We start from the raw sequence: 112,125 nt of genomic DNA, 5'->3' as shown, positions 1-112,125 counted from the left end.
GTAGATGCTTAGAATTTGCTAAACTAATAAATAGGGGGAAATGTATAATATATATAGATTATATTGATTTTATCTCCAAAATCACATAATTTTGTATTCAGAACAGGAAACCTGAAAGCATTAATAACGTTAATTCAGGGGGACAAGAAATTGAAATGCAGATAACCTCCTCAGTACTGTAAACTGCATTGTTTGGTATCACCTTGTGGTTAACTCCTGTATTCCCCCAGTCTCTCTTAAGTTGAATCCTTATCATAGGTTTGTAAGTATTTTATTGGTTATAGACAGTATAAATTGAATGATTTTTCTTTTACAGTGAAGACATACTGAAAAAGAAATTTTGCTAATCTTGGAATAACATGACCCTACACATTAGATGGTTGATTTTTTTTTTCATAATGTGAAGGCAGGGGGTTACTGTTACACTTTGGAAAATTAGGAACAGTTACTAACGGAACAGTTAGTGCCGTTTTCATAGTTAATGTTGAATGGATCATTTTTTCCTTATTCTCCATATTTCCATCCAGGCTTTGATGTGATTTCCTTCTCCTGGTTGTAGAATTATATTTATCAGAACTACTTCTGTGGAAGCTATCTGTTAATTGGAAGGGTATCCTATTTTTATCAAGCGTTCTAACTTATATTGGTGTTCTCAGAGAGCTCCGTAGTGGCATTCCCTGCAGGCCAGGGATGACAGAGGGAAATGTTCACATTAAATTGGGCTCCCTGATCTCAGTATGGAAGATGGGGTCCTGAAGTGTCAAAAGGCCAAATGGAGGTACTTCATTGACAGAAACAAGTGACTTATACTGAGCAGCAAAGCCAAAGAAGTTATTGGAATGGCTTGATGCATAGAGAGTTTTGGCATTAGTTAATTGATTATGGTGTCCTGGGGCTTAAGAAGATGGGAAGCTTACTAAAATCCTACCTGATTTGAGTTAGTGGAAAAGCTCCAGTACTGCTGAACATCAGTCCTGACTTGAATCAACCCAGTTCTATGATTTATCATTTTCCATTTCCAGTCTACCTTGAATGAAAAGGAGGTCAATCCCCAGAATGAAATGCCACAAATTGTCCTAGCCTTCCCCCAAATAACCATATTTTATGGTGGCTGTGCATTGGGGAAATAGAAATTACTAGAATATGGAGTGATTATTGAACACTAAAACTGAATGACTAATGGCTTTTTTTTTTTTTTTTTTTTGCTAAGGCCCATTTATAGTGGTCTGAATGAATTCCTGAAATCATTCTATGGTTATTTGCAAGGTTCCAGAAAATCGAAATACTTACTGACAGAATCCCCACAACAGTTCCCTGACCCATGGAATGAGAGTTATTTCGTCAAGAAAAGACATGAAAATAACTATTACTGTCCTCTTTGTACCAGAATAGTAAACTAAAGGCTAACAATCCTGGAGCGGTTGCAGATATTAGTGCCACTAGCAGTGTCTTGAAGATTGTAGAGTTGTGAATTCTCTCGCATCCCTATTTACCTAATTTGACCTGTGCAGGAGGCAGATGAATGGAGAATGCCAGGAAATTATTGTAAATTTAATTTGCAGCAGACTCCTGTTATAGCTTAGATGAATAGTAAATCGGTTCTTCTGTTGATACCTGATATGCAGCCTTTGAGTTGATAAATACTTTTTTCTTTTTACCTATTATTAAAGACCATCCAAAGCAGTTTAGTTTCATCTGGTAGAGCCAGTAATGCATACTTTTTATAAGCCTGGCTCAAGGCTATATAACTTTCCAGACTTTATCATGATTTAGTCTAGGAATTGGCAAACTTCAGCCACTAGGCCAAACCTGGGTGCCTTCTGTTTTTGTAATTGAAGTTTTAATAAAGCACAGCCATAACCATTCTTTTTTTAAATTTATTTTTTGTAACCATTCTTTAAATGTTATCTATTGCTGGTTTCATGGTGTCCAAATTGAGTAGTTGTAATAGAGATCGGATTCTGGTCTGCAAACCACAAATTATTTACTATCTAACACTTTGCAGAAATGATTTTCTAACCCCTGATCTAATCTGTAGGTATCTTAATTGCTTCTCTGTTCTACAGTACTGACCCGGTATATTGTTGATGCAATGTTGATTGTAGTTTCTAAGCAGGAAAAACTAATTACATGACACATTGGTTATATATATGCATGAATGAGAGTACACAGAAAATTCAGCGGCCATCTACCGTTAAATTTCTAGAGGGCCAGTAGTCTGGAACATACCAAGACATCTATTCCAGGTGAAGAACAGGGTTACATTTGGCCCTTCCAAACCACTAGAAAGAGATGCAATACCTAATAGGCCTCTGAGATTTGAAAACAACATGTTAATTTCAGTGTGCTACTCTAAAACATTGACCAAGTAACCTAAAGGTTGCCAGTTTTGGGTGGGACTCAGAGCAAGAAGTTTTGCAGCATGCAAAGTGCTCTGTGCAAGATGCTCTGCCTCTTGGGCCACGTGGCCCAGCATACCTGATGATATATGAAACATTGTGACGGGGAAGCTATATGGAACCTTTGGAAGGCCCCAGTAGGTGCCTTACAACAGATCTTTAGGATTTTGGAGCAAAGTCACGCTATTCTCTGCAGACTGCATGACTTTTAAGAAACAGTTTGTAATTTTACTGGGCTCTAGTTAAAACTTAATACTTGGCCATGGGCCAGAAAGTTACCATGCAATCCAGTCATTGCTTTGGGCATACCGGCAGTTTTTCATCAAGTGAAAGTGATACATTCGAGACTGGGATCAAACACAATTCACAAGTAAGTTACATGGACCAGTGGCTCAGATTTCAGAATTTCAATTCTTGCTACAATGACTCCTGTCTCAACCCATGCCTATGACCTCCTAGGGAGTTCACTGTGATCGTTTGACCAAGGAGGAAAATTTTGGATCTGTTTTGCAGATAGTTCTGTATGATATGCTGACACCACCCAAAATGGACACCTAGAGCACTACAACCTCATGCTGTGGTGGCTCTGAAGGACATGTGGTGAGAGGAAATCTTCCCATTTGTTTGAATTCTGAACAATGCACTTCAGGAACACGCCAGAGGTATTAGTAGTGTGGCTACTAATGGTCAGGGTCTTCAAACGATCATGACCTGGTAGTTGGCAACAATGTAGTTTGGCATTAAGGTATGTGAATTGACCACTCTGAGTGGGCAGAGTATGAAGGTATTTGTGACTCATGTGAATAGTCCATAATGTGCAACCTCATCAGAGGAGGAACTAATCAAGATCATCCATTCTGTGAATGGCCTTCAGGCTCTTGCCAGCCACTCTGTTCTTTTCCAGTAGACTAATGAACAAAGTTATGGTGGAAGAGATGCAGCTTATGTATCTGTTCAGCATCATAGAATTGCACCCACCAAGACCTATCTAGGTACAGCTATCTGCATGACCAACCCAAAAGCTGAGGCCAACACTGAACCTGGTATGGGTATCATTCCCCAGAGAAGACTAGCCATAATGATCGGCTTCATAATGATGCCCTGATGAAAAAAGTTCTAAAAGTTAAAGTAGGTCAGTTTACCAAATTTTTTAGTGATTTTTTTTTTTTACTTAAGGAATTATTTCTTATTCCAATGCAGCAAACGTTCTCATGTTTATTCCCTAAAGATTTCACTATTGTACTTTTCAAAATTACATCTGCAGTTCTCCTGAAAATGTTGTGTGTCTTCTGTGAAGTAGAGGTAAATATGTTTCTTCCCATCTGAATATCTAATTATGGAGAAGTACATATTGAAAAGACTCATTTTCTCTTACATTGTTGCCTTTGCATGAATCAAATAACAGTGCCTACTGTAATCTGGATTCTATTCTCTTCCCTATTTATTTGTCTGTCCTTAAAGAGAAACCACACTGTCTTAGATACTGTAGCTTTGTTGTAAGATTTTAATATCCAATAATGTAAATCCTCCAGTTTTTTTTTTTCACATTATCTTGACTATTCTTAGCCCTTGCTTTCTACAGAAATTTTGTAAGGATTGTATAAATTTCAAGAAAAAAATGCTAGTATTTTTATTAGGTCAACATTGATATTATAGATCACTTTAAGAAAAAATGTCTACATGTTTACAGTATTGAATTTTTAATCTATTAATACTACTATTTATTTTTAAATATTTATTTTATGTGTGGAGAAAAATAAACATGATCCCTTACCTATTATATGTATTTAAGAGACTCCAAAAGGCTTAAAGGACCTAAATGGGAAATATAAACTTAGAAAGATAGAATATTCTTGAGACTTAGGAGTTAAAAAACACAGATAGATTTTAAGACAAAATTTTATTAAATGTATTTCCTCAATTAAAGGGGTTTATTCAGTGTAGGACACAATGAATGTATGTAGAAATCAAGTGCTGGCACCAAGACAATTCAATGGGAAAGAATAGTCTCTTCAACAACTACTACTGGGTCAACTGCAAAACTATATGCAAAAGAATGAAGTTGGACTGCCCTACCTTATGCTATATACAAGAATTAATTCAAAATGGATCAAAGATCTAAATATAAACCAGAACTATAAAACAACAACAGCAGAGGGAACACCTTCAGGATCTTGCATGAGGCGATGTTTTCTTAGACTTTACACCAAAAGCATAAGCAGTCAGTGGGATGTCATCAAAATAAAAAAACTTCTGTACATCAAAGAGCTTAATCAAGAAAATAAAAACAGAACCAACAGAATGGAAGAAAATATCTGAAAAACATATCTGAAAAGGGTTTAATATGCAGAATATATAAAGAAATCCTACAGCTCAATATCAAAAAAGACAACACAATTTTTAGAAATGGGCCAAAGGCTTGAATATACATTTCTCCAAAGACCATATAAAAGTTGCCAATAAGCACATGAAAAGATGCTCAACATCATTGGTCATCAGGGAATTGCATATCAAAGCTACGAGATATAATCTGACATCACTAGATAGAATGTCTACTATTACAAAAATGGAAGGGATGTGGAGAAATAGGAACACTTGTTCATTGTTCTTGGAAATATTAAATGGTGCAGCCACTATCAAAGATGGTTTGGTGGTTCCTCAGAAAGTTACAAATAGAACTATTTATGACCCCCTAATCCCATTTTGAGGTTTATACCACAAAGAATTGAAAGCGAGGTGTGATAGTTTGGAGCCATGTATCCCACAATTTTCTTAAATTTAATCCATTCCTTTGGGTGTGACCTCTTGCAGATACGACCCTTTAATGAGGGTACTTCAATTAAGAGGTGGCTGAATCAGGATAGGTCTTAATCCTGTTACTGAAGGTCTTCTAGGGAAGATCACAGAGAGAGAAAGAAAGCCAAAGAGCGCATACAGAAGCTGAACATTACTGAAACCCAGGAGAGAAAGGAGAAGCCAGCAGAGGACACCATGTTTATTGCTATGTGACAGAAAAGCCAAGGACCAAGAGTCACCAGCAATCAGCCCGAGAATGCTAGCCTTCTGGAAGAAAGCATTGCCTTGATGATACCTTGATTGATCACTCTTCTTAGCTTCAAAATGATGAGCCAATAAATTCATGTTTTTTAAGGCAACTGATTGCATGGTATTTCTTTTAGCAATGAGGACATGAAATAGAGGGACTTGGGGGACATTTTTATACTGATATTCATACCAGCATTATTCACAGTTGCCAAATATGGAAGCAACCAATGTGTCCATCAAGAGAAGAATGGATAAGCAAAATGTACTCTTTATATATGTGGTGGTTTGAAGCTATAAGAAAAACATGTTTTTAAATTTAATTCCTGTGCCTATACAGCCATTGTAAGTAGGGCCCTTCAGTTAGATTGTGACCTACTTCAATCAGGATGACTTTCAATCCTCTTACTAGGATCCTTTATAACCGGGATGGGGGAAGAGAGAGAGGCAAGAAGGGAGGGAAAAAGGGGGCATGGAGGGCCACAGAAGCAAGAAGCTGAAAATCAACAAAACCTGGAAGAGAAGGGAGAGACCAGAAGATGCTGTCATGTGCCTTGCCATGTAGCAGAGGAGCCAAGGATCACTGTTTTCTGGTCTTCAGGAAGAAAGCATTGCCTTGATGATGCCTTGATTTGGATATCTTCTCGGCCTCAAAACTGAATGTGAACAAATTCCCATTGCTTAAGTTGAGTTATTGCTTGGTATTGCTTCAAGCAGCCTAGGAAACTAAAACAACATACAATGGAATATTATTTGACCATAAAAATGAATGAAGTTTTGACACATGCTAAAAGATGGATGAATCTTGAAGGCATGTCGAGTGCAATAAGCTAGACACAAAAGTATAATTATTGTTATCATCTCACTTATATGAAATGATTAGAATATGCAATTTCATAGAGTCAGATACTAGTATACAGGTTACAAGGGTCTGGGTAGGGGTGGGTATTGGGAAATTAATGCTTAAATGATACAGAGATTCTATTTGGGGTGGTGGAAAAGTTTTGGTAATGGATGGTAGCAAAGGAAGAAGCACAACATTTTGAATGCAGTTTACCCCCACTGAATTGTATATTTGAAGGTGGAGAAAATGGGAAATTTTAGGTTGTATATATGCTACTTGAATAAAAATTTTAAAACTTACTTAATTGTAAAACCCAAAGAGTGAAATTTAATATAAACTCAGAACTATAGTTAGTAGTATAATTATTATAATAGTGTCTTTTTCAGTTGCAACAAAGTACTATGCTAAGGCAAAATGTTAATAATAGGGAAAAGTGCTTGTGTAAATGGTGTGAAAGGGAGCTCTGTGCTTTCTGCATGACTTTTCTATAAACCTGCAATTGCTCTAATAAAAATTTAAAAAACGGAAAAGAAGATACAAAGGCACTCCACAAAATGAGAGAAGAGGTTCTGGGCCAAGATGACAGCTTACTGAGTTGTGGGATTTAGTATGTTCTCCAGAGCAGCTAGTAAATAGCCAGGAAGAGTACAGAACTACTGTTGGAGCCATGTCAGTGACCAGACACACAGCGTACCCCAGTCTGGACAAGCTGGACCTGGTGTGAGCCCACCCAGAACCGTGAGTCCCCCAAGCCATGGCGGTCAGTGCACCTCCCCCACAGGCTGCTTCCCAGAGGGGAAAGGAAAGAGACTTTACTAGCAGCAGGGGCTGAGCACAACCATGCTCCAATTGTGGAATTAATTAACAAATTCTGACTTCTAAAAGTAGGCCCCCAGCTCAGCTGAACCTCCAGGAAAGGCTGAGGTTGTTGGTTTTTGCCCTGGTGCAGAGGGACAGCATTAATAGAAAAATAAAACAAAAAAAGAAAAACTTTTTTTTTTTATCAGATAGCACATAATACTTGAAAGGGTCTGGGTCCTGAAGGAATGGAGAGGGCCTATAGGACCTGGAGTTACACAAAGCAGCATACCTACTTAAGCTCTTGATTGGCAAACCTGGGGAATGGGGCTCCTTTTCTGAAAAGAATTTTCCTTTTCTTTTTTGTGGCTCTGTGTTCTGTGGCTTGGCTACTCTTTGGATACATCTGCAGGGTTTCTCAGGCTCCAACTGCCCCCAGGCATGGGCAGAATTAAGCTTCCTTGAGAGTTTTTCTGGAGTCTGCCTTCCCCAGGAGAGGGGTGGAGACCAGCTCAATTGGAATCCCTCCCTCAAGGAATTCAGACCCAGGGTCTGGAGAAGTGACGTGATTAAAGCCAGCTTACAACCTCTCCTCTGTCTCAACCACACCACCAGCAGGGAGAGTCTGCTGAAGTTAAAGGTACCACATCACCTTATGCTGAGGGGACCCTCCAGCAGCCAATCGCAACATATGGGGCAGGATAGGAACTCAGAGTCTAGAGGCTTCATAGGAAAGTCAATCTGCTGGGTCTCACCCACAGGGAAAACTGATGCAAGTGACTCTTTTTTCCTGACAGGAAACCACTTTGGTCTGGAAAATCTGGCTGGGGTCTATAATACCTAAGTAGACACTCCTGGGGTGGGGGGGGGAAAGGAACCCTACAGGCAGGGCAGAAAGCAAGAAAACAAGTACTGAAAAATTCTGATCTGTTAAACAAAACATAAGTTAGGGGTCTAGAATAAGCTGAACTGAATGTCAAAGAACAGATAGACAGCAAAGTCATCCAGCAAGAAAATACTAGGTAAAAAAAGTGAAAATAATCTCTAGAATAAACTAATTAAACAAATTAAATGCCTAGGCACCAGCAAAAAATAATTAATAATACTAGGGAAATTGAAGATACAGCCCAGTCAAAGGAACAAATCAGGACCTTCCAGGCCAATACGGCAGCTTAGTGAGGTGTGGGATTTAGTTTGTCCTCCAGAACACCTAATAAATAGCCAGGAACAGTACAGAACAAGTGCTGTGACCACGTGAGTGACCAGACACACAGTGGACACCAGTCTGGCCCAGCTGGACTAACTGCGAGCCCACCCAGAATGGTGAGTCTCCCAAGCTGCTGTGGCCAGCGCCACTCCCCCACAGCCTGCTGACCAGAGGGGAAAGGAAAGATAGCTTCTCAGCAGCAGGGGCTAAATGCAACAAAATTGCAATTGTGGAATTCACAAAGGAACAAGCCAACAATTCAAGATACAGGAGTTGAAACATTAATTCAGAATATTTCAGCAGACATGGAAAACCTCATCAAAAATCAAATCAATGAATTGAGGGAGGATATAAAGAAGGCAAGGAATGAACAAAAAGAAGAAATTGAAAGTCTGGAAAAACAAATCACAGACCTTATGGGAATGAAAGGCACAGTAGAAGAGATGAAAAAGACAATGGAAACCTACAATGTTAGATTTCAAGAGGCAGAAGATAGGATTAGTGAACTGGAGGATGGAACATCTGAAATCTGACAAGGAAAAGAATGGAAAAATATGAGCAGAGACACAGGGAATTGAATGACAACATGAAGCGCATGAATATACATGTTGTGGATGTCCCAGAAGGAGAAAAGAAGGGAAAAGGAGGAGAAAAACTAATGGAGGAAATTATTGCTGAAAATGTCACAACTCTTATGAAAGACTTAAAATTATACATCCAAGAAGTGCAGCATACCCCAAACAAAATAGATCTAAATAGATGTACTCCAAGACATTTATGAATCAGAATGTCAGGTGTCAAAGAGAAAGAGAGAATCTTGAAAGCAGCAAGACAAAAGCAATCCATCACATACAAGGGAAGCCCAATAAGACTATGCATTTATTTCTCAGCAGAAACCATGGAGGTGAGAAAAGAGTGGGATGATATATTTAAGTTACTAAAAGAGAAGAACTGCCAATCAAGAATTCTATATCCAGCAAAATTGTCCTTCAAAAATGAAGGGGAAATTAAAACATTTCCAGACAAAAAATCACTGTGAGAATTTATGGCCAAAAGATCGGCTCTGCAAGAAATACTAAAGGGAGCACTAGAGACAGATAGGAAAAGACAGGAGAGAGAGGTGTGGAGAAGAGTGTAGAAATGAAGACTATCAGTAAAGGTAAAAAGAAGAAAAAATAGATGTGACATACAAAATCCAAAAGGCAAAATGTTAGAAGGAAGTACTGCCCTTAGAGCAATAACACTAAATGTTACTGGATTAAACTCCCCAATCAAAAGACATAGACTGGCAGAATAGATTAAAAACAGGACCCATCTCTATGCTGTCTACAGGAGACACATGTTAGACCCAAGGATAAACATAGGTTGAAGGTGAACGGTTGGGGAAAGTTATTTCATGCAAACAACAATCAGAAAGGAGCAGGAGTAGCTATACTAATATCCAACAAATTAGACTTCAAATATAAAACAATTAAAAGAGACAAAGAAGGACACTATGTATTACTAAAAGGAACAATTCAACAAGAAGACATAACAATAATAAATATTTATGTACCAAGCCAGAGTGCTCCAAAATACATGAGGCAAACACTGAAAAGAGAAATAGACACATGTACCATAATACTTGGAGACTTCAATTCCCCACTCTTATCAATGGATAGAACATCTAGACAAAGGATTAATAAAGAAACAGAGAATTTGATAATACAATAAATGAGCTAGACTTAACAGATATTTATAGGACATTACCCCTCACAACAGCAGGAGACACCTTTTTCTCAAATGCTCATGGATCACTCGCAAGGATAGACCATATGCAGCATCACAAAGCAAGTCCCAATAAATTTTAAAAGATTGAAATCAGACAAAACACTTTCTGAGATCATATAGGAATAAAGTTGGAAATCAGTAATAGGCAGAGTGCCAGAAAATTCACAACTATGTGGAGGCTCAGTAACACACTCTTAAATAACCAGTGGGTCAAGGAAGAAATTAGAAGAGAAATCAGTAAACATCTTGAGGCAAATGAAAACAAAAACACTACATATCAAAATTTACGGGATGCAGCAAAGGCAGTGCTCAGAGAGAAATTTATTGCCCTAAAGGCCTATATCAAAAAAGAAGAAAGAGCAAAAATCGAGGAATTACTGTCCACTTGGAAAACTAGAGAAAGAACAGCAAACTAACCCCAAAACAAACAAAAGGAAAGAAATAATGAAGATTAGAGCATAAATAAATGCAATTGAGGACATGAAAACAATTGAGAAAATCAACAAAACCAGAAATTTGTTCTATGAGAAAATCAATAAGATTATGAACCCTTAGTGAGATTGACAAAAAGAAGAACAGAGAGAATGCAAATAAATAAAATCAGAAATGGAAGAGGAGACATAATCACAGACCCCGCAAAAATAAAGGAGGTAATTAGAGGATACTATGAGCAACTTTATGCTAATAAACTAATAATGTAGATGAAATGGACAACTTCCTAGAAAGCCACGAACAACCCACGTTGACTCGAGAAGAAATAGATGACCTCAACAAATCAATCACAGGTAAAGAAATTGAATCAGTCATTAAGAAGTTCCCCAAAAAGGAAAGTCCAGTTTAGGAGATAAGATTAAAATAAGACCTGTGGAACTAGTTGGGAGCAGATGGCATTAGGGTGGTGTCAGCAGTAAACTGTGGAGATTGTAATCTGCTTTATGTTATCTGATTTATGTAAGACAGTCTAGGAGGAAGAGACTGGTTGTTTACCCCAAATTGTTATCTTAAGTATGAAGGAAGAGCACTGAAAGATAACTACTCTGTTCCCTTAGGAAATTCATGTATGCCTTTTGCCATCCTGCAGTGTATAAGCAGGATCTGGTTAAGAATAAAGTTTTCTGTTGTCTGTTATTGCTGATTTTCAGACCCCCTGATCCCATCTGTCTTTCTCGTCATTCCTTTAGTGTCCTTCAAGTGCCAGGAACAGTCCAGGACCAGATGGCTTCACATGTGAATTCTACCAAATATTCAAGAAAAAAAATAGTACAAATCCTGCTCAAACTCTTCAAAAAAATTGAAGAGGTGGGAAGGCTAATTAACTCATTCTATGAAGCCAACATCACCCACATACCAAAGCCAGACAAAGATATTACAAAAAAAGAAAACTACAGACCAATCTCTCTAATGAATATAGATGCAAAAATCCGCAACAAAATTCAAGCAAATCAAATCCAGCAATGCATTAAAAGAATTATGCATGATGACCAAGTAGGATTCATCCCAGGTATGCAAGGATGGTTCAACATAAGAAAATCAATTCATGTAATATACCATATCAACAAATCAAAGCAGAAAAACCACATGATCATCTCGATTGATGCAGAAAAAGCATTTGACAAAGTTGAACATACTCTCTTGTTGAAAACACTTCAAAGGGTAGGAATAGAAGGGAATTTCTGCAAAATGATAAAGGGAATATATGAAAAACTCATGGCTATTATTATCCTCCATGGGGAAAAACTGAAAACTTTCCCCTAAGATCAGGAACAAGACAAAGATGTCCACTATCACCATTGTTATTCAACATTGTGTTGGAAGTTCTAGCCAGAGCAGTTAGACAAGAAAAAGAAATACAAGGCATCAGAACTGGAAAGGAAGAAGTAAAACTCTCACTGTTTGCAGATGATATGATGCTACATGTGAAAACCCTGAAAAATCCACAGCAAAACTACTAGAGCTAATAAATAAGTACAGAAAAGTGTCAGGTTACAACATCACCTCTCAAAAATCTAGTATTTCTATAAGCTAGTAATGAACAATCTGAGGGGGAAATCAAGAAAAAAAATCAATTTACAATTGTAACCAAAAGAATAAAATATTTAGGAATAAATGTAACTAAGGTAAAAAAGACTTATACAAAGAAAACTACAAGAAATCACAGAAGACCTAAATAAATGGAAGGGCATACCATGTTCATGGATTGAAAGACTAAATATAGTTATGATGTCAATTCTTCCGAAATTGATTTACAAATTCAATGCAATACCAATTAAAATCCCAACAACTTACTTTTCAGAAATAGAAAAGCCAATAACCAAATTTATCTGAAAGGTCAGGTGGCCCAAATAGCTAAAAATATCCTGAGAAAGAAAAATGAAGTCGGAGGTCTCATGCTACCTGGCTTTAAGGCACTTTACGAAGCTACAGTGGTCAAAACAGCATGGTACTGGCATAAAGATAGATATACTGACCAATGCGATAGAATAGAGTGTTCAGATATAGACCCTCTCATCTATGGAGAATTGATCTTTGATCAGGCAGTCAAGCCAACTCACCTGGGAGAGAACAGTCTCTTCAATAAATGGTGTCTAGAGAACTGAATATCCACATGCAAAAGAATGAAAGAGAGTCCATACCTCACACCCTCTACACAAATTTACTCAAAATAGATCAAGGACCTAAACTTTAGATCTAAGACCACAAAAGTTTTAGAAGAAAATGTAGGGAAATATCTTATAAATCTTGTAATAGGAGGAAGTTTCCTAGATCTTATGCCCAAAGCATGAGGATTGAAGAAATAAATAAATAAATGGGAACTCCTCAAAATTAAACAGTTTTGTGCAGCAAAGAACTTAGTCAAGAAAGTAAAACGACAGTCTATACAATGGGTGACAATAGTTGCAAATGATATATCAGATAAAGGTCTAGTATCCAGAATGTATAAAGAGAATGTTCAGCTCAACAATAAAAAGACAGACAACCCAATCACAAAATGGGCAAAAGACATGAATAGACATTTCTCAGAAGAGGAAGTACAAATGGATAAAAAGCATATGAAAAGATGCTCAATTTCCCTGGCCATTAGGGAAATGCAAATCAATACCACAATGAGATATCATCTCATGCTCACGAGAATGGCCATTATCAATAAAACAGAAAACAAGTGCTGGAGATGATATGGAGAAAGAGGCACACTTATCAGCTGTTGGTGGGAATGTCAAATGGTACAACCGCTGTGGAAAGCAGTTTGGCAGTTCCTCAGGAAACTACCTATAGAATTGCCATATGACCCAGCAATATCATGACATGAGGGCAAGGACACATACGGACATTTGCACACCAATGTTTATAGCAGCCTTATTTACAATTGCCAAGTGATGGAAACAGCCAAAATGTCCTTGTTTAACAAGTGGTTAAACAAGCTGTGGTATATATATGGTGAAATATTATGCAGCTTTAAAACAGACTAAAGTTATGAAGTATGTAACAACATGGAATTAAGGACATTATGCTGAGTGTGATTAGCCAGAAACAAAAGGACAAATACTGTATGGTGTCACTGATATGAACTTATATTAGTGAATGAACTTTTAGTTAAGAATAGAGACCATCAAGAGATAGAAATAGGGTAGATATTGGGTAATTGGAGCTGAAGGGATACAGATTGTGCAATAGGACTGATAGTAAAAATTCAGAAATGGATAGCACAATACTACCTAACTGTAATACAATAATGTTAGTACACTGAAGGAAGCCGAATGTGAGAATGTTAGAGGGAACTGTGGACTGAAGGCACAAATGAAATCAGAAGGAAAGAGATGATAAAGACTGAGATGCTATAATCTAGGGATGCCTGCAGTGTATAATGATAGTGACTAAATGTACAAATTAAAAATGTTTTTGCATGAGGAAGAACAAAGGAATGTCAATACTGCAGGGCATTGAAAATATGTAGTAATTCAAATTTTAAAACTTTAACTCATGAGGAAAAGATGGTACAAAATTTCTATTTTGACTAGTGCATTTCCTAATATAACTTATATGGAAAGTTTTATCGAGCACCATAAGTACATGGAACCTTGAGTAGAGCTTGAGATTTTGTAAGTTTTTCCATAGTGATGCCCCAGTAAATCCCAGAGTGATTTGAACAGTGAATTAAAAGTATTTGCAAAGCCCCCTTGGGGAAATGCTGAGAAAAGGGGAAAATTCAACTTTCCCATGAAAATTCCTGGTATTCTCACAAGTGGGGACAATGAAAACAATAGGCTGAGCTGTCAGTCTTAGGGCTTCTTCATATGAAACTTATCCCCACAAAGGATAGGCTAAGCCTACCTAAAATTAGGCCTAAGAGTCACCTCCAGAGAACCTCTTTTGTTGCTCAGATGTGGCCTCTCTCTCTCAGCCAACACAACAAGCAAACTCACTGCCCTTCTCCTCTGTACGTGGGACATGACTCCCAGGGGTGTAAACCTTCCTGGCAACGTGGGACAAAAATCCTAGGATAAGCATCAAGGGATTGAGTAAACCTTCTTGACCAAAAGGGGGAGAGAGAAATGAGACAAAATAAAGTGTCAATGGCTGAGAGATTTCAAAGAGTCGAGAGGTTATCTTGGAGGATATTCTTATGTGTTATATAGATATCTCCTTTTTAGTTACGATATATTGGAGAGGCTGGAGAGAAGTGCTTGCAAATGTAGAGCTGTGTTTCAGTAGCCATGTTTCTTGAACATGATTGTATAATGATATAGCTTTCACAATGTGACTGTGTGATTGTGAAAACCTTGTGTCTGATGCTCCTTTTATCTACAGTATGGGCAGATGAGTAAAACATATGGATTAAAAATAAATAAATAATAGGAGGAACAAATGTTAAAGCACATTTAGTAGATTGAAATGCTAGTGATCAATGAAAGGGAGGGGTATGGGGTATGGTATGTATGAATTTTTTCTTTTCTTTTTCTGAATTGATACAAATGTTCTGAGAAATGATCATGATGATGAATATACAGCTATGTGATGATATTATGAGTTATTGATTATATACCAAGAATGGAATGATCATATGGTAAGAATGTTCGTGTTTGTATGCTGTTATGTTTTAAAAATTTTTTAAATGAGAGAATATTTGTAATCAGGTATCTAAGGGACTGGTGTTCATGTTATGTAAAGAACTTTTAGAACTCAATAGTAAAAAGGCACATAGCCCAATTAAACAATGGGCCTAATGATTGGAATTGACATTTCTGTGAATAAGATATGCAAATAGGGACTTCCGGGTCAAGAAGGCGGCTTAACAATGTGCGCATTTTAGTTCGTCCTTCAGAACAACTACTAAATAACCAGAAACAGTACAAAACAGCTCCCGGAGCCACGATACTGACAGAACACACAGCATACCCCAGTCTGGACCAGCTGGACCAGTTGCAAGCACCCACCAGAACCGTGATTTCCCAAAGCTGTGGTGGTCAGTACCCCTCCCACACAGGCCACTTCCCAGAGGGGAAAGGAAAGGACTTTACCAGCAGCAGAGACTGGGCACAATCAAACACCAATTGTGGCACTAATTAACAAATTCTGACTACTAAAAATAGGCCCCCAGTTCAAGTGAAACTGATCAAAGTGGAGGTTGCTCATTTTGCCCCAGCGCCAAGGAAGCAAGACTGACAGAAAAAGGGGGGGGGGGGGAGAGAAGGAAACAGAGGTTTTTGTGGCTGTGTATCTACAAAGGCTTGACTGCCTCTGGAAACAGCGGCAGGACTTTTCAGGCTGCAACTTCCCCAGGCATAGGCAGAAGTGAGCTCTTTTGGAGGCTTATCTGGAGCCTGTGCCTTCCCCAGGGGAGGGGTGAAGCCCCACCCAGGTGGAATCCCTCCATCAAGGAATTCAGACACCACGGCTTGGTAATTTGAAGCCATTAAAACCAGCCTATAACCTCTTCTCTGTCTCCACCACACCCCCAGCAGGGAGAGTCTGCCAAAGTTAAAGGTACTGCATCATCTTATGCTGGTGGGACCTGCAGTCAGACAAGCATCACATACTGGGCAGGATAAGAAAAGCAGAGACTCTTCCAGAGACTTCACAGGAAAGTCCTTCAAACTACTGGGTCTCACCCTCAGGGAAAACCGATGCAGGTGACTCTTTCCTCCTGATAGGAGGCCAGTTTGGTCTGGGAAAATCTGGCTGGGTTTATAATATCGAAGTAGACCCTCCTAAGTGTGGCTGGGGTGGCGGTGGGGGGGTGAAGGCACCATACAAGCAGGGCAAGAAACAAGAAATAAGAAAAGAACTGAAAAATTCTCCTGTTAAACAAAACCTAAGCTGAAGGTCCAGAAAAAGCTGAACTGAATGTCAAAGAACAGATGGACAACAAATTATCCAGCAAGAAAACCCTAGGTAAAAGAAGTGAAAGCAATCTCCAGAATAAACTAATTAAGGTAATTAAATGCCTATACGCCAGCAAAAAATAACAAATCACACTAGGAAAATTGAAGATATGGCCCAGTCAAAGGAACAAACCAACAATTCAAATGACATACAGGAGCTGAAACAATTAATTCAGAATATACAAACAGGCATGGAAAACCTCATCAAAAACCAAATCAATGAATTGAGGGAAGATATAAAGAAGGCAAGGAAGGAACAAAAAGAGAAACTGAAAATCTGAAAAAACAAATCACAGAACTTATGGGAATGAAAGACACAGTAGAAGAGATGAAAAAAACAATGGAAACCTATAATGGTAGATTTCGAGAGACAGAACATAGGATTTCTGAACTGGAGGATGGAACATCTGAAATCTGACAAGAAACAGAGACTATAGGGGAAAAAATGGGAAAATATGAGCAGGGGCTCAGGGAATTGAAAGACAATATGAAGCTCATGAATATACGTGTTGTGGGTGTCCCAGAAGGAGAAGAGAAGGGAAAAGGAGGAGAAAAACTAATGGAGGAAATTATCACTGAAAATTTCCCAACTCTTATGAAAGACTTAAAATTACAGATCCAGGAAATGCAGCATACCCCAAAGAGAATAGATCCAAATAGACATACTCCAAGACATTAAATAATCAGAATGTCAGAGGTCAAAGAGAAGAGAGGATCTTGAAAGCAGCAAGAGAAAAGCAATCCGTCACATACAAGGGAAGCCCAATCAGACTACGAGCAGATCTCTCAGCAGAAACCATGGAGGTGAGAAGACAGTGGGATAATATATTTAAATTATTAAAAGAGAAAAACTGCCAACCAAGAATTCTATATCCAGCAAAATTGTCCTTCAAAAATGAGGGAGAAATTAAAACATTTTCAGACAAAAAATCACTGAGAGAATTTGTGACCAAGAGACCATCTCTGCAAGAAATACTAAAGGGAACACTAGAGACAAATACGAAGACAGAAGAGAGAGGTGTGGAGAAGAGTGTAGAAAGGAAGACTATGAGTAAAGGTAAAAAGAAGGAAAATTAGATATGACATATAAAATCCAGAAGGCAAAATAGTAGAAGAAAGTACTATGGTACTTAATATTTTAAAATTTCAACTAAGGTGTGAGACTAAAGCAAAAAATGTTTATTTGGTACAAATCTACACTTTGACTAGTGCACCTCCTAATATAACTTATGTAGATATTGATTGAACACCTTAAGTACATGGAACTTTGTATAGGACATGAGATTTTGTTGGTTTGTCCAGGTGATGCCCTGATGAATCCCAGAGTGATTTGATCAATGAGTGGAAAAGTATTTGCAAAGTCCCCTTCGGGGAATGGTGAGAACGGGGGAAAACTCAACTCCCCCAAGTTGAATTCTTGATATTCTCACAAGCAGTGTGGACAACCAAAGCTATAGGCTGAGTCCCCAGTCTTGGGGTTTGTTCATATGAAACAACCCCACAGGGGATAGGTCAAGCCTACTTAAAATTAAACCTAAGAGTCACCCCCAAGAGAACCTCTTTTGTTGCTCAGATGTGGCCTCTCTCTCCAGCCAACACAGCAAGCAGACTCACCACCCTCCCCCTGTCTACGTGGGACATGACTACCAGGGGTGTGGATCTTCCTGATAGTGTGGGACAGAAATCCCAGAATGAGCTGAGATTCAGCATCAAGGGATTGAGAAAACCTTCTCGACCAAAAGGGGGAAGAGTGAAATGAGGCAAAGTGTCAATGGCTGAGAGATTCCAAACAGAGTCGAGAGGTTATCCTGGAGGTTATTCTTATGCATTAAGTAGATATCACCTTGTTATCCAAGATGTAATGGAGAGGCCGGAGGGAACTGCCTGAAAATGTAGAGCTGTGTTCCAGTAGCCATGTTTCTTGCTGATGATTGTATAATGATATAGCTTTCACAATGTGACTGTGTGATTCTGAAAACCTTGTGTCTGATGCTCCTGTTATCTACCTTGTCAACAGATGAGAGGAACACATGGAATAAAAATAAATAATAGGTGGAAAATGTTAAAATGAATTTAGTTTGAAATGCTAGTGATCAATGAAAGGGATCAGTAAGGGGTATGGCATGTAAATTTTTTTTTCTGTTTGTTGTATTTTTCTGTTGTCTTTTTATTTCTTTTTCTGAATTGATGCTAATGTTCTGAGAAATGATCATGATGATGAATATGCAACTACGTGATGATATTATGAATTGCTGAGTGTATGTGTTGGGAATGTTTGTGTTTCTTGTAATTTTTATAAATTAATAAAAATTTTTTAAAAATTACTATATGGCCCAGCAATCCTGCCACTAGGTATATACCCGAAGAACTGAAAGCAAGGACTTGAACAGATATTTACATACCGAATTTCATAGCAGCATTATTCATAATTGCCAAAAGATGGAAACAACCCAAGTGTCCATCAGGTGATGAATGGATAAATAAAATGTATGTACATACAATGCAATATTATTCAGCTATAAAAAGAATGAAGTCCTGATGCATGTGACAACATGGATGAACCCTTGAGGGCATTATGCTGAGTGAAATAAGCCAGACACAATGGACAAATATTGTATGATATTACTCTTATGAACTAATTATAATAAGCAAATTCATAGAACTAGAATCTAGGATATGGTTACCAGGGGGCTGATTGGTAGTAGAGAATTGGGAGAAAATGCTTAATTTGTACAGAATTTGTATTCAGATTGATTGTAAAGGTTTGGAAATGGATGGTGGTGATAGTAACATATAATTGCGAGCATAATTAACAGCACTGAATTATTTAGATGAATGTAGTTAAAACGGGAAACTTAGGTTGAATATGTCACTAGAATAAAAACAAAGATAAAACATAGGACTGTATAACATGGTGAACCTACTATAGATGATGGGTTATGTAGTTAATAGTACACATATAAGAATGTTCTTTCATAAATTATAACAAATGTACAACACCAAGACAAGGTGTTAACAATAAAGTGGTTTATAGGAAAAATACACATAATGTAAACTGTGGACAATATTTAATAGTACTGTTTAATAAATCTTTCATGAATTGTAAAAAAAAACTCTATAGCAGGTTTTAAAAAAATAAATAATAGGAGGAACAAATGTTAAAATAAATTGAGTAGATTGAAATACTAGTGATCAATGAAAGGGAGTGGTAAGAGGTATAGAAAAAAATAGGGGAAACAAAGATTAAAATATATGGGTAGGGCCACGGTGGCTCAGCAGGCAGAGTTCAGTAGTTCTGTCATGCTGGAGACCTGGGTTCACTTCCTGGTGCCTGCCCATGCAAAAAAAAAAAATATATATATATATATATATATATATATATATATATATATATATATATATATATATGTTGGGTAGATGGAAATACTAGTGGTCAATGAGAAGGAGGGGTAAGGGGTATGGTATGTATGAGTTTTTTCTTTTTTCTTTTTATTTCTTTTTCTGGAGTGATGCAAATGTTCTAAGAAATTATTATGGTGATGAATATACAAGTATGTGATCATATCCTGAGCCATTGATTGTATACTTTTGATGGGCTGTATGTTTGTGAAGATATCTCAATAAAAATATTTTTTGAAATAAAAAAAAGATATACAAATAGCCAATAATCACTGTAAGAGAGGCTCAAGGGCAGGCCATGGTGGCTCAGCAGGCAGGAATGCTTGCCTGCGATGCCAGAGGACCCGGGTTCGATTCCTGGTGCCTGCCCGTGTAAAAAAAAAAAAAGAGAGGATCATTGCTCATCAGGGAAATGCAAATCAAACCCAAATTATTGTACCATTCATTGGATATAATTTTAAATATATAATCACAGCCACCAAATTGGATATAATTTAAAAGACATATTAACAAGCATTGGCAATGTAGTGGAGAAATTGGAACCCATATATACTATTGGTGGGAATGGAAAATGGTGAAGATGCTTTATAAAATAGTCTGGCAGTTCCCAAAAGGTTAAATATAGAGTTACCACATGACCTTGCTTTTCATTCCTAGATATCTAATGAAGAGAAATTAAATCATACGCCCACACTAAGAATTGCAGGTAAATGCTCATAGCAGTGTTATACATAATGGCCCCCAAATGGAAACACTGGAAATGTCCAATTACTGATGAATGGATAAATAAAATCGGGTATATCCATATGAAAGAATGCTCTTCAGAAATCTACAGAAAGTAGATTAGTAGTAGCCTAGAACAGAGGAGTTTGGAGGAAAATTGAGAGTGAGTGTCAACGGGAATGTATTTCTTTTGCAGTGATGAAAATGTTTTAGACTTCATTGTAGTGAAGGTTGCAAAACTCTGAATATGCTAACGTTAACTTAATTGTACCCTTTAAATGGATAAATTGTATGGTATGTGAATTTTATCTTAATAAAGCTATTATAAATTACATGCCAAATAGAAGATATTTGAAACAAACTTACAAGATATAAATAATTAGAATACCTAATGCAAATATACAAGAAAAAGATAGTATCCACAATAAGAAAATGGAGAAAGGTAGAAAGATGGAGAAACATTGCTAGTTTACTAAAGAGACTACCAAATATTTGAGGAAATGCTCAAATTTATTAAAATTTAGAAAGATTTAGTTCAACAGTGAGATGCCACTATACACTTAATCATATGGTAAAATTTAGGATGATTGATCATGCCAAATGATAGTGTGGAAATGGTTATATAAAAAACTTCATGCAGTGCTTATGGTAATGTGGGAGGGCAATCTGGCTATTATTTGTAAGTGTAAGTATATGAATATGTGATTTATGAACCAACAGCTGCACTCCAGGACATGTGTACTAATAAAATTCTCATAAGGTACATGGAGATGTATAAAGATGTTCCTTGCTATGTTATTGGTAATCTGGGTATCTGTCATGAGAGAGAAGATAGACAAATTTTGTGGATGAAGAAAATGCATTCTATAAAAATAGAATTTAATAATAGACTAGAAACATGGATCTTAAAAACATTCTTCTGAATGAGGAAACTAGAAACAATTTCATTTTACGACAAAATTTATAAAAAGAATATGTGCAAAGAAAACCACACCACACACAGTTTGCACAAGAACACACACAAAAAGAAACACATCCAACTAATTAAAATGATTTGCCTATGAGGTAGCGGTGGGAGTGGGACTATTCCATAGGGCAAATAAATAAATAATATATTCATTTTTTCATATTTTATTACATTTAATCCAGAATTTCATTTCAATTGTAGTGGAATAAAAGTGACGATGGGCTAAAAGTAAAAACAAATCTTGGCCAATCACAAAGGAAAGAAGAATAAATAAAAGATGCAAAGATTGAAAAAGAAGAAATAAAACTCATTATTTACAGATGACATGACTGTGTATTTAGAAAATCTAAAAGAGTTTACAGATACGTTAGTAGAATGGATACATGATCCCCTAACATTACTAAATGTTTTTATCCAGTTGATGGATAAGAACAAGTTCCAGAACAATTTAGTTAGAATTGCTGATTGTTCTAGTTTGCTAGCTGCTGGCATGCAACACACAAGAGACAGATTGGCTTTTAATAAAAGGGGATTTATTTATTAGTTCTTCAGAGGAAAGGCAGCTAACTTTCAACTGAGGTTCTTTCTTATGTGGGAAGACACAGGGTGATCTTTGCTGGCCTTCTCTCCAGGCCTCTGGATTCCAACAACTTTCTCCGGGGTGATTTCTTTCTGCCTCTCCAAAGGCCTGGGTTGAGCTGCAAGTACTGAGATGAGGTATGCTGAGCTGTTTGGGCTGTGCTACGTTGTGTTCTCTCATTTAAGCACCAGCCGATTAAGTCAAACATCATTTATTTTAGGAGGCACACCTCCTAGCTGACTGCAGATCTGATCAGCAATAGATGAGGTTCACATACCATTGGCTCATGTCCACCAGCAATAGAACTAGGTGCCTTCACCTGGCAAAGTTGACAACTGAATCTAACTACCACAGTGATATTCAGCATTCTCTCCATTCTCAGATGTAAAATTTTCAATATTCCATCACTAAATATTATGTGTAAGTTCACTGTAGTTTTAAGTTGAATTTTTTCTATGAATTTATATCCATTTCCCCCTATATTTTCAATTTTTAAATAATGCTCATCATAATGTTCTCTTAAAGTTTTAATGATGTTCCTTTTTTCCTGAAATTGGTAATACATCATTTTGGTCTTTTTTCTTGATCATGCTCACATGATTTTATCAATTTTATTATTTTAGTCTAATTGTTTTAGAATAATCTTTTGGATTTGATTTAATCCACTCTATTTTGTTTGTTTTCTATTTCATTAATTTTCTCATCTTGATCATATTCTTCAACTTACCCACTGTTCTAGTTTGCTAGCTGCTGGAATGCAATATACCAGAGATGATGGAATGGCTTTTTTAAAGGGGAATTTAATAAGTTGCTAGTTTACAGTTCTAAGGCTGAGAAAATGTCCCAATTAAAATAAGTGTATAGAAATGTCCAATCAAAGGCATCCAGAGAAAGATACCTTGGTTCAAGAAGGCCGATGACATTCAGGATTTCTCTCTCAAGTGAGAAGGCACATGGCAAACATAGCCAGGGTTTCTCTCTCAGCTGGAAGGGCACATGGTGGACATGGTGTCATCTGCTAGCTTTCTCTCCTGGCTTCCTGTTTCATGAAGCTCCCCAGGAGGTGTTTTCCTTCTGCATCTCCAAAGTTCTCTGGCTGGTAGATTCCGCTTCTCGTGGGTATGTCGTTCTCTGCTCTCTCAGAGATCTCCCATTCTCCAAAATGTTTCCTCTTTTATAGGATTCCAGTAAACCAATCAAGACCCACTCAAATGGGTAGAGAAACATCTCCCCTAATCCAGCTTATCACTCTTGATTAGGTTACATCTCCAGGAAATGATCTAATTACAGATTCAAACATACAGTATTAATAGGGATTATTCTGCCTTTGAAACATGGCTTTTCTAGGGTCCATAAATCCTTTCAAACCAGCACACCTACTTTGGTTTTATTAACTTCTTGAGATGTATGTTTTCATTTTTATTTTCACCTTCTCTTCTTAATGCATTTTCTTCTCTTTAAGAGAAGAAAATGCATTAAGAAGAGAAGGTGAAAATAATATGCATTTATTGCCATACATTTCCTTAAGTATGCATTAAAATCTCTCTTCTGGTTATGAATTTGTGTTTCCCTTTTTGTGGTTTTGTTTGTTTATTAAAATTTGCTTTATATTATATGGGGCTGTTATTAATTATTGAAGAGCTGAAACTTTTATTATTTAGTGTCTCTTTGTAAACCTTATCATTCTTTTTGCCTCAAAGAATTTGCCTAGGTATAATTCTTTTTACCTAGTCCAAATTAATATATTTAAAACTTATACAATTTGAGATACCTCTGATAATGATATCTTTATCTGGGGAGGCTATTCAGTTGTTTCTACCAGATGCCTGTATGATACTATTTTCATTTGCTAGCTGCCAGAATGCAGTATATCAGAAATGGAAGAGATTTTAAAAGGAGGAATTTAATAAGTTGCAAATTCACACTTCTAAAGCAGTAAAAGTGTCCAAATTAAAGCAAGGCTATAGAAATGTCCAATCTAAGGCATCCAAAGAAAGATACCAGAAGGCTGATGATTCTCAGGGTCTTTCTCTCAACTGGAAAGGCACATGGTAAACATGGCAGCCTCTGCTAGCTTCCTCTCCAGGCTTTGGGCATTTTCCTTCTTCATCTCCAAAGGTCTTTGGCTACATGGGCTCTCTCAGTTCTTGTGGCTCTCACCTCTTGTTGGTCTGTCGCAGCGCTCTCTAAAATGTTTCCTCTTTTAAAGGATTCCAGTAAACTAATCAAGACCTACCTGGACTGGGTGGAGTTACATCTCCCTCTAGTGAAAGGACTCACCACAATTGGGTGAGTCACATCTCCTTGGAAATACCCTAATCAAGTTTCCAACCTATAGAACTGAATAGGGATTAAAAGGTTGCTCCCACAAGAATGAATCAGGATTAAAACATGGCTTTTCTAGGTATATAATCCTTTCAAACCAGCACAGATACTAAAAAAAGTTCACCTGAATCCAACTTCAGAGAATAGGGTGATTTGAAGTTTGGCTCCACTCACTACCAAGGAGGATCCATTTCCTGTTTACCTTTACTCCTACAGTGCAACACATTGGAGTTTTACCGAGGACTCCTCTCTCCCCAAGCCCTGTAGACCCTGGTCTCAATGTCCTGGAGCCCCCTGAACATGTCTAAAGTGCTGTTTAGCTTTCAGTAAACAGAATTATGTGTCCGAGACATGCAAGCCCACACTAAAATGACAATAGTTTATCCGAGAGTGGCGCTGGTGTTCTACTTATTAATACCCAGGAGCCAGTGATGTTAGGAAGTATTTCCGCTTCAGCAGGCAGGGCTGTGGGCATCCTTCCTCTCCTGCATTCTGGGAAGTGTAGTCTTGGGCTCCGCAGGGTCAGAGGGTGGTCTAGGGAATTCTGGGAAATGGTTCAGGGACTTCCTGTGGGGTAGGAGAAAAACAGGAACTTATGCTCTCAGCGGGGAGGTAGCATTCTGTCTTACTCTCAAGATGTTGAGTCGTCTTCGGTGCTTGGGACCCTCCTATCCTTTTTAGCCTGGTGGGGAGCCAGCGGGGCCTCCGTTTTCGTATAAGAGAAGCCACGGGTAGCAGCGGAGAATGGAGTTGTGAGCTATTAGCGTCCCCTTCGGCGGAGCTTCCCTTTGGGGGCAGTTCGTGTCCCCCGGGTGGGGGAGGCACGGACAGACTATCGCTTGGTTGAAGAGTTTTCTGGCGCTCCCCAACCGGCGTTCCCACCTACTAGGCGGTTTTGCTACTTCCTAGCGGTATAAAGTGCAAATTACTTAATCTCTGTGCCTCATTTTTCTTGTCTCTGAAGTAGGGTTATTAATCGTGGTACCTTATGCTTCTTTGCGAATTAATTCATTAAATGATCGCATCAGCTTTACTGGATAGGTAGCGCTATTATCCCCCCCGCCCTTTTTTTTTACACGTAAGGATATTGAGAGTTAGTGTTGGGGAAATAAAAATCCTACCAAGACGACAGGCCACCTAAGGAAAACAGTTTAATTACTGAATAAGTATATCCTGAGTGAAATATTGTAAAAAGGACCGAAAGAAATTCTACCTCATTTACACAGTCAGGCACTCCGAAACTTTTCATTTCAGTCTCTTTTTAACCACAACATAGATGAATTTCCAAGATTGACCATATTTTGTTTTCCTATAGGAAGGCCAAACATCCTTTGATGCAAATTCTTTCATAAATTCATTCTGAGTTTACTTGAGAATCAAGGTAGCCATTGATTAATTTAGTTTTTCCAAAAGAATAATAAAACTTCTGTCTTCCCCTGATAGCAGATTTATAGCTCAGAGAAAGGCATCTTGGTTAAACTCCCAGTGCGGCCAGTCCTAATGTCTAAGTAATTCCCAGGGCCCAGCAAAGGGACCAAGCTTCCAGAGTCCTGAAAACAAGGGGAAATACCCCCAAATACGGACTCATTTTCCATTCCACTTTTATTGGCAGAGCAGCTGCCAAGAACAAAGGCATGTTTGACACATATCTGACACGCACAGAAATTGCTTCGTGGATTGGTTGCTTTTCTGAAGTGTCCATGAGTGTATTGGGGGAGAAGCTTGAGCAGTTCCAGGAGCAGCTGCCTTTCTATGAGACAGGAGAGATTCCACGCAAGAATGTAGATGCCATGTAGGCAATGGTTCAGGCAGAAGAAGCTGCTGTGGAGATTGCTAGGAATCAAGAAACAGAAGAAATGCTTGAAGAAGGCAAAGAAGAAACTGGCTGCACTGCTCTCACATCTTCAGAAAACAGTAGTACTCCAGAAGAGTGTGAGGAAGCAAGTAAGAGAACCAAAAAAAAAAAAAAAGAAAAGAAAAAGCTCCAGGAGGCACTTTAGGAAAATGGAATGGAAGACCCGTCTGTCACTTACTTCAAACCCAAGAAGAAAAAATCCAAGAAGGAGCCAATTATTAGTGATCTTGAAGAGACAGCATAAGTTGGCAGCGCAAGTTTCCTCAAGAGGGAGAAGTCTTTCCCCAAAGAGGAACCAGTTAGTGATGTTGAAGAAGCAACCAACGGCAGGAGTGCTTCCAAGAAAAAGAAGAAAATCTTCAAGGAGGAGGCTTTTAGCAGTGGACCTGAAGAGACTGTCAGCACTAAGAGTAGCTCCAGGAAAAAGAAAAAGTTGCAAAACCTATTCCAGGAAGATTAAAATGGACATTCCCTGTGTATATGCCCCAACTAATTTCCCATAACCCAATAAAACAAATTCAAAAAACAAAAACAAAAATTCCCACAGTAACTGAGGTATTATCTTTTCAGTTATTACATTCAAAAAAGATGAATTTAAAATAATAATAAGCTAAAAATAAAGAGATGAATCTAAGACTTTTGAAAAACACTTCTGAATTGTTAACTTGAGGAGAGGCTTATGTAGCCTCTAACAAGATTTAAATAATATGAACAAAGTAAATAAACATCTGTGTGGTTTAAGGAGCCTTTTTCTGTCGGGTTTGGAAGGTTTGAGGCTTTGTAGTTCATATTCTCAATATAGAAATAATGCATGACCATAATAGAGAGATTAGAAAATACACAAAGATAAATCACCCATAATCTCAGCATTTAGAGAAGACAGCGTGTGAGCATTTTAATACCATTTATGCACAGGTGTGAACTGGATATTTCCCTCCAATTTCTATTATGAAAATGGCCAAGCATACGTGAATTTATAGAAAATAGCACAATGAACCCCCTCTCCCAAACCATCAGTAATTTTCAACCCTGCTCAACATTTCACCTATTTCATGGCAGCTATTTCCTTTCTCCCACGCCCATTACTTATTGGGGATAGAGAAGAGATTCGATGTTTTAAACCAAAGCCAAACTCCAGTCATTGAATCAGTAGAATTTCAAAGTCGTTTACATTAATTGATTATACATGAAGAGCAAGGGAGAGTGAATGTTAACTTCAAATAAGAAAAATTTAAGTTTGAAGAAGAATAATTACGAATTTGCTTTCTTTATTTGGAATTTGACTTTTCACTGTCTCTAGATTTTGGTTTCTGATCTGTTTCCCCCATAGACTGTATATTTCTTTGTTGCAAGGGGTGTTTCCCATTCTTTAACATGTGCTTAGCACCCAGTGCAAGACCAGGAGAGAGGCTATTTAGTGTTAGTTGTTGCCCTGTAGTTCAGTTAAATTCTACTCAGAATTCCTGAAATGGATTCAGAAACTAGTAATCCTTTATCTCAATTTTGGTAGGATTCAGAATCTACTAGTATCTTTTCACAGAGTTCACAAGCGTTAAAAAGTTATATACAGTTATTGATACTATCTTAATACTCTAAAAGCACATTTATTTAGAAACAAACTAGCCCTAAGTTATGTGTCTTGTGTTTATCACCTGCGTATAATTTCAAACTTTTTTGGTATGGTTATTGTGTTAGTTAGATTCAGTTGTCCACTTGGCCAGGTGAGCATACCTAATCTTGTTGCTGCGGACATAAGCCAATGGTACGTGAACCTCATCTGTTGCTAATTACATCTGCAGTCAGCTAGGAGGCGTGTCTGCTGCAATGAGTGACATTTGACTTAATTGGCTGGTGCTTAAATGAGAGAGCGCAAAGTTGCACAGCCAAGCAGCTTGGCATTTCTTATCTCAGCACTAGCAGCTTAGCCCAGGCCTTTGGAGATGCAGAAAGTCACCCCAGGGAAAGTTGTTCGAACCCAGGGGCCTGGAGAGAAGACCAGCAGAGACCATCTTGTGCCTTCCACGTAAGAAAGAACCTCAGTGGAAAGTTAGCTGCCTTTCCTCTGAAGAACCAACAAAATAAATCCCCTTTTATTAAAAGCCAATCCGTCTCTGGTGTGTTGCATTCCGGCAGCTAGCAGACTAGAACAGTTGATTCAGGATGAGTTTCCAGTGCTTTGCATGTATTCACTCACTTGTTTCTCATATTAAGCCTATTCTTGTGTCCATTTTATAAATGAAGAAGAAAAGGATAGAGGTTACAGAATAAGTGGCAAAGCTAAAATTTTAACCTAGGTAGCCTGAACCAGTGTGTAATCTTGACTACTATACATTGCTTTTAACAGTCTACCAATCAAAACCCACAAGAAGGTTTACTGGAGTTTTTAACAGTTTACCAATTAAAAACTCACAAGCAGTTTTACTTGCAAGCCTTGCTTGAAGACTCACTTAGGAGTGAACAGAACGTTTTGCTCTGACAGAAATAAAAGATTTTGGCACACAATTTCATAAGAGATAGCTGTGCATATCAGAATAAGGAATATATAGTCAACAAATGAGAAATGCAAACTTTTATTGTAGGGGACATCCGGATATTTTAATGTATTCTACCTGTTCTCATTTCTTCCACACACCAATTCTTTCATACATTTCTGCAAATGATCACAATAGTCTTGGTAATGACCGCTGCTTAAACATCTAATTAACAATAATTTGTTTATCCTGCAATTTCTGAAACTCCATGAGGAGTGATTACGATGTTCCCCTATTGCTGTTTGAAGTTGATCATAGAAGTGTATGCTGAAGCCTTTTCACTGAGTATGTCTAGTTGTCTTCAGCAGGCAAGTTATTGCGAATTATGTATGCTGTTAACAGAAGTAGAAATCTACAATTTTGCCTCCGTTGTATCTATATTCTCCCTCTATTCCATTTTTTGTTCTTTCATTCTTTCTGCTTGTAAAAGTATCTTTCCTTTTAGATTGATCCTGCTACGTGTAAACTGCTGCAAGTTGGACATCTTTTTTCCTCCTTTTTTCTGAAATGGTAAGGTATCTTTTCCTTACAAACATTCTTTTCTTTTAAGACTCACTTCACATATTTGCTGTTATTTTTTTGTGAGTGTCACTGCGAAAAAGTTAAGAACGGCGGTACATTGGCAAAATGGTGGGCGCCTTGAAGAGACTTCTGGGAGTTGTAGTCCGGGAGTTCCTAGAGTTTGCTGGTTTCTCACCACCCTCCTCTTTAAGAGGGCGGGGCAAGGGTCTTCCTCCTTTTTGGGATTCTGGGAAATGTATGCCAGAACTCTCTTTCCGGAAGCAATTGAGCCGGGGTGGGTGGGTGTGAGTGGGCGGGGCAAAGATGCTTGTTCCCCGCCGGTAGTCAGCGAAGTGTAGTTTAGGAGTTCTGTATTGTCACAAGCACTTCCGCTCGGAGAAAGCAAAGCTGCCACCATCTTTTCTGTCGGGGGTGAGTCAATCTCGCGCCCCGCGACTTCCCCAAGCCTTTTCAGCCTGAGCGTGGGCCTAGCCACGACGTGCGTTTTAGGAAGAAGAAGCCATCGGTACCTGTAGAAGTTGAGAGGCGGAGGGATCGCGGAAGTTTTGAAATCCACATCACTTCTCCACTTACCTGCCTGCTCTGCTATTTCTATCTATGTAATGTATAGCGAGTTATTATCTCAGCGCTCTAGTTTCATCACCTGTGAAGTGGAGATAAACGTGTTAACTACCAGATAGTGTTGTAATTAGAATTAACTGAGACACTGCGTGTAAAACTCTTAGAACAATGGTGGTCTGTTCTAAGGTGGTCCAGGGAATGCATTGGGTTTTGCTATTGATAGAATTATTCCTTCATAAATGAACCCCCTTTTGACTGAAGGCTCTTTTGAAGACAGAGATCAGGGCTCCAAGAGCAATGCCGTGGTCCTTCTGATTCCTCAAGAGAACGAGCTTTTCCTGAACTTTTGTTGATCTCTTCTTTTAAAGAAGTATTGAGTTACCTGAGCTGTACCTAGGGGTGTCCACTGCAGTTTATCCGGAGGAGAGACAATGCAGTTAACTCATCACTCACCGCCACCTTTTCTTCACTATCCCTGAATTCGGAAAGAGGAGAAAGGAGAGACTTACTGGTTTCCCACAGCACAGTGTCAGGTACATACACTACTGAATGTATTTGTGTGTGTGTGTGTGTGTGTGTGTGTGTGTGAGAGAGAGAGAGAGAAAGAGATTTCTGTTTTCAGTTAATGAAGTTTCCTTCACTCATTAGTACATTCTGCCAGGAAATGTTCAAATAGTTGTATAGTTCATGTGAGAATGTGTTAGAGGGATACTCCAAAAGCAGTAGTAGTAATTATTCCTATTTTAAAGATTAAGAAAATGAGGCAGAAAGCTCTTATGTTACTTTTCCAAAGTCATTCAAGTCTTAACATGTAGAGTTGGAATTGAACCCAAGCAGTGTCTTTTCAGAGCTTGTTTAGTAACACTTATGATATACTCTCTACTCAGTTCTATGAAATAGTAATCTATATGGCTAAAGGGGACTCATTTGAAATCAGCTCAAGGAAGATAGGTTGGGACTTTACTGTGGAAGATCTGGGAAACTACACTGAGTTCCTTAATGTAATTCCTTGAGCATCTCGTTTATTTAATTTGATTTCATTGCATATAAGATACATTATACATTATTCAGATTGTAGAAATAATGAACAGGAAGACTTGAAATGTGACTTGTTGAAATTGAGATGCATTATAAGTGTAAAATACATGCTGGATTTTAAAGACTTTACAAAAAAATATGTAAAATGTCTCATCGATATTTTTTGCATTGATTACATGTTGAAATGATAATTTGGATGAAGTGGGATAAAATAAAATATATTATGAAAATTAACTCCCCACTTTTTTTTTTTTACTTTTTTAAAAATTTAATGTTAAAAAACTTTAAATTACATATGTGGCTCTCAGTATATTTCTATTGAATAATGCTGTTGCAGATAATTCAGAAATTATAAAAATGTATAAAGAAAAATTACTTTTAAAACTGCTAAAATTTATCTTTAGTATTTACTCTGTATATGGATGTTTCTTAAAATTGGCTTGGTACTCTACTGTTTTTTTTCCTTAACATATTATGGAAATTTCCAAGCATCTACAAATGAAATAGAGTGGTATAGTTAATCCCCTTGTAACCAGCACTTAGTTTGAATATTTGCTGCAAATGATCTCCTCCCTGTTTTTTATGGCTAGAATTTTATAGCATAACCCAAACATTGAATCAATTTTCTTAAATTCTCCCAGGACCTCCAAAACTGCAGTTGGCTATTTGACATTTGCTTGGTGTTTTTCCCATCCCTTTTCTTTTGGACTTTTTTTTTTTAATCATTATATTTTAGTAGTAGCTCTTATAATTAGAAAATAGGTTTTTTTTTTAATGCAGTCTGGAATGTTTAATCTTCTTGCTAAATATGCATGTATTTTTACCATAGAATTTTATTTAACAGTAGGCATTTATTGGCTCCCAGTTTCAGAAGCTAGAAGGCTTGCTTCCTCCAGGAATCCATAGCGTTCTGGCTGTCCATCAATCCTTGTGCTCCTTGGCTCACCTGTTACATGGCAGTGTTCTCTCCTTTCTCCTTTAGGTTCCATTGACTTCCACCTTCTTCTTTTCCCTGTGACTGTCATGCTTTAAGTCCTCCAGTAATAAGAATAAGACCCAGTATGATTCATTTGACCACATCTTAACATGGGCCTATTTACAATGTGTTTACACACACATGAGTGGGGTGAAGATTAAGAACATGTTTTTTTTTTCTGGGGTATGGAACTCAGTCTACCATATTTACCATGCTTTGCATTCTTTCTTTTTGTCCTTTTTTCTTGCCTGCAGTGCAGTTTATTTCATTTTATTTGCCCTTAACTGGTTTGGAAATTATATAGTTTTGTGTTATTCTTTTAAATTTTTAAAAATGATTATTTGTCTCATTAATATTAATCCTAATCAGCATGTATTTTCATTCTGAAATATAGAGAGGCAAAAAAAAATACTTAAAAATGTAAAGATATCCCTCCCTGTTTTGTTTTGTTTCTAAAATTGTAGGCTAGGTTATAGGTCTATTTCTTATTATACTCACCTTCCAAATTTGGCATTTGTATTTTTAAGACTGTTATATTACTGACTAATGTACTGTTTCTTCAGTCTTCCAAAGCTTCTGTGATAGAATAAAATGTGGGGGTGGGGGGTGGAGAATGGGTGTGAAGATTCAGAACTTGACCCCTCTACTCTTCCCAAAAAAAACAAGAGTTATTAACTGGGCATGAGAAATTAAAAAAAAAAAACCTTGATATTCTGCCCTTTGATTTACTGCGAGCAGGACAATTGGGAGAGAGGAACAGTGGGAATAGGATAAAGAACTAGGAGAGTTTTGACAGTTGGCGGTCTAGTCCTGTACTGGAAGGGCTCGTTGCTATTCTCTTTGTCACTGCAAGGAGTCACAAATGGCAGGGCGCAGCAGTCTTCAAGGTAACCCTTCTTCTTCTGGCTAACAGTCAGGGAATGTGGATGCTGGTGCCACGGTTGGCCATGCCAGCAGAGAAATCTTTGATGTTGGAGGTTTCATGGAATCCAGTTAGGTTCCAGGCAAAGTCTAGGATTCTAGGTAGGCTCTGGTACTGGTGCCAGTTGGTTGGTTTCTCAGTGGATTCCTCCATGTACTTCAAACCATTCTCTTCTTGTGTAACCTTGGTGCTAAGATGCTATGGTAGGGCAGGCCATGGTGGCTCAGCAGGTAAGAATGCTTGCCTGCCATGCCCAAGGACCCAGGTTCGTTTCCCGGTGCCTGTCCATGTAAAAAAAAAAAAACAAATTGAAAAAAAAGATGCTATGGTAACCTGCATCATTCCAGTCCCAGTTCCCAGGAATAGGTTTAGGATCAAAGGTCGCTATCACATCAAAGTCTTTACCTACAGAATGCAAGATGAAACCAGTCACCCAGAGAAGATCTCCATGTCAGTTCCTGCAGAGGGTTTTATTTGGAATTCCCACTGGACAGGCAGCACCTCAACATTCATTCCTGCAATCTTGATACCAGCATATAAGCAGGCCCAGTAGTGGGCCTCCACAGTGTCTCTATCATGAGCTTTGTCTGTTCTTGTACCATAGTAATGTGGGCTTTGGGGTTCAGGGAAGCTAATGGAGGGCCAGCCAAATGGAGTATCTGTAAGTCCCCATCAAGGTATATCCCTGTATGGTAGTTAGATTCAGTTGTCAACTTGGCCAGGTGACATTACCTAGTTCTGTTGCTTTGGCCATGAGCCAATGGTACATGAACCTCATCTGCTGCTCATTACATTTGCAGTTAGCTAAGAGGTGTGCCAGCTGTAATGAATGAGGTTTGATTTAAATGGCTGGTTCTTAAATGAGAGAGTTCAATGTAGCACAGCCCAAGCAGCTCAGCATACCTAATCTCAGCGCAAGCAGCTCAGCCCAGGCCTTTGGAAATGCAGAAAAAAATCACTCTGGGGAAAATTATTGGAACCCAGAGGCCTGGAGAGAAAGCCAGCAGAGATCACCCTGAGCCTTCCCAGGTAAGAAAGAACCTCAGATGAATGTTAGCTGCCTTTCCTCTGAAGAACTAATGAAATAAATCCATTTTTCTTAAAAGCCAATCCATCTCTGGTGTGTTGCATTCTGGCAGCCAACAAACTAGAACACCCTGCTCCATTCCAAACCAGGGATGTGGTTGCCCACCATGTCCATTATCCATTTATAGGTATGCCTTAATTCAGTCTCTGCAGACTTTCAGTTGTACTTGAAGACTTCAGAGAATACTAGCTTATTGGGGTCCTTGTGGAAATGGTCCCAGAACATGCAAAAGGGTTAAGATACATGTCACTGTTGGAGCCTTCAGACTGAAAAATACTAGAGCCATCAAAATTCCACTCAGGCATCTCTCCCACACACTTTGGGGTTCATTGTCCAGGGTTTGGGTCTTGCAGGGCAGTCCTCCAGTGCCATCAATCCAGATATAAGTGACGTGGACTTCCTCACCCTGAAGCAGAGTCACGTATACCTGCTTGATGCTTTTTTCAAGTGGGAACTAGCAGTGGTAGAGATGGTGGATGGTGTTCTGGGCAGCAAAGAGAAAAAAGGGAGGGCAGGCCATGAGAGCAAAGTGAGAGAAGGCTCGAGTGCAGGTCAGATACTCAATGCTTCTCTCATTCTTGGTTCTCTCCTGTTGGTGTTTTAATAAATGGAACCATCTTGCCTTTAAAAAAATATTAATTGGCCACATTTGTATGGATTTATTTCTGGGCTCTATATTGTGTTTCATTGATGAAAGTGCCACACTGTCTTGAGTGCTGTTACTTTATATGTCTTAAGAATCAGCTTGTCTATATCTACAAAATAATTGTCTGGGATTTTGATTGAAATTGTTAAAAACCTGTATATCATTGGGGAAAAATGATTTCTTATCCATATTGAATCTTCTAATCCTTGGGCGTGGCAAGTCTCTCCATTTATTTAGGGCACCTTTGATTATTTTCATCAAGGTTTTATACTTTTCAGCATGTTGCTTACATGTGTTTTGTTAGATTTATACCTAAGTATTTTGTTGTTTTTCTTTTTGGAACTATTGTAAATCGTGGTTTAAAAAGAGATTCCATTTTCAAATTATTGATAGAAATGCAGTTGATCTTTTGAGGGGGAGTGTATGAACTTTTTATCCTGAGACCGTGCTAAATTCATTTATTACATTTATTTAAAGCAGTTTTAGTGAGATAAATTCACACACCATACACTCCATCTAAAGTAGATAATCAGTGTCTTCTAGTAAATAACAGAGTTGTGCATTCATCAGCACCATCAATTCTAGAACATTTTCACCCTCAAGAAGGTTCACTAGTTATACAGTCCCATGTCTCGTCTTCTGGCTTTCCTTCTAGTGACATACATGTCCCTAAACTTTTCAACCAAAATCACACACATATATATTGTCACTGTTAATTACACTTACTATAATGTGCTACCATCACATCTATCCATTCCAAACATTTACAATCAACCTTAGTACATATTTTACACAAATTAAGCATGTGCTCCCCCATTCTCTGTCCTCATTCTGTCTTCTGGTGACAGAATACATTCTAGGTAATGACACCATGTATTTGCTTGTTATGTTTCACACACAGTGAAGTCATACAGTATTTGTCTTTTCATGTCTGACTGATTTCACTCAACATACTGTCCTCAGGGTTCATCCATGTTGTTATATGCTTTATAATTTTAACATTTGTTCCCCCATTTGTTTATTTCTTATGCACATTTTTTACTCATCGATCCAGTCCATAGATAAAAGGAGCATCAGACACAAGGTATTCACAATCACAGTCACATTGCAAAAGCTATATCATTATATGATCCTCTTCAAAAAACATGGCTAGTGGAACACAGCTCTACAGTTTCAGGTATTTACCTCTAGCCACTCTAATACACCTTAAACTGAAAAGGGGATATCTGTATAATGAGTAAGAATAACCTCCAGGATAACCTCTCAACTCTACTTGAAACTCTCTGCCACTGACACTTTATTTTGTCTCATTTCTGTCTTCCCCCTTTTAGTTGAGAAGATTTTCTCAATCCCTTGATGCTGAGTCCCAGCTCATTCTGGGATTTCCATCCCATATTGCCAGGGAGGTTTACACCCCTGGGAGTCATGTCCCATATAGAGTGGTGAGGGCAGTGAGTTCTCTTGCCTTGTTGGCTGAGAGGGAGAGGCCACATCTGAGCAATGAAAAAGGTTCTCTGGGGGACTCTTAGGCCTAATTTAAAGTAGACTTAGCCTGTCCTTTGCAGAAATAAGTTTCATAGGGTTTTGTCCATTTTTTTAAATTCAGTTGTTTGTATTTTTGTTGTTGAGTTGTGGAATCTCTTCATATATTCTAGATAATAAACCCTTATCTGATAATAAAACCCTTATCAAGTATTGTCTCCCATTGTGTAGGCTGCCTTTTTACTTTTCTGATGAAGATCCTTGATGTGCAAGGTGTTTAATTTTGAGGAGATCCCATTTATCTGTTTTTTTTTTCTTGCTCATGCTTTGGGTTTAAGGTCTAAGGAACCACACTTTATCACAAGATTTATAAGATATTTCCCTACATTTTCTTCTAAAAGTTTTATTGTCTTCACTCTAATGTTTAGGTTTTTTATTCATTTTGAGTTGATTTTTGTGTAGGGTGGGAGATATGGGTCACCTTTCATTCTTTCTCGTATGAATATCCAGTTCTCCAAATTCCATTTATTGAAGAGGCTGCTTTGTTGCAGTTGAGTTGGCTTGACCTCCTTATCAAAGCTCAATGTCCATAGATGAGAGGCTCTGTTTGTGAACACTAAATTCAATTCCATTGGCCAGTATATGTGTCTTTATGCCGGTACCATGCTGTTTTGACCACTGTAGCTTTGTAATATCCTTTAAAATCAGGTAGTGTGAGACCTCCCACTTCATTTTTCTTTCTCAAGATGTTTTTAGCTATTTAGGGCACCCTGCTGTTCCAAATAAATTTGATTATTGGTTTTTCTGTTTCTGAAAAGTAAGTTTTGGGGATTTTAATTGATACTGCATTGAATTTATAAATGAATTTGGGTAGAATTGACACCTTAACTATCTTTAGAGCCACCAGAACCAACAGGGCCAACAGAACAGACAAAGCCCTGGGGAAGCCATTGATGACTCTTAGAGAGAAAGGTAGCAGATGTTGCCATGTGCTTCTCCAGCTGAGAGAGAAACCTCAAACATCATCAGCCTCCTTGAACCAAGGAAGAAAGGTACAATGAGGTATGATCGGCTATTGCACCTACACAAGCTACAAGAAACTACACTGATGTGAACATAATGTAAGAAATGCAGTAGTGAAAGCCCTTTAGGCCTTGTTCAGCCTCTAAACAAGTGCAACTTCTAGAGTCTTTCCAAGGATGACAAGCAGGGCATGGAGAAGCCAGGCTGATTGCTTTTTGAAAACTGAGATGGTCAAGATATCTCAGAACCAGAGAGAACCAGAATTGATCAACTCATTGGAAACCAGCATGAGTCTGACTCAGGCTCACTTCTCTGATTTCTCCATGGGAAGACCAAGGACAGAAGCCCCTACACAGACAGGCAGCTCAAGAGAGACCCTTCCAGGGTATGTCAGCTAAAACTGCTCAATTGAACCCTGGACTGTCCACAGCTCAGACATTGGACTCATGCCATCTACCTCAAGTTTCATGGTTGAGGACAGAAGAAATCCTAGTACTGGAAAGATCTGCTGAATTGAATGTGATCTGAAGTGACCACAGTCAGAGTTTTATGTCCTGGAATTAGACTTTATCTGGAAAACCTTTGAGTTCAGTGCATTAATCTACTTTAATGAAAGTTGCATTCACTGATACTGAAGGCAACAAAGAACAATGGTCTAAGAACGCTTATTTGCTCTTGCTTATGTATTCAAAGATAATCAGTTTGACTTCTGATTTTCTGTTAATGAGAATCCTAATAAAGGATTCCAGGAATCAGAGACAGTAACACTCAAAAGAGAAAGGAAGGCTTATGCATTCATTCCTAACTACCTGGTCACTGTTCTACAAGTGTTCTCTGCAGGGACTACAAGTTGGTGGATGCCATGTGAAGTCATGCAGATACAGAGGGGTATGGGCACAGACCTCACCCTAAAGTAGCTCACAGGGTGTTACATAAAAGGTACTATCAAGGACAGTGTAATCCTGGCCTAGGCCTTGGGAAGGAATATTGGGAAACCTGAGTCTTGAGGGAAATTCAGGAAGAGTTTCCTTCAGGCATTGACCAGTGGTTCTGAATTGCCTGATTTCCCCCTGAGAAAATGAATCATGAAATGTGATATAAGTAAGTGAAATTATCTCTGAAGTCACAATGCAGTGAATTATCGTGAAGCCAAGATAGAGCAGGAGAAGGGAACCAAGCAATAAGGTCAGCCTACCATTTGGGGTAATTTTCCCTAGGTTCACTGATGAATTCCAGAAAAGACTGCTGAGAGACAAGCAGGTTGAGTAGAGTTTCCACATGTGCATGTGCTTAGGGGGTGATACCTAGTGAAACCTCAGTTTTTTGTGGACTTGAAAAGCTGAAAACTAGGAATCATGGTGACCAGGAAATATATTGGCTGTTACAGGGATTGAGCCTTTGTGAATAATCTCTAATATTGACTCAGTTAAGAGTCTCCAGGAATGCTAACATCCCTAATCACCTATCAGAAATAAAGACCAGGAAAAAAATATATAGAGACTGGTCTTTTTTCCAGCAAGATAATGTAATCTCAGGTTCAACTTTGATTTTTTTTTTACCCAAATACTGAGTAAAAAATAATCATGCAAAGGACAGGGCAGGACATTTTGATGTAATAGGGAGAAAGGACAATACAAACAGAGGTATCCAGATAAAGAAATCATCACAGAAAGTTTAACTGTGCCTCTGTGTTCTAGAAATTAGAAGTCAAGATAATGAAATTCATCAAACTAGTAGCTATGAAACTGAAAAATGAAGTAAAAGGCTTTAAGAACTGAATCAAGACTTTACGAGCAGAATTGACCACACTGAAGACAGATTTAGAATACTGGGAGATTGCTGTAGTGTTTGGGGACCCATTTGGAACATATATATTCAGCGGTTACTTTAGATATCATACAATACACCCTCAGTATCTGTCTGCCTATTTGTGCATCATCCTTCACCAGAAAGGACTTGAGAGCATCAATACATTAGCGGGCAGGAAGTTGCTGTGTGTAAGAATATAAATGGACTTTTTTTGCTGAGGAGAAAACAGCAGACCCAAAGGCTAAAAAAGGTTTCTGGTGGCCCCACAGACTCTGAAGGTTGGTTGCAGCTCATTTGCTCCTAGAAGGGAGCTACATCAGAAGCATAGGGGTATACCTCAGCCCAATTGAGTGGTTGTACCCCATGCAGCATGTGGAGCATTCTGTATAGGCTATAACTTGGAATGATACCATTAGGTGTGTAGTCTAGAAAGTTCACTCTAGCAGCGGTGGATGGATGGACCGAGGTTTTGAAGAGGCAAGAAGGATAAGAAATTAGGGACAGAGAAAGTCCTTAGGAGACAAGATGATTGGCTCTGAGTTAAGGAACTGGCTTTGGGAAGGAGAATAGGGCAGGCACCACCCAGCAGACTGAATGGATGTTGGATTACTGAATCCACGCCATTAAGGGAAAAAATAATCCTTTAGGTAACTGGGTGACTATTGGTGCAGAGACTGGTTCCTAAAAACAAGTACTGCAAAGAGGCATGTGTCTATCAAGGCCACCCATTAAGTGTGAACCTCAAAAACTTTGTAAAAAGAATAAACTGGTTGCTTGGTGATGAGAGAGAGGGACAAAGTGGATAGTCCAGCTTTGGTGTTTAATAGCATCAGGTTGTAGCAGTCTGTCCTGGTTTGAAATGATGTATGTACCCTAGAAAAGCCATGTTTTAATCCTAATACCATTTTGTGAAGGCAGCCATTTCCTGTAATCCCTATTCAGCATTTCAGGCTTAAAACTGTAATTAGATAATCTCTCTGGAGATGTGATTTAATCAAGAGTGGTTATTAAGCTGGATTAGGTGGAGGCATGTCTCCGCCCATATGGGTGGATCTTGATTAGTTTACTGGAATCCTATAAAAGAGGAAACATTTTGGAGAATGAGAGAGCAGAGAATGATGTAGCCACGATAAGCAGAGAGTCTACCAGCCAGCAACCTTTGGAGATAAAGAAGGAAAATGCTTCCTGGGGAGCTTCATGGAACAGAAAGCCAGGAGAGAAGCTAGCAGATGACCCTTGTTCACCATGTGTTTTTCCAGATGAGAGAGAAACCCTAACTGTGTTCACCATGTGCCTTCTCATTTGAGAGAGAAACCCTGAACTTTATTGGCCTTCTTGAACTGAGGTATCTTTCCCTAGATGCCTTAGATTGGACATTTCTATAGATTTGCTTTAATTGGGACATTTTCTCAGCTTTAGAACTGTAAACTAGCAACTTATTAAATTCCCCTCTTTAAAAGCCATTCCATCATCTCTGGTATGTTGCATTCTGGCAGCTAGCAAACTAGAACACAGCCTGAGCCCAGAGAAAATACTAAACTGTGTTTAGTGATAGTCATATACACAGAAGATATAAAAAACAGGAATAAACATGAACAGCAATGGAGAAAGAAATGCCAATGTCAAAGAAGTCAGTTATTTTATATAGTGAGAACACAAAATGCACTATAAAGTTGTATATATTTTAAAGTTACCTAGGGCAGGGTGATGGTGGCTCAATGGCAGAATTCTGACCTGCTATGCCAGAGACCCGGGTTTAATTCCAGGTGCCTGCCAATGCAAAAATAAATAAATAAATAATATATAAAGTTACCTAATTCCAAAAATGTGATGTATACTTCCTTATCCTAATGAATACCCAAGTATACTCTGCAAAGATGTCTATGTTTGTAACTCCCAACCCCTTACCTCTGTGATATTATGTAATATTTCTGAGTGCTTTCCATTTATTAAGTCTGAAATATGTTGCACCATTGATGGCTAAAATTTCTTTACAGTGTTTTTAAGTTCATTATACTATAACCACTGCACCAATCACTCAAGATTGTTAAGGCCCAGTACAGTAAATGGGTAACTTGGTCAGAGAATGCAAAGGTGAAGCAGTTGGTGGAGGAGAGAAAGTATGGGCCATCAAAATGACAGGAACAGCTGAGCGGCACCAACTGAGGGTACCTAACCCTTTTTGCCAAAAATAAATTACAAGCAAGAATCTCTGACACCATTAGCAAGCAAGAAAGAAAAACTTTTATGTTGATTAAATATGGCAAATATATGGCATTCACTTTTCTCAAAAATGATAAAGTTATCTACATTGGTCCACATATTCATTCACACAACACTATTTGAGGCTAAGAACACAAGAACATCTTAACTTTTGCATGTACTTCTTTATCTCATCATATGTTTCCCGGGGCTTTTCTATGTTCATTGTAAGCATTTTGCTTTCTTCTTCTAATGCATTGTTCTCAGACTGCAATGCATCACCAGTGATCCTGCAGAGTTTTTTTTATATATTCTGTAAAGTATAGAAGATTTAGTTTTGCATTGTTTGCACATAGACCAGAAAACGTGGTTGGGAGGCTGAAGAAAGGGGCCTGAATCTAGAAATCAGGAGGCCGTTCTTGACCTTTCAGTGCCAAAGCATTTCCATCAAGAGACAATTTCTTCTCAATAAGCAGCCTACCTTACAAGATATAATTGTTAGACGCCAAGCCTCACAGGCCATATTGTGATTTTGATACTGCAGGATTTATCTAAAAACTCCAAAAGAGAGAAATTGAGAAATTTTACATCTAAGTTGCAAACAAAAGTCGAAAGTCAATGTGTGGTAACATTTAGCAACAACACTTTTACCAAGTCTTGTCCTTAATATTCTGACCTCCCTCTAATTCTAATGGAATTCACATCCTTTGAATCATATCATCTGTGATTTTGTGATTCCATTCAGTGTATTGTTGTTATCCTACACAAAGCATATTGAGGTTAGTAATGCTTACTCATTACTTGTACTTCTATTTTTAAGGTGTAGTCCAGGATAAAGAAAGCATGTTTACCTTAAATGTATTCAGTTCATTCGAGAGATTGATTTTTAGTTTGTTAAGTTCATCAATATAATCCTTTAGTTTGTTGAGCTATAAAAATGCAATAAAGAACTCGGAATTCAAAATATAAATTACAGTGGGATTGAAACCACACTGCAACTAGGTGAGCCCTGACAAAACGAATGAACATGATTCTATACATTTATGATGCTGGCTTCAGATTAAGACTGTTAGTAGAGAACCAACCATGATAGAAGCCATTTCACTGTAATGAAATAAATTATACAATAAGAATGAAATCACAAGGCACATGGAAAGAATTCAAGAAGAAACCTGGAAAAATTTAAATGTATACCTTCAAAAAAAAAAACTCTATGAAGTAGCAAACAGAGCCCTCTTTAGGGTTATTGTAGAGATTAAAGAAGTTAATTGTAAAGCAAGTACAGCACTGTCAAGAGGAGACATAAAGCAATAGCAAATTGGAAGAGCTGGTATTTGAATGCAGACTTCTGGCTCTAGAGACCACAACTTAACCATAATATCTCTTCAGGTCCATTCCAGCAAAGTCCTCTTTCCTGCTCCATTTCTGTCCTCTATTCTTCAACTCTCCTTTCTCTGATTCCATCAGGATTCCTCACCCATCAGATTGTCTTTGCCGTTACAATCAGTAAAGTGATAGTATTAAGAACTCTGGAATCAGAACTAGATTTGAGTCCAGCCCCTGACACTTGCCATTTGTGTGATCTGTGTAACTTAACTTTACTAAACTTCAGCATCCTCATCTATTAAATGGCAATTTTATCATCATTACCATCATCATCATTTATTGATAATTTCTTTAATGTGCCAGGCACTGTGCCATGGCTTTATGTAGATTTGCACATTTAATACCCCATCAATCCTCCTTGTGTGTGTGTATGTAGAGGGGTAGGGCTGTTATTTCTTCTATTTTATCATGAGTTAAAATATAATTTAAATGAGGAGACTTTCACTTGGTTTAAAGAGAGAGAGAGAGGTCTAGTGGAATATGTCCCATTAGGTATTCTTTATCTCCATACATTTAGGGTAAAATAAAATGGATTTACCATCAAAGGTTTTATTTTTGCTTCATGCAGTAAATTGACCTCCCCAAAATAGTAATCTTTACTGGTGCCAATAAAATATTATTAGCTGGACAACAAATTGTTAAGTAAGAAGAAATTTTAAGTTACAGTTAGACTTTTCAGAGATTAAAAATGAGCTTAATAGGAGAGAGCAATAATATTGATGTCCAGGTAATTTTCAAGTGTTTTTTGTTTGTTTTGTCATCAGTAAAGACACTTACAAGTATAGTTTATGATGGAAAATATCATCTGCTTTTTTGTAGCTGTGAAAAAACAGGACTCATGGTTCTAAAAAGGTTCCAGCTATTCATTTAATCTTTGGAGCAACCCTATGAGGTAGGTAAAATTCTTTTTATCATGCAGAGAACATAATTTAGGCACAGATATTTTTAATTTCCCTAATGTTACAAATGCCAAGTATCATTTCTAGGTGTTAAACTCAGGTAGTTGACTCTGGAGACCCACTTTTTTAAAACCCATGTGTTATTACACAGCTGCTAATTTTCCACCATCCCCAGGATCAGAAATACTTATAGTAGGGATACTGCATTTAAACTTTTATTTTATTTTTATTTTTACATGGGCAGGCACCAGGAATCGAACCCAGGTCCTCTGGCATTGCAGGCAAGCATTCCTGCCTGCTGAGCCACCGTGGCCCGCCCAGGGATACTGCATTTAGTTGTTCAGGTTATTTGCTGTCTAACAGCTCTTGGCAGAAAGAACTAGTAGAAGCTGTAATCTAATCCAAACTCTCTTTACCAATCTATATGTGACTGCATCTACCTGGAAAGAGAAGCACTCTTTTATAATTTCAACCATAATCCATATGGGCTTATGGCAGCCCTAGTGTGTTTCTCATGGGTTTTTTATCCTTCTCCAGTTATGCTTTCTCAGGACTTTCATCTCCAGAAGGAGCAGAAGAAAATGACCCAGTTCCAGGTAAGTAAGGCCTTCTCTTCTGTCACTTAAACTATGATTTTATTTCGCAAAGATTCAGCACTGTTTTCTTCTCATCTTCGGAGAGTTTAATGGAACTCAGCAGATCTTGAGTGCATGTTGTGTGCCAGATATATGTGTGTTTTGTTGGTTTTTCCTTTTTTTTTCCTTTTGGGTGCATGGTCTGGGAATCAAACCTGGTCTCTTGCATGGAAGGCGAGCATTCTACCACTGAACTACCTATGCACCCTTATTGTTGTTTTACTTTATCATTGTCATTATTTCACAAAACAATCTTTGAAAATAGAAATTTAAAAAGACAAATTTAATCCACATTATTATTCTGCTTACAGGCTGTTTTCATTTTAATATACTCTTTTTCATATGTATTCACAACTATACGTTTGCAATAGTAGAATAGATAAAAATTTTAATTGTGCTTTTTTCATTTAATTATGTCACATTTTAAATGATATGACTACATCATATTCCAATGAATTGTGATAACATTTAAAAAAATTATTCCCTCCCCAACAAAATACTAGCAAATTGATTCCAACAGCATACTAAAAGGATTTTATACTATGGCCAAGGAATTCAAGGGTGGTTCAATATAAAGTCAATCAGTGTAGTCTACCACATTAATAGAATGAAAAAAAAAAACCCACATTGATGCAGAAAAGGCCTTTGATAAATTTAAACACCCTTTAACAATAAAAAACACTTAGAAAACTAGAAATAGAAGTGAACTTCCTCGGCCTGATAAAGGCCCTTTATGAAAAATCCACAGATAGCATCATCCTCAATGATGAAGACTTTCTTTCTAATATGAGGAGCAAGACAGGGGTGTCTGATTTCACCAGTTATAGTAAACTGAGTTATAGCCAGAGCAATTAGGCAAGAAAAAGAAATAAAAGACTTTTAGATTAGAGAGGAAAAGGTAAAAATTATCCCTATTCATAAATGACATGATCCTATATAGAAAGTCCCAAAGAAACCACAAGAAAGCTACTGGAGCTAATAAACAAATTCAGCAACGTGGCAGAGTACAAGATCCATACACAAAAACAGTTATGGTTTTAAACACTAGCAGTGAACAAGCTAAAAAGGAAATTAAGAAAACAATTTCATTTACAATTACCTCTAAAAGAATAAAATACTTAGGAATAGATTTAACCAGGGAATTGAAAGACGTTGTGTGGTTTGAAGCTGTTATCTACCCCAGAAAAGCCATGTCCTTTTTCCTGATCCAGTCTTGTGGGGCCAGCCATGTTTCTTTTAATCCTGATTCAATATAGTGGGGTGGAAACTTTGACTGAATTGTTTCCATGGAGATGTGTCACACCCAGTTGTGAGTGTGACCTTTTGATTGGATTGTTTCGATGGAGTTGTGACACACCAAATTGTGATTGTGACTTTTTGATTAGATGGAGATGTGATTCAGCCCATTCAGGGTGGGCCTTAATAAGCTTACTGGGGTCCTTTAAAGGAGGAAACATTTTGGAGAGAGTCCCAGAGCTGACAGAGATGTTTGGAGATGCAGAAAGAAAATGCCCCCCAGGGAAGCTGTTTGAAACCAGAAGGTAAAGGACCGACAGATACCAGCCACATGCCTTTCTTGAATCAAGGTATCTTTCTCTGGATGCCTTAGTTGGACTTTTTTATGGCCGTAGAATTTAACTTAATAAATTCCTTTTTTAAAACCTGTTCCATTTCTGATATATTGCATTTCAGCAGCTTTATCTAACCAAAACAGATTTCTGCACTGTAGACTATAAAACATTGTCAAAAGAAATTAAAGAAGACATTTAAAAAAAGAAGACCTAAATAAATGAAATGATACCTCATGTTCATGAATGGAAGACTTCATACTGTTAAGATGGCAATTCTACCCAAACTGATACACAGATTTAACACAATCTCTATTAAAATTCCAGGCCTTGCTGGGAAGATGGCCAAATAGAGTAGATCAAGTTCAGCCCTGCTCCAAGGAAAAGTTAGAGAAGGGACGGGATGGCAACTAAGATGGCGATTCAAAAGTGCCACTGACCTGGGAGTCCTCTGCACCACATAGGGCAGCCCTGGGTGCAGGAGCTGGGGAACTGAGAGGCAGAAAGCTGGATCCTGGTGTAGAGGTCTGGGAGTGCATGGATGGGGAGATGGAGACTAGGAAGTAAGCCAAGCCATGTTCCTTGAATACACTACCCTTGCCAGTGCAGCCCTGTGGCCTGTGACTCACCCCACACCCCATACACCTAAACTCCATCATCCAGCCCCACTCCCTGCAACTCCAAGTGCCCCTGCCCCACAATCCCACCCCAGGTGCAGCCCAATGCACTGTTCCTGAACCCTCCCTGAGCACTACCTTTCCCTCTCTCCTCCCTGCAGGCTGTCACCAGTGCATAAAGGCTGTGGGTGCTTACCTCCACACCCAAGCTGCACCCACACCTATCCATAGTGTTGCACAGCCTCACCCCACCCTTCTCTGAGCTCTGCACATCAGTCTGTGGCACTCCTAGAGACCCATGCATGCGCTCGGCCCCAAGTCATGCCCCTCATCTCTAGGGACATCAGTCTATGACACTTACACCTACACATGTGCACGGCCCCCAATCACATCCTTCAGCTCTGGGAACATCAGTTTACAACACTCTTAGGACTGCACATATGTACAGTCCCAAGTCATGTCCTTCAGCTCTGGAACATCAGCTTATGGCAATCCTGCACCCACCATGCACATGAACCTCAGTCATGCTTCTCAGTTCTAAGAAAGTGCTGACCTGCGCAGCTGGGTGACAAGCACCCCCAGCCCATGAAGACGTAATGCTGACCCCCTGTCATAGCTCTGCGCATGCGTACAAAGCGCCCCACACCTTAGACTAGTGCACATCATATTATATCCCCCAGACCTGTGCACATGCACAGCTACATGCTCCCTGGCCGCTGGAAGCCCACATTGACATCACCAGCATAACATCCCCAACCTGTGCTTATATCTGCACTACAGTGTGTCATTGCACTGTTGGGCCCTGCCCTGTACCCTGCATCCTGCTACACATCCACTCTGCAAACAGAAGGCTTTAAGCTACTGAAGAAAATCAACTCCCAAAGTAAATAAATCAAGATATTTACATGTGGCAAAAGCAACAGAGGTCACTAAGCATATCACAATGAAGGCAGATATAGCCCAGCCTAATGACCAGATTAAAAGACCAGAGGAGACAAAGATGTTCATATAACAATACTTAATAAAATCAGTGGGATGGCTAATGACATAAAGGAGCCCAAGAAGACAGGAGAAGAGCGTAAATAGGAATTTGAAAGAATAAGTAGAAAACCAGCAGATATCACAGAGATTAAAGACTGTTGATCAAATAAAAAACATACCAGAGGCACCCAGCAGCAGATTTGAAGAGACAGAAGAAAGAATAAATGATATAGAGGACAAGATAACTGATTTTGAACACTCAAAATAGCAAATGGCAAAAAAGATGGAAAATTTGAATTGGATCTCAGGGAAATGATAGACAAAAGAGAGTGCACAAATATAAGAATAATTGTTGCCCCATAAGAAAAAGAGAGGAGGAAAGGGCTAGGAAGAGTAATTGAGGATATAATGGGGGAAAAACTTCCCAATCCATATAAAGGACATAAATATGCAAGTCAAAGAAGCCCAATGAACTCCAAACAGAATAAATCCAAATAGGCCTTCCCCAAGGCACATACTAATTAATCTGTCAAAGGTTGAAGAGAAGCAGAAAATTCTGAAAGTGACAAGAGAAAAACAATCTACTACATAAAAGGGAAACCACATAAGGCTGAGTTCAGACTACTAAGCTGGCACCATGAAGGTGAGAAGGCAGTGGTAAGATATATTTAAAATCCTAAAAGCCAAAGACTTCAGCCAAGAATTTAATACCCAAGCGAGATCTAAGATGGCGGCTTAGAGTGGTGTGTGATTTAGCTTGTCCTCCAGAACAGCTACTAAATAACCAGGATCAGTACAGAACAGCTCCTGCGGCCACATCAATGACTGGACACACAGCATACCCCAGTCTGGACCAGCTGGACCAGATGCGACCCCCCCACCCGAACTGTGAGTCCTCCAAGCAGCAGTGGCTGGTGCCCCTCCCCCACAGGCTGCTTTCCAAAGGGGAAAGGAAAGGGACTTTACCAGCAGCAGGGGCTGAGCGCAACCAAACACCAATTGTGGAATTAATTAACAAATTCTAACAACTGAAAATAGGTTTCAGGTGAACCTGGTCAAAGCAGCGGTCGCTCACTTTTGCCTTGGTGCCAAGGGGGCAGGCCTGACGGAAAAAGATAAAAAAAAGAAACAGGTTTTTGTGGCTATGTTTCTACAAAGGTTTGACTGCCTTTGGATACAGTGGTAGTGCTTCTCAGGCTGCAGGTGCCCCAGGCATAGGCAGAAACAAGTTTGTTTGAGGGCTTGTCTGGAGCCTGTGCCTTCCCTAGAGGAGGGGTGAAGCCCAACTCAGGTGGAATCCCTCCCTTAAGGAATTCAGACACCAGGGCTTGGTAATTTGAAGCCATTAAAACCAGCCCACAATCTCTCCTCTGTCTCCACCACACCCCCAGCAGGGAGAGTCTGCCAAAGTTAAAGGTACCACATCATCTAAACCTGGTGGGACCTGCAGGTAGACAAGCACCACATACTGGGCAGGATAAGAAAAACAGAGTTCAGAGACTTCACAGGAAAGCCTTTCAACCTACTTGGTCTCACCCTCACGGAAAACTGATGGAGGTGACTCTTTCCTCTTGACAGGAGGCCAGTTTGGTCTAGGAAAATCCGGCGGAGTCTATAATACCTAAGTAGACTCATCTAAGGGTGGGAGGAAAAGGCAGCATACAGGCAGGGCAAGAAACAAGAAAACAAGACCTGAAAGATTCTCCTCTGTTTAACAAAACCTAAGCTAGAGGTCCAGAAAAAGCTGAACTGAATGTCAAAGAACAGACAGACAACAAATTCATCCAGCAAGAAAACCCTAGGAAAAAGAGTGAAAACAATCTCCAGAATAAACTAATTAAGGTAATTAAATGCCTAGATACCAGCAAAAAATAGCAAATACCACTAGGAAAATTGAATATATGGCCCAGTCAAAGGAACAAACCAACAATTCAAATGAGATTCAGGATTTGAAACAATTAATTCACAATATATGAACAGACATGGAAAACCTCATCAAAAGCCAAATCAATGAATTGAGGGAGGATGTAAAGAAGGCAAGGAATGAAAAAAAAGAAGAAATCAAAAATCTGAAAAAACAAATCACAGACCTTATAGGAAGGAAAGGCACAGTAGAAGAGATGAAAAAACTATGGAAACCTACAATGTTAGATTTCAAGTGGCAGAAGATAGGATTAGTGTACTGGAGGATAGAACATATGAAATCTGACAACCAAAAGAAAACATAGAGGAAAAATGGAAAAATATGAGCAGGGACTGAGGGAAATGAATGACAATATGAAGTGCATGAATACACGAGTTATGGGTGTCCCAGAAGGAAAAGAAGGAGAAAAACGAATGCAGGAAATTATCACTGAAAATTTCCCAACTCTTATGAAAGACTTAAAATTAGAGATCCATGAAGTGCAGTGTACTCAGAAGAGAATAGATCAAAAAGATGTACTCCAAGAGTGTCAGAGGTCAAAGAGAAAGAGAGAATCTTGAAAGCAGCAAGAGAAAAGCAATCCATCACATACAAGGGAATCCCAATAAGACTGTACATAGATTTCTCAGCAGAAACCATGAATGCAAAAAGACAGTGGGATGATATATTTAAATTACTAAAAGAGAAAAACTGTCAACAAAGAATTCTATATCCAGCAAAATTGCCCTTCAAAAATGAGGGAGAAATTAAAACACTTCCAGGCAAAAAATCACTGACCAAGAAACTAGCTCTGCAAGAAATACTAAAGGGAGCACTAGAGATGATATGAAAAGACAGAAGAGAGAGGTGTGGAGAAGAGTGTAGAAATGAAGACTATGAGTAAAGTTAAAAAGAAGAAAAATTAGATGCAACATATAAAATCCAAAAGGCAAAATGGTAGCAGAAAGTACTACCTGTACAGTACTAACTCTAATTGTTAATGGATTAAACTCCCCAATCAAAAGATATAGACTAGCAGAATGGATTAAAAAACAGGACCCATTTGTATGTTGTCTAGAGGAAACACATCTTAGACCCAAGGATAAACATAGGTTGAAAGTGAAAGGTTGGGAAAAGATATTTCATGCAAATTATGATCAGAAAAGAGCAAGAGTAGCTATACTAATATCCAACAAATTAGACTTCAAATGTAAAACAGTTAAAAGAGACAAAGAAGGACACTATGTATTAATAAAAGAAACAATTCAGCAAGAAGACATAACAATCATAAATATTTATGCATCGAGCCAGAATGCTCCAAAATACATGTGGCAAACACTGAAAAGAGAAATAGACACATCTATCATAATATTGGAGACTTCAATTCCCCACTCTCATCAATGGAAAGAACATCTAGACAGAGGATCAATAAAGAAACAGAGAGCATGGGCCACGGTGGCTCAGCAGGCAGAATTCTCGCCTACTATGCTGGAGACCTGGGTTCGATTCCCATTGCCTGCCCATGTAAAAATAAATAAATAAGTAAAATAAAGACAATCTTCTTAAAAAAAAAAAAAGAAACAATTTGAATAATACAATAAATGAGCTAGACTTGACAGACATTTATAGAACATTATACCCCATAACAGCACAATACACCTTTTTCTCAAATGCTCATGGATCATTCTCAAGGATAGACCATATGTGGGGTCACAAAGCAAGTCTCAATAAATTTAAAAAGATTGAAATTGTACAAAACACTTTCTCAGATCATAAAGGAATGCAGTTGGAAATCTATAACAGGCGGAGTGCCAGAAAATTCACAAATATGTGGAGGCTCAACAACACACTCTTAAACAACCAGTGGGTCAAGGAAGAAATTACAAGAGAAATCAGTAAATATCTTGAGGCAAATGAAAATGAAAACAGAACATATCAAAACTTATGGGACACAGCAAAGGCAGTGTTAAGAGGGAAATTTATTGCCCTAAATGCCTATATCAAAAAAGAAGAAAGGGCAAAAATTCGGTTCTTCCAACTGTTCAGTTGGAAGAACTAGAGAAAGAACAGCAAACTAACCCCAAAGCAAGCAAAAGGAAAGAAATAATAAAGATTACAACAGAAATAAATGAAATTAAGAACATGAAGACAATTGAGAAAATCAGTAAGATTGATGGACCCTTAGCAAGATTGACAAAAAGAAAAAAGAGAGGATGCAAATAAATAAGATCAGAAATGGAAAAGGAGACATAACCAGTGACCCCACAGAAATAAAGGAAGTAATGACAGGATGCTATGAACAACTTTATGCTAATAAATACAACAATGTAGATGAAATGGACAGCTTTCCGGAAAGGCATGAACAGCCAACTTTGACTCTAGAAGAAAGAGACGACCTCAACAAACCAATCACAAGTTAAGAAATTGAATCACAAAGCCAACATCACCCTCATATCAAAGCGAGACAAAGATATTACAAAAAAATAAAACAATGGACCAATCTCTCTAATGAATATAGATGCAAAAATTCTCAACAAAATTCTAGCAAATCGAATCCAGCAGCACATTAAAAGAATTCTACCTCAGGACCAAATAGGATTCATCCCAGTTATGCAAGGATGGTTCAACATAAGAAAATCATTTCATGTAATACACCATATCAACAAATCAAAGCAGAAAAATCACATGATCATCTCGATTGGTGCAGAGAAGGCATTTGACAAGATTCAACATCCTTTCCTGTTGAAAACACTTCAAATGATAGGAATACAAGGGAACTTCCTCAAAATGATAAAGGGAATATATGAAAAACCCACAGCTAACATCATCCTCAATTGGGAAAAATTGAAAATTTTCCTGCTAAGATCAGGAACAAGACAAGGATGTCCACTGTCACCACCTTTATTCAACATTGTGGTGGTAGTTCTAGGCAGAGCAATTAGACAAGGAAAAGAAATACAAGGCATCAAAATTGGAAAGGAAGAAGTAAAACTCTTACACTGTTTGCAGATGATATGATACTATATGTCAAAAACCACGAAAAATCCACAGCAAAACTACTGGAGCTGATAAATGAGTACAGCAAAGTGGTAGTTTACAAGATCAACACTCAAAACTCTGTAGTGTTTCTATACACTAGTACTGAACAATCTGAGGAGGAAATCTAGAAGAGAATTCCATTTACAATTGCAACCAAAAGAATAAAATATTTAGGAATAAATTTAACTAAAGAGACAAAAGACCTTTATAAAGAAAACTACAAGAAATTGTTAAAGGAAATCACAGAAGACCTAAGTAGGTGGAAGCGCGTACCATATTCATGGATTGGAAGACTAAATATAGTTAAGATGTCAGTTCTACCTAAATTGATTTACAGATTCAGTGCAACACCAATTAAAATCACAACAACTTACTTTTCAGGAATAGAAAAACCAATAACCAAATTTATCTGGAAGGACAGGGTGCCCCAAATAGCTAAAAGTATCCTGAGGGAAAAAAATGAAGTTGGAGATCTCACACTACCTGACTTTTAAGGCATATTATGAAGCTACAGCATGCTACTGGCATAAAGGTAGATATACTGACTAATGGAATCGAATAGTGTACCGATATAGACCCTCTCATCTATGGACAATTGAACTCTGATAAGGCAGTCAAGCCAACTCACCTGGGACAGAACAGTCTCTTCAATAAATGGTGCCTAGAGAACTGGATATCCATATGCAAAAGAATGAAAGAGGACCCATATCTCACACCCTATACAAAAGCTAACTCAAAATGGATCAAAGACCTAAACATTAGATCTAAGACCATAAAACTGTTAGAAGAAAATCTAGGGAAATATCTTATAAATCTTATACTTGGAGGCCATTTTCTAGACCTTACACCCAAAGCAACAGCATTGAAGAAAGTAAAATAAATGGGAACTCCTCAAAATTAAACACTTTTGTGCATCAAAGAACTTCATCAAGAAAGTAAAAAGAGAGCCTACACAATGGGAGACAATATTTGGAAACAACCTATCAAATAAAGGTCTAGTATTCCGAATTTATAAAGAGGTTGTTCAACTCAACAACAAAAAGACAGCCATACCAATTACAAAATGGGAAAAAGACTTGAACAGACACTTCTTTGAGAAGAGAAAATACAAATGACCGAAAGGCACATGAAGAGATGCTCAAGTTCCCTGGCTATTAGAGAAATGCAAATCAAAACCACAGTGAGATATCATCGCACACCCACCAGACTAGCCATTATGAATAAAACAGAAAATGACAAGTGCTGGAGAGGATGTGGAGAAAGAGCCACACTTATCCACTGTTGGTGGGAATGTCAAATGGTACAATTGCTGTGAAAGGCATTTAGGTGGTTCCTCAAAAAGTTAAATATAGAATTGGGATATTACCCGGCAATACCGTTGCTAGGTATCTACTCAGAGGACATGAGGGCAAGGACACAAACGGACATTTGCACACCAATGTTTATAGCAGCATTATTTACAATTGCCAAGAGATGGAAACAGCCAAAATGTCCATCAACAGATGAGTGGCTAAACAAACGTTGACATATAAGTATGATGGAATATTATGCAGCTGTAAGATAGAATAAAGTTATGAAGTATGTAACAACATGGATGAACCTTAAGGATATTATGCTGAGTGAGATTATCCAGAAACAAAAGGACAAATACTGTATGGTCTCACTGATATGAACTGACATTAGTGAATATACTTGGAATATTTCATTGGTAACAGAGACCATCAGGAGATAGAAATAGGGTAAGATATTGGGTAATTGTAGTCGAAGGGATACAGATTGTGCAACAGGACTGAATGTAAAAACTCAGAAATGGACAGCACAATACTATCTAACTGTAATATAATTATGTTGAAACAATGAAGCTGCATGTGAGAATGATAGAGGGAGGAGGGCTGGGGACATAAATGAAATCAGAAAGAAAGATAGATGTTAAAGATTGAGATGGTATAATCTAGGAATGCCTAGAGTGTATAATAATAGTGAAATGTACAACGTACAATTTTAAAAATGTTTTTGCATGAGGAAGAACAAAGGAATGTCATTATTGCAGGGTACTGAAAATAGATGGTAATTAATATTTTAAAATGTCACCTTCTGTGTGAGACTAAAGCAAAAAATGTTTATTTGTTACAAAATTTATATTTTGACTAGTGCATTTCCTAATATAACTTATGTAGATAGTTTGATTGAATGCCATAAGTACTTGGAATCTCAGGTAGGACATGAGATTTTGCTAGTTTGTCCAGAGTGATGCCCCGATGAATCCCTGAGTGATTCGATCAGTGAGTGGAAAAGTATCTGCAAAATCCCCTTCAGGGAGTGGTGAGAATGGGGAGAAATTCAACTTCCCCAAGTTGAATTCTCCATATTCTTACAAGCAGTGTGGACAACCAAAGCTATAGGCTGAGCCCCCAGTGTTGGGGGTTGTTCATATGAAATTTAACCCCACAAAGGATAGGTCAAGTCTCCTTAAAGTTTAGGCCTAAGAGTCACCCCCAAGAGAGCCTGTTTTGTTGCTCAGATGTGGCCTCTCTCTCCAGCCAACACAACGAGCAGTCTCACCACCCTACCTCTCTCTATGTGGGACATGACCCCCAGGGGTGTGGACCTTCCTGGCAACGTGGGACAGAGATCTTGGAATGAATGGAGACTCAGCATCAAGGGATTGAGAAAAACTAGAATGAGCTGAGACCCAGCATCAAGGGATTGAGAAAACCTTCTCGACCAAAAGGGGGAAGAGGGAAATGAGACAAAGTGTCAATGGCTGAGAGATTCCAAACAGAGCCGAGTGGTTATCCTGGAGGTTATTCTTGATATCAAGTAGATATCATCTTGTTATTCAAGATGTAATGGAGAGAGCGGGCGGGCCATGGTGGCTCAGCAGGTAATAGTGCTTGCTTGTCATGCCCCAGGACCCGGGTTCAATTCCCGGTGCCTGCCCATGTAAAAAAAAAAAAGATGTAATGGAGAGGCTGAAGGGAACTGCCTGAAAACGTAGAGCTGTGTTCCAGTAGCCATGTTTCTTGTGGATGATTGAATAATGATACAGCTGTCACAGTGTGACTGTGTGATTGTGAAAACCTTGTGTCTGATGCTCCGTTTATCTACCTTGTCAACAAAGGAGTAGAACATATGGAATAAAAATAAATAATAGGGGGAACAATTGCTAAAATAAGTTTAGTTTGAAATGCTAGTGATCAATGAAAGCAAGGGGTAAGGGGAGTGGAACGTATAATCTTTCTTTTTTTTTTCTTTCCTGTGTTCATTTTATTTCTTTTTCTATTGTCTTTTTATTTCTTTTTCTGAATTAATGCAAATGTTCTAAGAAATGATGAATATGCAACTAAGTAATGATATTGTGAATTACTGATTATGTATGTAGTTTTATTTTGTTTATTTTTTTAATTAATAAATAATTTTTAAAAAATAATGAAGCTGAATGTGAGAATGATAGAGGGAGGAGAGCTAGGGGCATGAATGACATCAGAAAGATAGATAGACAATAAAGATTGAGATAGTATAATCTAGGAATGCCTAGAGTGTATAATGATAGTGACTAAATGTACAAATTTTAAAAATGTTTTTTATGAGGTAGAACAAAGGAATGTCATTACTGCAGGATGCTGAAAATAGATGGTAATTAATATTTTAAAATTTCAACTTATGTCTGAGGCTAAAGGAAAAAATCTGTATTTGGTACAAAATTTATATTTTGACTAGTGCATTTCCTAATACAACTTATGTAAACAGCTTAATTGAGCATCCTAAATATGGGAACCTTGAGTAGGCGATGAGATTTTGTTGGTTTGTCCAGAGTGATGCCCTGATAAATCCCAGAGTGATTTGAACAGTGAATAAAAAAGTACTTGCAAAGTCCCCTTCGGGGAATGGTGAGAACAGGGAAAAAATTCAGCTTCCCCAAGTGGAGAATTTTTGGTATTCTCACAAGCAGTGGGGACAACCAAAGCTATAGGCTGAGCCCCCAATTTTGGGGTTTGTTCATATGAAAGTTAACCCCACAAGTGATAGGTCTAGCCTACTTAGAATTAGGCCTATGATTCACCCCCAAGAGAACTTCTTTTATTGCTCAGATATGGCCTCTCTCTCCAGCCAACACACAAGCAAACTCACCACCCTGCCCTGTCTACATGGGACATGACTCCCAGGAGTGTGGACCTTCCTGGCAACGTGGGACAGAAATCCTAGAATGAGCTCAGACTCAGCATCAAGAGATTGAGAAAACCTTCTCTACAAAAAGGGGGAAGAGTGAAATGAGACCAAATGTTAATGGCTGGAAGATTCCAAACAGAGTTGAGAGATTATCCTCGAGGTTATTCTTATGCATTAAGTAGATACCACCTTGTTATTCAAGATGTAATGGAGAGGCTGGGAGGGAACTGCCTGAAAATGTAGAGCTGTGTTCCAGTAGCCTTGTTTCTTGAAGGTGATTGTATAATGGTATAGCTTTCACAGTGTGACACTGCGATTGCGAAAGCCATGTGTCTGATGCTCCTTTTATCTACGTTGTCAACAGACAAATAGAACATATGGAATAAAGATGAATAATAGGGGGAACAAATGTTAAGATAAATTTAGTTTGAAATGCTAGTGATCAATGAAAGGGAGGGGTAAGGGGTATGGTATGTATAAATTTTTTTCTGTTTTCGTTTTATTTCTTTTTCTGGATAGATGCAAATGTTCCAAGAAATGGTCATAAATATGCAACAATGTGATGATATTGTGAATTATTGATTATATATGTAGAATGGAGTGATCAAAATAGGAATGTTTGCATTTGTTTGGTGTTTTTTGGTATTTAAGAAAATAAAATTTAAAAACTAAAAAAAAATAGAATTCAGTACCCAGCCAAATTGTCCTTCAAAACTGAAGGAGAGATTAAAATTTTTTAGACAACGTATCCTAAAAGAGTTTGTCAACAAGAGACCAGCCTACAAGAAATACTAATGGGATTTCTGCCAGTTGAAAGAAAAAGACAGGAGAGGGAGGTCTGGAGGAGGGCGCTGAATTGAAAAGTACCAGTAAGGTAACTAAAAGGATAAAAAGAGAAAGATGGAAAAGAATATGTAGATCTAACAAATAAAATTTAAAAAGATAAGATGGTGGATTCAAGAAATGCCTTTTCAGTAATAACTTTGAATGTTAACAGACTAAACTTACCAATTAAAAGACACAGACTGGCAGAATGGGTTAATGAATATAACCCACCTATATGCTGCTTACAAGAGACTCACCTTAGACCCAAGGATGCAAATAGACTGAAAGTGAAAGGATAGAAAAAGGTTTTCCACACATTGAACCAAAAGAAAGCAGGGGTAGCTATACTAATATTGGAAAAAATAGAATTTAAATGTAAAGACATCATAAGAAAGAAAGATGGATAGTATGTATTAATTAAAGGGACAATTTACTAAGAAGATAGAACAATCATAAATGCATATATGCCCAATCAGGGAGCTCCAGAATATGTGAGACAGACATTGGCAAAACTGAAGGGAGTGATAGTTATTTCAACAATAATAGTAGGAGCTTCAATACACCACTCTCCTCTGTAGATAGAACAACCAGACAGAAGATCAACAAGAAGATAGAGAAGTTAAACAACATGATAAATGAATTAGACCTAACATATATAGGTCATTGCACCCCCCAAAACAAGGATATGCATTCTTCTCTACTGCTCATGGAACATTCTCCAGGATAGATCATATGCTGGGGCATAAAATAGGTCTTTATAAGTTTAAAAACACTGAAATTATTCTAAGCAGTTTTCTCTGATCACAGTGGGTTGAAGCTGCATCTCAATAACCACCAAAGAATGAAAACATTCACAAATATATGGAGATTAAATAATATGCTCTTAACCAGTGGGTCAAAGAAGAAATTGCTAGAAAAATCACTAGCTATCTGGAGATTAATGAAAATGAGAATACAGCTTATCAGAATGTATGGGATGTGGCAAAGACTGTGCTGGGATTGAAATGTATTGCTCTAAATGCCTATATTAAAAGACAAGAAAGAGCAAAAATGGAGGACTTAACTGCTCACCTGGAAGAACTTTAGAAAGAACAGCAAACTAACCCTAAAGCAAATAGAAGAAGAGAAATAACAAAGATTAAAGCAGAGTTAAATGAATGGGAGAACAAAAGAACAATAGAAAGAATCAATAAAACCAAAAGTTGGTTCTTTGAGACAATCAGTAAAAGTAATGGGCCACTAGCAAAACTGACAAAGAAAAAAAGGGAGAATGCAAATGAACAAAATCAGAAATGGGAAAGGGGTGCGGTACCACAGACCATGAAGAAATCATAAGAGGATACTGTGAACAACTATATGCCAACAAACCAGACATCTTAGATGAAATGGACAGATTCCTGGAAACACACAAAGAAGCTGCACTGACTCAGGAAGAAATAGAAACTCTCAACAAACCAGTCACAAGTAAAGAGATTCAATCAGTCATCAAAAATCTTCCTACAAAGAAAAGCCCTGGGCCAGAAGGCTTCACAGGGGAATTTTTTCGAACATTCCCAAAAGAACTAACACTAATCCTGCTAAAAATTTTTCCAAAAAATTAAGGAAAAAAGGAACTCCACCTAACTCATTTTATGAAGCTAATATTTTAATAACAAAACTGGATAAAGATGCTATAAGGAAGGAAAACTACAGACCAATCTCCCTAATGAACATAGATCCGAAAATTCTCAACAAAATATTAGCAAATCGAATCCAACAACACATTAAAAGAATTATGCATCATGACCAAGTGGGCTTATAGCAGGAATGCAAGGATGGTTCAACAAGAAAATCAATCAATGTAATACAGCACATTAACAAATTGAAATGGAAAAATCACATGAGCATCTTGATTGATGCTGAAAAAACATTTGACAAAATTCAACATCCTTTTTCTGATAAAAATATTCCAAAAGATATGAATCAAAGGTAACTACGTTAATATGATAAAGGGAATATGTGAAAAAACTGATAGCTAGCATCATACTCAATGGAGAGAGACTTAAAGCTTTTGCCCTAAGATCAGGAATGAGAGAAGTATGCCCACTGTCACCACTATTATTCAACACTGTGCTAGAAGTTCTAGCTAGAGCAATCAGGCAGGACAAAGAAATAGAAAGTATCCAAATTGGAAAGGAAGAAGTAAAACTTTTATTATTTGCAGATGACATGATAGTATATTTGGAAGATCCTGAGAAATCTACAGCAAAGTTACTTGAGCTAATAAACAGATTCAGCAAAGTTGTGGGATATAAAATTAATGTGCAAAAATCATTAATGTTTCTAGGCGGTGCAAGGGCAGTTCAGTGGTAGAATTCTCACCTGCCATGAGGAAGACCCGGGTTCGATTCCTAGTGAAGAGGCAGCCAACTCAATAGGAGAAAATATTTGGAAATCATATATCAAGCCAAAGTTTGATATCCTGTATACACAAATAAATCATACAACTCCACAACAAAAAGACAAACAGCCCAATTATAAATAAGCTAAAGATATGAATAGACATTTTTCTGAAGTGCAACTACAGATGGCTTAAAAGCATGTGAACAGTTGTTCATTTTCCTTGACTATAAGGGAAATGCAGATCAAGACTACAGTGAGATACCATTCCCACACCTATGAGAATGGCTGTTATTAAACAAACAGAAAAGTATAAATGTTTTTAATGAGAGGACATGGATAAATTGGTACACTTATGCACTGCTGCTGGAAATGTAATAGTGCAGCCACTATGGAAGACTTTTTGGTGGTTCCTTAGGAAACCAAATATCAAGTTGCCCAATGACCAAGCAATAACATTATTTGGCATATGCCCAGAAGAGCTGAAAGCATAGACACAGACATTTGCACACCAGCGTTCATAGCAGCATTATTCACAGTCACCATGAGATGGAAACAAACCAATGCCCATCAACAGACAAGTGGGTTAACAAAATGTGGTATAATCAAACGATGGAATATTATGCAGCAATAAGACAAACTGATGTCCTAAAGCACATGACAAAATGGATGAGCCTCGAGGACATAATGCTGAATGAAAGAAGCCAGACAGAAAAGAATAAATACTGCATGACTCCACTTTTATGACCATGGTAAAGGTAAAAGCAGAGGCTTATAATACAGAGTATAGGGGACTTAGAGATACATATAAGCTAGAGATGGATGAGCAATTAACTAATGAGCTTGAACTTCAATGTAAGGGAACACATAGAAGTGAAAGTGGTTCTTTAGTGGGTTTATAAGTAGTATTACCATATTGAAGATGAGCAAGATTGAAAGGGGTTGTATAAACGTACGTGTCCCACTGATTAACACTAGACATATAAAATAGTTCTTGCAAGAACTACTTCAAAGTTATTCATGCACAAAGAGTGTTGGGTCCAGGGTATGGGGGAAAATTGCTGTTGTATGCTATGGGCCATGTTCAAAAGGAAAACATCTGCACCAACACAGCAACAGTAGAGGTAAATAATAGGGGAAGGGACAAGAGTTAAGAGGAGGGTGAGAGTTCCTATTTGATGAGGGTGTGTTTATTGGTTTTCTTTCTCTTGGAAACAATAAAATTATCTAAAATTGAGAGTTTTGATGGACTCTGGGCTCTATACATGATCCCTTATGAATGCAGGTAGCTGAAGATGCACTGACTGAGAAGTAGTTTGATGAACATTGGTGTATACTTATGAACGAATATTGTGCTGCTACAAAAAAGGAGCATAGTCATGAGACAAGCAATAATGTGAACAAACATGGGGCATTTGGTGAGGCAAAATAGGCAAGAAACAAAAGAACAGCAATGGTTTGGCCTTTAGAAAATGGTTATAAGAAAACAGGAACCTAGATTGTAAGTTTTGTAGCAGACACATTTAGTCCAGAGTGGTAAATATTATTTCTGGATTTCAAGAGGCTGTTTTATATGTATATAAGATAAAAGTGAAGCTGATCAGGTTGGAATTAAAGTAATTCAGAACACAGGGGTAAGGAAGACAGTGTCTATGTTTTAGAACTACATATACTCTTTGATACCAAAGGAAGAAAGAAAGGTTTATTTGGTCTAGAACCGAAATTTTCTGTAGCACACAATCTAACTCAACTTGCCTGTATAGCTCATTTGAACAATTGAAATACAGGGAGCTCAGAATAAGAAAGAGGCCCTTTAATCCTTTATAGCCTAATGTAATGCCTGGATACATCCTAGAGTATATTAAGCAGATAATTAAAAAGTATTGACAAAGTCCCTTGAGGGTTGGGAGAAAAAATATGGAACTATAAAACGTTACCATTAGGAAATCCCTTGATACTGTGCTAGACTTTAGGACAACCAAATCAATAGGCCATGCTCTGGATTTTGAGGCTTACTCTTGTGACACTTATGTAGGTAGTGGGGAAGCTTAGCCTACGTAAACATATGCCTATGCGTTACTTCTAAGGACCTATTTTGTTGCTCAGATGTGGTCTCACTCTCTCTAAGCCCAACTCTGAAACTGAAATCATTGTCCCACCCACCCACCCCCACCCCCAGTGTGGGACATGACTCCTAGGGATTAATACATTGCTGGCACCATGGGATCAACAATTCCATCCCGACTAAAAGGGGGAAAAGAAATGTAATGAACAAAGTATCAGTGGCAGAAAGAGTTCAAATAGAGTCAAGAGGCTACTCTGGAGGTTGCTCTTACTCAAGCTTCAGTTAGACATTGCTACCTATCATAACCTGCCAAACCCCAACCAGGACCATTCCAGCCAATCCTAAAGAACACCTAGGGTAATATATAAGATTCCACAAGTGTTCCGCAAACTAGTGTAGCTTTCCAGGAAACTACAATCTCCAAATGGGTCCCTGGACCAGGTAAGTCCTGAAACCTAGGGGGCCCAGCCTCTCCAGAACATCAGATAGTTCCATCTCCCTACCCCATATTAGTGACAGACCCTTCCAACATGAAAAAATTGGAATGACCATAGCCCAAACACCCCTAAAGAGAGAGATACAAAGATCAAAGGTGATGATGCAGTTATACAGAGAAGATAGGATTTAACAAATGAATATGATTGCTGAATCATTAAATTGGTATTTCTTTTAATCTTTTGTATCTTAGAACAGCTAGAAATAAAAACTTAAAATTGTGGAATTGTAATTCATGTCAAACTCTTAAATATGTTGTCCAACTAATTATAGTGCTGTGCTTTGAAATTTATTGCTTTTTTGTATATGTTATTTTGCAGAAAAAAGTTAGAAAGTTGATTCTGGTGATTAAAAAAATATGTAAATCTTCTAGCCTCCTATATTTTGGAGCAGCTAGAAGGAAAAATTTGAGAGGATCATATGGTAGTCCATGGCAAACACTGGGATCTGTCCTTTATTTGTTGAAGAGTGCTTTGAAGATTGTTGCTTTTTTATTTCTTTGCTTTGTATACATGTTATACTATGCAATAAAAAAAGGTAAAAAAGAAAAAAAAAATGTCCAAGACCTCTTGGAGACCTGCAAAGGCTGATCCTCAAACTCATATGACATTTCAAGGGGACCCAGTAGCCAAAACAGTCTTTAAAAACAAAGACAAAGTTGGAGGGCAAAGTTGGGTGCAAGGGTAGTTCAGTGGTAGAATTCTTGTCTGCCATGCGGGAGACCTGGGTTTGATTCCCAGTCCATACACTTTCCAAAAAGATACAAACAAGCAAAACAAACAATGAAGCAAACAAAAAAAAAAATTCAACAAAATGATGCTGCAATGACAGCATACTCACATGGGGTAAAAAAAAATGAAATGTAACCCCACCATGCAGCATACAAAAAAAAAAGTTGAAGGGTAGGGGGCCAAGATGGCAGCTTAGTAAGGTACTTGTGTCTTAGTTCCTCCTCCAGAGCAACTTCTAGGTGACCAGAAACAGTGCAGAACAGCTCCCGGGGCCACGGCAGGGACTGGACACACAGTGTACCCCAGTCTGGACTGGCTGGACCGGCTGCGAGACTCTGCTGCAGTGAGCTCCCTGAGTGGCGCGCACTTCCCTGGGCCATGGCACCTGGCGGCTGGCGCCCCTCCCTCCCTCCTTCCTGAACCGGCTGAGAGTCTCGGAGAGGCAAGTTTCCCAAGCCGCGGTGGCTGGCAGCTGGCACACCTCTCTCGCGGGCGGCTTCCCAGACCGGCCACGAGTCTCAGATCAGCGAGTTCCCCAAGCCGCGGTGGCCGGCAGCTGGTGCCCCTCCCCCACAGGCGGCTTCCCAGTCCGGCAGCGAGTCTCAGATCAGCGAGTTCCCCAAGCCACAGTGGCCGGCAGCCGGCGCCCCTCCCCCACAGGCGACTTCCAGGTCCGGCGGTGAGTCTCGGATCAGCGAGTTCCCCAAGCCGCGGCGGCCAGCGCCCCTCCCCCATAGGTGGCTGCCTAGAGGGAGAGGAGGGAGTTTCCGACAGTGGCAGGGACTGGGTCCAACCAAACACCAATAGTGGCATTAATAAAGGAGCCACAAAATCTTTTGCTGGTGAGACCCGCAGACAGACAAGTGCCACATACTGGGCAGGATGAAAAAAACAGAGCCCAGAGACTTCACAGGAAAATCTTTCAACCTGCTGGGTCTCACACTCAAGGAAATCTGATTAAATGTCCAGACGCCAGCAAAAAATAACAAATCACACCAGGAAATTTGAAGATATGGCCCAGTCAAAGGAACAAACCAATAGTTCAAATGAGATACAGGAGCTGAGACAACTAATTCTGAATATACGAACAGAAATGGAAAATCTCTTCAAAAACCAAATCAATAAATTGAGGGAGGACATGAAGAAGGCAAGGGATGAACAAAAAGAAGAAATGGAAAGTCTGAAAAAACAAATCACAGAACTTATTGGAATGAAAGATACAGTAGAAGACATGAAAAAAACAATGGAAACCTACAATGGTAGATTTCAAGAGACAGAGGTTAGAATTAGTGAACTGGAGGCTGGAACATCAGAAATCCAAAAAGAAACAGAAACTATAGGGAAAAGAATGGAAAAATTTGAGCAGGGGCTCAGGGAATTGAATGATAATATGAAGCGCACAAATATGTGTGTTGTGGGTGTCCCAGAAGGAGAAGAGAAGGGAAAAGGAGGAGAAAAACTAATGGAAGAAATTATCACTGAAAATTTCCCAACTCTTATTAAAGACCTGAAATTACAGATCCAAGAAGTGCAGCGCACCCCAAAGAGAATAGATCCAAATAGGCATTCTCCAAGACACTTACTAGTTAGAATGGCAGAGGTCAAAGAGAAAGAAAGGATCTTGAAAGCAGCAAGAGAAAAACAATCCATCACATACAAGGGAAACCCAATAAGACTATGTGTAGATTTCTCAGCAGAAACCATGGAGGCAAGAAGATGGTGGGATAATATATTTAAATTACTAAAAGAGAAAAACTGCCAACCAAGAATTCTATATCCAGCAAAATTGTCCTTCAAAAATGAGAGAAATTAAAACATTTTCAGACAAAAAGTCACTGAGAGAATTTGTGACCAAGAGATCAGCTCTGCAAGAAATACTAAAGGGAGCACTAGAGTCAGATACGAAAAGACAGAAGAGAGAGAGGTATGGAGAAGAGTGTAGAAAGAAGGAAAATTAGATATGATATATATAATACAAAAGGCAAAATGGTAGAGGAAAGTATTACCCAAACAGTAATAACAATAAACATTAATGGACTGAATTTCCCAATCAAAAGACATAGACTGGCAGAATGGATTAAAAAACAGGATCCGTCTATATGCTGTCTACAGGAAACACATCTTAGACACGAAGATATACATAGGTTGAAAGTGAAAGGTTGGGAAAAGATATTTCATGCAAATAACAACCAGAAAAGAGCAGGAGTAGCTATACTAATAGCCAACAAATTAGACTTCAAATGTAAAACAGTTAAAAGAGACAAAGAAGGATACTCTCTATTAATAAAAGGAACAATTAAACAAGAAAACATAACAATCATAAATATTTACGCACTGAATCAGAATGCCCCAAAATACGTGAGGAATACACTACAAATACTAAAAAGGGAAATAGACACATCTACCATAATAGTTGGAGACTTCAGTTCCCTACTCTCATCAATGGACAGAACGTCTAGACAGAGGATCAATGGGAAACAGAGAATTTGAATATTACAATACATGAGCTAGACTTAACAGACATTTATAGGACATTACACCCCACAACAGCAGGATACACCTTTTTCTCAAGTGCTCATGGATCATTCTCAAAGATAGACCATATGCTGGGTCACAAAGCAAGTCTTAACAAATTTAAAAAGATTGAAATCATACACAACACTTTCTCAGATCATAAAGGAATGAAGTTGGAAATCAATAATAGGCAGAGTGCCAGACAATTCACAAATACGTGGAGGCTCAACAACACACTCTTAAACAACCAGTGGGTCAAGGAAGAAATTAAAAGAGAAGTTAGTAAATATATCGAGGTGAATGAAAATGAAAGCACAACATATCAAAACCTATGGGACACAGCAAAGGCAGTGCTAAGAGGGAAATTTATAGCCCTAAATGCCTATATCAAAAAAGAAGAAAGGGCAAAAATTCAGGAATTAACTGTCCACTTGGAAGAACTGGAGAAAGGACAGCAAACTAACCCCAAAGCAAGCAAAAGGAAAGCAATAACAAAGATTAGAGCAGAAATAAATGAAATTGAGAACATGAAAACAATAGAGAAAATCAATAAGACCAGAAGTTGGTTCTATGAGAAAATCAATAAGATTGATGGGCCCTTAGCAAGATTGATAAAAAGAAGAAGAGAGAAGACGCAAATAAATAAGATCAGAAATGGAAGAGGAGACATAACCACTGACCTCACAGAAATAAAGAAGGTAATAACAGGATACTATGAACAACTTTATGCTAATAAATACAACAATGTAGATGAAATGGACAAGTTCCTAGAAAGGCATGAACAACCAACTTTAACTCAAGAAGAAGTAGATGACCTCAACAAACCAATCACAAGTAAAGAAATTGAATCAGTCATTCAAAAGCTTCCCAAAAAGAAAAGTCCAGGACCAGACAGCTTCACATGTGAATTCTACCAAACATTTCAGAAAGAATTAGTACCGATCCTGCTCAAACTCTTCAAAAAAATTGAATTGGAGGGAAAGCTACCTAATTCATTGTATGAAGCCAGCATCACCCTCATACCAAAACCAGGCAAAGATATTACAAAAAAAGAAAACTACAGACCAATCTCTCTAATGAATATAGATGCAAAAATCCTCAACAAAATTCTAGCAAATCGAATCCAGCACCACATTAAAAGAATTATACCTCATGACCAAGTAGGATTCATCCCAGGTATGCAAGGATGGTTCAACATAAGAAAATCAATTAATGTAATACACCATATCAACAAATCAAAGCAGAAAAATCACATGATCATCTCAATTGATGCTGAGAAGGCATTTGACAAGATTCAACATCCTTTCCTGTTGAAAACACTTCAAAGGATAGGAATACAAGGGAACCTCCTTAAAATGATAGAGGGAATATATGAAAAACCCACAGCTAATATCATCCTCAATGGGGAAAAATTGAAAACTTTCCCCCTAAGATCAGGAACAAGACAAGGATGTCCATTATCACCACTGTTATTCAACATCATGTTGGAGGTTCTAGCCAGAACAGTTACACAAGAAAAAGAAATACAAGGCATCAAAATAGGAAAGGAAGAAGTAAAACTATCACTGTTCGCAGGTGATATGATACTATATGTCGAAAACCCTGAAAAATCCACAGCAAAACTACTAGAGCTAATAAATGAGTACAGCAAAGTAGCAGGTTACAAGATCAACATTCAAAAATCTGTAGTGTTTCTATACACTAGCAATGAACAAGCTGAGGGGAAATCAAGAAACAATTCCATTTACAATTGCAACTAAAAGAATAAAATACTTAGGAATAAATTTAACTAAAGAGACAAAAGACCTGTACAAAGAAAACTACAAGAAACTGTTAAAAGAAATCACAGAAGACCTAAATAGATGGAAGGGCATACCGTGTTCATGGACTGGAAGAGTAAATATAGTTAAGATGTCAATTCTACCTAAATTGATTTACAGATTCAACGCAATACCAATCAAAATCCCGACAACTTATTTTTCAGAAATAGAAAAACCAATAAGCAAATTTATCTGGAAGGGCAGAGTGCCCCGGATTGCTAAAAGTATCTTGAGGAAAAAAAACAAAGCTGGAGGTCTCACTCTGCCGGACTTTAAGGCATATTATGAAGCCACAGTGGTCAAAACAGCATGGTACTGGCATATAGATATATCAACCAATGGAATTGAATAGAGTGCTCAGATATAAACCCTCTCATCTATGGACATTTGATCTTTGATAAGGCAGTGAAGCCAACTCACCTGGGACAGAAAAGTCTCTTCAATAAATGGTGCCTACAGAACTGGATATCCATATGCAAAAGAATGAAAGAGGACCCGTATCTCACACCCTATACAAAAGTTAACTCAAAATGGATCAAAGATCTAAACATTAGGTCTAAGACCATAAAACAGTTAGAGGAAAATGTAGGGAGATATCTTATGAATCTTACAATTGGAGGCGGTTTTATGGACCTTACACCTAAAACAAGAGCACTGAAGAAAGAAAGAAATAAATGGGAGCTCCTCAAAATTAAACACTTTTGGGCATCAAAGAACTTCATCAAGAAAGTAGAAAGACATCCTACACAATGGGAGACAATATTTGGAAATGACATATCAGATAAAGGTCTAGTATCCAGAATTATAAAGAGATTGTTCAACTCAATAACAAAAAGACAGCCAACCCAATTACAAAATGGGAAAAAGACTTGAACAGACACCTCTCAGAAGAGGAAATACAAATGGCCAAAAGGCACATGAAGAGATGCTCAATGTCCCTGGCCTTTAGAGAAATGCAAATCAAAACCACAATGAGATATCATCTCACACCCACCAGAATGGCCATTATCAACAAAACAGAAAATGACAAGTGCTGGAGAGGATCCGGAGAAAGAGGCACACTTATTCACCGTTGGTGGGAATGTCAAATGGTGCAACCACTGTGGAAGGCAGTTTGGCGGTTCCTCAAAAAGCTGAATATAGAATTGCCATATGACCCAGCAATACCGTTGCTAGGTATCTACTCAGAGGACTTAAGGGCAAAGATACAAACAGACATTTGCACACCAATGTTTATAGCAGCGTTGTTTACAATTGCAAAGAGATGGAAACAGCCAAAATGTCCATCAACAGACGAGTGGCTAAACAAACTGTGGTATATACATACAATGGTATATTATGTAGCTTTAAGACAGAATAAACTTATGAAGCATGTAATAACATGGATGGACCTAGAGAACATTATGCTGAGTGAGACTAGCCAAAAACTAAAGGACAAATACTGTATGGTCCACTGATGTACAACCGACATTAGAGAATAAACTTGGAATAGTCATTGGTAACAGAGACCATCAGGAGATAGAAATAGGGTAAGATAATGGGTAATTGGAGGTGAAGGGATACAGACTGTGCAACAAGACTGGATACAGAAACTCAGAAATGGACAGCACAATACTACCTAATTTAATGTAATTATGTTAAAACACTGAATGAAGCTGCATCTGAGGTATAGTTTTTTACTTTTTTTTCTCTCTATTATCGTTTTATTTCTTTTTCTGTTGTCTTTCTACTTCTTTTTCTAAATCGATGCAAATGTACTAAGAAACGATGAATATGCATCTATGTGATGATATTAAGAATTACTGATTGCATATGTAGAATGGAATGATTTCTAAATGTTGTGTTAGTTAATTTTTTTAATTAATAAAAAAAGGTGGAGAAATAAAAAAAAAAGTTGAAGAACTTATACTTCCTGCTTTCAAAAATTATTACAAAGCTACAATAATCAAAACAGTGTGGTACTGACATTTCAATCTAAATGTATTTTAACATTTGTTCCCCCTATTGTTTATTTTTATTCCCTATGTTTTACTCATCTGTTGATAAGGTAGATAAAAGGAGCATCAGACACAAGGTTTTCACAATCACACAGTCACATTGTGAAAGCTATATCATTATACAATCATCTTCAAGAAACATGGCTACAGGAGCACAGCTCTACATTTTCATGCAGTTCCCTCCAGCCTCTTCATTACATCTTGAGTAACAAAGTGATATCTGTTTAATGTGTATGGATAACCTCTCAACTCTGTTTGGAATCTCTCAGCCATTGACACTTTATTTTGTCTCATTTTGCTCTTCCCCTTTTTGGTCAAAAAGGTTTTCTCAATCCCTTGATATTGAGTCCCAGTGCATTCTAGAATTTCTGTCCCACATTGCCAGGAAGGTCCACACCCTTGGGAGTCATGTTCCACGTAGAGAGGGGGAGGGCAGTGAGTTTGCTTGTCATGTTGGCTGAGAGAGAGAGGCCACATCTGAGCAAGAGGTTCTCTTGGGAGTGACTCTTAGGCCTAATTTTAAGTAGGCTTAGCCTATCCTGTGCGGGGTTAAGTTTCTTATGAACAACTCCCAAGATTGGGGGCTCAGCCTCTTGCTTTGGTAGTCCCCACTGCTTGTGAGAATATCAGGAATTGTCCACTTTGGGAAGTTGAATTTCCCACTTTCTCATCATACCCCCAATGGGGCTTTGCAAATACTTCAGAGCACTCTTTTTAGGTGAGCTACTTGGTTGTATGGAATCAGTAGATTGGGCCACATGACTATTCACAGTCGATTTCAACAAAGAAACAAATGATGCTGAACCTGCTTATCTGAAGTTTCTGTTTTGAAACTTTATCAGATCCTGGTGTTACCTGAGAGGAAATGCTACGGCTGCTGCTTTGGCTGGAACCAGGCTGATCCCCATCACTTGTAGAGCTATTCTGACTGCGAGTTGAGTTCTCTCTACTCTCTGATTTGCTGGAGGACCCCTGTACATGCTAAGCTGTTTTCCTGTTTACCTGATGCATGTTATACTTTGGCAGAAGCTTTTGCATGATCTTGCTCAAACGCAGAACTGTTTTTTCCTTCTATGACTTGTTTTTAGAGTCTTTTCAACAGGTGATGCTAGGGCAACTGTATTTATACATGTAAAATGATGAAATTGGACCCTTAGCTCATACCATATACAAAAATTAACTCAAAATGGAGTATTGAGTTGAAACCATAAAACTCTTAGAAGACAATATAGAGGTAAATCTTCATGACCTTGGGTTTAGCAATGGATTCCTAGCTATGGCACTCACAGCATGAGCAACAAGAGAAAAAAATATATAAAATGGAAAATTCTTCATTGAAAGTAAGAATTTCAAAGAACATTATCAAGAAAATAAAAAGGTCAAAGAACATTATCAAGATAGTGATAAAATAGAGTGGGAGAAAATATTTACATATCAGATATCTGATAAGGGTTTAATATCTATAATATATAAAGAACTCCTCCAATCAACACCAAAAAGGCAAAGAACCCAATTAAAAAATGGAAGAGGACTTGAACAGACATTTCTCCAGAGAAGATATACAGGTGGCCAAGCACATGAAAATATGCTCAGCATCATTAGTCATCAGAGAAATGCAAATCAAAACCACTATGACATAACACTTTATACCTACGAGGATGACTATTATTGAAGAAAAAAATGGAATAAAAACAATGTTAGTTGGGGTAGAGAAATTGGAGCCCTCATGCATTGCTAGTGGGAGTGTAAAATGGTACAACCATCCTGGAAAGCAGTTCCTCAAAAGGTTAAACATTCTAGTTACCATATGACCCATCAATTCTGCTCCTAAGTATATACCAGAGTAACTGAAAAGAGGACTCAGGCACATACTTATATACCCAGTGTTGACAGCAACATTATTTACAGTAGCCAAAAAGTAGAAACCTAAGTATCCATCAGTAGATAAATAGATCAGCAATACTGTAGTATATAAACACAGTGGAAGATTATGCAGTCATACTAAGAAATGAAGTTCTGATACATGCTACACCATGGATGAACCTTGAGATATTATGGTATGTGAAATAAGCCATAAAAGGTAAACTATTGTGTGATTTAATTTATGTAAAATATCAAGAATAGGCAAATTCATGAGGACAGAAGGTAAATGAGAGATTCCCAGGGGCTGAGGAGAGGAGAATTGGGGAATTTCTCTTTAATAGTACAATTTCAGTTTGGGGTGATAAAAAAGTTTTGAAAATAGATAGTGGCAATGGTTGTACAATTTTGTGAATAAAATTAAAGAGTTAATTTTAAATTAATTAATGACATTGTGTTATATATCTCTTATTCATAGATTTTTAGAGAATAAGAATTTTGCTGTTTTAAAAGCCGCTGCAGCGACATTTTTTTCTGTGTATAACTTTGTCCCCTAAAATGATTCTGGTGGAATTCTGCAATATTTGCCCTTAAAAATTTTTATAAAGTACAAATTGAAGAGTTATGTTTTACCTATGTTCCCTCATTTGATTTGTAAGCAGAACATCCAAAGTATGACCTGACCTAATACTATTAGATGTTTTCATAGAAGAAGAGCTTTATTTTTCTTCTCTGTGCAGCAGCTGAGCTATTGCAAGTTGTTTGTGTGTTATATCTATTTTAGTTCTTTCATTAATTTATTTTATCGAAGTGATTGCATGTACATAATCACTAGTCTCGTAGTACTTACGTGCCTTGCTTAGCCCTTTCTGTCATTGCATTATTCTTTAAAGCATTATGTGAGGAAGTGGGTGATATATCTGTATTTTAAATGTGAAGAAACAGGTATGTGAATATCATATAACTACCCAGTTCTTGCAGGCAGCCAGCTGATACATTGGATTCTGAAGCTTCTGTTAGGTTAGGAATATCTGGCATTCCATTTTCATGAAAAGATAGACAGGAGGACAAAAGAGTTTGCCTTTATTTACCTGAGATCACATAGTGGAAGCACCTGACATGCCTTTTGGATTTTGGACTTCACAGATGTCCCTCACCTGGATTCGATCTCAATGCCTGTCTTTTATCTACTGATGTGTCTCTTAGTCATTTCATGAACCTAATGTTCAAGTACAGTTTTAATATGTGTTTTCAATTTTACTACAGCAAAAGACACCAGGCATAAATGTACAAGACAATAGCCATCTGGCAGGATATACTTAGATATGCTAGATAAAGGCTTATTGTCTTTAATTCTTATTAAGAGTTGATAACATAAAGAAAAACTCAGTTGGAATATAAGTAAAAGACTTAATCAGGTATGTCATAACAAAGACAAAGTAAGTTTATGAAGTGATGATTAATAATCAAATGTGTGTAAGTGTTTACTTATATTATCAAAGATTTTTTAAAAAATAAGAATTATATCCTGTTTGGCCAGGATATAGTGATTCAGAAACACATTGCATGATTGGAAAAATCTTTTGAGAGAAAAATCTACCATTTTACTTTAAAAGTTTTTAAAGTGTATATTCTATGACTTTGCAGTTTCTACATCTTGAGTAGGATCTCTGTAAAAGAATTATTGCAGCATTGATTATAATAAGTAAAAACTTGGATCTGATTATACATTATTTGGATTAGTTAAGTATAGATCGTTAATTCCAAGGAATATTAGGCACTCATGAAATGGAACGAAAGAAATCATAATTGTGATGTTAATTGTTCATATTTATTGAGCATTTATGATGTCCCAAGTACTGTTCTAAGTGCTGTATATATATGTACTCATCTAATACTTTCAGCCACTTTTATGATTTAGGTATCAGTATAGAGAAGAGGAAGTTGGGATAGTGACAGGTTAAGAAATTTGCCCAAGGTCCTACAATTAGAAATGGGCAGAACTTGAAATTTGAACCTAGATGTCTGTTTTCTAAGCTGTGAATGCTACAGTAGGTGGATATACCATATGCCTTGAGAGCACAGAGGAAGAGCTATTTACTTATCCTGGAGGATTACTGATGGTCTGTGAACTTTGAAAGCATCAAAAACTAATACAATCCAAGCTTTGGGAGGGGGTTGTGGAAAAAGGATGGGAGCAGGGAGGAGACAGTGAAAGGGAGGAAACTATTGGAACTAAAATCTCACAGGTCTTCCTCCGAATCCATAGCAATTTATTTTTAATTATCTTTATTCTTCTCAGTGCTGCTTTTCTTCCAGTAGATGCTGATTGTAAGATAGAGGTGTTGTGTGTTTGGTCTTGCAGGAGACAGTGACCTTCAAGGATGTGGCTGTGGTCTTCACCAAGGAGGAGCTGGGCCTGCTGGACTTTACCCAGAGGAAACTGTACCAAGACGTGATGGTCGAGAACTTCAAGAACCTGGTCTCAGTAGGTGAGGACAGGTGCCCCCAACACTGAATGTCAGTCCCCTTGAAAGTCTCTGTGACCTGAGTTGTAAAAGGCTTTGGACCTTTTGAAACGGTTCCCTGACCTTGAAGACATAAATTTTTAATCCCTGGGACAGTAGGGATAGGTTTTTCTCATTTTCCTGCCTAGGCAACATTTTGTCTTTTTCCAGTTTATACGGAGGAGTTGTTTTGCCCAGGGCATGTTGAGCAACTACTGGAGACAGTTTTGGTTTTCATAACTGGGGAAGAAATACTATTGGCTTCTAGTGAGTAGAAGCTAGGGATACTGCCTAGCATCATTACTGCACAGGATAGCCCCCCAGAATATGAATTAGCCAGTCCAAAATATGTCTGATGCTGGGGATAGGAAACTTTTTAAATAAGCAGCTTAGCTTCTATATCTTATACTTCAGATAATGGTTGTTATCTATTTTGGGGTCATCAAATCAATTTTGTGCATTGTACCAACATTTTTTCCCAGTGAAATAAGTAAAGATAGAAAACATCAGGGTTTCTTACCAAGAACTGCTTGTATTACAGCAAAGTCTGTGACAATTTGCAGTGAGCAGTGTGAGACACAGTAAAGAAAATACAGTGAAAGCACACATTGCTAGAACTAAATTTTATCTCTATATATACATGAATTAGGCCATGACCTAAATATATTTATTACAGTTCATGATCAAAAAGTTATTGAAGTATTGCTTGAGAGGTTCTGAGGATTATAGGATTTGTACCAAAATACATCGTAGCTGTAAGTGTGTTAGACACACACACACACACACACACACACACACACACACACACACACACACACACATACACATATTGCATTTTCATAGGACACCAGCCCTTCAAACCAAGTAAATTATTTCACTTGGAAGCAGCAGAAGAGAAACTTTAGATACTGGAGACTGAAAACCAAAGTGAGTGTTCTGATAAAAACTCTGTGGCCATTATTTCAGGTATTAGCTAGTCTGTCTTACCATCCTTGTTCCAGTCAGTGTTATCTCTTGCCTGGATTATTACAGCTGGTCTCCATGCTTCCTCTCTTGCACTCATAATCTCTTTTCCATGCAGTAGCCAGGGTGATTCTTTAAAAAGCAAGTAAGATTATGCCATTCCTCTGCTCAAATCCTCCCAAATCTTCCCATTCCACTCAACAGCCATACAGTAGACTGCAAGACCCTACCAAGTTTCTGAATTGTTCTCCTGTCTTTTTCCTCTTGCTTAGACCATTCTAGCCATACTGGCCCCCCTGGAGTTGTTCTTAGATACACTGAGTTTTCTTCTGTCTTTGACTAGCTCTCCCTTCTGCACTTAGTGCTCTTAACCTCCCTTACTCCAAGACGCGTTCTGCATCTGCCCTAGTTAAAATCTATCTACTCTCCATTCTACATTTCCTTACTCTGCCTCATCTCCTGACCTAGTAACATATTTACTTGTTCATTATCTCTCTCTCCCCATGAGAGCAGGGATTTTGGCAGTTTTGTTTATGGCTGGCTACTCACAGACTTTAATGAGCCTTCTTCATTGTAGGTGCTCAGTGAATTCTTGTTGAATGAATGATTTAAATAATTATTGTTCTTTTGAGCAGGAGTGAGGAAGCTCTCTTCACAGCCTTTCCTAACCTATGGTGCCAGATTTTTCCATTCATGAAAAGTGCCTCATCCATCCATATACCCTACCAGACACTTTATAATTTTCCACTATCCTTTCCCTGCCCACCCCCATTTTCCTGTCCCCCCCTTTCACTTTAACTTCACTTTTTTTTTGTCCTCTTTTCTCACTCCTTCCTTTGTCTTTAATTCGACATATTCTTCAGATCCACCCATACTCATTAAACAAACAAACAAACAAAAAGAGGTATTCCTGCGGGATGTAAACTTATACACTCTCCACCTTCCCAAAAAACAAAACAAGGGTGTTTGTCTACTAGCATGATAGAGTAGGCCCTGAATTCTGTTTTGGTCTTTTGTCTGTTATGTCTACATGCTGCTTCCTATTTGATGTGTTCAGGAATGTTAGATACTTGTTTCAGTTTACTGGGGCTCTCATTTTCATGTATAAACTTAAACTTGAGAATTATTGTCATTATTCAGTTTGTGTAATAGGTCAAGTCCCTTCTTGAGCAAAGCGTGTAACATTTTCTGCCAGCGTTTCTCAATGGTTTTAGGTGGTGGGGGAGAGAGTTGGTCCTCTTCAACATCAGCATGCTTCAGGATTTTGCAATAGTGCTTCATTTATAAATAATATCCTATAATGCTCTTTATAGGTCACAGGAGCACAAATAAAAGAGCTTGTTTTGTAGGAATTCTTAAAAACAAAATGTTTACAGAGAATTGAGACAAGTAGACCTCATATCTCTATTATCCTAGAGATGGCTTATAGATTTAGAACAAACTAGTGTGATTATTGAATTGTTTTAGAACATTGTCTTCTGGTGTGTGTCCTAATATAATTCTGATTTCTTAGATACCTTTGAATATTTAAAGATCCATACCTTTTAACTTCTGAAGATAAAAGCAGCTATTCATAATTATCAGAATATAAAACTAAGCTCTCAAAAATTAACAAAATCACTGAAGTTGAGAGCATGGGTTGGGGCCAATTATAAAGGGTCCTACATTGTAAGCTCTTACAGAAGTCACATATATTCAGGAGTTGTTATTTTTAAATCTGAGATACTGACCTGTTTTATATAACCTAGTTGTTCCCAGAAAGTTCAGGTATTTTTGTAATGCCTGAAACTCAGAATTAGAGCTCTGAAGCTATAAAAGTCAGCAGTACCCCACACAGGAACTGTTTAAAAAGTTGAAAAAGGAATAAGACTTTGACTAGAGGTATGAATGAAGCTGATCTGGTTAGGACTGGGGTAGATCAGAATACAGGTAAAGGATATTGTCCATATTTTAAAACTCCAACTTCTGTGTGAGATCAAAGGAAGACATGTCTATTTGGTGCAAAATTTCTGTTTTGGGTACCACATTACCTAATTTAATTTCTATGATCAGTTAGTTGAAACTGTAAGTACATGAAATCTGAATAGGGTGTGAGATTTTGTTGGTTTGTCCAAGATAGTGTGATGCCCTAATATATCTCAGAGTAATCTGAGCAGAGAATAAAAAAGTATTTGCAAAGTCCTCTTGGCACATTGGGGAGAAATGAAGAAATATTCAACTTCCCATTTGAAGAATTCCTGATATTCTCACAAGCAGTGGGGACAATCAAATCAATAGGCTGAGCCCTCAGTCTTGGGGTTTGCCTCTATGAAACTTATTCCTGCACAGGATAGTTAAGCCTACTTACAGTTATGCTTAAGAGACACCTCCAGAGAACCTCTTTTGTTGCTCAGATGTGGCCTCTCTGTCTAAGCCAACTTGTTGGGTGAACTCATTGCCCTCACCCACTACGTGGGACATGACTCCAAGGGGTATAAATCTCCCTGACAATGTGGGACAAAACTCCTGGGATTCACCAGGACCCAGCATCATGGAATTGAGAAAGTCTTCTTGACCAAAAGGGGGAAGAGAGAAATGAGACAAAATAAAGTTCAGTGGCTGAGAGATTTCAAACAGTTGAGAGGTTATCCTGGAGGTTATTCTTATACATTATATAGAAATCCCTTTTTTAGTTTACAGTGGAGTAGGAGTGGCTGGAGGGAAGTCCCTGAAACTGTTAAGCTGTATTGCAATAGTCTTGGTTCTTGAAGACTATTGTATAACAATACAGCTCTTTTATTGGAGTCCTTTATGAAGATAAAAGACAGAAAAAGCCCACAAAGCTCAGAAAGAAACACTCAGAGAAATTCTTTTTCTGGAGTGATGTAAATGTTGTAAACATGATCATGATGATAAATACACAACTATGTGATGATATTGTTAGCCATTGATTGTACACCATGTATGGACTTTGTGTGTGTGAAGATTTGGCAATAAAAATATTTTTAAATTAATAATATTAAATATTAATATTTAAATATTTTTAAAAAGAATTATCAATATCAATATGCTAGGCATTACTTCTCATGAAGCAATTTATAATTGGCTACTTGTTGATGAAAACTGCCTCTTCTATGTAACCAGATTCCCAATTAACCACCTAGGGAAGGAATGCAAAATACTAGAAATAGATTGACTTTTATAAAGGGGATTTATTAAGTTACAAGCTTATAGTTTTAAGGCCATAAAAATGTCTAAACTAAGGCATCCAAAGAAAGATACCTTGACTCCAAAGAAAGGCCAAATGGCATCTGGGTTTCTTCTGTCACACAGTAAGGCATATGGCCAGCATGTATTGGTCTTTTTTTCCTTTCTGGGGCAACTCTGGATTTCTTCTCTTAGCTTCTCTTGGCTTTCTCCAGGTTCTGGCTTGCTTAGGATCTCATGGAAATGAATATGGTGACATCTGCTGGGCCCTGGTTCCTGTCTAGCTTCTGTCTTCTCTTTCAGCTCTTGACGTCCTTTGGGTCTTCTGCATTTCCAAACGTCTGTGTCTGAGCTTTCTCTTTCTACATTTGTTTCATAATTGTCTCAAAAATCTGTTTAACTTAGAGGTGATTTGTTCAAATTAGGATCAAATTCAATACTTCACATTTGACTGACATTTTCGTTAAAGCTCTCAGCAATTCTCCTTCCTTTATATTTACTGAGTATACCAAGTTTTTTCACCTGTAGAACTTCTCACATTCTAGAAATGGCTGATTATATCCTCCTGGTTTTATTTAACGTGTTTCTAGTAATGATGGTTTGATCTAGTGATGTGATTGGGTTTATAAGGGTTGCAGTACACTTATTGTATCATATTAGTAGGAAAACAGATGTCTGGTTTTCCCTGTATATCTTTTTAAAACTTTGGTTTATATTTTTTATAAAATATAAACATACACACATACATGCAAAAATGCATATATGTAAGCATATACCTTTCTTTTAGTGCCATCTTGCTTTGGCTTCCAGTCTCTCTCTTTTCTAAAATGGTTGGCTTACCCTCCCCAAGGATAACCTTATTACCTATTCTGTGTCCTTCCATGTTTGTACATTTGTAAACTTACACTTAGAAAGTGCTACATAAAGAATTTTTGTTTTTCTCATTTTTTATTTTTTTAAAATGGGACATTTTTTATTTTTGTAAAAAAAAAAATGGGACAATAATATATTTTCTCCATCAGCATTACCTTGGGGGTAGCCTTCAGTTCTATAGTTTTAGAGCTAGATTATTCCTTTTTTTATAACTACATTATATTCCATGGGGCTGCACCATGTATCACTTTTCTTGTCTTTCCCAGCTTCAAGAGGCTACCTGACTTGTAATCCTGCATCATTCTGTCCTCTGCTTCCATTGTCACATTCACCATCTGTCTCTGACCCACCTGCCCCCTCCTATAAGGCTCCTTGTCATTATATTGGACCCATATGAATAATCCAGGATAATCTTCCCAGCTCAGTACTTCAAATTTATTCACATTTGCAAAGTTCCTTTTGCCATGTACAGTAACATATTCACAAGTTCTAGGTCTTAAGACAGGGATACATTTGGGGGTCATTATTCAGTCTACCATACCCAGAAATATATCTAAACTATTAACATTTTTCAAGTTTATATTACTAGAATATTACTTTCCATAAGCAAATTGATTATTTAATTAATTTGGTACCTCCATTAAAAATTTTAAGCCAGTGGCTCTCATGCAATTTTTTTTTTTTTTAACTAAGATTTTTTTTTTTTTTACATGGGCAGGCACCGGGAATTGAACCCGGGTCCTCTGGCATGGCAGGCAAGCATTCTTGCCGCTGAGCCACCGTGGCCCTCTCATGCAATTTTAACAGTGACCCTCAGTAAGAAATGTTTTATATCTTGACCCAGTATACATATAATATAGGTTCATATTTATGTGTATGTGAAACCCTACTGCTTATGATATACATCTCATATTTTAAATTTTATTTCTTCTTCTTAAAAAATACTTGTCTCAATTTACAGAATTAGTTTCACAGTTCATTAATATGTCCCTGCAGTTTGAAAAGTACTGTTAGAGTGGGGATAAAGCAATGCAGAAAACAAAGTGTGTCTTCTCATGACTATTATCTAGTGGGTCTAAAAAGATTTTTAAAATAAATAAAAAGGACCTATATAGTAAATCAAATATTAATTGCTCTGGGAAAAATAAAGTAGGGTTAGGTAAATGGGAAGAATCAGAGATGTGTGGGATGGAGAGGAATTACTTTATTTTTGGTGGTAAGTCCTCACACAGTAAAGTGACATTTGAGCAGAGACCTGCAAGAAACAAGCAAGCCTTATAGCTCTCTGGTGGAAAGCTTTCCAAATAAAATATAACTCTCCCTTTCTTCCTCTTTGGGTTGGTTTTTAGAGTCTACACTATGCTCTATTTCTTTCCTTCTCTCAAATTATTTTTTGATTGAACAAGATTAGCTTTCCCTTTTCAACTTTTTCCATCTGTACATTACAGACACCTGAATTACTACCTGGTTTTAGAACAATGTGTATTTTTATTTCAACCTTTCCCCAAATATCTCTCCAGGGATAATTTCCAGTAGAACCTAATAACCTACAAATACGATGTGTGTGCCTTAGCTTTTTTAACCTAATTTGGCAGAATCCCACTAGTCATGGGCCTACTGAGGAAAGATGAATAGGTTTTTAATTGATGTAATTATAGGTTGGAATATGAATTGTGTTTTTGTTGCCCTATAGCCTCCTGATTACACACTTGTAGCTTATATATTGGACTTGTAGGTCTGAATGGTTTCATTTATACTTAAAAGAAAGGAGCCTGTTGACCCTCCCCACCCCTCCTGAAAATATAAGAGAAGATTAAATGATGGTAAAGACAAAATGAACATTCCCTTTGTTTAATGAGGCCTTCTGTGACCTAAGTGTGAAATCCTAATATTTCTGAACAAAGCATCTATTTGTTCTCATCTCTGAATATTGCTTATTCTTCTAGGCAGCAAGAATCACAATGAGATGGAGTCTGTTCAAAAAGTTATATTAAAATACCTTTCACATAAAGAGCTATCCTGGCAGATATGGAAACAAATTGCAGATGAATTAATTGGGAAACAAGATTCCATGATAAGTATTCAAGAAAAGAATTCCCAGTTACTACAAGGTGATTCTATTCAAGTTTCTGAAAATGAGACCTATGTAATGAATCATAAAAGAAACAGCTTCACTTATATTGAAAATCAAGGACTTTTGTCTTTGAGGACCCAGGATTATTGGAGGAAAACACATCTGAGTAAGTCACAGAATCAGAATAGAGATAAAGAAGTTAATATAAAAAATGATCTGCTTATGTATGAAGACTTCATTAAGAAATCACCCCTTAATCACCATCTTAAAAGTGACACAGAACAGAAACCCTACAAATGTAATGAATGTGGTAAAAACTTTAGTGATGTCTCCAATCAGCAGTTACCCTTAGGAAAAAAGTCCCATCCATGTAGTGAGTGTGGAAAGAACTTTAATTACAGCTCAATGCTTCCTGTTCTTCAGAATATTCACAAAGGAGAGAAATGCTTCAGTAAGAGCTCACCTCTGCAAACTCATCAGAGGATTCACCCAGGAGAGAATCTTGACAAATGTCATGTATCTGGAGATTGTTTTCCTAAAAACTTTCTTCATGTTCATCAATCTGACCACACAGGAGAGAAGTCTTATAGATGTGACAGCTGCGGCAAGGGATTCAGTAGTAGCACAGGTCTCATCGTTCATTACAGAACTCACACTGGAGAGAAACCTTATAAATGTGAGGAGTGTGGTAAATGTTTTAGTCAAAGTTCAAATTTCCAGTGCCACCAGCGAGTCCACACTGAGGAAAAACCATATAAATGTGAAGAGTGTGGTAAGGGCTTCGGTTGGAGTGTTAATCTTCGTGTTCATCAGAGGGTCCACAAGGGTGAGAAACCCTATAAATGTGAGGAGTGTGGTAAGGGCTTCACTCAGGCCGCACATTTTCACATACATCAGAGGGTCCATACTGGGGAGAAACCTTACAAATGCGATGTCTGTGGTAAGGGCTTCAGTCACAATTCACCCTTAATATGCCATCGGAGAGTTCACACTGGAGAGAAACCATACAAATGTGAGGCATGTGGGAAAGGTTTTACCCGTAATACAGATCTTCATATTCATTACAGAGTTCACACAGGAGAGAAACCCTATAAATGTAATGAATGTGGTAAGGGCTTCAGTCAGGCTTCAAATCTTCAAGTCCATCAGAATGTCCACACTGGGGAAAAACGATTCAAATGTGAAACGTGTGGTAAGGGCTTCAGTCAGTCCTCAAAGCTGCAAACCCATCAGAGAGTCCACACTGGAGAGAAACCATACAAATGTGATGTGTGTGGTAAAGACTTCAGTTATAGTTCAAATCTTAAAGTGCATCAAGTAATTCACACTGGAGAAAAGCCATATAAGTGTGAAGAATGTGGGAAAGGCTTCAGTTGGAGATCAAATCTTCATGCTCATCAGAGAGTCCACTCAGGAGAGAAACCATATAAGTGTGAGGAGTGTGGTAAGAGCTTCAGTCAGGCCATAGATTTTCGGGTACATCAGAGAGTCCATACTGGAGAGAAGCCATATAAGTGTGATGTGTGTGGGAAGGGTTTCAGTCAGTCCTCAGGTCTTCAGTCCCATCAGAGGGTCCACACTGGGGAGAAGCCATACAAATGCAAAGTCTGTGGAAAGGGCTTTAGATACAGCTCACAGTTTATATACCATCAGAGAGGCCACACTGGAGAGAAACCATACAAATGTGTGGAATGTGGGAAAGGCTTTGGTAGGAGCTTAAATCTTCGCCATCATCAGAGGGTCCACACTGGAGAGAAACCCCATAAATGTGGGGAGTGTGGTAAGGCCTTCAGTCTCCCCTCAAATCTTCGAGTCCATCTGAGTGTTCACACTAGGGAAAAACTATTTAAATGTGAGGCGTGTGGTAAGGGCTTTAGTCAGAATTTACGTCTTCAAGCCCATCAGAGAGTCCACACTGGAGAAAAACCTTACAGATGTGATGTGTGTGGTAAGGACTTCAGTCACCGTTCACGTCTTACATACCATCACAAAGTTCACACTGGCAAGAATTTTTAGAAATTTGAAATCTTGGGTTTAATCAGTTAACATCTTCACATTCTTGGAGTCCATGCTGGTGATAAACTCTTAAAAGTATTAGTAGTGGAAGAGGATTTCTTTAGACTCAGAATCTTTATAACAGAGCCATTAAAATTAAAATATAGAACTCATATTAGGGGAGGAACAGGTTGTAACCTGGGACTATGTTTACTTCTCTTTTTATATTTATTATAATGGCTTATTTTTACTAAAGCTGTAAAACTATGAAAAATGAATAAAATTATTGACAATATTTTCTGCAGTAAAGGACTCACAATATGGTTTCTTTATCTTATGTGGTATATAGGACTAAGATTAAGGAACAGATCCTCAGAGATAGATCCTTTATCTTCAAAAATAAATTTGTATCTGCCACAATTGTATATGAAAGACGTTCATTGCATCAATGTTTGTAATCACCAACTGGATTACCAAATTATTCTATGGTTTATTGATACATTGGGACACTCTAAAGACATCAAATGGGAGAAGTTAGATTTGTAGTTAAAAATATTGGAAGATATCCAGAATATATTTACCTGGAAAAATACAAAAGGTGGGATTTTTGTGTGGTCCCATTTTTTAAAAAAAGCACAAAAAGTACATGTGAATAGATAGTTCTAGTTATCTATAAATGATGGGGGGTTTCATATTTTGTTATATTTCTTTAAATTTTCTTATTTTGAAGTCATTTATAACTTTCAAAAAAATTGTATAAAATCTCCCACATACCCCTTGATGAGATTCACCAGTTATTAACATGTTGGCTTTATCATTCTCTCTACATATGTATATGTATATAAAACACACCTACATATTGATATGTCTATACACTACAGTTTGCTTTTACCCATTTGAGAGTATGTTACAGACATCTTGTCCTTTCTAAATACTTGTGTGTATGTCTTAAGATTGTTATATTCACTACAGTACAAGTATAAAATTCCAGAGAATTTAATATTGATACATAGCTAATCTGCAAACTTTATTCAAATTTCATTATTTTGCCCAATAATATGTTACACGTTTTTCTGGTCCAGAATCCAGTCAAGGATTATATATTACTCTTAGATTCTTGACCTGGACCACTACCTCATTCTTTATTTTAATGACCTTGATATTTTTAAGATTATTTTGTAGAATGTCTCTCTCAACTTGAATTTGTCTGAAGTTTCCTCATAATTAGATAAAATTTATGCAGTTTTGGCAAGAGTACTCTACAAGTTGTGTCCTTGGGGCATCCCATAAGGAAATGTGGTCGTCCTGTTCCAGGTGAGGTTAACTTGGGTCACTTAAGGTAGTTGTGTACTAGGGTTTTGCACTATGTAGTTGCTGTTCTTTCCTTTGTAGTTATTATTTTGTGGGGTGATGTTTTCTGGCTCTATAAATAGTTTATTTCTCCACAAACTTTGTCCCACTAGTTTTGGCATGCATTGCTAAATATGACCTAAATCTATTTTTATTCTGATGGTTGCTACTCCCTCTATCATTCTTTTAACATTTGTCAGATTTTTCTACTCTAAAGAAGAATTTTCACTTCTGTCCTATTTACCCATCATTTATTTTCCATAATTTGAGCACATCTTCAATTTTTGACACAATAGAATATTCCAGGCTCATCTTGTGTTTTCCCTGCCCCAAGCACGGAATTTGGTATTTTTTCAGGAGCACAGAGTCCCTCATTGTAGAGACTAATATTAAGAAATCAAGATCTGGGGACTAGATGTGCTCCTAAAACACTGGGAGCAGTAGTAAGTGGTAGAAAGGATAGATCATGAGTTCATACTTTTACCTCCAATTAATTCAACATCATAGTGTTGTTCTTCCTAACCTTCCCCCATTCCATATCTGCATTTTCATTCTCCAAGATTCAGAAATTTGGCCCCTCGTATCATCCCTATTTTACTGGAGAATGTGGGCATGTACCCAGCTAGAATTTGGAGGTGAGTGTGGGGTTAAGGAAGGAGACAAATGGAGTATCACTCAACTAATGCCAAAGATGTTTTTTGAATCACATAATCTCCCAAACCTCTCTTTTCTCTTTTTGGGGGCATTGACCTTTCAACCAAATAAAATATCACAGTCCATGAAAAACCTAAAGAGTCATATCCAGGTGAAAACCCTGCAGTGAATGAGTCCTCACAGATTATAGTCCAGCTAGTCAATGAAGGAATGTTTCCTTGTGAAGAATAGTTGGGAGAGCTCTCCTGGCCTGTAAATTCAGCTATAGGCATTGATCAGCACTATTTCACTTCATTTATTTCATTTCATTCTTCTCAGAGGGAGATCGACAAAGATCTCAGGCCATCAATGACCACATTTGTCCACTGCTTCTTTAGAGGACCAAGCATTTTAGGATAAACAGATGTTAAGGGAACCAAAGCCAGACTACTGGTTACAAAGCAGTGTAGTCTAATGGTTAAAAGCATTAACTTTGCAATCAGCCTCCCTGGGGGACTAGGCAAGATACTTAGTCTCTCTGTACCTCAATTTCCCTGTGTAGTCAATGTGGATAATGATATCTACATCTTAGTTCTGAGTGTTAAAATTATACCTGGCATATAGTAAGTGCTGTACAGTGTTGGTGTTGTTATTTTCAACATAGACACCATTATTATCTTACAAATGTCTAACAAAGGGATCAGCAAGCTGTGACTTGCTGATCAAATCTGGCCTGTGCCCTATTTTTCTTTTTACTGCCTGACAGCTGAGATTTTACATTTTTAAAGAATTGTAAGAATAAAGCAAAGAATATGCAACAGAGACCATATGTTGTCCACAAAGTGTAAAACATTTACTACCTGGCCCTTTATAGGATGTTTACCTTCAAGCTAATTTCAACTTCTCAGAAGCCCTTGAATATATACAGATATGTATTATCTATCTCAGTTTAACATGTATCAAATCCTTAAAGAGGTTTAAAAATGCTCACCAACATCAGAACAACACTTTTTTTAATGTATGCACAGTTGTGATCAAAATCAAAGCATTGTGCTAAATTTCTAATCTGTAGTTAATCTGCAGTCCCATGAATCAAGGTTATTTCCAGTTTTACATGTAAGGAAATGTAGGTTGAAGGGGTTAAATATCCCCCAGGTCAGTAAGGAGTAAATAGCATGACCAGAGTTTGACCTCAAATCTGTCTGACTTAAAAGCTACACTTAACTACCATCTGTATGAACTAGATTGCAAGGTCAAAATACCTAATTTTGAATTATGTAGAACGTGAACATGTAGAACATGTACCCTGTACCACATGAACAAATCACAAATATAAGAATGGAAAATCCCAACAAAAATACCAAATTTACCTTTGTCCAATTTCTAATTGGACTTCTCATGTAATAAATCAGTGATCAAAGTGTAGGAAACAAAATTTCCTTGATTACATTTCTGACCTCTTTAATGCTGTTCATATTCAAACTTTTTTTTGATGACTGAGGAACCAACTCTGAAATATCTAACTTTGAAAAGGAAAAGCTGTGTTTTCTTAAAGTTTTGACTTAGCAGTTGTAATTTACCAATATTACCCCTCATAACTATGGAATTTTGCAGCTTTAGAAAGAAAATCCACTTGAGAGAATACTTTTTAGAAGACTGTATCTAAAACTCTTTACCTACTAGTTCTCTACAGAATCATGTTTCTTTAAAAATATGCAGCTGTCAGGCTAGTGATCTGGTTGCAAGTTCTAAATTGCTAAATCTTCTAGCAACTCAGACCCACATCCCTCCTCTTTGGCTCTTTTTAAAAAAAGTTTTATCGAAGTATAATTGACACACCATTGCACATAAAGTGTACAACTTTAAAAGTTTTGACACATATGAAATCTTGAAACCATTACCACAGATGGTGAATATATCCATCACCCCAGAAAGTTGCCTTGTGTCCCCTACAATCCCTCTATTCTACCCCATCCCTAAAAATCACTGGTCTGCTTTCTGTCACTAAAGATTACTTTGAGTTTTTTAGAATTCTAATAAATGGAACCATACAGTAGATATCTTTTTCCTGAATTCTTTCAGAAAGAGAGATTCACCCTTTTTTGCATGTACCCAGAGGTCATTATTGCTGAGTAATACCTCCAATTGCATGGACGTACCACATTTTTTTATCCATTCACCTGTTTATGTGCATTTGGGTTTTCCAGTTTTTAACTATTACAAATAAAGCAACCATGAAAACTTATTTGTGTAGGTTTTGTAAGGACATATATATTATTTCCTCTTGGGTAAATAACTAGGAATGGGATGGTTGGATCATGTGCTAAGTATAAGTTTAATTTTTTAAGAACCTGCCATGTTGTATTCCAATGTGTTTGGACTATTTTACCTTCCCAACTGGAGTGAATGTGTTTCCTCTGTATCTTTGTCAGCACTTGGAATAGTCAATCTTTTTATTTTTAACCATTCTACTAGATGTATCGTGGCATCTCGTGGTTTTAATCTGCATTTACTACTCTCATGATATTGAGCATATTTTCTTTTGTTAAATCTGTCAAGATATTTAGCACACTTATTTTATTGGATGCTTGTTTTTTATTATTGAGTTTTGCAGATATATTATATATTCTTGAACCAAGTCCTTTATCAAATGTGTGATTTACAAAGATTGTCACCCAATCTGTGCTTGTTTTTTCATTCTCTGAAGCAGCTTTAAATTTTGATGAAGTCCAATTTCTCAAAAATTTATTTCATGTATCATGCTTTTGGTGTCATATATAAGAAATCTTTACATAGCCCAAAATCACAAGGATTTTCTCCTTATGTTTTCTTTTGGACGTTCTATAATTTTAAACTTTACATTTATGTCTAATCCATTAATTTAAATTAATTAAATTGTGTATCTAGTGAAAGATGTATTTAGGTTCATTTTTTATATGAATCTTCAGTAAGTCCAATACCATTTGTTCAAAACTATCTTTTCTCTATTGTGTTCATCTTTGTCAAAAAGCAGTTGCTTAAAAATGATCATGGTGGTGAATGCAAAGCTATATGATGATATTGTGAGCCACTGATTGTACACTATGTATAGACTGTATGTGTGTGAAGATTTGTCAATAAAAATATTAAATAAAAAAAGTAACTGCTCATGACTTCCAGATGATGAAGATAGCAGTATAAGATGATCCAGGGTATTGATCCCCTATAGAATCTTCCTCAAAATTCCAGGAAAGAAAGAATTGCTGTTACTGGGTGAGTGCCAAATTAAGAAAATGCAACTTTAAAAATAGTAGAAGTGGCAAACTTGCTAGCCCTCCCTTCCCTCTTCCCTGGCTTGGTATGGGGCTAGGCTGCACTCCCATATTGGATCCCTAAGCCTGTTCCAGAGCAACCCAAGTAACCCCTATCAAGATACTGGGGTACCTGTATGTCAGTGCCAGTCTATCAAGTGGCAGCCTGAAAGACGGAACTAGGAAATTCATCACTAACTTGCCCTCCTAGAATTTGCTCTGCAGGTAGAAGCAGATGCAGACAGCCAAAGTAGTGTAAGAAACAATCAGGTCAAAGCAACCTGGAGCAAAATCCTGGGCATTAAGATGTACAATAGAGTAGTAAGAAGGAGAAAAAGTATTTCTTAGGGAGGAAGGGCATATTCATATTCCTCTAAACTGGGGAATTCCTAAGGCCAGGAGTGCACACAAGCCCAAGAAGCAGTCTCCAAAAAGACAAAGAGGATCCTGCACTTCACTTTCACTTCAGGCTGTTCTTGATAGTAATGCTAAATGCTGAAGGAGAGCACCAGCCAACACAGAGTCAATTTGCAAAGATTGGAAAAGTTGGCTTTTTGTTTGTTTTGCATTTGTTCATTTCATTGGCACTTGACATTCAAGGAAATCTTTCTCACATCACTAGCTTTATACAAACAGGGAACAGATTGCACGTGGACTAAATTCCAGTGTTTAAAATATTAAAATGTACAATGTATAACAAAATATTAGAATATAAAAAAATAAAGAATTTAAATAAGTCATCACAAACCTCCAAGAGGGTGGTGTGACAGTGGCTTAGTGGAAGAATTCTCACCTGCCATGACAGAGACCAGGGTTCGGTTCCCGGTGCCTGCCCATGCAAAAAACAAAAACAAAAACAAACAAACAAAAACCCCCAAGAAAGAAAAGCCCAGGTTCAGAGGGCTTCATCAGACATTCCAAGAAGAATTAATGCAAATCCTGCTCAAGTAATACAAATACAAAAATTCAAATCCTGTTCCAAAACATTAAACAGGAGAGAATACTACTTAACTCATTCTATGAGATGAACATCACCCTAATACCAGAGCCAGATAAAAGATACTATGGAAAATAAAATTGCAGACTAATTTGTCTTATGACTGCAGATGCAAAAATCCTCAACAAAATAGTAGCAAATCAAATTAACTCATAAAACTCCTTAAGAGCTCTATTCAAATTGACTTGAAGATAAGTAAATGCTTATATACAAATTAATACTCCTAAAGTCCCCCAAATTAAGGAAACCAAACTTCTATTTCCAATGGAAATTATATTTACAAGATCTTTAAGATGATGAAAAATGTGCATTTGTGTTTAACCAAATTGAATTTTTTTTTTTGGATGAACTTTATTCAAGAGCAATTATGCTTTGTAGGATGTTGGTTTGAAGGCAGCTCCCAAGATCTTTCTGGTAACTTAAATATGTAATATGTGCAGGATGTGTTTTGTTGTTGTAGTTGTTGTTCTGCCAGACTATCTTTTTTTTTTTTTTTTTTTTTGCATGGGCAGGCACCAGAAATCGAACCCGGGTCTCTGGCATGGCAGGCGAGAACTCTGCCTGCTGAGCCACCATGGCCCCCCCCCCAGGCTATCTTTATTTGAGGAGGCTGTGATAAGTTATTTGCCTGGGCACTATATTACCTTAACAGCTGGTAAATGTCTAGCCAAGATGCAGTTTGGTCTCCTCCCTGACCCCTAAGCAATTTATAATCAAACTGGAACTTCTCACAGGACACCTTCCCTCAATCTAAATTCTTGGGAAAAATGGGAAGTACCCAGGGAGTTCACAATTCTGGGTTTGCCTCTTTTAGCAGATTGTTGCTACCTTGACATGGGTAATCATGAAAACACAATTAGAAATCTATCAATCACAATAGAATTTGCTGAATCTACTGCTAGAGCTGTAGCTACACAGCAATAATCATTAGATTCATTAGCTAAGCATGTTTTAGATAATAGCATTGTGGTCCTAGCAATGTCTTTCTTGAATAAGGAGACATTTTTGCCATTGCCACACCACCTCTTGTACTTGGGAAAGCATCTCCTAGGAAGTTGAGTCACAATTGCATGAAATAATTGAACAAGCTACATGGCTCAAAGATGTAAGCTCTTCCTCAGGGCCATTTTAAAATTTTGATTTCAGCTGGTATAAATCATGGGACCTGAGCTTAGAAGAATATTAAGAGGTGAGAACCAGGACATTTTATTACTCATAGTACTCATTATAGTCTCCCTGGTGCATTGTTTTCTCATGAGAGTATTAAATGGCAGTAACCAGCCACTTGTTAAACAGCAAATGTTTTCTTTATGGCTTCACTCAAGAAAGGCTGATGAAGTTCAGGGTTTCTCTCTCAGCTGGAAGGACAAATAGGGAAATCTGCTAGCTTTCTCTCCCAACCCCTGTTTCATGAAGCTCTCTCAGGGGCATTTTCCTTCTTCATCTTCAAATGTCTCTGGCTGCATATGCTCTTGTGGCTCTCTCAGCTCTGGTGGCTTCTCTCAAAACTTTTTCATTGCAAAAGCTGAAGCATGATATCTGCTGAAAAGTTGAGGTTTTAACACACAGTTAAGAGTTTTGGAGTGACTTGTCCTTTCTCTGCTGTCATTTTCCACTCACAGCTACAGCCACAGTTGCTACCTTGTGTCCATTGTGGCTGCCTTGCAAATGGTAAGATACTACTCTCTTTGCAGGCTCAGGTGCTCTGGGTGCTGGCCCAAGCTCCACCAGGATGTGGTTTTGTCAAGGAAAAGTATAGTAGTTTTGTCCTAAAGTAAAATGACTAGTTATTGCAGAATGAAAACCAGGAATGTGTAGAAGAAAACCTGAATATACATACAAAGTTGTACAAGGTTTGCAGAAAAGGAATTTTATTTTACTAAGTCTTAGTGGGTTTATAAGATTTTTAGGAGTTTTCTTATCTAACAGTATCTTCCTGCAAAACTAAAATTTGGTTTTCTCTCTGTTTAAAATGACAAGATTATTTTAGACTATTGGTCTGCTCTTAGGAAGAGGTCGTGAAAGGTTTGTCTTAACCACCTGAGTAATCTGCCTAGGAGGCAATGATCCTGTATCTTATCAGAATAACTTCTTGTACTTTATGCTGACTTTATCATTTCCTTGATAAGAGAAACAAGTCTTCTCACTTTTGAGAAGTGAGTGTCTCCCATGTTTAACTCTGAAATATATTCTACAACTAATTGTGGTGCTGTGCTTTGAAATGTCTTGCTTATTTGTATTTATGTTATTTTTCACTAAAAATAAAGGAAAAAAGTTGGTTGTGGTGATAAAAAAAAATATTTAAGACCTCTAGCCTCCTACATTCTGGAGCAGCTAGAAGGAAAAATCTGAAGTGATGGTATGGTAGCCCATGACAAACTCTGGGATCTGTCCTGTAACTACTTGTTGAAGAGTGCTTTGAAAACTACTGCTTTTTTATTTCTTTGTTTTGTGTATACATTATACTATATAATAAAAAAGTTAAAAGCAAGCAAGCAAACAAAAAAGAATAGCATTGCTATAAAAAAAAAGTCCTTTATTGTGATTTTGGTTGAATAGAAAACCTAGTATTGTTTCACAGTGACCTAAAGACTTATTTAACCAAGTGTTCAATTTGATACCATACAAATCCAATGTTCTCTGCCCAATACATGCAACAGCCAATCCATGACACTGTGGTTTCAAAGAGAAAGTGTTTATTGCTACAAGCAAAGCAGGAGATCAGATGGCCTATGAGATAGCTAGGTTCTGATGTCTCCTTGGCCAGGTAATGGTGACATGTTATCTGGGCAGGCAGGCACTGCCTGTTACTGCAAGTATATTTCATGGCTGATTGACAAACTAGGTGGCTGGTTTATTAAATCATCAATCAGTTTATTGCATCTGTGAATGACTGTATCTATGAGCAACTAAGGATATATCTTCCACAAATGAGAGAATCCACTCAGTTGGAGTTGATCCAATCAATTGAAGATTTTAAGGGAGAAGAGAGAATTTTCACTTCATCCAGTGAGCCTCTCCTATGGACTTCATTGGAATTGTCAGCCTCACAGTCTGCCTATGGATTTTGGAATTTTGTGTCTCCACAGTTCCATGAGACACTTCTATAAATCCCATTGTTCTAGTTTGCTAGTGGCCAGAATGCAATATACCAGAAATTAATTGGCTTTTAAAATGGGGAATATAATAAATTGCTAGTTTACAGTTGTAAGGCCAAGAAAATGTCCCAATTAAACATGTCTATAGAGATGTCCAATCAAAGGCATCCAGGGAAAGAAACCTTGGTTCAAGAAGGTTGATGAAGTTCAGGGTTTCTCTCTCAAGTGGGAAGGGATATGGCAAACACAATCAGGGTTTCTCTCTCATCTGGAAGGGCACATAGCAAACACAGTATCATCTGCTAGCTTTCTCTCCTGGCTTCCTGTTTCATGAAGCTCCCCAGGAGGCAGTTTTCTTCTTCATCTTCAAAGATCGCTGGCTGGTGGGCTCTCTGCTTCTCATGGCTACATCATTCTGCTCTCTCAAAATCGCCTGCTTTCTCCAAAATGTTTCCTCTTTTATAGGATTCCAGTAAACTAATCAAGACCCACCCAAATGGGTGGAGGCATCCACCCAATGCAGTTTAACATCAACTCTTGATTAAATCACATCTCCAGGGAGATGATCTAATTACACTTTCAAACAGACAATCCTGAATAGGGATTAGAAGAAATGGCTGCCTTTACAAAGTGGGATTAGAATTAAAACATGGCTTTTCTAGGGTACATACATCATTTCAAACCAACACTCCCCATTTACAGGTATCTCCTGTTGGCTCTGTTTCTCTAGAGAACCCTGACTAATACAGTCTACCAACCCAAAATTCTGTCTACCCAAATCTAAGGAAATTAGGGTTTTTATGGATTCAAATAAGGGGATCCAGAATTGTGACCATTACAATATCAACTGTAAACAGGGCTGAGACTAGGCTACAGTAACCATTGCAATAGTGAGTATAAACAGGGCTGAGACTAGTTGAGTTTCAGAAATATCAGATATTAACTTCTGCCTATTCTACAGTATAGGAAGGAGAAACATCTGTTTAATGATTCAGGAATCATAATCATTTATTAATTCTTAGTTTCCTGGTTAAAATTCTCCCCTTTTGTTTTTGTATGTTCCTCAATCATGAGGACTATCTGGGTAACAACTACTCTAACTTCTGTGGAGGGCCAAGAACAATAAATCAGGCCCGAGCAGGGAAAGTCCCCAAGAGCTAAACAATAACTAATGTTAGGGAACTGGGGGAACAGGATGTGTTTTGGCAACAGCTAACGGCATTTTTCTGCTTCTATGATTACGCTTGCTGGCTAGCAACTGCAAACCACAACATGATTTTAGCCTTTATAAGCTCACCTTGAAAACCTCTGGGGGCTGCTCTCTGAATCATCCTTCTTGGAAGTTTCTGAGGCAGTCACCAGCTGGCTAGTAAAGACTCCAAATTGGCTTGCAATTTTGAATTGAGTGGTCTCTCTTTCGGTGGGCCCCACAACATTTGGATGCCCCAGTGAGATCATCCCTAATGGGACCTCTGGTGACCACAGGTCTTGGTGATCACCCCTGGAACCAAGGTCCAGCCTAGGGGAAGGCCTCAGAGAGACTTTCTTCCACCCCAGGCAAGGACCAGGGACAGGCCAGTTCTACAGGACCCTCCAAAATTATACAAAATCTGGTGGAGTCATCTGTTTGTGGAAACCTCACCAGTGAGTACAGGTCTGTTACTGGATCCAGTGAGGACCTCTAGAAGGCTGGACACTGCATTACTTCCAAGGTCCAGTCCTGGAGCAAGATGTTGCCCGGGATTCTGGTTAGGAATCAGTCAGGGATAATGCTTTGTTTGTCTTGGTTCTTTTTGTCCCTCTTCTCAACTGTTGGTCTCGTCAAATTCTATGTTGCTCTTGTCATAATTGCCATGAGTCAGTCAAGTTCATCTATTTGTACTCCCCTTCAATGTTTTTTGAAAAATTTCCAGGAATTTCAGCAGGAGCCCAGAGACTATGGAGCCCCTGTCAATGCCTTTGACTTGGAAAAATTCTGCTCATGGGAGTGGCCAACTTTTGGTTCTGGGTGGTCTCCTGAGGAAACCACAGACCTATCTATAACTTATAAAGTCCAAAGGACAATTTTTGGTAATCCAGGCCACCCTGACCAAATCCCCTATATGCTAATTTGGATTGAAATTTTAACAGAAAAACCCAAGTCGTTACGGTCTTGTCTGGAGTCCCAAAAAGAAAGACCCCCCAGAGCCAAAATGGCCCTCTTAATAAAAACCTCTCAAAAAGAAAGGACTAATGGGATCCCAATATTGACAGAACCATTGGAGGATCCGCTCTTGATGGACCCTCCCCCATACCCAACAGCCCCTCTGCCCCCTCTAAGACCAGAGGGGAGAAATGGCCAAGAGGCAGCAACCAGCCCCTCTAATAGCCGGGAGGTGATCTTCAGCCCCCCCATACCAGAAGAGGCTCTGCTTACTACCCTTCTTCTGGTTCACAATCACCAGATTCTTCCAGAGCTCTAATTTTACCCTTGAAGCAGGTTGGCCCTGCCCTGGGGGATGACTGCTCACCTTTCATGGTCTATGTCCCCTTTTCCTCTAGTGATCTGTATAATTAGAAAAACCAAAATCCCTCTTTCTCTGAAAAGTCCCAAGTGCTCATCTCCCTCTTGGAGACTGTCTTTTTAGCCACCAGCCCACCTGGGATGACTGCCAACAGCTCCTCCAGACTCTCTTCAACTCTGAGGAATGAGACGGGGTCAGGAGAAAAGTGAGGAAGTTAGTTCTTGGACCTGATGGACAGCCTACTACTGTATCAACCTGATTAGAGGCTGTGTTCCCCTTCACCCATCCCAGATGGGACCCCAACACTGATAAAGGTATGGAGGCTCTCGATCAGTATCACCAGACTCTGCTTTGGGGAATACAAGCGGCAGCCAAGAAGCTGACCAACTTGTCTCAAGTAAGCAAAACCATACAAAAGACAGATGAATCTCTGGCCACTTTCTTTGAATGCCTCCTTGAGGCATACTGCTTGTACACCCCTATAGATCCAGAGGCACCTGAAAATAGGCGAGCCGTAAATATAGCATTTGTCACCCAGTCAACCCCAGATATAAGAAAAAATTACAGAAATTAGGATTTGAGGGTAAAGTGCTGTCCTAACTGATAGAGATTGCCCCAAAGACTTTTAACAACAGAAGTGATCCCGGGACCATGCAGTCCCCCCCAAAGAAGCCAAAATTTTTGTATCCTCAATGGCTGAACAGGAAAAACAAAAAAGGTAAATGGGAAATCATTGAAAAAAAAGGGAAACCAAGGAAAAAGTTTGGGCCTACGTGCAAACCAATGCACCTACTGCAAAGAGAACGGACATTGGAAAAATGAATGCCCTAAAAGAGGACTTAAAGGACTGAAACTGGCCCCTGTTCTAGTTGAAGAGGCAAATTAATGGGGCCGGGGCTCCATTCCGTTGAGCCCCTGGGAGCCCAAGGTCACCTTAGAAATCAGAAGAAAACCTATAAAATTTCTTGTGAATACTGGGGTGACTTTCTCCACTCTTCAGCAAGCAGATGGGCCCATATCCAAGGAAAATATCCCCATAGGGAGCAACAGGAAAGACAAAGTCTTACCCATGGACTAAGACTAGGATCTCTAACCTTGGGGAAGGAACTGTCACCCACTCATTTCTTGTAATACCAGAGTGTCCGTACCCTCTTTTGGGGAGAGATCTTCTCCAGAAATTACAAGCCACCATCTCCTTCGAAAACGATTTGGCTGAGCTCTCTTTCAATACAAACCCCTCAGCAATCCTCCTCACTTGCCCCTTATCCAAAAAGTATTTACTTACTGCAGAGGTGGCGCTGCTGGCCCCAGGCCCATATTTGCAGGAATTTAAAAAAAATAGCAGGCATATGGGCAGAAACTAACCTACCAGGATTAGCCGCCCACTGGCCCCCCATTGTTATCCAGCTGACTAACACCATGACCCCAATCAGAGTCCAACAATACCCAATAAGCTTAAAGGCTAAAAAAAGGCATTGCAGTCCATATCAAAAGACTCCTGGAGGCAGGTACTCTAGTCCCCTGCCATTCGGCCTGGAACACCCCCCTTCTCCCAGTCCAAAAACCTGGGACTGACAATTTCTGGCCAGTGCAAGATCTCCGAGAAGTAAACAAAAATATTGAAACCATTCGCCCCACTATGCCTAACCCATACACACTCTTGAGCCTGTTACCTTCCAGCCAGCAGTTCTACACTGTTCTGGACTTAAAGGATGCCTTCTTTTCACTTCCCCTGGCTGCAGTAAGTCAACCCATCTTTGCTTTTTGAATGGACTGACACAGAGGGGGAGTTCTCTGGAGAACTAACCTGGATTCAGTTGCTGCAGGGTTTCAAAAATTCTCCCACCCTGTTCGATAAGGCCTTAAGCTGGGATCTGGCTCATTTTAGACAAGAGCATCCAGAGATAACCCCCCTACAATATGTGGATGAACTCTTACTGGCAGCTAATAACCTGTCAGACTGCAAAAAAGCAACCAAAAACTTGTTACAGGAACTAGCCCAGTTGGGCTATGATGTCTCAGCCAAAAAGGCTGAACTAATAGCTCTGACCCAGGCTTGAAGCGGGGGAAAAGGGAATGTTGTCAACATCTATATGGACAGCAGATATGCCTTCACAACTGCGCGTGTCCATGGGGCACTATATCAGGAGCAGGGACTTTTGACATCGGGAGAAAAAAAAATTAAAAATATACCAGAAATAGTCATGTTGCTAGAGGCTATCTGGTTGCCAAAGAGGGAAGCCGTTATACATTGCAAAGGACATCAGACTGCCAAAACTCAAATCGCCAGAGGAAATCCCTGGCTGATAAATGGCAAAAGAGGTTGCCCAAAAACCTGTGGGGATGCTGCAGATACTTCCTGTTTTACCGGGACGAGTGCTGCCAAGCCCTCCAAAACATACCAGGAGAGAGATTAAACTGGGTGAAACTCTGTGCACTAAAGAGATTTGGATGGTTGGAAAATTCTCCCGGATGGGAGAATCCTAGTGCCAGAGCACCTGGGAAAAATTTTGGTTACCCAGGTTCACCAAAGTACACACCTGGGGCAGTATGAAACTAACTGAACTCTTACAGAGAGATTACTACATTCCCTGATTGCAACAACAAACCCAACAGATATCGTCCAGATGCCACATCTGCGCCCAGGTAAATTCCAGCCAAGGGAAAGAAATGCCCCTAAGGAACCAGGCTGAAGGGACAAGCTCCAGGAGAACAGTGGGAAATAGACTTCATGGAAATATTACCTGGCTCATATGGATACCAATACCTGTTAGTCTTCATTGACACCTTCTCCTGATGGACTGAGGCATTTCCTACCAGAACCAAGACAGCACAAATAGTAATAAAAAAAACTAGTTTCAGAAATTGTCCCCCGATTTGGCCTCCCGACTGCAATGGGGTCCGACAATGGGCCAGAATTCTTCACCCAAATTACCCAATTGTTAGCAAAAATATTAAATATCAAATGAAAATTACATTGTATTTATAGGCCACAGAGTTCAGGGCAAGTTGAGAGAATAAATAGAACAATAAAAGAAACTTTGAATAAACTAAAGCCCAAAACTGGCAAAAACTGGGTGAGTCTCCTTCCATTTGCCCTCCTAAGAACTAAATGTACTCCCTATGTCAAGGGAATTACCCCATATGAAATCATGTTTGGGCGACCACCCCCACTAATTCCTAAGTTAGGGGGAGAAAAAATAGCTGAATTAAATAACCATTCTCTTCCAAAATCATTACAGGCACTGCAATGTGCCACCCAGCAAACTCAGGAACTGGTAAAGGCAGCCCATCTTGGACCAACACATCCTGTCCCTAAAAAAATCTATTTCAGTTGGAGCCCAGAGACTTAGTCTGGATAAAAAAGCTTTAGCCAGTCACCTTGGAGGCCCAGTGGATGGGAACTCTGCCAATGATATGAAAACTTATTTTCCTGGTCCCCGTGACTGACCATGCTCTTGTCCACCATAGGAGGGCCCCTAGTTCTCATATTATTAGGCTTAATGTTTGGACCCTGTATAATTAACTGTCTGACCTCATACAAGCAAAAAAGAATACAAACTTAAATTATTAGTCCTTTGAACCCAACATCAACAGATTTATAATCAAAATGAAGAAACAATGATTTGATTCTCTCATAAAACCAGTGAGGAATATGGAGGGCCAGGAACAATAAATCAGGCCCGAGTAGGGAAAGTCCCCAAGAGCTAAACAATAACCAATGTTAGGGAACTGGGGGAATAGGATGTGTTTTGGCAACAGCTAATGGCATTTTTCTACTTCTATGATTATGCTTGCTGGCTAGCAACTGCAAACCACAACATGATTTTAGCCTTTATAAGCTCCTTGAAAACCTCTGAGGGTGCTCTCTGAATTGTTTTTCTTAGAAGTTTCTGAGGCAGATGCCAGCTGGCTAATAAAGACTCCAAATTGGCTTGCAGTTTTGAATTGAGTGGTCTCTCTTTCGGTGCACCCCATAACAGTTTCTTCATGCTGAAAGGGGTGTTGGCACTGTGCAGTAGAGGAATGAAGCTGGTTGTCATTCTTGGAGAGATGGGACCTCTTGGTTTTAGGGCTTAACTGGGTTAGGAACAATTTGTAGGCTTTAGTTATCTGAAGAATAAGCTCAATGAGAAAAATTGAAAATTATAGGTTTAAATAAAAGGAGTGGAAGGAGGTGATTTATAACTATGTTACACTGGGAAATAACTTGATATAGATTGCAGTTTTCAGGAATGGTGTTGGTGTTGCTTCCTATTGAAACAGAGCTCAAAGGATATTAAGGAATGATGAGAAAGAGAGAAAGAAAGGAAGAAAAGAAAGACAGACGCAGATGGGTTCAGGGGGTCTGAAGCTTAACTTTACATCAGATATCAGACAACTTTGTTCTTATCCAGATCCTACTTAAATACTGCAGGGTGACAAAAGGCATGTATGTATTTCTTGAAAGAACAGAGAGCTTATTTTTCAGTGCTCTCTTCCTTCATACTTAACATAACCATTTGGGGTAAACATTCTCTTCCTCCCAGACTGCTCTACATAACAATCTCCACAGTTTACTGCGGCCATCCTGAGGCCAGCTGCTCCCAACAAAACCTGCAGGTCTTTTGTTAACCCTTGGCTCCCACATGTTGGCAATATCTGGCTGAGATCTGCGTAAGAATAACCTCCAGAGTGATGTCCCCTGTATTTGAAATCTCTTAGCCACTGAAACTTATATGCCTTTAGATCATTAATCCATTGCTAATCATACAGTATCAGATTGGTTACCCATGGAAGTCATGTCCCATGGAGGAGAGAAGGTAGTGAGTTTATTTGCAGAGTTTGGCAGAGACAGAGAGTGAGAGAGAGATCCCATTTGAGCCACTGGAGACCTTCAGGGGGTGACTCAGGCATCATGTAATTACAAAAATAAAATTTTCTTTTATTAGGCAGGACCCTTATTTTTAAATTTTTTTTTAAAACATAACATGCAAAAATGAACATTCTTACCATATGATCATTCCATTCTTGGTATATAATCAATAGCTCACAATCTCATCACAGTTGTATATTCATTACCATGATTATTTCTTAGAACATTTGCATCAATTCAGAAAAAGAAATAAAAAGAAAAAACCCCCCATACATACCATACCCCTTACCCCTCTCTCTCAGTGATTTCTTGTATTTCCATCTGCCCCATATATTTAGTCTTTTTTTCTCCTATTTTTTTCTATACCCCTTATCACTTCCTTTCATTGATCACTAGCATTTCAATCTACTAAATTTATTTTAACATTTGTTTCTCCTATTATTTATTTATTTATATTTTTATTAATTTTTAAAATATTACAAGAAAGAAACACAAACATTCTTAATATATGATCATTCCATTCTACATATATAACCAGTAATTCACAATATCATCACAAAGGTGCATATTCATCATTATGATGATTTCTTAGAACATTTGCATCAATTCAGAAAAAAATAAAAAGACAACAGGAAAATTTCATACATACCATACCCCTTACCTCTCTTTTTCTCTGATCACTAACATTTCAATCTAAGTTTATTTTAACTTTTGTCCCCCTTATTATTTATTTTTATTCCATTTATTTTACTCATTTGTTGATAAGGTAGAAAAAAGGAGCATCAGACACAAGGTTTTCACAATCACACAGTCACATTGTGAAAGCTATATCATTATACAATCATCTTCAATAAACATGGCTACTGGAACACAGCTCTACATTTTCAGGAAGTTCCCTCCAGCCTCTCCATTACATCTTGACTAACAAGGTGATATCTATAATGCATAAGAATAACCTCCAGGATAACCTCTCAACTCTGTTTGGAATCTCTCAGCCATTGACACTTTATTTTTTCTCATTTCACTCTTCTCCCTTTTTGTCAAGAAGGTTTTCTCAACCACCTAATGCTGACTCTCAGCACATTCTAGGGGTTTTCTCAATTCCTTGATGCTGAGTCTCAACTCATTCCAGCATTTCTGTCCCACATTTCCAGGAAGGTCCACACCCCTGGGAATCAATAGACGAGGGAGAGTGGTGAGTTTGCTTGTTGTGTTGGCTAGAGAGAGAGGGCACATCTGAGCAACAAAAGAAGTTCTCTTGGGGGTGACTCTTAGGCCTAATTTTAAGTAGGCTTGACCTATGCTTTGTGGGGTTAAGTTTCATGTGAACAAACACCAAGATTGGGATTGCAGCCTACAGTTTTGATTGTCCACACTGCTTGTGAGAATATCAAGAATTTAACTTGGGGAAGTCGAATTTTCCCTCTTTCTCACCTTTCCCTGAAGGGGACTTTGCAAATACTTTTTTATTCACTGTTCAAATCACTCAGGGATTTATCAGGGCATCACTCTGGACAAACCAAAAAAATCTCATGTCCTACTCAAGGTTCCATGTACTTATGGTGTTCAGTTAAGCTGTCTACATAAGTTATATTAGGAAATGCACTAGTCAAAATATAAATTTTGTAACAAATAAACATTTTTTCCTTAGTCTCAAACAGAAGTTAAAATTTTAAAATATTAATTACCATCTATTTTCAGCACCCTGCAGTAATGACATTCCTTTGTTCTTCTTCATGCAAAAACATTTTTTAAATTTGTACATCTAGTCACTATCATTATACACTCTAGGCATTCCTAGATTATACCCTCTCAGTCTTTATCATCTATCTTTCCTTCTGATTTCATTTGTGTCCCCAACTTGTTATTCAAGATGTAATGGAGAGGCTGGGGGGAACTGCCTGAAAATTGTTCCAGTAGCCATGTTTATTGAAGATGATTGTATAATGATATGGTTTTCACAATGTGACTGTGTGATTGTGAAAACCTTGTGTCTGATGCTCCTTTTATTACCTTGTCAACAGAAGAGTATAACAAATATAATAAAAATAAATAATAGGGGAAACAAATGTTAAAATAAATTTAGAATGAAATGTTGGTGATTGGTGAAGGGGAGGGGTGGGGGTTATGGCATGTATGAATTTTTGTCTGTTTTCTTTTTATTTCTTTTTCTGAATAGATGGAAATGTTCCAAGAAATGATCATGATGATAAATATGCAACTATATGATGATATTGTGAGTTACTGATTATATATGTAGAACGGAATGATCAAAATAAGAATGTTTGCATTTGTTTGGTGTTTTTTGGAATTTAATAAAAATAATAATTAAAAAAAGAGTGTGTTGTTGAGGCTCCACATATTTGTGAATTTTCTGGCACTCTGCCTATTATTGATTTCCAACTCTGCCTATTATTGATTTCCTTTATAATCTGAGAAAGTGTTTTGTATGATTTCAATCTTTTTATTTTATTGAGACTTGCTTTGTGACCCCACATATGGTCTATCCTTGAGAATGATCCATGAGCATTTGAGAAAAAGATGTATCGTGCTGTTGTGGGGTGTAATGTTCTATAAATGTCTGTTAAGTCTAACTCATTTATTCTATTATTCAAATTCTCTGTTTCTTTATTGATCCTCTCCCTAGATGTTCTGTCCATTGATGAGAGTGGGGAATTGAAGTGTCCAACTATTATGGTAGATGTGTCTATTTCTCTTTTCAGTGTTTGCCACATGTACTTTGGAGCATTCTGGCTCAGTGCATAAATATTTATGATTGTTATGTCTTCTTGCTGAATTATTTCTTTTATTAATACATAGTGTCCTTCTCTTTTAACTGTTTTACATTTGAAGTCTAATTTGTTGGATATTAGTATAGCTACTCCTGCTCTTTTCTGATTGTTATTTGCATGAAATATCTCTTTCCAACCTTTCACTTTCAATGTACTTTTATCCTTCAGTCTAAGATGTGTTTCCTGTAGACAGTATATAGATAGGTCCTGTTTTTTAATCCATTCCACCAGTCTATGTCTTTTGATTAGGGAGTTTAATCCATTAACATTTAGTGTTATTACTGTAAGGGTAGCACTTCCATCATTTTGCCTTTTGGATTTTATATGTCACATCTAATTTTTCTTCTCTTTACCTTTACTGATAGTCTTCCTTTCTACACTCTTCACACCTCTCTCTTCTGTCTTTTCATATCATCTCTGGTGCTCCATTTAGTATTTCTTGCCAAGCTGGTTTCTTGGTCAGAAATTCTCTTAGTGATTTTTTGCCTGGAAATGTTTTAATTTCTCCCTCATTTTGGTAGGACAATTTTGCTGGATACAGAATTCTTGGTTGACAGTTTTTCTCTTTTAGTAATTTAAATGTATCATCCCACTGTCTTCTCACCTCCATGGTTTCTGCTGGGAAATCTATGAATAGTCTTATTGGGCTTCCCTTGTATGTGATGGATTGCTTTTGTCTTGCTGCTTTCAAGATTCTCTCTTTCTCTTTGATCTCTGACATTCTGATTAGTAAGTGTCATGGAGTATATCTATTTGGATCTATTATCTTTGGGGTATGGTGCACTTGTTGGAGCTGTAATTTAAAGTCTTTCATAAGAGTTGGGAAATTTTCAGTTATAATTTCCTCCATTAGTTTTTCTTCTCCTTTTCCCTTCTCTTCTCCTTCTGAGATGCCCACAGCACATATATTCATGTGCTTCATATTGTCCTTCAATTCCCTGAGTCCCTGTTCATATTTTTCCATTTTTCCCTATATTTTCTTTTTCTTGTCAGATTTCAGATATTCCATCCTCCAGTTCACTAATCCTATCTTCTGCCTCTTGAAATCTAACATTGTAGGTTTCCATTGTTTTTTTATCTCTTCTACTGTGCCTTTCATTCCCATAAGTTCTGAAATTTGTTTTTTTCAGACTTTCAATTTCTTCTTTTTTTCATTCCTTGCCTTCTTCATACCCTCCCTTAATTCATTGATTTAATTTTTGATGGGGTTTTCCATGTCTGTTTGTATATTCTGAATTAACTGTTTCAACTGCTGGATCTCATTGGAATTGTTCATTTGACTGGACCATATCTTCAGTTTTCCTAATGTAATTTGTTTTTTTTGCTGGCATCTAGGCATTTAATTACCTTAATTAGTTTATTCTGGAGATTGCTTTCACTTCTTTTACTTAGGGTTTTCTTGCTGGATGAATGTGTTGTCTGTCTGTTCTTTGACATTCAGTTCAGCTTTTTCTGGACCACTAGCTTAGGTTTTGTTTAACAGAGAATTTTTCAGTTCTTGTATTCTTGTTTCTTGCCCTCCCTATATAGTGCCTCCCCCTCCCCTTAGGAGGGTCTACTTAGGTATTACAGACCTCCACCAGATTTTCCCAGTCCAAACGGGCCTCCTGTCAGGAGGAAAGGGTCACCTGCATCAGCTTTTCCTGAGGGTGAGACCAAGCAGGTTGAAAGACTTTCCTGTGAAGGCTCTGGACTCTGTTTTTCTTATCTTGCCCAGTAAGTGGCACTTGTTTGCCTGCAGGTTCCACCAGCATAAGATGATGTGGTACCTTTAACTTTGGCAGACTCTCCCTGCTGGGGTCATGGTGGAGACAGAGGAAAGGTTTTAGGCTGGTTTTAATTGTTTCAAATTACCACGCCCTGGGGTCTGAATTCCTTGAGGGAGGGATTCCACCTGAGTTGGGCCTCACCCCTCCCCTAGGGAAGGCACCGGCTCCAGACAAGCTCTCAAACAAACTTGTTTTTGTCTATACCTGGGGCAGTTGCAGCCTGAGAAGCCCTGCAGCTGTATCCAAAGGCAGCCAATCGTCCATAGAAACACAACACAAAAACCTCTGATTCTTTTTCCATTAGCTCTGCCCCCTTAGTGCCAGGGCAAATACCAGTGACCTCCACCTTGATCGTGTTCACCTGAGCTTGGGGTCTAGTTTTAATAGTCAGAATTTGTGAATTAATTCCACACTTGAAGCTTAGTTGTGCTCTGCCCCTGCTGCTGGCAAAGTCCCTTTCCTTTCCCCTCTGGGAAGCAGCCTGTGGGGAAGAGGTGCTGGCTGCTGCAGCTTGGGGAACTCACTGTTCTGGGTGGGCTCACAGTCAGTCCAGCTGATCCAGACTGCGATATGCTATGTGTCCGGTCACTGACATGGCCCCAGGAGCTGTTTCGTACTGTTACTGGTTATTTAGTAACTGTTCTGGAGGATGAACTAAATCCCACATCTTATTAAGCTGCCAGCTTGGGTCCTCCTCCTATATATTTATTTTTAATCTCTATATTTTACTCATCTATACATACTGTAGATAAAAGGGGCATCAGACACAAGGTTTTCACAATCACACAGTGACATTGTGAAAGCTATATCATTGTACAATCATCTTCAAGAAACATGGCTACTGGAACACAGCTCTACATTTTCAGGCAGTTCCCTCCAGCTTCTCCATTACACTTTAACTAAACAGGTGATATCTATATAATGCATAAGAATAACCTCCAGGGTTTCTCAACTCTGTTTGAAATCTCTTAGCTATTGACATTTTGTCTCATTTCTCTCTTCTCACTTTTTGTTGAGAAGATTTTCTCAATCCCTTGATACTGAGTCATAGTTCATTCTAGGATTTCTGTCCCACATTACCAGGAAGGTTTACACCCCTGGGATCAAGTCCCATATAGAGAGGAGGAGGGAACTGAGTTTGCTTGTCATGGCTGAGAGAGAGTGGCTATTCTGAGCAATAGAAGAGGTTCTCTGGGGGTGACTCTTAGGCCTAATTTTAAGTAGACTTAGCCTGTCTTTTGCAAAGATAAGTTTCATATGAACAAACCCCAAGACTGAGGTCTTGGCCTATTGCTTTTGTTGTCCCCACTGTGTGTGAAAACATCAGGAATGCTCCACATGGGAAAGTTGAATTTTCCCCCATACTTGCCATTCCCCCAAGGGGACTTTGCGAATACTTTTTATTCACTGTTCAAATCACTCTGGGATTATTGGGGTATCACTCTGGAAAAACCTACAAACTCCCATGCCCTACTCAAAGTTCTTTGCACTTAAGGTGATCAATTAAACTGTCCACATAAGTTATATTAGAAAATGCATTGGTCAATTACAAATTTTGTACCAAATAAATGTTCTTCTTGCTTTAGTCTTACACATAACTTAAAGTTTTAAAATATGAATTAACTTCTATTTTCAACACCCTGCAATATTGACATTATTTTGTTCTTCCTCATGCAAAAACATTTTTTCATTTGTACATTTAGTTACTATCATTGTACACTCTAGGCATTCCTAGATTATACCCTCTCAGTTTTTATCATCTATCTTTCCTTCTGATTTGATTTGTGCCCCCAGCCCTCTTCCCTCTCTCATTCTCACATTCAGCTTTATTCACTGTACTAAGATGATTGTATTACAGTTAGGTAGTATTGTGCTATCCATTTCTGAATTTTTACAATCAGTCCTGTTGCACAATCTGTATCCCTTCAGCTCCAATTACTCAATATCTACCTTATTTTTATCTCCTGATGGTCTCTGTTCTTAGTGAAATTCTCCAAGTTCATTCACTAATGCTAGTTCATACCAGTGAGATCATACAGTATTTGTCCTTTTGTTTCTGGCTAATCTCGCTCAGCATAATGTCCTCAATGTCCATCCATGTTACATACTTCATAACTTTATTCTGTCTTACAGCTGCAAAATATTCCATTATATGTATATACCACAGCTTGGCTAGTCACTCACCTATTGATGGACATTTGGGCTGTTTTCCGTCTCTTGGCAATTGTAAATAATTCTGCTACAAACATTGCTGTGCAAATGTCCATTTGTGTCCTTGTCCTCATGTCCTCTGAGTAGATACCAAGCAATGGTATTGCCGGGTCATATGGCAGTTCTATATTTAGCTTCCTGAAGAACCGCCAAACTGCCTTACAGAGCAGTTGTACCATCTTACACTCCACAGTGGTTGTACCATTTGGCATTCCCACCAACACTGGGTAAGTGTGCCTCTTTCTCCACATCCTTTCCAGCACTTGTCATTTTCTGTTTTATTGACAATGGTCATTCGGGGGGGGTGTTATATCTCATAGTGGTTTTGATTTGAATTTCCCTAATAGCCAGGGAAGTTGAGCATCTTTTCATGTGGTTTTTGGCCATTTGTTATTCCTCTTCTGAGAAGTGTCTGTTCAAGTCTTTTGCCCATTTTGTAATTGGACAGTTGGTCTTTTTGTTGTTGAGTTGAACAATCTCTTCATATATTTTGGATACTAAGCCTTTATCTGATACATCATTTCCAAATATTTTCTCCCATTGTGTAGGCTGGGTTTTTTTGCTTTCTTGACAAAGTAGTTTGATGCACAAAATTTTAATTTTAAGGAGTTTTAATTTATTCATTTATTTCTTCAATGCTCATGCTTTGGGTGTAAGATCTAGGAAGCTGCCTCCTATTATAAGATTTATGATATTTCCCCAAATTTTCTTTTAAAAGTTTTATGGTCGTAGAGCTAATGTTTAGGTCTTTGATCCATTTTGAGTAATTTTTGTATAGGGTGTGAGGTATGGATCCTCTTTCATTCTTTTGCATGTGAATATCCAGTTCTCTAGGCACCATTTATTGAAGAGACTGTTCTGTCCCAGGTGAGTTGACTTGACTGCTTTATCAAAGATCAATTGTCCATAGATGAGAGGGTCCACATTTGAACACTCTATTCAATTCCATTGGTCAGTATATCTCTCCTTATGCCAGTATGACACTGTTTTGACCACTGTACCTTTGTAATACATCCTATAGTCAGGTAGTGTGAAAAACTCCCAGTTCATTTTTCTTCCTCAGGATGTTTTTAGCTATTCAGGACACACTGCCCTTCCAGATAAAGTTGGTTATTGGTTTTTCTATTTCTGAAAAATAAGTTTTGGGGGATTTTAATAGGTATTGCATTGAATCTGTAAATCTACTCAGGTAAAATTGACATCTTAACTATATTTAGTCTTCCAATCCATGAACACGATATGCCTGTCCATTTATTTAGGTCTTCTGTGATTTCTTTTAACAATTTCTTGTAGTTTTATTTGTATAGGTCTTTCATATCCTCGGTTAAATTTATTCCTAAATATTTTATTCTTTTAGTTGCAATTGTAAATGGATTTTTTTCTTGATTTCCCCCTAAGAGTGTTCCTAACCAGTATACAGAAACACTATAGATTTTTTAATGTTGGGCTTGTAACCTGCCACTTTGCTGTACTGATTTATTAGCTCTAGTAGTTTTGCTGTAGTTTTTTTGGGGTTTTGACATATAGTATCATTTCATTTGCAAACAGGGAGAATTTTACTTCTTCCTTTCCAATTTTGATGCCTTATATTTCTTTTTCTTGCCTAATTGCTCTGGCTAGAATTCCAACATAATGTTGAATAACAGTGGTGATAGTGGACATCCTTGTCTTGTTCCTGATCTTAGGGGGAATTTTTTCAGTTTTTCCCCATTGAGGATGATGTTAGGTGTGGATTTTTCATATATGCCCTTTATCATTTTGCAGAAGTTCCCTTCTATTCCTATCCTTTGAAGTGTTTTCAACAAGAAAGGATGCTGAATTTTTTCAAATGCCTTCTCTCCATCAATCAAGATGATCATGTGGTTCTTCTGCTTTGATTTGTTGATATGGTATATTACATTAATTAATTTTCTTATGTTGAATCATCCTTGCATACCTGGGATGAATTCTACTTGGCCATGGTGTATAATTCTTTTAATGTGGTGCTGGATTCAATTCGCAAGAATTTTTTTGAGGATTTTTGCCTCTGTATTCATTAGAAAGATTTGTCTGTAGTTATTTTTTCTTGTAATGTCTTTGTCTGGCTTTGGTATGCGGGTGATGTTGGCTTGATAGAATGAGTTAGGTAACCTTTCCTCCTCTTAAGTTTTAATGAAGAGCTTGAGAAGGATTGGTACTAATTCTTTCAGGAATATTTGGTAGAATTTACATGTGAAGCCATCTGGTCCTGGACTTTTCGTTTTGGGGAGCTTCTTAATGACTAATTCAATTCCTTTACTTGTGATTGGTCTGTTGAGGTCATTTATTTCCTCTTGAGTCAAAATTGGTTGTTCGTGCCTTTCTAAGAAGTTATCCATTTCATCCATATTATCTAGTTTATTAACATAAAATTGTTCATAGTATCCTCTCCTTGCCTTTATTTCTGCAGGGTCAGTGGTTATGTCTCCTCCTCCATTTCTGATTTTATTTATTTGCATCCTCTCTCTTCTTCTTTTTGCCAACCTTGATAAAGGTCCATCAGTCTTATTGATTTTCTCATAAAACCAATTTTTGGTTTTGTTGATTTTCTCAGTTGTTTTCATGTTCTCAATTTTATTTTTTCTGCTCTATTCTTCATTATTTCTTTCCTTTCACTTGCTTTGGGTTTAATTTGCTATTCTTTCTCTAGTACTTCCAAGTGGAAAGTTAATTCCTTGATTTTTGCCCTTCCTTCTTTTTTTGATCATAGGCATTTAGGGCAATAAATTTCCCTCTTAGCACTGCCTTTGCTGCATTCCATAAATTTTGATATGTTGTGTTTTCATTTTCATTTGCCTCAAGATATTTACTGATTTCTCTTCTAATTTCTTCCTTGACTCACTGGTTGTTTAAGAGTGTGTTGTTGAGCCTCCATGTATTTGTGAATTTTCTGGCACTCTGCCTGCTATTGATTTCCAACTTCATTCCTCTATGATCTGAGAAAGTGTTTTGTATGATTTCAATCTTTTTACATTTATTGAGACTTGCTTTGTGATGGAGCATATGGTCTAACTTTGAAAATGATCCATGAGCACTTGAAAAAAGGTATCTACTGCTGTCGTGAGGTGTAATGTTCTATAAATGTCTGTTAAGTTTAGCTCATTTATTGTATTATTCAAATTCTCTGTTTCTTTATTGATCTTTTGTGTAGATGTTCTGTTCATTGATGAGAGTTGGAAATTGAAGTCTCCACCTATTATGGTAGATATGTCTATTTCTCTTTTCAGTGTTTGCCTCCTGTATTTTGGAGCACTCTGCCTCAGTGCATAAATATTTATTGCTATGTCTTCCTGTTGAATTGTTCCTTTTATTAATTCATAGTGTTCTTCTTTGTCTTTTACAATTATTTTACACTTGAAATCTAATTTTTTGGATATTAGTTTTGCTATTCCTGATCTTTTCTGATTGTTGTTTACATGAAATATCTTTTCCCAACCTTTCACTTTCAACATATGTTTATTCTTGGGTCTAAGATGTGTCTCCTGTAAAAGTATATAGTTGGGTCCTGTTTATAAATCCATTCTGCCAAGTCTATATCTTTTGATTGGGGAGTTTAATTAATTAACATTGTATTATTATTGTAAGGGTAGTACTTTCTTCTACCATTTTGCCTTTTGAATTTTATATGTTATATCTAAGTTTTCTTCTTTTTACCTTTACTGATAGTCTTCATTTCTACACTCTTCTCCACACCTCTGTCTCCTGTCTTTTCCTATCTGCCTCTAGTGCCCCCTTTAGTATTTCTTGCCAAGCTGGTTTCTTGTCACAAATTCTCTCATTGATTTTTTTACTGTAAATATTTTAATTTCCCCCTCATTTTTAAAGGATAATTTTGCTGGATATAGAATTCTTGGTTGGCAGTTTTTTCTTTTATTATATTAAATATATCATTCCACTGTCTTCTTACCTCCGTGTTTTCTGCTGAGAAATCTATGCATAGTCTTAATGGGCTTCCCTTCTATGGGATATGTTGGTTTTCTCTTGCTGCTTTCAAAATTTTCTCTTTCTCTTTGACATCTGACATTCTGATTAGTAAGTGCCTTGGAGTATGTCTATTTGGATCTATTCTTTCTGGGATATGCTGCTGTTCTTGGATCTGTAATTTTAAGTCTTTCATAAGAGTTGGGAAATTTTCAGTTATAATTTCCTCCATTAGTTTTTTCCCTCCTTTTCCCTTCTCTTCTCTTTCTAGGATGCCCACAGCATATATATTCATACCCTTCATGTTGTCATTCAGATCTCTGAGTCCCTGCTCATATTTTTCCATTCTTTTCCCTATATTTTCTTTTGCTTGTCCAATTTCTAATGTCCTGTCTTCCAATTCACTAATCCTGTCTTCTGCCTCTTGAAGTCTTATGTTGTAGGTTTCCTCCATTTTTTTTCATCTTTTCTCCTGTGCCTTTCATTCCTGAAAGTTCTGTGATTTGTTTTTTCAGACTTTTAATTTCTTCTTTTTGTTCTTTCCTTGCCTTCTTTATATCTTCCCTTGATTCATTGATTTGATTTTTGATGAGGTTTTCCACGGCTGCTTGAACATCCTGAATTAATTGTTCCAACTCCTGTATCTCGTTTGAATTATTGGCTTGTTCCTTTGGGCCATATCTTCAATTTTCCTAGTATGATTTTTTATTTTTTGCTGGCATCTAGGCATTTAATTACCTTAATTAGTTTATTCTGGAGGTTGTTGTCACTTTTTTTTAACCTAGGATTTTCTTGCTGGATGATTCTGTTGTCTATCTGTTCTTTGACACTTGGTTCAGCTTATTCTGGAACTCTAGCTTAGGTTTTGTTTAACAGAGGAGAATTTTTCAGTTTTTGTTTTCTTGTTTCTTGCCCTGCCTGTATGGTGCTTTTTTCCCCCTTAGGAGGATCTACTTAGGTATTATAGATCCTCACTGGATATTACCAGACCAAACTGGCCTCCTCTCAGGAGGAAAGAGTCACCTGCATCAGTTCTGCCTGAGGGTGAGACCCAGCAGGTTGCAAGTCTTTCCTATGAAGACTCTGGTTTCTGTGTTTTTCCTATCCTTCCCCGTATGTGGCCCCTGTCTGCCTGCAGGTTTCACCAGCATAAGGTGATGGGGTACCTTTAACTTCCGCAGACTCTCCCTGCTGGGTTCATGGTTGAGACAGAGGAGAGGTAGGCTGGCTTTAATTGCTTCAGTTTTCCAGAACCTGGAATCTGAGTTCCTTGAGGGAGGGATTCCACCTGAGTTGAGCCCACCCCTTTCCTGGGGAAGTTACAGCCACCAGAGAAACTCTCAAATAAGCTTAATTCTGCCTATGCCTTGGATAATTGGAGCCTGAGAAGCCCTGAAGGTGTATTCAAAGAGCAATCAAGGCATAGAAACAAAGCCACAAAAAAGAAAAGAGAGAAAAAGCCTTTTCAGAGCAGGACCCCATTCCTCAGGTTTGCCAATCAAGACCTTGAGTTGATATATTTCTCTGTGTATCTCCAGGTCCTATGTGCCCCCTCCTTTCCTTCAAGGCCCAGGCCCTTTCAAGTATTTTGTGCTGTCCAATTCATAAAGCCTGTTTTTTTAATTTATTTTTATTTTCCATCTGCTCTATCTCATCTGCCCTGGGGAAAAAACCAGCAAATGAGCTGGAGGCCTATTTTTAGTAGTCAGAATTTGTTAATTAATTCCACAATTGGAGCTTGGTTGTGCTCATCCCCTGGTGCTACTAAAATGTCTTTTCTATCCCTTCTGGAAGCAGTGGTCTGGGGAACTCATGGTTCTGGGTGGGCTCACACCTGAGGATTCATATATTTTAGAGTAAAATATTTGTCCTCAAAGGTTAAATGTATGTCCCCGCCCCCTATGTAGACCCTCATTGGGGTGGGGGCGGGGAAAGGCCCTATACAAGCAGGGCAAGAAACAAGAAAACAAGAACTGAAAAATTCTCCTCTGTTAAACAAAACCTCAGCTAGAGGTCCAGAAAAAGCTGAACTGAATGTCAAAGAACAGATAGACAACAAATTCATCCAGCAAGAAAACCCTAGGTAAAAGAAGTGAAAGCAATCTCCAGAATAAACT

The 112,125-nt window shown here is 38.0% G+C and overlaps 1 protein-coding gene across 9 annotated transcripts; it reads left to right on the top strand.

Moving 5' to 3' along the window:
* Positions 1–20,429: 20,429 nt before the first annotated feature.
* Positions 20,430–83,200, top strand: ZNF227 (zinc finger protein 227). 9 transcript variants are annotated; one of them, XM_077131549.1, is made up of 7 exons: positions 20,430–20,545; positions 29,266–29,330; positions 30,272–30,436; positions 43,294–43,366; positions 43,911–43,969; positions 73,338–73,464; positions 80,448–83,200. In XM_077131549.1, the coding sequence occupies exons 5-7, from the start codon at positions 43,913–43,915 to the stop codon at positions 82,589–82,591; spliced, it is 2,328 nt and encodes a 775-aa protein (XP_076987664.1). In that variant the 5' UTR covers positions 20,430–20,545; positions 29,266–29,330; positions 30,272–30,436; positions 43,294–43,366; positions 43,911–43,912; the 3' UTR covers positions 82,592–83,200. The 9 variants fall into 9 exon arrangements, 5 of the variants coding, with proteins under 5 accessions (XP_076987664.1, XP_076987667.1, XP_076987663.1 ...); XM_077131548.1 differs by lacking the exons at positions 20,430–20,545; positions 29,266–29,330 and adding an exon at positions 29,666–29,753; XM_077131551.1 differs by lacking the exons at positions 20,430–20,545; positions 29,266–29,330; positions 30,272–30,436 and adding an exon at positions 29,688–29,753.
* The last annotated feature ends 28,925 nt before the right edge of the window (positions 83,201–112,125 follow it).

The sequence above is a fragment of the Tamandua tetradactyla genome, chromosome 16, assembly GCF_023851605.1.
Source record: "Tamandua tetradactyla isolate mTamTet1 chromosome 16, mTamTet1.pri, whole genome shotgun sequence".
Taxonomy (NCBI): Eukaryota; Metazoa; Chordata; class Mammalia; order Pilosa; family Myrmecophagidae; genus Tamandua; species Tamandua tetradactyla.
Note: the sequence above shows the minus strand (reverse complement) of the source record. Positions and strands in the feature narration are given on the sequence as shown.

What these genes read in the sequence shown, in the direction of transcription:
- ZNF227 (XM_077131549.1), top strand. Translation starts at nt 43,913, where the DNA reads ATGCTTTCTCAGGACTTTCATCTCCAGAAGGAGCAGAAGAAAATGACC. An exon ending in AGAAAATGACCCAGTTCCAG is followed by an intron (nt 43,970 to 73,337) that starts GTAAGTAAGGCC and finishes TTGGTCTTGCAG; the next exon opens with GAGACAGTGACCTTCAAGGA. An exon ending in CAAGAACCTGGTCTCAGTAG is followed by an intron (nt 73,465 to 80,447) that starts GTGAGGACAGGT and finishes TTATTCTTCTAG; the next exon opens with GCAGCAAGAATCACAATGAG.